Below are 144,179 nucleotides of genomic sequence, written 5' to 3' on the forward strand. Positions count from 1 at the left end.
ATGAGACCCTAACCACTCATTTTCTCTGAATGACTTTACTGGTTTAAGTAGAAATGGTCCCTGTTCTTAAGATTACAACTGAAAATCATGTCCCTAGCTGTGATATTTTCTCCTCCTTGCCTCAGTTTTCTTCTCTCTCTCTCTCTTTTTGTTTTTGAGATCGACACAGCACAAGCTCTACTCAGTGGCCAAAGAATGGAGAATCTGGAACTAAGTTCACAGATCAACTTCTCACCCACCTGGTGAGAGTTATTTATTTTATTGTATTTATTTATTTTTTAGTTTTTTTAACTTTTTATTTTATATTAGAGTATAGTTGATTAACAATGTCGTGTTAGTTGCAAGTGTACAGCAAAGTGATTCAGCTGTACATATACATGTATCTATTCTTTTTCAAATTCTTTTTCTGATAGCCAAAACTAGAATGGTCTTCAAGGACGCATCCAGCTCTGATGCTATAGAGTTTTCCATTTCTTATACAACAGCCCTATAGCAAACACATGGGTTATTGTGATCACTTGCCTTGTCCTCTTCATCCACATTCCCAGGACAGTGGGATTCCTCACCTTTACGCATGACTTGGGAATGTGTCTGAGCACATGATCCTGCATTCCCATTTTTATTTATTTATTTATTTATTTATTTTTTAACATCTTTATTAGAGTATAATTGCTTTACAGTGTTGTTTTAGTTTCTGCTGTATAACAAAGGGAATCAGCTCTATGTATACATATATCCCCATATCCCCTCCCTCTTGCGTTTCCCTCTCACTCTCCGTATCCCACCCCTCTAGGTGGTCACAAAGCACCGCGCTGATCTCCCTGTGCTATGCGGCTGCTTCCCACTAGCCGTCCATTTTACATTTAGTAGTGTATATATGTCCATGCCACTCTCTCACTTCATCCCAGCTTACTCTTCCCTCTCCCTGTGTCCTCAAGTCCATTCTCTAGATTTGCGTCTTTATTCCTGTCCTGCCCCTAGGTTCTTCAGAACCTTTTTTTTTTCTTTTTAGATTCCATATATATGTGTTAGCATACGGTATTTGTTTGTCTCTTTCTGACTTACTTCACTCTGTATGACAGATTCTGGGTCCATCCACCTCACTACAAATAACTCAATTTCGTTTCTTTTTATGGCTGAGTAATATTCCATTGTATATATGTGCCACATCTTCTTCATTCATCTGTCGATGGACACTTAGGTTGCTTCCATGTCCTGGGTATTGTGAATAGAGCTGCAGTGAACATTGTGGTACGTGACTCTTTTTGAATTATGGTTTTCTCAGGGTATATGCCCAGTAGTGGGGTTGCTGGGTCATATGGTAGTTCTATTTTTAGTTTTTTAAGGAACGTCCATACTGTTCTCCATAGTAGCTGTATCAATTTACATTCCCACCAACAGTGTAGACGGGTTCTCTTTTCTCCACATCCTCTCCAGCATTTATTGTTTGTAGATTTTTTGATGATGGCCATTCTGACTGGTGTGAGGTGATACCTCATTGTAGTTTTGATTTGCATTTCTCTAATGATTAGTGATGTTGAGCATCCTTTGATGTGTTTGTTGGCAATCTGTATATCTTCTTTGGAGAAATGTCTATTTAGGTCTTCTGCCCATTTTTGGAGTGGGTTGTTTGTCTTTTGATATTAAGCTGCATGAGCTGCTTGTATATTTTGGAGATTAATCCTTTGTCAGTTGCTTCGTTTGCAAATATTTTCTCCCATTCTGAGGGCTGTCTTTTCGTCTTGTTTATGGTTTCCTTTGCTGTGCAAAAGCTTTTAAGTTTCATTAGGTCCCATTTGTTTATTTGTGTTTTTATTTCCATTTCTCTAGGAGGTAGGTCAAAAAGGATCTTGCTGTGATTTATGTCATAGAGTGTTCTGCCTATGTTTTCCTCTAAGAGTTTTATAGTGTCTGGGTTACATTTAGGTCTTTAATCCATTTTGAGTTTATTTTTGTGTATGGTGTTAGGGAGTGTTGTAAGTTCATTCTTTTACATGTAGCTGTCCAGTTTTCCCAGCACCACTTATTGAAGAGGCTGTCTTTTCTCCATTGTATATTCTTGCCTCCTTTATCACAGATAAGGTGACCATATGTGGGTGGGTTTATCTCTGGGCTTTCTATCCTGTTCCATTGATCTATATTTCTGTTTTTGTGCCAGTACCACACTGTCTTGATTACTGTAGCTTTGTAGTATAGTCCGATGTCAGGGAGCCTGATTCCTCCACCTCCGTTTTTCTTTCTCAAGATTGCTTTGGTTATTCGGGGTCCTTTGTGTTTCCATACAAATTGTGAAGTTGTTTGTTGTAGTTCTGTGAAAAATGCCATTGGTAGTTTGATAGGGATTGCATTGAATCTGTAGACTGCTTTGGGTAGTATAGTCATTTTCACAATGTTGATTCTTCCAATCCAAGAACATGGTATATATCTCCATCTGTTTGTATCATCTTTAATTTCTTTCATCAGTGTCTTATAGTTTTCTGTATACAGGTCTTTTTTCTCCTTAGGTAGGTTTATTCCTAGGTATTTTATTCTTTTTGTTGCAGTGGTAGATGGGAGTGTTTCCTTAATTTCTCTTTCAGATTTTTCATCTTTAGTGTATAGGATGAATTTCCATTTTTAAAACTTAACTCTAGATAAAGTTCAACGGGAAGAGTACACCCACAGGACTTTGTATGATGGACTGAGTCCAGAAGAAAATGCCTCTTCAGTTAAAATATCAAATAAGGGTGGTATCCTTACCCCTATTTTACAAATGAGAAACTGAGCGCCTGAATTGTTACCCAAATGTCCTGAGTCGCTATGTTCCAGAAATAATAACTAGCATTTAGTGAATGTGAATGCTGCACCAGGCTCTATAATAAGAGTTTCATGTGAACTCATTTACTCTTCACAGTAACCTTTTGAGGCTGATAACAATATTACCTCCCTTTACAGTAATTAGAGGCACAGAGGGGTTAGACAGCTTGCACAGTTCACACAGCTGATAGGTAGAGGAGCTGTGATCAGAAGGTTCATTCTATACTATGAACACTATACACAATAAATATATCATCTTGCCTTTTATTACCTTACTTAATCTAATTTACTATTATTTTATTTAATTCTCACTTTAGTGCTATGAATTAGGTACTATCAGTAGTGTGCCAGTAAATGTCTAACAACTGGCTCTCCAGGGAAGGGAGAAGCCTAAATTGTAGTGTTTGCCAATTTCCATGGTGCAAATACTCCCAGAGTAGTTAATTTCAAGCTACCAATGAAACATCGATGAACCCGGAGTTGGGAAGAAATGTTCTCCATTATATGGTATTTCCATCCTATGGATACACTACTTGTAAATAGCTTCAAGAATATAGCTAATAGTAAACTGTATTAAAATGATTAGGAAATGATAAGTTTTGAATATCTATTTGAATATTTATGCCTTTCTTTTTAATGAAATGCATTTAACTATAAAATGAACAAAGGAAGCTCTAGAATAATGCCTACAACATTTTCCCATTTTTGTGCATAAGAGAAAATTCTCTACCCCGTATATGTGTATAAATGTTTATTTGATCAAAAAAGAGTAAACTCTTAAAATGGGTTACTTCAGAGATGGGGAATTGAGGATGCCAACAGACAGATTCCCTTTTTCTTATCATACCTCTCTATTAGTTGTTGGTTTTACAACCATCATATTGTGCTTTTATGATAAAAAATAATTTATAAGGTTTTCTTTTTTTTTTTTTTTTTGGTCCTGCCTCGTGGCTTGCGGGATCTCAGTTCCCCGACCAGGGATTGAACTTGATTGAACTTGGGCAGTGGAAGCGCTGAGTCCTCACCACTGGGAACACCTGATAAAAGGGTTTTTGTGTTTTTTTACTGTGAAACTAGAATCGGGGGGTAAGAAGTGACTTTTCTATTAAATGGTTTTAGAGGTGGAGGAAATTATGATAATTGTAAAGGTTGAGGAATGTTCAACTTCTCATTTTGAAATTAGTTTGTTGACTTGTTCATTGTCTTTCCCTCTAGAACGGAAGGTCCGTGGCAGCCGACACCTAAGTGTGTCCAAAGTCTTGGGCCCAGCCACCATCATCACTGCCTTACACTAGTATAAGAGCTTCTGAACCCATCTCACTGCTTCTGCTCTTTCCCTCTGTATTAATTTGCTAGGGCTGCCATATCAAAGGACCACAAACTGGGTGGCTCAAAACCACAGAAATGTATTGCCTCACAGTTCTGGAGGCCAGAAGTCCAAGATCAAGGTATTGGCAAGGTTGGGTCCTTCTGAGGCTGTGAGAGAGAATCTGTTCCAGTTCCTGGTGCCTCTCCTCCAGTTCCTGGTGGTTTGCTGGCAATTCCTTGGTGTTCCCTGGCTTGCAGCTGCAACACTTCAGTCTCTGCTTCTGTTGTCCCATGGGTCTCTCCCCTCCTCTGTCTGTGTATCTTCTCCTCTTCTTGAGGAGAAGAAGTCATTTTGGATTAAGGGTCCACCATACTCCACTAAGACCATCTTAACTGATTACATTGGCAATGGCCCTGTTTCCAAAGAAGGCCACTCTCTGAGGTACTGGGGGTTAGGACTCCAGCGTATCTTTCGTGAGGGACACAATTCAACCCATAATGCCTTCCTACAGTCAGTTCTTCATGGAGCTGCCAGAGCAAACTTTAAAAAATATAAATTGGTTCACTCTCCGAGTTCCCCATCACATCAAGACCTGAACTAGGGCCACCATACCCTACTTCCTCTGGTCCCTGCATCTTTCTCCATCCATATCTCTTAGTATTAGTATTCTGAGCTAACCACACTGACTGTCTTTCTATTCCTAGAGCATTCCATGTGCCTTTCCCCTTCAGAGACTTTGCTGTTCCTTCTGTCTGAAACGTGCTCCCACCAGATGTGTGCCTGGCTCTCCTTCTTATGTCCTCCAGGTCTTCCCATCCAGGGCCACCTCCTTTGCGAGGTCTACTCTGACCCTAACCCCTAGAACAGGGGCCACTCCTGTATCCTCTTGTTCAGTTTTCTTTATAATGCTCAGTACTATATGGCATTATATCTTATATTTATTTGTTTATTATGTTACATGTCTCCCCGCTGGAATGTAAGCTCCTCAGGGGAAGGGATTTTTTAAAATTTGAAAAGCTTGCAGATATTTTAATGTACTTTTTAGTTAAATTAAAGTTTTGAACAGGTGACTCATTTACATGGTTGAAAGTGAAAATGATATAAAAAGATATCCAGAGAAGGCTCGTTCCCATTTCTGCCTCTGACTATCCAGTTTCCCTGACCCCCATAGAAAACCATTTTTACTAGTCTCCCAGTATCTCTTTATGCAACTACAATACATATTTGTATATATGTACATATATATTCTTGTTTTCCCATCTTATACTGAAGATGTCATTTAATACAGAGTTGGCCCCTTGCATTTATGTTCCTTCAAAATATTTCCTGGACATCATCCCATATCAGTTTATATAGAACTTTCTCATTCTTTTTTAAACAGCTGTATAGTATTCCCTTTTGGGAACATACTAGAGTTTTCACTTCCCTACTGATAAATACTTGTGGCTTCCATCTTTTGTTATGTACGACAGGGATTTCCATGCTGTATCCCCAGAGTATTGAAGCCTTTCTGCACAGAGCGGACTGTCAATAAACAATTGTAGAGAGGATGAAAGATGAATGAACCAATATGAATGAGCCAAGGAGTGTAGTAGGAAAGGAGCCCAAGGGCGGCTCGCAGGTACGCGGTGCTGCACGGAGGCCCCACCAGGTGGCGCTGTGGGCGGCGGGCGCGCCTGGCCGTGGGGTTGGGGGTGGGGGCCCGCCGCTCTTGCCGTGGGCGCAGACGGCAGCGCGGGGACGAGCGTGGGGGTAGGGCGAGTCATATGACCCGTTCGGCTTCCTGGCTTCGGCCGCCGCCGCTGCCAGCCCGTGCCCGCCAGCGTCGCGCCGGGGTCCCGAGGAGCCGTTTGGGGGGTCCGAGCCGAGGCCCACTTGTGTGGAGGTTGTCGCCGCCGCTGCCTGCCCGCTCGCCTGTCCGTCCTCCCTCCCGGCCGCCATCATGCTGGCTCTCATCTCCCGCCTGCTGGACTGGTTCCGCTCGCTCTTCTGGAAGGAGGAGATGGAGCTGACGCTCGTAGGGCTGCAGTACTCGGGCAAGACCACCTTCGTCAATGTCATCGCGGTGAGTGCCCTCCCGCTCACCCGCCCGGGGCGCCGCAGCCCGCGAGTCCGGCGCGGGGTCCGCCCGCAGGCCCGGCTTGGGGTTCCTCTCAGCGCGGCGGGGCTCTTGGGAGTGTGCGTGTATTGGGGGAGGGAGTAGCGGTGCTTGTCACCTCCCCTAGGGTCAGGACTTGGAGCTTCGCGTGTGTTGGTGGCTGAAGTGTAGCGCTGAGATCGGCAGCTGAAGGGTTAATTCCATTTAGTTGTCTTCTTCCAAGCGCCGTGTTCTTATCGCGGCCGGGGTTTGGAAAGGGTGGAATTGGGCTTGTCACATGTTTAAGGCGCTTGGGGGATTGGGGTTTTCTTCGGGTTTGGTCTGTGAGGGCAGCGGAAGGGTTAACTCCAGCTTGTCACTTTCCTGAAGGGTGGGATTTGGCGAGTCCGTGTGTCCCGTGAGAAAGCATAAAAATTGAGATCCTCTCAACTAGCCACTCGGGACGAAGAGCTCCGATGTAGGAAAAGCAGGGGACCGGTGGGGACTCATTCCTGAATTCTGTGGGCAGCTTCTCCGCTGTAATGCAGTTACTGGTTTTCACCCGTTTCCCGAGGGGCCAAGATCAAGTTGATTGTGCTGCGCTCACCGGTAAAGCTGGGGAGAGACATTGCCAGCTAGTCCAAAGTAGTGCACAGCTTTTATTTTATATTACTTTATTCTATACTTTATTTATCTAATTGAAGTATAATTGATTTATAAATGCACAGCTTTTATTAAGCCGAGCAGTGAGGGGGTCTCTGCATTTTTAGAGCTAAATGTCCTCATCTAGGGGGTAAGATCTGCAGCCAGCGTAAAGTTAACTACGTTGAAAAAGCGGGGGTGGTCTTTTGTGATGGTGCTTCTTAAATGAAGGGAGGGGAAGGGTCTGGGCAGGAACATAGCTTATTTCACGCCCAGGGAATGGGTGTCTGGGAGGGAAATTACCCTGGGAACCTATACACAATGTGGTGTTTATTCAGTAGTGATTGAGGGGAAGGAGGATGATTCAGTTTTGCTTGTTTGGTTGGCTGGGGAAGGAATAAGAGCGAAAGATTCTCATCAATCTTTATTTACAGACCAGGAGTTGTTGTGACTCAAGTCTTAGCTGATACGGGCTTGTGCTTGTCCAGCTACTCCAAAGAGAGATGGCAGCAGTTCCTCCACCGTTTAGATGATGGGTGAAAAAATAGGCAACTAGCTGTCCAACTGGTTGGGTTACTGGAATTATTCAAACACGCCTTCCTTGTTGGAGAACACTTGTGTAACTTGTGACTCTTAGTCCTTGCAGTTATAGAGCAACAGGAATGAATAAGACTTGGAGAAATAGAGATCAGCAGAAATCCAGACTTCCTTTGAGGAATGTTGCATATAAACCTAAAGAAAATTTGCCTACTTTTTTGGCTCTTTTTGTATAATATGATTGGGGGGGGTGCTTGAGATGACGATTTTTTCAACAGTCATAGAAAAGTGGAATGTGTATCTAATACCACTAAAATTAGTAAGGAAAAACTTCGGGCTAAGTATCCATATTCGAACTTTTATATGATGTGGAAAAGATCAGCCTGAGTGCAGCTGAGCTCATTTAACTGTAAATTTTCTGGTATTCCTTTGAGATAAGAATTGGTGTCTCCTCCTAAACTCTATCTTTTTGACAAGACTGAATTAATTTATTGTGTATATAGGTGTATTATTACAGTCAGTCTTGTGTGTTGCAGAGAAGTAGTTATTCTTGGGAAACCTAAAAAAAGTTTAGTAAATCTTTGAGGAACTTCTAAAAATACAAGCTCGATTTTCATGCTTATGTTTTCAGTAGGCAGTGTAGCTTAATATAATGAGCATGAACTTTGAAGTCAAGCATCCCTGGGTTTGCAGTCTGGCTCTGCCACTTAGCAGCCTTGTATCCTCTTTCAGTCCTTGATTTCTCATCTATCAAGAGGAGATAATAATAGTTTTCTTACAGAGTTGCTGTGAGTACATGAAATGACAGATGTTAAGTGACTCACATCATGCCTGCCTATAGAAGGGGTTAGATAAATGGTAACTGCTGTTATTATTTGTAGTGGGTATACTCGTTTAATGCAGAAACGATATTTTGAAAAATATTCAGAAAGGAATTAGCTGGGGTCATTTCTGTCTTTGAATTTGTGTATGTATCCAAATGTGGAGTGCGGTAGTGGATTCCTAGATTGTGGCAAGTAATCACATCATGTCCTCCCTCTTCCCCCCTTTTTTGCATTAGATTATTTTAACATCTGGAAAGCTGTTGAACTCAAAGTGAACTATTATTTTAACGTTAGACTCTTCGTTGCGTTTTGTTTTGGCCGCGCGGTGCGACTTGGGGGATCTTAGTTCCCCGACCAGGGATTGAACCTGGATCTTTGGCAGTGAGAGCTCTGAGTCCTAACCCCTGGACCGCCAGGGAATTCCCTATACCATTCTTTTTGAATGATATGATGTGGGTAGGTTCTGTTAAGAAAAAATCGTGACAGTAATTGCCTGTGGCCTTTAAGATGCTGGAAAAAAGAGACGTAAGTAAATTTCATGCCTTTTTTTAAACCTCAGACTCTAACCTAATCTGTGGTTCTTATAGAATATATTGAGGTTGAGGAAAAAGTTAGTAATTAAAAGTGAATTTACAGAGTTTTAGATAGAAACAGTGTGTCCAAAATAGTAAATTTAGCTTTATCTTAAAAAAAAATCAACTGCATTATTCTTTGTATAAAGTGTTTGATTTATAGACTCAGAAATTCAGCCGCATTGAATACTATGTGTTACTTTAGAAAGTTGGCCGTTTATTTCTCAAATTCAACAAGTAACTTTCCAGGTAGGAAAAGCTTCAGGTGAAGCCAATTTTCTTAGGTAAAAATCAACTTTTTGTAAACATCTAATTAAAATGTGTCTGTATTTCCTGCCTTAAAAGTTAAGAAAACTTTTGAGTGATGTCATTTAACTTACTCAAAAGGTTTGTGAAGCTGAGTTACTTATATGCAGGGTTTGGTCCATTCTGAAATTAGGCAGTTTGCTTACGGAGAGTTTCAGTCCTCAAATTCATATTCTTATGGTTTCAAACCCCAAATGATACTTCATGTTATCTAATGTTTTATGTAGAGACACTTAATATACATAGTGTTCTCTTTGTTTGGAACATTAAGAAACACCTCTAGTCTTTAATTTTTTTGATTAGTGTTAGGAAATGAAATACAGCCCATTGCTAAGTATTATGGCAGTTATTACATAATAAAGCACGTGTCTTGTATGTGTAATATATGTTGAGTAATCTTTATTTTTAACTGAGACCCTTAGATGGGTTATAGGATACTTATGAAGAAATGTTTAATAGGATTTACCAAAATGTTATGGGATAAGTTTTATAGACATTGTGTATTTTTGAAATTAGTAGTAGTATAAAAATTTGTCTACATTTTTGTGAAGTGTTGATAGCTGAAAGGTTAATCCAAGGAAAAGTTTATTACTGCTGAGAATTAGGAAAAGGAGATATTTGGAAAGATTGTAGAAATCTGGGCCTAGAATAATTTTTTTAAGAGTTTGTAAAAACCTTAATTAAGTGGTCTAATTTTACCCTCATTTTATAGATGTAGCTAGGAGATCCAGAAAGGTTAAGTGAAATTCCTAAGGCTAATTAGTAGCAGAGATAAAATTAGAACCCAGGACCAGTGCACTTTCTACTTATCTGCCTCTGTAGATCTACCTGAGGTTAGAACCATAGAGCTGTGAATTGGGAGCTCTTAATCCTTTAAACATCTTTTTTGAATGTAAATATACTCCTCTTACAAATCTGGATAGCATTTTAGATCCAACCTTCTTAAGCATATTGACTAATGTTTGAGGAATATACACACACACACAGTGTTTGTGTGTGTGTGTATTTGAGGACATGAATTAGAGGAAAGAATGATAATCTATGGAAAGTAGCAGTAGTGGAATATTATAATACTGTGTTTGGACATTTAAATAACTGGCTAACAGGCATTGTTGGGTTATTGAACTACATTTAATATCTTTTAAGAGCAGAAATAGTTCTGTGATCAGAGTGCTTCTTATTGAATTACTTTGGGGTAAGAAGAGCAAAAATAGTTTTTAAAGAAAACATGGTCACCTGTAAAGTTTAGCAAATCTGAAACTTGACTGTAGGAGCTGGCCTTCCAGTGAGGTCATCTTCAGATACAGATTCAGAGTTGTGGAACAGGAGGCACCCTGCCAAGGAGCATTTCTTCAAAGTTCTTTACCCCCTTCCTCTTTCCCATTGTGTTTTCCATGCAGGCTTAGAATCTCAAAGCAAAATGTTCTCCTTAAGAAGCTGTTAAGAGTGCATTAAGGCACTTTAAATTACTAACTTAGAGGATATTTCACAGCTTAAAGCACTACGTTTCTCAGAGATAAAGTGGAATGTCAGTGAACATGGATATGAAATGCATTGCACCTATTAAAGAATAGTTATTTACATATTATTTTTAGAAGATCTTTTTTTCCTAGTTATCAAAATAGCACAGAGTCATTAGTAGAAATTTGAAAAGAATACTATAAAATAGAAGAAACCACTTGTTATCTCCACCATCCAAGGTTAACTACTGTCAGCATACCAGAGTATTTCCTTTTCATTTTTTTAAAAAAACAGTATATATCTAAATGGCTAAAAAAGTCTTGAGATACTGTTTATAATGTTTGTATCCTGGTTTGTTTTCTTTTAATTACGGTGTACACATTTTTCTGTGTCTATAACCATCTTTAATTTCTTCATAATTTATCCTGTTATAGCATATCTTGTGGATATATCATAATATATTTGATCATTTCCTCATTATTGGACAGTTGAGTGGTTTCCAGGGTTTTGCTGTTGTACATCAGTTTGATCTGCATTTCCTGAGGATGGGTTCCAGAGTTGGCGTCACTGGGTCAAGGGTATGAACATATTTCATGTCGAATGGCCAAATTGCTTTCCAGAAAGTATGCACTCCTACTGAGAAGGTCTTCTGAACAAAACTTGGACTTCATTTAAGCACTTTGTCCTGTGGTATTTTTAGGGCATACTTAGTTCTGTTGGTAAGGTAAAGTTAACCAGCAGTATTTTTAAACTATCCTATCAGATAATTGCTCTGTTTCTTTGTTTAATGTTTTAAGAAGTACCTATTTATGCTTCAGCAGCTGCTAAGACTGCGACTATAGAGAACATAATTCCTTTTTCAATTTTCTTTTTACTGAACTTTGCAGGCAAGCCTTATAAATACAGCTCATCCCCTTTAGCTATCACAGCCTAATTTGTTTTAAACTTCCTGGTGGGTTGCATTAGGGGTTTGTGTTCCAGAATTACGGCATGTTTCCGTGCAGTCCTTACCTAATCTTGCCCTGTTATAGTGGGATGCTGCTCATTTTTTTTTTAGGGGGGGGGGTGTATTAAAAGCAATTTTTCCTAAACCAGAGTCTAAGAAAGTTTGCCAGGTAGACCACTTTTTGAAGCTATAGCGTATGAAATTTTTAAGTTTATAACTTGAGTATCACTTATACTTGTAAAAGTTGATTCATGTCTTTTGAGCTCTTGTATGAAAAAAAACAAAGGAAAAAAATATTAACCTGTCTGCTGCATAGGTCAAAGTCAAACAATAATTAAAGGCATTTAGTTTTTCTGAGACAGGACAAACCAAAATTGAAATCTGTAATGGAGTGATTTGAGTTAATTTCTTTCTTCAAAGTAAAAACCACAAGTCTTACATTCTATTGTGCTATTTTTTTAAAGGTTACATTGGTTTTTGGTTTTTAATAAATTTATTTATTTTATTTATTTATTTTTGGTTGCGTTGGGTCTTCGTTGCTGCGCACGGGCTTTCTCTAGTTGCAGCGAGCAGGGGCTACTCTTCATTGCAGTGCGTGGGCTTCTCATTGTGGTGCTTCTCTTGTTGTGGAGCACGGGCTCTAGGCGTGTGGGCTTCAGTAGTTGTGGCTCGCAGGCTCTAGAGTGCAGGCTCTGTAGTTGTGGCGCACGGACTCAGTTGCTCCGTGGCATGTGGGATCTTACCAGACCAGGGCTCGAACCTGTGTCCCCTGCATTGGCAGGCGGATTCTTAACCACTTTGCCACCAGGGAAGTCCCGTTATATTGTTTCCTAAATTAGATATTGGATCTTGTATTTGGATCTGATTTCATAGTTTGCCCAGTTTTATATAATAGAATAAGATTCTTATTTCATATCCTGACAGAAACTTTTTTAAAAAATTAAAATATTAGTAAAGCTTTAGGGTTCATTTAGAAATTGTCTTTAAGAATACTGTATTTTTAAAAAATTATAATACTGGCAAAATAATTTTAGGATTCAAGTATCTAAGTAGTGACACTTCTCTTGAAAATTGAGGCCTTTCCTCCTAAGCTGGGCTAGAAAAGTAATCATTTGTTAAAAAAAAATTGAATGATGATTGGCAAAATGATTCTAAAAATGTCTTTTGTATCAATTTACTTGATGACAGTTACTTAGGCATCTACCAAAATAGTGTTACTGTAAGAATGTATTTTGAGCCTAAATTAGTTGGTATGTGAATGTGGTATGGTTGAGTTTATTTGGAATATGTACAAGTGGCTACATGAATTAGAATGCATGGAGGTTGGGAGTTGAAAGCCAGACTGTTTAGGTCCAGATCCTGACTCTTAACACCTGTGCTATTTTTGGCACGTTATTTAACCACTCAGTATCTGCTTCCTTACTTGTAAAATGGGAATAATAGTAGTTTGTACCTCATGGAGTTATTACGGGTTTATACTTGTAAAACACTGAGCGGTGATCAGAATAAGGCATGTGTTAGCTGCTGGGTTACCGTAATGTGATCTCCTTGAGAGCAGGGAATTCTCTCTTTTTTGTTCACTGATGTGTTCCAAGTGTCTTAAACAGTTTCTGGCATATACTAGGTGCTAACATGTATTTTCCAATGGACAAATATTACATTTAAAATATAAAATTAAGAACAAATGTCTTTATGAATCCATATTCATATTTCAGTATGCAAAGTGTAGCATAATGTTAGGAATGAGAGTTTTGGAGTCTGACAGATTTGGATTTGAGTATTGACTTGGCTATATATCACTTGTATTAGCATCTGTGTGTTTCATTTTTTCCTCCTCTGTAAAATCTAGATGGTCAAAGAACTGCCTCCTGGAGTGGTTTTCAGAATGACATGAATGTATGTAAAGTGCTTAGCACTGTGCCTGGCACATAGAGAGCGCGCTAAATGGTAACTGTTATGTGTCAGGAGTAACGTTTGATGTAATCATCAGCCTTTATGCTCAATTATCGTTTAGATTTCTCTTAATTATATTTAAATATTTGTAGCTTTTGTTTAGGAAGTAAGGTTTAGTTTTGTTTAATTCTTGGAAAAGTTTTGAGCACGTTATATTTTATCATGTTGAATTTTTTTGATAGCTGAGATGGGCTGGTAGAAAAAATGTTGTAGCCTCCTGGATAGGCTAGTTGTTTTTGATGGACCTACTCATATAATTCTTCCTTTTAGAAAATGAGGTTAGTAGACTTACGTACTTCTCCTTGGACAGTGTGTGTGTGTGTGTGTGTGTGTGTGTGTGTAATTGTATTATTTGTTATGGAAAGAATTTACAGGGAATTGGAAATATGAGTTGTTCTTTTGTTTGTCCCACCACTGACTAATGGCAGGACTGTGGGCAAGTCATTTAACTTCTCTTTTTGGTTTTGATGCTTGTGAAGAGTGAATAAGCACTGACAACCTTATTGTTTGAGAATTTAGTGGTGCTTTCCTATACCTGGAATTGGAACTCTTACTCATAGATCAGAGAATAAAATGAAAGTATAAAGGCTCCAGTAAAAAATGCCAGTTATAAGATTCCAGCCTCTTGCCAGAAGAAAACTGAGGTGGTTTGCTGCTTTATTTAAGAGGTGGAAAGGTAGACTGATCCCAACAGGAAGAAAAGAGTGATCCTTTTGAGTAGTACCTGCCCTCTAGAATTCAGGTGTCCTGTACAAATGTATGCTCAGATGACATTTTAAAATTTGTATTAGACCATAGTAGTGCTTTTTGTGTGTGTTTGTTGTAATCTTTAAACCAGGATTTAAGATCCAGGTGGATTTTAGTCACTGTTGACAGCTGTAAATTTGCAAGCCCCAGCAGGCACTGTGCTGTGTCTGTGTTGGCCTGTTCCCCTAGATGAGAAGTGGGCTCTGCAGACTGCATGCAGGCTGGGCCAGAAAGGGCTTTTGGCAGTTTCCTCTCTTAAGGTGGCTTAAGGTCTGGTTTAGACACTCATCACTAGGCTACTTTTTCTTTACTTTTTTCTTGAAAGCTCATTTTGTCTGGAGAATGGTTTAACACAAATATATAGATTTGATCATTTCTGAATAGTTTCTATCAGAGGAAAAACTGGGAAGTGGAGGAAATTGACTTTTTTCTCCCTCTAAAATCTACCTGTTTCACTCCACTAGCTGTTGGTTTCCTTATTTTGATCTTATTATTTCTTCTTTCAGTGGCTGAATTAAAAAACTTAAAACGTTTAAAAAAATACACAAAATCCATATTGTTTAAAAAAATAGTGTGGATATACAGATTGGAAAAAATAATCTTTAATACCATTAAGATTTAATCACTATTAATATTAAGCTGTATATCCTTCAAATTTTTTCCTCTCCCTTTATATATACAAATATCGGCTTTTTTTTTTTTCATTTTATTTATTTATTTTTGGCTGTGTTGGGTCTTCGTTTCTGTGTGAGGGCTTTCTCTAGTTGTGGCGAGCGGGGGCCACTCTTCATCGCGGTGTGCGGGCCTCTCACTATCGCAGCCTCTCTCGTTGCGGAGCACAGGCTCCAGACGCACAGGCTCAGCAGTTGTGGCTCACGGGCCTAGTTGCTCCGCGGCATGTGGGATCTTCCCAGACCAGGGCTCGAACCCGTGTCCCCTGCATTGGCAGGCAGATTCTCAACCACCGTGCCACCAGGGAAGCCCCAAAATATCGGCTTTTAAAAAATTGATGTATTTGACATATAATATTATATTAATTTTAGTTGTATAACATGATTCTATGTTTGTATATACTGTGAAATAATCACTACAGTAATTCCAGTTGACATCACTACCATACATAGTTAGAATTTTTTTTCTTGTGATGATTACTCTCAGTAACTGCAAATATACAATACAGTATTCTTAACTGTAGTCACTTTTCTGTACATTACATCTCATGACTTATGTATGTATTTTGTAACAGGAAGTTTGTACCTTTTGATCTCCTTTCACCTATTCCAGCCCCAATCTGTTCTCCAGCTATGAGTTGGGATTTTTTGTGTTTTGTTTTAGATTCCATATATGTGTCTTTCTCTGTCTCACTTATTTCACTTAGCATAATGCCCAGTATATGCTTTCTTGACAACATTGATGGGATCACGCTGTACATACTGAGTGGTCTCGTGTAGTCTACTTGATTTACCTACTTTGACGGCTAATAGGCAACTCACGTTCAGTCAGTTCAAGACGGAATTCCTGATCCCTTCCTCTCTCAATCCAAGGAACCAGCATCTACCCTTATCTTAAAAATATTTTTTTTTTTTTTAAAAAAAGGATGTTACAGGCTTTAATTAACCCTTATGTGTACATTTTGGTTACAGGCATGATTTTCCACTGTTGAGTGATTGAAATGTCGGCGCCTAAAACTTTGATTTTGTAGTTTTCTTTGGAGTTCCAGGAAATGGGCCAAATGATTTGACCAGCTTTAACCTTTACATTTTCCTGTCATCCTGTCTATGGTAGGTATCTTCTCCAGTCAGGATTGATCATATCACCTCCGTTGTAATTTTCACCACACTTAACCACCATCAGAGATTATCTTGCTTATTGTCTTCATCTGTTTTCTGAATATAAGTTCCATAGGGGCAGGGCTTTTTCCTTTTTTCATTGGTGCATCCCAATGCAAAGAACAGTGCCTGGCACATAGTAAGCTCTCTAAATGTTGAGTGAATGAATGAATATAACAGCAAAGTAGTATATCCTTTTATACTCAAACTGTGTGCAAGGCATCATGGTAGGAGATGATTCATAAATGTATCAGACAAGGTTATTTGTGGTAGAGTATTTGCCTCATAGTAGCCATGTATAGGATAGAAATATTAAGTACCTTAAAATTGGCACGTATGTTATGGGAATCTCCCCACCGTCACGGAAGACATCAGGGGAGTTTTAGAAAGGCAGTTTGCTGGCTTTGGGTGGGACTGTGTTGAGAATGGCCATGGAGCTGAGCTTTGAGTAGAGTGGTTTTCATTCATTCAGTGGATATTTGAAGCAGTGTTCTAGGCAGCATACGTATAATGAAGAACAAAAGAGATATGGTTCTTTCTGTTGTGGAGCTTCCAGTGCCATGAAGGAACAGTAGGAGAAGCAAAGGAGAAGCAAAGACACAATTGAGGGCAAGAACTTTTGTCAGATTGAGTGTAACCTGCATGAAGGAAAAAAAACCCAAAAGGCTAGAAAAATAGGTTGAATCAGTTAACACAAAGCCTTGAGTAAATTTGAATCTGTAGGCATGGGGAGCCATTGAAGATTTTTGTTCATGGGAATGGAGACCTGTGTTTCCAAAGGATTATTTAGTAGCAATATAGAGACCATCAAGAAGGAAATTAGTTACAGAAGTCTAGTTGAGAGATAATTAAGTGGGTGGAGAGTAATGGAAAGTAGTGAGCTTTATTATGGAAGTGGAGTGGGTACAGTTGAGCAGTTGAATCAGATGTACAGAGCAAAGGGGAATTGTAAGTCAAGACTTTTTTAAGGATTTAAGTGAATGGTGGGGAATGTGATTGTGTGATCAACAAGTAGCACATATTGGGGTAGAGAAGGGGGAATGGGTGAAGAGAAGGGGATAAGTTGAGTATAGAATGTATTATATAATTAATGATATAAAGGGAATGCTGTTTGGGAAGGGAATTAGTACTATATTTAAGTACAGTGGCACTAAAACTGAGAATTGAAATTTCATCCAAAGTCTTGCCAGTGTTTTGTATGCAAGGACCAAGAAGAGTATTTCCACTCCTTCAGAATTGCAGTTGGACTATCTTTTTTTTTTTTTAATAAATTTATTTATTTTATTTTTGGCTGCGTTGGGTCTTCGTTGCCGTGCGTGGGTTTCTCATTGCGGTGGCTTCTCTTTGTTGTGGAGCACGGGCTCTAGGCATGCGGGCTTCAGTAGTTGTGGCACGCGGGCTCAGTAGTTGTGGCTCATGGGCTCTAGATTGCAGGCTCAGTAGTTGTGATGCACGGGCTTAGTTGCTCCACGGCATGTGGGATCTTCCTGGACCAAGGATCGAACCTGTGTCCCCTGCATTGGCAGGCGGATTCTTAACCACTATGCCACCAGGGAAGCCCCAGTTGGACTATCTTGGTTTATTTTTGGTGCTTAGGTGCATTAATCTGTGCCCAGAATGCAGACCTTCCATAACAGGTCCTTTACGCAGCTGAATGAAGGCTGTGTGTTCAGAGTGACTCATACTCTTTTATAGTCTTGGATGCCCTTGCTACTTTGAATAGGAATGTTTCTATCCCTGCAACATGTCTGGTTTAGTGTCTTTCTACTGAAGAGAAAAGTTGGTATGTGTAATTTGTTTTCTTTAAACATAAGGAGTATCCGATCTGTTGAGATTTTTCCTTACGTGCTGGGTAAGCTTGTAGATAGTATTAGGCTCAGAATATCATTTTTTCTTTCTTGTCAGGTTACATTACTGATTATTTTACTGTGTGGTTGCGAAAACAAAGTGTGGTCCTCAGTTCTCATATCTCAGGCAGTTCAATGTCTGCTTAGAGACTCACTTAGTGCAGTCTGTCGTGGACTTATAGTGCTCAAAGTGTTCAAAGACACCAGTTCATCTTGGAACACGTGGACATTACCATAAAACAAGACAGGAAATGGCTGTGCCACCTACACTATGTCGTTCTCAAGGGTGGTTAACACAAACAATGTTCCTAGACCTCCTTTCTTTTTTTTTTTTTTAATTTATTTAATTTATTTATTTTTGGTTGCATTGGGTCTTCATTGCTGCGCGCGGGCTTTCTCTAGTTGTGGTGAGCGGGGGCCACTCTTCGTTGCGGTGTGCGGGCTTCTCATTGTGGTGTCTTCTCTTGTGGCAGAGCACGGGCTCTAGGCGTGCGGGCTTCAGTAGTTGTGGCTCGCAGGCTCAGTAGTTGTGGCGCACGGGCCTAGTTGCTCCGCGGCATATGGGATCTTCCTGGACCAGGGCTCAAATCCGTGTCCCCTGAATCGGCAGGCGGATTCTTAACCACTGTGCCACCAGAGAAGCCCCATCCTACTATTTCTTAATCATCCTTTTCCTTTATTTCCATCACCCAGGGCGTTCAATAAAAATCTTTTCATTTATTTAGTTAACGAAACAGTTGACTGTTTCATGAAGTGCTTTCGCACACAGTGCATTGTATGATTTTTTTTTTGGCTCCTTTGTTAAGTGGATATTCGTTATATAAGGTAAAGAAAGGTTTAAGTGACACAGTTTTTAGATAGATCTGGAATTCAACTCCAGTGCTCAGCCTGAATGTTCTATTCCATAAAGAAGGCGAACTATGATGAATCCATGTTGACAGACAAATCCTTTAGGATTTTGCTTCGCCACCTGATAAGTACAGTTCTTCCAAGTCCTGTGACAGACTGGTTTGGAAATTGGACATGACCTTGTGGTGTTCCATATGTGATTTTAGCTTTCTTTAGCTGTTTGTTGCCAAATACTTTGTCTGCTTTACTGGTTGTTTAAATAGCCCCTATTTTATCGTTTCTAGGAGCATTTCTAAATCTTAGTGTTTTGTTGTGTTTTTGTGAGACTTAGGAGGGGGTCTTAAATTTGCCAATGAAAATTAGCAAGGTGGGTGTGGGGAGAAGGATGGAGGAAGCAGGCCTTTGGAATACATGTTAGACTGTGGTAATGAAGGAGAATGAGACACCCAAGATATCAAACACCCCCCCCCCCCCCCCCCCACTTTTATTTTGGCCTACAATACAGTTTTTATCTCCCGGTGTTCCTTTTCCCTTAGATGACACTGTCTTACACATTGTTTAGGTCCCAGATCTGTGAAACCTTGCCCCAACTCTTCTCCCAGGCAAAGTTAATTGTCCCTTGCTCTGTTGTCATAATACTTTGTTCAGAATGTATTTGAGCCAGTTATCTGTTCATCTGTCCCTACTTCCAGACTGTAAACTTACTTATTATTATTTATGCCCCCTAAGTGTAGTTCTGGGCCTGACTCAGTAGGTGCTTCATAATTATTGACTTAATAGAGTGAAGCAGTGTCGGGTCATGTTTAAATATGTTGGGTCAGGCAGGCCTAAATTTGAATTCTAGATCTGTCAAAGCTCTGTGACGCCCTCACAATTTCAGTTTGCTCATTGGTGATTCGGGAGTGAGACGAGGTACCCCAGGGACTCATGGTATGAGGTAATCAGCACAGTCCCTGGCATATAGAGAATGCTCCATAGTTAGTAATTATCATTGTGGTTGATGTGATGTTTGGGAATTAGGGCAGGGGCATGTGCTCTGGTTAGATGGTAGGTGAAATGGAAACCCCTCACTCCTCAAGTGAGCACTGAGTAGGGATTCAGTTTCAGTGGGGGATGAAAGATTCCTGTGTGTCAGGGTAGAGGTGTAATGGGCGCTGGGGGCGAGTTTCTGATTCTTGATGAAGGTTTTCCGTTATTGTGAGAGAGAAATAACAGACTGTCCTTTGCCGTAATCCACTGTAGATGTGCTAGGATGTTTGGAGCAACTGTTTGAAAAATTTGCTGGTTTGTTTGGTTGGTCTTCCTGTTTGTAAATTTAGTTGTGGTTACTAGTTTTGGCTTGGTGGGAGAGATTGTGATTGCTCTAAGTTGGTATTTTACTGCACATGTTAGTAGAATACTAGCATAGTATCTATTTACAGCCTCTCAATTGACCATTGAGTGTGTATTTTGTTGTTGTTGCTTTTGAGCATCCTAACATTGCCTTCAAGCTTCTGTACAAATGATGACCCTTGCCTATTTATCAACAAATAACCCTCAAATGCCTGAAGTATTATATTCGAGTAGTGAATAACATTAGGGCTTTGAAGTTTAGACGGGTTCAAATCCCAGTTTTGCCACTATTTAGCTGAGTGTGTGACCTTGAGACCTTAACCTCTAACTTTTCTGTAAAGTGAAGTCAGTAAATCAAATAGTGTTGTGCTGCTATTGTAATTTTTATTGCTATTAATAGGGTAAGCCAGCAACATGTATCCTAGCTAATAACTAATGTATTCTTGATGCCGTAATCACATATAACAGGAAAATGTTCTTGTTACTTCAGCCTCTTCCTGCACTTTCACTTTCCTGCCAAGCTCCCCACCCGGATGGTAGTAAGTGGGGTTGTAGACAGCTACTGAATAAATAATGATGTTAGCATCTTAGAAGGCTCTGCAGTTTGGAACTTGAGCAGTGTACAGTGACTCAGTGTTTCATGACTGTCCGTCATTTAAGAGCTGAGTTTCAGTATGAAGCAATTCTGATAACACTGACTGGGCTAATGGCGTTACTTTACAGTGTTTAATGTTTCTTTGGGGACACCCAGAGAGCCAGAGGGTGAAAAATAGCCATTGAGAGAGAACGTATTCAGATCATGTTGTGCAGCCATGCCACTGTGCTGCCAAACTGATAAACACTGAATGAGAGATGCCTCCGCTGATACACAAATAAATAGATAGCTAAAAGAATTGATGTACTCTAGTTTAAAATGTTTTTAGGGAATTACTAACTTTAATATTTTAAAAAGTAAACAGCGGTACTAAACAATTTACAGTGGGGGAAGACAAAGCAATCCACGTGATGTTATTAGTGGAGGAGATAAGTTTGTAAATCCACAAGGCCAGAAAATGTTACAAGTAGGCAATAAAGGACTCATAAATTAAAATCCATGTTTTAATGTATCCTAATGATAGGTCCCACAGTTTGCTTTCTCTAGAGTCTGACATCAGAATTGTGTTTATAAACATTTTCTTGCCTCCACTACTTCTGTCAAGAATGCCTAGGCTAGGGCTTCCCTGCTGGCGCAGTGGTTAAGAATCCGCCTGCCAATGCAGGGGACATGGTTTCAAGCCCTGGTCCGGGAAGATCCCACATGCTGCGAAGCAACTAAGCCCGTGCGCCACAACTACTGAGCCTGCGCTCTAGAGCCCGTGCTCCGCAACAAGAGAAGCCACTGCAATGAGAAGCCCACGCACCGCAATGAAAAGTAGCCCCTGCTCTCCGCAACTAGAGAAAGCCCACGCATAGCAACGAAGACCCAATGCAGCCAAAAATTAATAAATAAAATAATTTAAAAAAATAGAATGGCCTAGGCTAGTCTTTAAAAGATAAGGGAGGATTGCCTATCTGTTTTATGAAATAACCGTGGAGCATGGTTTTAGTAGCTTCATTTATCTTCTAGATGGAAAACGAGAACTGATAAGAGATCACGCATATGCTGTCATGAGGCAAGATATGCTGTAATCCTAGGTTACATTTAGAGGATTTTTCATTCTACATTTAAGGATTCCAAGTAGCAATAGGAGTCATGGATTAAATTCTAAACTAGGAGACGGTTTCTTGGTACCTTCTAAGTAATGTCTTTGACATTTGTTTGATTGCAGATCTAAAAAGCCACTAATGGATATTACAGTTTCAGTGAGCAGTGAAATTTGTTTGCCTGGAAATAGAATGAGGCAGACTCAGACAATTGTGTAAAATGTTGCCAACAGTTAGATTTCTCATGGCCTAGAAAAACTCCTGTATAACTTCCCTTAAAGAAATGGGAGCTGAACAGGAAGCAAAAGTAGTTAATGGATGTTATTGGACCTGGGAGTTCTGAATGTGTCCATTCAATTTCTACAGGGTGTCCTGTCTAAGAGAAATTAGGGCAACATGTGATACAGAGCTTGCGGGGCTCCTAGTGACCTTCCTACCTCATATTCTTTCAGAGGTGGCAATGGTCATGGCATCATCTTCCTATACAGGATGTGATTAGCTTGTTTTCTTCACTTTGGGGACCATGTGTGGCAGTTTTAAATATAATGCTCTTTTGGTGCCTCAGGAACTAAGCTTCATGGATAAATTCCAACACAGATTAATGTTGTCTTTAATTCTCTATTTACTGAATATTGGAGCAGGTTTTCACACTGCTTAAAACTGAAATGTGGGTACAGTCAGAAGAGAAAAGACACCCTCAGGGAGGCAGCTGTATGTGTGGAACTGATTTGTTGTATTCTGAAAATTAGAATAAATGGTTCCTGGGATACCAGGAACCATCGAGGAGTTATACCAGTAACCTCCTGGTAGGGGAGCTTGGCATGCTCCCACTCCCCTGCCCTCCCCCACCAATCTCTATCTGGGCCTGGAGATTTCTTTTTAAGAAGATTTAAAATTACTTATTCCATTTCTTTAATATATAGAGGATTGTTAAAGTTTTTCTTCCTGGGTAAGTTTTGGTAGATTGTGACTTATAAGGAATTGGTCCATTGCACTGGAGTTGTTGAATTTGTGTGCATAGAGTTCATAGTATTTCCTTATTATCCCTTTAATGTCTGTAGCATTTAGTGATATCTCTTCCTTCATTGTTAGTATTCATAGTTTTTGTCTCCTCTTTTTTCATTTGTCAGTTTGTCAGTTTTATTTATCTTTAGAGAACCAGCTCTTGGTTCCATTGATTTGCTTCTATGGGTTTTCTGTTCAGTGTTATTAATTACTCCTCTTACTATTTTCTTCTGCTTGTTTTGGATGTATTTTGCTCTCCCTCCCCCCCTCCCCAGTTTTATTGAGATATAATTGACATAAGCACTGGGTAAGTTTAAGGTGTACAGCATAATGACTTGACTTTCATATATTGTGATGAAATGATTGTCACAAGTTTAGTTAATACCCATCACCTCTAGATACAAAAAAAGAGGAAAAAATTTTTTTTCTTGTGATAACTCCTTGTATTTTACTCTCTTAACAACCTTCAAATATACCATACAGTAGTGTTAACTATAGTCATCATGTTGTACATATCTTTTCTTTTTCTAATTTAAGTTGTTAATTTGATACCCTTCTTCTTCTCTAATACAAACATTTGAGTCTTTGAATTTCCTTCTAAGCATTGCTTTAGCTGTATCCCACAAATTTGGATGTGTTTTTGATTTAGTTCCTTGAGACTTCCTCCTTGCCCCATAGATTATATATAATCAAATATTTGGTTATTTCCAGATACTTTTGTATTAATTATTTCTAGTTTAATTCCATTGTAATCAGAGAACATAGTTTGTATGACTGGAACCTTTTAAAATTGCTTAAGTGTTGTTTGATGGCCAGCATATGGTTTATCTTGAATGTTCCATGTTTACTTGAAAAGAATGTATATTCTGCTCTTTTTGAGTGGAGTGTTCTATAAATGTTATTTAGACCTAGTTGATTGTTGGTGATGTTAACTTCTGCATCCTTGCTTGTTTTCTTGCTATTTGTTCTATCAGTTAACAGAGGAATCCTGAAGTCTCTATAATTGTGGGTTTATTTCTCCTTTCAGTTCCATCAGTTTTAAATTTATTTTGAAGCTTTGTTGTTAGATGCATACATGTTTAGGATGTTATATGCTCTTGGTGAATTGATTCTTTTATAATTATTTAGGGTCCCTCTTTATCCTTGGTAATTTTCCTTGCTCTGAAGTCTGTTTTGATATCAATATAGCTACTCCAGCTTTCTTTTGCTTAGTCGTTGCATGGTGATACTCTTCCTAGTCTTTTCCTTTTAACCTACCTCTGTCATTATATTTGAAGTGGATTTCTTTTCTTTTCTTTTTTTTTAAATTTTTTATTTTTTAAAAATTTTTATTTATTTATGGCTGTGTTGGGTCTTTGTTTCTGTGCGAGGGCTTTCTCCAGTTGTGGCAAGCGGGGGCCACTCTTCATCGCGGTGCGTGGGCCTCTCACTATCGCGGCCTCTCTTGTTGCGGAGCACAGGTTCCAGATGTGCAGGCTCAGTAATTGTGGCTCCCGGGCCCAGTTGCTCCGCGGCATGTGGGATCTTCCCAGACCAGGGCTCGAACCTGTGTCCCCTGCATTGGCAGACAGATTCTCAACCACTGCGCCACCAGGGAAGCCCCCTGAAGTGGATTTCTTGAAGATAGCATATAGTTGGGTCTTTTTAAAAAAATATATATTCCGACAGTCTGTCTTTTAGTTTGGTGTGTTTAGACTACTTACTTTTACTGTAATTACTGGTATGTTTGGATTTAGTTCTACCATTTTGTTTGTTTTGTTTGTCTGCTTTGATTTTTGTTCTCTTTTTCCTCTTCTGTTTTCTATTCATTCTTCAGTATTTTAATTTATTGAGGTTTTGACTGTTCTCTTTGTATGGCTCCTTTAGTGGTTATTCTTGGGATTAAAATATACATACTTTACCTAGTTTACTTAGAATTAGTACATTATCACTTCATGTGGAATGTAGAAACCTTACCACCATATAGGTTCGTTTACCTTCTTCCCTTTATGTTTTACTTGTCATATCATATCTACATACATTGAAAACCATACCAGACAATGTTGTAATTTTTACTTTCAACCATCAAACATTTTATAGTAAAGAGAAAGTGAATACTTTATTACATTTACCCAGATATTACCATTTCTATTGCTTTCTCTTAATTACTGAAGCTCTAGGTTAGTTTCTTTTATGGCTGAAGAATTTCCTTTAGTATTTCTTTTAGAGCATATCTGCCAGTTGCAAATTCTTTTAGTTTTCCTTCCTTTGAGAATGTCTTTATTATCTTCATTCCTAAAGGATGTTTTCCCTGGATATAGAGTTCTAGGTTGACAGTCCTTTTTTTTCATCCAGTACTTTTGAATAGGCATTTATTATTTGTGATGAGAAATTCATAATCATTCAAATTGTTATTGTCATGTTATATATCATTTCTCTCTGGCTACTTTCAAGATTTTTTTCTTTGTCTTTGGTCTCAGCAGTTCAGTTATGATGTATCTGGGTGTGGATTTCTTTGAGCTTACCCCACTTTGGGTTTGTTGCATTTCTTGAATCTGTAAGTTTGTCTTTCACCAAATTTTGAACATTTTCAGCCATTTTCTCTCTCTCTCTTTTTCTTTATTGTATAATTGACATCAAACATTATGTTAGTTTCAGGTGTGAAGTAAAATGATTCAATATTTGTATATGTTGCAAAATGATTACCACAGTAAGTGTAGTTAACCTCTGTCACCTTACATAGTTGCCAAGAAACTTTTTTTTCTTGTGATGAGAACTTCTAAGATTTACTCTGAGCAACTTTCAGATATTTAGTACAATATTATTAACTTTTGTCACCATGCTGTACATTATATCCCCATGACTTACTTATTTTATAACTGGAAGTTTGTAACTTTTGACCCTTTCACTCATTTCTCTTACGCCCCATCCCGCATTTCTGGCAACCAGCTGTTTGTTCTCTATCTATAAGCTTAGTTTTTTTGCTGTTTTGTTTTGTTTTTAGATTCCACATATAAGTGAGAGCTTTTAATATTTGTCTTTCTTTGTCTGACTTTTTTCACTTAGCATAATACCCTTGAGGTCCATCTGTGTTGTTCCAAATGGCAAGATCTCATTCTTTTTAAAGACTGAATAATGTTCCATTGTGCGTGTGTGTGTATGGGCGTGCACATGTGTATATGTCTATTTATCTGTCACATTTAAAAAATCTTTTCATTCGTCACTGGACACTTAGGTTGTTTCCATATTTGGCTATTGTAAATAATGTTGCACTGAACATGGGGATGCATGTATCTTCTTGAGTTAGAGTCTTCATTTGCTTCAGATAAATACCCAGAAGTGGAATTACTCGATCATATGGTAGTTCTGTTTTTAATTTTTTGAGGAACCTCCATACCATTTTCCAAAGTGGCCAATAGTGCCAATTTACATTACCACCAAGGGTGCACAAGGGTTTCCTTTTCTCCACATCCTTGCCAACACTTGTTATTTGTTGTCTTTTTGATAATAGCCATTCTAACAAGTGTGAGGTGATATCTTCTTGTAGTTTTGATTTGCATTTCCATGATGATTAGTGATGCTGAGCACTTTTTCATGTACCCATTGGCTATCTATATGTCTTTTTTGGAAAAATGTGTTTTCAGATCTTCTGACCAGTTTTTAACCAGTTGCTTGTTTTGCTAGCTTTTGAGTTGTATGAGTTCTTACATTTTGGATATCGGTCCTTTATCAGGTACATGATTTACACGTATTTTCTCCTATTTGGTAAGTCGCTTTTTCATTTTGTTGATGGTTTCCTTTGCTGTGCAGAAGCTTTTTAGTTTGATGTAGTTTCACTTGTTTATTTTTGCTTTTGTTGCTTTCGGTGTTAGGTTAAAAAAATTGTCACCAAGACCTGTGGCAAGGAGCTTATTGCCTATGTCTTCTTCTAGTAGCGTTTTGGTTTCGGGTCTTTTATGTTCAAGTCCTTAATTTACTTTGAGTTAATTTTTTTTAATATGGTGTAAGGTAGTGAGTGGTACGGTTTCATTCTTTGGTCAGTGAACCTGGACCACTATCCAGTTTTTTGGTTGTCCAGTTTTCCCAGTGCCATTGATTGGAGTGACTGTCTTTTCCTTATTGTATATTCTTAGGTCCTTTGTCATAAATTAGTTTATTTATGAGTTCTCTATTCTGTTCCATTTATCTTTGTGGTTTTTTTAGGCTCATACAATACTGTTTGATTACTGCAGCTTTGTAATAGAGTATGGAATCGGCAGCATGATGCCTCTGATTTGTTCTTTTTCTCAAGATTGTTTTGATTCTTTGAAGTCTTTGTGGTACCATTCTTTTTCTCTTATTCTTGGATTTCAGTGACATGAATGTTAGACGTTTTTATAGTCTTATGGATCCTTGAGGCTCTGTTCATTTTTTCCCCCAATCTTTTTTTCTGTTTCTTTCAGCTTGGATAATTTCTCTTGATCTATCTTCAACTTCATTGAGTTTTTTTTCTGTCACCTCCATTCTTCTGTTAGCCCATCCATTGAGGTGGTTTTTGTTTTTGTTTGTGTGTTTTGTTTTTAATTTTGGTTATTGTATTTTTCAGTTCTAAGTTTTCCACTTGGTTCTATTTTATGGCTTTTATTTACACGCTGAAACTTTCTATTCCATTCATTTCGACAGTGTTTGCCCTTCTTGGAGTATGGTTATGATAGCTGGTGTTTGATATTTCCATTATTGGGGTCATCTTGACATTGGCATCTGTTCAGTGTCTTTTTCCCTTGCTACATGAAATTTTCTTAATTCTTCACATATTCAATTATTTTGGACAGTTTGAATATTATGAGACTCTGGGTTTTGTTTAAATTCTTTGGAGAATGTTGATTTGTAGCAGGCATTTGGCCCAGTTAGGTTCAGGCCACAAGCTCCAATCAGCCTTCTTTGGTCTTTGGTTCTAATGTCAGTCCAGTTTGCAGTAGAACTGTTTGGATCACTCCTGCCTGTACACTACTGAGGGGTTAACCGGAAATCTGGCTAGTGGTCCACCTCATAGTTTAGTCCTCAAGGCCTTTGGTAGGTTGTTTAGGGTCAGACCCATATGTCACAGTTTGAGGATGAGCCCAGGAGTTCATATACAACTTATGGGGTTCATTTCCCTAATCCCTTCCTTTATGAATCTCCCTGATACTGACTCACAGGGCTCTCCCCCTCCCCCCTTCCTGATCCTCTGGCTATAAAGTTGTGCGTGGTTGGTTGGAGTCAGTCTTCTTGCTTTGTTGTGCCCTTTCCTCGACTGAATCTCTCAGGGGCTAAGTGGTAGGAGAGAGAATAAAGACCAAAAAAAAAAAAAAAAAATCAACAGGGATTTTTCCCTCTATCACACCAGTGCCCTCCTCATCCACCCCACCCCCAAGTACTTTCCACAGTTCCTATGGTTAGAGAAGATTCCTTTTCTCAAGGTACTTGCTTGGCCATAGCTGCTGTTAGGTGCTCACAGCTTCAAGACTTGATTTGTCTGGGGGCTATGGCAGGAGAAAGGATAAAACCCAGGGGATTTCTCCCACTTTCTCTGTCCTATTACCCACCTCCCTGCCCGCCCCCCCCTCCCCACAAACACCCATACACAGTCCTCCTACCAAAAAGAGAAGGCTCCTCTCTAAGCTTTTTCTGTTCATGCTTGGTATACATTTCTGGCAGTTGGGCTGCCTTTGATCCAGGCTCTGGGAGATTGAGAGGGAAGAAAAAAAAGCAAAAAAGCAACTAGGAGATAGCATCAGATTGCTTGTGTTGTTTTTTTTTTTTGAGGATATATTTATTAAAAAAAATTTTTTTAATAGATCTTTATTGGAGTATAATTGCTTCACAATACTGTGTTAGTTTCTGTTGCACAACAAAGAGAATCAGCCATGTGCATACACATGTCCCCATATCCCCTCCCTCTTGAGCCTCCCTCCCACCCTCCCTATCCCACCCCTCTAGGTCATTGCAAAGCACGGAGCTGATCTCCCTGTGCTGTGCTGCTGCTTCCCACCAGCCAACTATTTTACATTCGGTAGTGTATGTATGTCGATGCTACTCTCACTTCTCCCAAGCTTCGCCCTCCCACCCCATGTCCTCAAGTCCATTCTCTATGTCTGCCTCTTTATTCCTGTCCTGCCCCTAGGTTCATCAGTACCTTTTTTTTTTTTTTTTACATTTCATATATTTGCATTCACATACAGTATTTGTTTTTCTCTTTCTGACTTCACTCTGTATGACAGACTCTAGGTCCATCCACCTCATTACAAATAACTCAATTTCCTTTCTTTTTATGGCTGTGTAATATTCCATTGTATATATGTGCCACATCTTCTTTATCCATTCATCTGTCGATGGACAGTTAGGTTGCTGCCATGTCCTGGCTATTGTAAATAGAGTTGCATTGAACATTGTGGTACATGACTCTTTTTGGATTATGGTTTTCTCAGGGTATATGCCCAGTAGTGGGATTGTTGTGTCGTATGGTAGTTGTATTTTTAGTTTTTTAAGGAACCTCCATGCTGTTCTCCATAGTGGTTGTATCAATTTACATTTCCACCATCAGTGCAGGAGGGTTCCCTTTTCACCACATCCTTTCCAGCATTTATTGTTTGTAGATTTTTTGATGATGGCCATTCTGACTGGCGTGAGGTGATACCTCATTGTAGTTTTGATTTGCATTTCTCCAATAATTAGTGATGAGCATCTTTTCATGTGCCTCTTGGCCATCTGTATGTCTTCCTTGGTGAAATGTCTATTTAGGTCTTCCACCCATTTTTTAACTGGATTGTTTGTTTTTTTGATATTGAGCTCCATGAGCTGTTTGTATATTTTGGAGATTAATCCTTTGTCTGTTGTTTCATTTGCAAATATTTTCTCCCATTCTGAGGGTTGTCTTTTTGTCTTCTTTATGGTTTCCTTTGCTGTGCAAAGCCTTTACGTTTAATTAAGTCCCATTTGTTTATTTGTGTTTTTATTTCCCTTAGTCTAGGAGGTGGGTCAGAAAAGATCTTGCTGTGATTTATGTCAAAGAGTGTTCTTCCTATGTTTTCCTCTAAGAGTTTTATAGAGTCCAGTCTTACATTTAGATGTTTAATCCATTTTGAGTTTATTTTTGTATGTGGTGTTAGGGAGTGTTCTGATTTCATTCTTTTACATGTAGCTATCTAGTTTTCCCAGCACCACTTATTGAAGAGGCTGTCTTTTTTCCATTGTATGTTCTTGCCTCCTTTGTCATAAATTAAGAGATTGCTTGTGTTTTGAGTTCTGATTTTGTTGTCTTATCTGTCTGCTACACTTACTTTCAGAGTTCTCAGTTAGCTGCTGCATGCATTCTGTCCCTGGTGTTTAGTTACGTTCAGTGGAAGAGACAGGGTGGAGTGTGTTTACCTAATCTTAACCAGAACGGTGTGAACTACTTTTTAACATCACATTTCATGGACTCTGTGTGATGATGATGATAGCATATATTCAAGGCTTCCTCTGTACCTGTAACCAGTGCCCGAAGCAGGCATTTGTTCTAAATGGTGTATGTATTTTAAATCATTTAACTTGAGGTGGAGACTTGGTTATCTTCATTTTACATTTGGAGAAAGTGAGTTTCAATAAAGACTAGGCTTGCTTTTTTTTTGGCTGCATTGGGTCTTCGTTGCTCACGGGCTTCTCTAGTTGCGGCAAGCAGGGCTACTCTTTGTTACAGTGCAGGGGCTTCTCATTCTGGTGGCTTCTCTTGTTGCGGAGCACGGGCTCTAGGCACACAGGCTTCAGTAGTTGTGGCACATGGGCTTAGTTGCTCTGTGGCATGTGGGATCTTCCCGGACCAGGGCTTGAATCCGTGTCCCCTGCGTTGGCATGGGGATTCTTTTTAATAAATTTATTTGTTTATTTATTTATATTTGGCTGTGTTGGGTCTTCGTTGCTGCGTGCCGGCCCTCTCCAGCTGTGGCGAGCGGGGACCACTCCTTGCTGCGGTGCGTGGGCTTCTCATTGGGGTGGCTTCTCCTGTTGCAGAGCATGGGCTCCAGGCACGCGGGCCTCAGCAGTTGTGGCTCGTAGGCTCCAGAGCGCAGGCTCAGCAGTTGTGCACAGGCTTAGCTGCTCCGCAGCATGTGGGATCCTCCTGGACCAGGGCTTGAACCCGTGTCCCCTGCAATGGCAGGGCGATTCTTAACCATTGTGCCACCAGGGAAGTCCCCTCTTATTTTGTTTTAAAAGAGTTCAAGATTCATTTTACCATTTGTAAGTTACAAGCTGTGATTTCCATCACAGTGTTTTTCTGAAGACTAAAAGACTTTTGTTACGTACGTAACTCATTGATTTGTAGCATTTGGTTGGTTCTAGGAATCCCCTTTTTAAATTTAATAATAGAAGCCTATTTCAGGATTTGAAGGAAAGTTTTTCTTTTTATAATCTTTTTTTTTTTTGAACAAGCTATACATGCACACACAGAAGGGCATACAGTGAAAAATAAGTCTCTCATTTTAGTTCCCTAAATACCCAGTTCTTCCCAGAAAGAGGGAAGGAAACTTTTAAATATAGAAAATCACTTATTTTTTCAATATAACTGACATATAGCACTGTATAAGTTTAAGGTGTACCGCATAATGATTTGACTTATACACATCATGAGATGATTACCATAATAAGTTTAGTGACATCTGTCATCTCATATAAAATTAAAGAAAAAAAATTCCCTTAGAACGTTTAGGATTTACTCTTTTAATAGTTTTCATATGTAACATTCAGCATTATAATTAATTATATTAACCATGTTGTACATTACATCCGTAGTACTTATTTATCTTTTAACTGGAAGTTTGTACCTTTTGACCACCTTTATCCAATTCCCCCCTCCCTCCCCACCCCTCACCTCTGGTAGCCACAAATCTGACCTCTAAAAAGAGTGTTTTTTTTTTTTTTGGAAGTATTTATTTATTTATTTATGGCTGTGTTGGGTCTTCGTTTCTGTGCGAGGGCTTTCTCTAGTTGTGGCAAGTGGGGGCCACTCTTCATCGCGGTGCGCGGGCCTTTCACTATCGAGGCCTCTCCTGTTGTGGAGCACAGGCTCCAGACACGCAGGCTCAGCAGTTATGGCTCACGGGCCCAGCTGCTCCGCGGCATGTGGGATCTTCCCAGACCAGGGCTCGAACCCGTGTCCTCTGCATTGGCAGGCAGACTCTCAACCACTGCGCCACCAGGAAAGCCCAAGTGTTTGTTTTTGAAGTATAATTGACCTGTAATACTATGTTAGTTCCTGATGCACAGTAGAGTGATTTGATATTTCAGTACGTTACAAAATGATCACTCCCGTAAGTCTGGTTACCATCTGTCACCATACATAGTTATTACATTATTATTAACTGTATTCCCCACTCTTGTACATTTCATCTCTATGACTCATTTATTTTGTAACTGGAAGTTTGTACCTCTTAATTTTCCTCACCGGTTTCACTCATCCCCTCCACCCTCCTCCTCTCTGTCTTCTCTGTATCTGTGGCTCTGTTTCTGTTTTGCTACGTTTGTTCATTTGTTTTGTTTTTTACGTTCCGCATACAAGTGAAATCATACTGTATTTGTCTTTCTGTGTCTGACTTACTTTGCTTACCCTCCAGGTCCATCCATGTTGTCACAAATGGCAAGATTTCATTCTTTTTTATACCTAGTATTCCATTGTATGTATATATATGTATACACACACACACACACACACACGCACACACATGTCACACCCATCACACCCCACATCTTTTTATCCATTCATCTATTGGTGGGCACTTAGGTTGCTTCCTTATCTTGGCTGTTGTCAGTAATGCTGCAAGTGAACATGGGGTGCATATATCTTATCGAATTAGTGTTTTTGTTTTCTTTGGAAAAAACCCAGAAGTGGAATTGCTGGATCATATGGTAGTTCAATTTTTAATTTTTTGAGGAACCTCCATACTATTCCATAGTGGCTATATCAATTTATATTCTCACTGACAGTGCACAACAAGGGTTCCCTTTTCTCCACATCTTTGCCAACACTTGTTATTTGATGTTTTTTGATAATAGTCACTTTGACAGGTGTGAGGTGATATCCTATTGTGGTTTTGATTTGCATTTCCCTGATGATTAGTGATGTTGAGCATCTTTTCATGTGTGTGTTGGCCATCTGTATGTGTTCTTGGAAAATATGTTTTTTCATGTCCTCTGCCCATTTTTAATTGGATTGTTTTTTCATGTTGAGTTTTATGAGTTCTTTGTATATTTTGGATATTAAATCCTTATCAGGTTATTATTTGCAAATATCTTTGCCCATTCAGTAGGCAGCCTGTTCCTGTTTGTTTTGTTGACAGTTTTCTTTGCTGTGCAAAAGCTTTTTAGTTTGATGTAGTCACATTTGTTCAGTTTTGCTTTTGTTTCCTTTCCTTGAGGAGACATACCCAAAAAAATACTGCTAAAGACTGATGTCAAGGAACTTCTCTGGTGGTCCAGTGGTTAAGACTCAACTCTCCCAATTCAGGGGGCCCAGGTTTGATCCCTGATTGGGGAACTAGATCCTGCATGCCACAACTAAAAGAGTCCTCATGCTGCAACTAAAGATCCTGCATGCCACAACTAAAAAGATCCCACATGCCTCGACAAAGATCCCGCATGCTGCAACTAAGACCCAGCACAGCCAAATTGAAAAATACTAAAAAAAAAAAAAAAAAAGACTGATGTCAAAGAGCATATGGCCTATGTTTTCTTCTAGGTGTTTTATGACTTTAGTTCTTACACTTAATGTAGCTGTCCAGTTTTCCCGTCACTATTTATTGAAGAGGCTATCTTTTTCCCATTGTGTATTCTTGCTTCCTTTGTCATAGATTAATTAATCTAGTGTGAAATCCAGCAAAGGGCACGTGTGCCCATGGTGCCGAAAGCCAAACTCTGATAGTGGTAGTTTGCAGCAAAGTAAGGATATGTTGCAGGGCGCCAAGCAAGGGAGTAGGAGGCAAGCCTCAGATCTATTCCAACTTGGTGTTTCAATTAGTTTTTTGTTTTTGTTTTTTTAAAGGGGGGAGAACAAAGAGGCTGGGATTAATCATTGTCGTGGGACATTTCTTAATTGAAGTTTTGGGAGTCTGGTTTATGATTATCTGCCAAGTGGTCCATGGGTTGGGGGTCTGTTAGCTCATCTTGCCCTGGAGAACAACCTGAGTTTGTACGTTAATGATGATATGATGATATATATAATAGCAGTTTTAGTACATTATCGATGTCATCAACAACAGCAGTTTCAGTCATCTATCTGGTTGATTAGTGTTAAGTTAGCACAGGATTGAGGTCAGAGGAGATAAGAAAGGGAATAAAGTATAGGATAGAGAGATTAATGATAAACTTGGTAAGGGAACTTGGTTTTAGGGAGACTCAGTTTCAAGTGTGGGTTCATTTCTGGGCTCTCTGTTCTGTCCGTTGATCTATGTGTCTGTTTTTCTGCCAGCACCATACTGTTTTGGTTATTGTAGCTTTGTAGAATAGCTTGAAATCAGGTAGCGTGATATCTGCAGCTTTGTTCTTCATTTCAAGATTGTTTTGGCTACTCAGTCTTTTGTGTTCCTATACAAATTGTAGAATTATTTGTTCTACTTCTGTGAGAAGTGCCATTGGTATTTTGATAGGAGTTGCATTGAATCTGTAGATTATCTTGGGTAATATGGTTATTTTAACAATATTTATTCTTCCAATCCATGACCATGGTATATCATCTTACATCTTGTGTCATCTTCCATTTCTTTAATCAGTGTCTTACAGTTTTCTGAGTACAGGTCTTTTACCTCCTTAGGTAGGTTTATTCCTAGATATTTTATTCTTTTTGATGCAGTTGTAAATGGGATTTTTTTTCTTGCTTTCTTTTTCTGGTAGTTCATTGTTAGTGTGTACAGACACAATAGATTTCTATATATTAACTTTGTATTCTGCAACTTTACTGAATTCATTGATGAGTTTTTTTGGTGGTGTCTAGAATTTTTTATATGTACTATCGTGTTATCTGCAAACAATGGCAGTTTTACTTCCTTTCCAGTTTGGATTCTTTTAATTTCTTTTTCTTGTCACTTTTTTTATGAAAAGGTATTTGTTACAAAGGAAAGTAAAAATTAAAAAAGTAGTTGAATTGTCTAGAGACCAACCAGTAGTAATAGTATCAAGGCCTGAAAAATGTGACTTGTATGCGAATTCCCCTGACCCTCATGCTTCTGACTTCAGAACCTGCTTCATCCTACGTGTGAAGATTAGTAGACTTTTTTTCATATAAAGATACAAGTATTTATTACAGATTTATAGTGGACTCTTGATGTTCGTGGGAAATACATCCAGACATATTAATGACTTGACAAGTTAGCAAATACTGTATTTGCTAAAGCTCTCCAGCACTGATTTCTTTTGGGGCCCTTTTTTACATTGTTATTGCATCATCAGAATTTCTGACTGAGTGAAGATGCTGCACTGTGGTGTGGTTTCCCAGTGATAGACTAGGGATGCTTACTAGCAAATTGTTCTATAGACTAGCAAATTAATTTTCTTCAGCAGTTCTTTGGATGTAGATTTAGTAAAACCATTACTAACGTGCTGTTAATGAAAGTTGTAGTGAACATAGGAAATAGTCATTAGAAACCTTTTGAAGTGAATTTTCTTCAGGAGAAGAGGTTAGCAGGAATGAGAGTTTTCAGGCTCCTAATTGAAATTGTGGGTTTGAGAACATTTTAATCCTCAAGAGTTGTCTTTGTAAAGGAGATTGCTGCATAGTAGCTCTATTGGTATTAGCAGGCAGTAGGGATTAATTAGTTGTTTGAAATGAGTTGAGTTAGAGTGACAGGCATTTAATTAGTTAGTTCCCTATGTCATTATGCTTAGTAAAAAGTTCTTATCTAAAGAATTCTCATCTGTTAGATTCAGATTTCATAGCTTCTTATCAAAGAAAACATAGTGTCTTTCACCTAGTTTTAATGTTGCTACCGAAAAATAACTTTTAATTCATGTTGCTACTATTTGGGGTGTATAAATAAAACCTAACCAATAGTTAACTTGAAAAATAAACTGTTCACCTGAAGTCCGCCCCCCCAAGGCAAAACTGCTTGCCAAATTACCATAAATTTACCATCAAAAAAGAACAAAACAAAAAAACCCTGGCAATTTCAATCCTAAGACCTGGAGACTGGGCTTCCCTGGTGGCGCAGTGGTTGAGAATCTGCCTGCCAATGCAGGGGACATGGGTTCGCGCCCTGGTCTGGGAAGATCCCACATGCCACGGAGCAGCTGGGCCCGTGAGCCACAACTACTGAGCCTGCGCGTCTGGAGCCTGTGCCCTGCAACAAGAGAGGCCGCGACAGTGAAAGGCCCGCGCACCGCGATGAAGAGTGGCCCCCGCTTGCCACAACTAGAGAAAGCCCTCGCACAGAAACGAAGACCCAACACAGCCAAAAATAAATTAAAACAAAAAACAAACAAACAAAAACAACCCCTTTGCTTTCATTCTCCAAACTCTATTAAAAAAAACAAAACAAAACAAAAAAACCTGGAGACTTGCCTAACTGGACCCTTTAAAGGAGTGATCTTCAGTCCACAAGTATATCAAGAGTGCCTCTGACAGCAGAGAGACATTTCTTGAGTGGTTTGTGAGGACCAGTATAGCAGTTAAGGGTTGAATATTAAATATTATGCATCCGAGTGGGTCTGGAGCCTTAAATATCACTCCTTCAGAGAGGCTTTCCTTGGGTACCCAGTCATCCTGTATTATCTCCTCTGCAGAATATATTTGTTGTGTGATGTTTTTATATTTGTTTCCTAGTTTCTTTTCTTTTCCTTCCCTCTGTTGTTGAATAAGTGAGTGAATAAATAAACGAATGAATAAAGGCAGAGGCAGAGTAGCTTTGTGGGTTGATAAAACCATAAAGGAGGGGGTGAACAATAATAGATGTTTGTGAATCATTACAATACAGATTCATTATCTGTGTCTGCTGTTGATGATTGGATCATCTGCGAAGCGGGCTTTTATAATTGGCCTGCCGACATTAGAACATTAGAACACTAGAACATTAGAACATCTAGAGCAGAGTTTGTAATGTAAGTGCCTAGCATGAGAGCCGCAAGCCCTTCTCCCTCATCTGTGTGGATAACACAGATGAAAGAAGAGCACGGCGCTCACTGTGCCCACATGGAAGCCGCTGCCAGTCAGTTTGAGTTGGCAGACCAGATGGAAAACATTGGCATCTAGACCACAGTCTACATGGGGGCCGGTCCGTGCCAGAACCTAAGGATGCCTTTATCTTTTTGGCTAGTGTTTTTTGAAGAGTTAGAAGTGTTTTTTTGAGTCAGTATTGTTGCAAATTACACCATTTTTTGAAGGGTAATCCTGGAAATTTATGATTTTGCACAAAGTTTTTATTACTTGGTTTGCTTCAGAAAAATAACTTTTCAGTTTGGTTTATTTGGAATGATGGCCCATTTTCAGAATCTGGGCCATTTGGAGATGAGAGGCCTTAATTGATTATGCCCCTAAGAAACCTAAAATTAAAAAAAATTGCATGCTACTTAATTCTTTCTGGTAAGGACTGAAGAGAATCCCTCCCTCTCAGAACAAACAAAAAACAAAAACAAACCCACTGGGATTTTGAGAGATGTTATTCCTTGGTTAGTAATATTTAAATCTCAACTTAACATGTGCTTTTAAACTTATGTCCTGTGGGAAGGAATTATGTCTGTAGTTGGAAGTAACTCTGGCACATAAAACTGAGAACAAATTACTGTCTTTTGGGAAATTATTTAAGGAAATGTTGTCCAAAATGTTCTAAAATAGAGAGAAAATGAACATTGTGTGATCCTTGAAATACTGCTGTAGTGAATGATCTTTTCTAGCCCCTTAAAAAGAGGTTTTAGGGAGATATCCTTAGATAACGATGTATGTGTTCACAGTGGTAACTACTATGTGAAACGTTTAGAAAGAAAAGAAGAAGAATATGTGTTAAGTGGGACAGTTTTCCCCAAAACTAAGAGGAACTTAGACTTGGAAGAGCACACTATGTTTAATTCATTTCCCAGCTTATAAATAAATATTAAAACATTGGAGTGGAGTAGATTTTAAAATGCCAATTTTAAAGCCCAGAGGCTTTTTCCTTATACTGAAACTATAAAACATGGATTTTTCTATTAGAAGACATTTGTAAGTTAGTATCCTTTTAGAATATTAAAGGACAAAACAAGATTAGCAATGACTTGTTCCTGAACTAGTTGTCATAATTCCTTGTGACTGAATGTATTCATGAATTTCACTACTATCGTAGTAGGTAATTTATCTTCTAATTCTAGTTGTGTCCTAGATATGATATACAAGAAGATGATATTTGATTATTCCATTTAAGAAATCTTTTATTTGGAAACAATTTCAAATTTACAGAAAATTTGCGGGAATTAAAAGCATTCCAAAAAACATTTATATACCCTTTATTGAGCTCAAACATTTTACTTCATTTGCTTTATCGTTCATGCACTTCGTGTGTCACCTTAGGTAAGTAAGATCTATGCACCATGGCCCTTATTCTTAAATACTTAAGTTTGTATTTTCTAAGTTTAAGAATATTCCCTTGCATAACTAATTTAGTTGCCAACTTCATTACGTTAGAAAATGATACCTCACATTTTATCTCTTCCTATTTTGTCACTTGACCCGATAATGTTGTTTATAGCGTTTTTGTTCTCCATTGCAGGATCCATTCTCGGGTCAGGTACTGCATTTAGTTGTCATGTCTCTTTAGTCCCCTCTATCTAGTCTGAAACATTTTTACAGCCTTGATCTTTTATGACATTGACATCTTTGGAAAATTACCCTCCCTCCCCCGCCTTTTTAAGAGAATGTTCCTCTGTTTTGGATCTTTCTTCATGATTAGATTTAGTTTATGCATTCTCAGCTGAAATAGTATATGGGGGATATTGTGTCCTCGTAGTAATACTTGTGTAGGCACATGAAGTCCATCTGAGAAGTCCACGTGAAGTCAAGAGGTTGTCTGATTTCTCCATTGTATAATTGCTTGTTTTTCCCTCTGCAGCTGATGCGTGGTTTGTGGGGTACACTTTAAGATCATGGAAATACCCTACTCCTCATCAAAAGTTCCCCTAGATCTACCTTTCATTTTAAATAACTTTAGCAAAAAATAGGTTGCCATTCTTTTTTTTTAACTATTGTAAGTTGAAATATAAGAGTAATATTATCAGTAATTCTACTTATTAGTGAAATATAAGAACCATAATAATGCTACAAACTAGGACAATTGGTATTGATAATAACCGTTTTCCATTTGAATTAAAGTTCTTGGAAAGAAAAACGACTAACTTGTGTATTTATTGGCCATATCTTCTCACTTGTCAAATGTGTAAATTTTGGCGATTAAACAATTGAGTCATAGTGTGAGAAGACCACTCTGCTTAACATGTGAAAGTAGTTTCTTCTGGCTGAAAGGAGAAATTTAGTATGAGTCTTTTGTTGTGCTCTTCCATTCTGTCTTTACAAAGTAGCTTGATAACTAAAGCCTTAAAAAATAAAAAGATTCTTAGAGAAAGAAACTGTGAGACATTTGTCAAAGCAGGTATTTTTCCACTTGTGTTTAAAGTTTATTGAATTGGATTGGACTGCTACTACAGAGGAACAGATTAAGCAAAGAGAAAATTCTTCTCCCATGTTGTTAATAGCTTGATATCTGCATTTGTTCATTTAAAAGAGCAATGGTGAAGTCTAATCTGTTCCATTTGGAATCTCTACTTTAAAGCCCTGAAATGTATGAGTATTTCACTGTGTTCTCACTAGTGTCAGATATCATGGTATATAAGCAGCCAATGCTGCATGGTACATATCTGTACATTAACCTGTTTACAAAGAATAGACCCCTCCCCCATTCTTATTGTCTTAGAGTACGCTCAGTGAAGTGTCCTTTCACTACTACAGGTCCACTGCCTCGTGTTTTCTGCCTTCCTGGTGTTAACTTTACCTTGGTTGTTCTCTTTCCTTCCCCTTTTCTATTTGCCTCATTCCTACCATCTGCAGTAATAAATTTAGGTAAGCTCTGTGTGCTGAAGTTGACACTAACAAAACTTTATGGGACAAGGTCTGCTTTTAGCCTTTGGTATACTAATGAATTTTTGGAAGAAAAAAAAAAGAGCCACATTTTTCCTACTGCTGTAGGCATTCATCTCTTGCTTAACTATATTTTAAATGAGAGGCCTATGAATAAAACATAAAACCATGAATGTTAGAGCTGGAAGTGATTTTGGAAATACTCTTCCAAGTACCTTTTTTTCTAGTAAGAAAGCTTAATCCTGAGGGTAAGATGACTTGCATGTGGTTAGTAAGTAGTATAATTGGTGATAAGATTCCTGGACCTTGAGATAGTCTTTTTTTTACCATCTTATCTTGCTTCAATTTTATCTTGTCCCAAGCCAAATTCCAAAGATACTACCTTGTGACTTTGGGTACACGTTGATAACTGCAGTTCTGTCCACTGTCACAAAATCACAGTGAGTGCCACTTGTGATCTTGAATTTGTGTTATTAAGTGAAGGTCAGTTTATGTTTCATACACTATTTAGGAAGACAGGTATGAAAGCATATTTTTACTTCTCTTCACAGATCTTAGAAATGACGGGACTTTGAGCAAATGACTTAACCTGTCTTTGCCTTGGTTTTCTCATCTGAAAAATGAGGATAATGCTACTTACTTCATAGGGTTGTTATATGGATTAAGTAAGTTAATATTGATTAATATTTACTAAGTACTTAGAACAGTGCTTCATGTTATTTAAGTGTTTGTTAAAATAAATAGCATGATACACAATTAAGTAGTACTTTTTTTTTTTTAAACATCTTTATTGGAGTATAATTGCTTTACAATGGTGTGTTAGTTTCTGCTTTATAACAAAGTGAATCAGTTATAATTAAGTAGTACTTTTAAAGCATCTATTTGTTTCCTGAATTGCTAGTCTCAGTTTAGTGGCATTTCGACAGCATAGAAATAAATTCTGTTATTTAGAGCACAACTGCCAACTTAGTGGTTTAGTCATTCAACACAAACTTTGAAAAGTGATGATTAAGATTTGATACGAAGAAAGAAGTTGAAAATGCTTCCAAATCTGTAAAGTTGTTATACCACAAAATCCATTCATCAAAGCTAACGAATGATTTTTGAACATTTTGCTGTACTCAAGACATCTGGGGATTAAAAACCCGAAGATTTGATTACCTAATTTTCAGCCATTGCAGATTAGCAGTGCCAGGTGAATTAGGGAAAGTTATTGTTAACATCTGCCAGCAGTGAGAAGTAATGGTGAAGAGAGAGATGAACATTTATGAAAGTTCAGGGGCAGCCGTGTATGCTGCAGCCCCATACATCATTTTATCATGGGCTGGTACTATAATTGATGATCATAATCATAAAATTTTACTGCCAGAAGGGCCCTTAAGGGTTACCAAATTTAGTTTTCATGGTTTTTGGTTTTTTTTTAACTATTTTAAGTATTTTCACTTTTTTTTTTTTTTGCCCACACCGCGTGCCATGTGGGATCTTAGTTCCCCAACCAGGGATAGAACCCGAGCCCCCTGCAGTGGAAGCACAGATTTTTTTTTTTTTTTAACATCTTTATTGGAGTATAATTGCTTTACATTGTTGTTTTAGTTTTTGCTGTATAACAAAGTGAATCAGCTGTACGTATACATATATCCCCATATCCCCTCCCTCTTGCGTCTCCCTCCCACCCTCCCTGTCCCACCCCTCTAGGTGGTCACAAAGCACCGCGCTGATCTCCCGGTGCTATGCGGCTGCTTCCCACTAGCTATCTGTTTTACATTTGGTAGTGTATATATGTCCATGCCACTCTCTCACTTCATCCCAGCTACCCTTCCCCCCTCCCCCCTCCCCATGTCCTCAAATCCATTCTCTATGTCTGCATCTTTATTCCTGTCCTGCCCCTAGGTTTTTCAGAACTTTTTTTTTTTTTTTTAGATTCCATATATATGTGTTAGCATATGGTATTTGTCTTTCTCTTTCTGACTTACTTCACTCTGTATGACAGACTCTAGGTCCATCCACCTCACTACAAATAACTCAATTTCCTTTCTTTTTATGGCTGAGTAATATTCCATTGTATATATGTGCCACATCTTCTTTATCCATTCATCTGTCGATGGACACTTAGGTTGCTTCCATGTCCTGGCTATTGTAAATAGAGCTGCAATGAACATTGTGGTACGTGACTCTTTTTGAATTATGGTTTTCTCAGGGTATATGCCCAGTAGTGGGGTTGCTGGGTCATATGGTAGTTCTATTTTTAGTTTTATAAGGAACCTCCATACTGTTCTCCATAGTGGCTGTATCAATTTACATTCCCACCAACAGTGTAGAAGGGTTCTCTTTTCTCCACACCCTCTCCAGCATTTACTGTTTGTAGATTTTTTGATGATGGCCATTCTGACTGGTGTGAGGTGATACCTTATTGTAGTTTGATTTGCATTTCTCTAATGATTAGTGATGTTGAGCATCCTTTCATGTGTCTGTAGGCCATCTGTATATCTTCTTTGGAGAAATGTCTGTTTAGGTCTTCTGCCCATTTTTGGATTGGGTTGTTTGTTTTTTTGATATTGAGCTCCATGGGCTGCTTGTATATTTTGGAGATTAAGCCTTTGTCAGTTGCTTCCTTTGCAAATATTTTCTCCCATTCTGAGGGTTGTCTTTTCATCTTGTTTATGGTTCCCTTTGTTGTGCAAAAGCTTTTAAGTTTCATTAGGTCCCATTTGTTTATTTTTGTTTTTATTTCCATTTCTCTAGGAGGTGGGTCAAAAAGGATCTTGCTGTGATTTATGTCATAGAGTGTTCTGCCTGTGTTTTCCTCTTAAGAGTTTTACAGTGTCTGGCCTTACATTTAGGTCTTTAATCCATTTGGAGTTTATTTTTGTGTGTGGTGTTACGGAGTGTTCTAATTTCATTCTTTTTCATGTAGCTGTCCCGTTTTCCCAGCACCATTTATTGAAGAGGCTGTCTTTTCTCCATTGTGTACTCTTGCCTCTTTTATCAAAGATAAGGTGACCATATGTGCATGGGTTTATCTCTGGGCTTTCTATCCTGTTCCATTGATCTATATTTCTGTTTTTGTTCCAGTACCATACCTTCTTGATTACTGTAGCTTTGTAGTATAGTCTGAAGTCAGGGAGCCTGATTCCTCCACCTCCGTTTTTCTTTCTCAAGATTGCTTTGGCTATTCGGGGTCTTCTCTGTTTCCATACAAATTGTGAAATTGTTTGTTGTAGTTCTGTGAAAAATGCCAGTGGTAGTTTGATAGGGATTGCATTGACTCTATATTGTTTTGGGTAGTATAGTCATTTTCCAATGTTGATTCTTCCAATCCAAGAACATGGTATATCTCTTCATCTGTTTGTACCATTTTTAATTTCTTTCATCAGTGTCTTATAGTTTTCTGCACACAGGTCTTTTGTCTCCTTAGGTAGGTTTATTCCTAGGTATTTTATTCTTTTTGTTGCAATGGTAAATGGAAGTGTTTCCTTAATTTCTCTTTCAGATTTTTCATCATTAGTGTATAGGAATGAAAGAGATTTCTGGGAAGCACAGATTCTTAACCACGGGACTGCCAGGGAAGTCCCTAGTTTTCTTGTTTTACAATTTATAAAATAACCCTGAAACACCAAGAACACATTAAATCATGTTCTATAGACTGTGAGAAGTTAACCAAGTATGTATTTCATTTTGGAAAGCTTTCTGTGCAAGCTGTTTGAAAAGTTTTGGTACCTAAAATCTTTAGCTACAATTTTTGGCTGGTTTATTATGTATAGTACCTTTTCCTAATATACCAAATAAAGGAGCCATTGTCTCATACAGACCTCTCCTCAGGTATTAATTAAAGCCTGTTACAGTTCACAATGGTGATCTTTAAGACATATAATCAACCACTATTGAGCTATGTGACCTTGGGAATTTATTTCTTGTTCTGTAAAATGGTAGTGATAATTGCCTCCCTTTACATCATACATTTCTAAAAAATGTAAAACACACAAAACGTTAAAATTACCATCTTAACTCTTTGAGTGTACAGTACTGTTAAATACATTCACATTTTTGTGTAACCATCACTGCTATCCATCTATAGGACCTTTGATCTTCCCAACCTGAAATTCTGTACCCACTAAGCATTAATTCCTTGTTTCCCCCTCTCTAGCCTTTGGCAACTACCATTCTATTTTCTGTCTTTATGAATTTAACTACTCTAGGCTCCTTATTTAAATGGAATCATGAAGTATTTGTCTTTTTTGTGACTGACCTTACACTTAGCATAATGTCTTCAAGGTTCATCCACGGTGTAGCATGAATAAGGTTTTCTTTTCTTAACGTCTTTAGTGGAGTATAATTGCTTTACATTGTTGTGTTAGTTTCTGCTGTATAACAAAGCGAATCAGCTGTATGTATACATATATCCCCATATCCCCTCCCTCTTATGCCTCCCTCCCACCCTCCCTATCCCACCCCTCTACGTGGTCACAGAGCACCGAGCTGATCTCCCTGTGCTCTGCAGCTACTTTCCACTAGCTGTCTGTTTTACGTTTGGTAGTGTATATATGTCAGTGCTACTCTTTCACTTTGTCCCAGCTTCCCCTTCCCCTTCCCTGTGTCCTCAAGTCCATGAATAAGGTTCTTAAGGCTGAAAAACACTGCATCGTAGGACTAGACCACACTTTACCTGCTCATCTGCAGGTGGGTGCTCAGGTTGCTTCCACTTTGTGGCTATTATGAATAATTCAGCTGTGAACATGGTTATACAAATACCTCTTCAAGTTCCTGCTTTCATTTGGGTAAATACCCAGAAGTGGAATTGCTGGATCATGTGGTAATTCTATTTTTAATTTTTTGAGGAACTGCCATATTGTTTTTCATTCTCCAACCCCTGACAACCACTGGTCTTTTTACTGTTTTCATAGTTTTGACTTTTTCATAATGTGATATTGTTGGAATCATACAGTATGTAGTCTTTCCACATTGGGTCTTTCATTAAATATGCATTTGAGGCTCCTCCATGTCTTTTGTGGCTTGATAGCTAATTTCTTTTAGTACTGAATAATACAACATTGTCTGGATGTACCAGTCTATCCATTCACTTATTGAAGGACATCTTGGTTGCTTTCAGGTTTTAACAATTATAAATAACGATGCTGTAAGCATTTAATGTGTGAGTTTTTGTGTGGACTTAAGTTTGCAAGTCCTTTGGGTAAATACCAAGGAGTGTCATTGTTGGATTGTGTGGTAAGAGTATGTTTGGTTTTGTAAGAAACTGTCAAAGTGTCTTCCAAAGTGGCTGTACCATTTTGCAAACCTATCAGCAATGACTGATAGTTCCTCTTGCTCCACATCCTCATCAGCATTTGGTGTTATCAAAGAGTACCAGATTTGGGCCACTCTAATTGCTTTGTGGTGTTATCTCATTGTTTTAATTTGCATTTCCCTGGTGACACATGATGTGGTGCATCTTTTCCTATGCTTATTTGCCATCTGTTTATCTTCTTAGATGAGATGTCTGTTAAGATCTTTGGCTCATATTTTAATTGGATTGTTTGTTTTCGTATTGTTGAGTTTTTAAAGTTCTTTGTATATTTCCCATAACAGTCCTTTATGGAATATCTTTTGCACATATTTTTCTCTTACTCTGTGGCTTGTTTTCCGAGTCTCTTGGCATTGTCTTTTGCAGAGCAGAAGTTCTTAATGAAGTTATCTTATTATTTCTTTCATAGATTGTGCCTTTGGTTTTACCTTTGCCCATTTTTTAATCAGGTTATATTTTTTTGTTCTTGTGTTATGGCTAGTTTTGATATATGTAGTTTTGATATCATGACTAGATCTTCACATATAAATCGTATATGTGAAACTTCTGAGAATTATAATGTCTGTATGTATAAATAAAGTAGTGATTATGGTTGTGTTAACTTTCTTCCTTTCCTTCTCTCTCTTTCTTTCTTTCTCTCTCTCTTTTTCTTTCTCTCTCTCTGTCTCTGTCTCTCTCTCTCCTCTCTCTCTTTCACATTTTTTCTGAGATTAGCCCAAACTCCACTGAACAGGAGGGGAAAAATAAAAAAGTAGAGCACTTTTGGGGTTAGGTAGAAGAAATTAATTTGTAAAATCGGAATTCATTGTGCTTGGTACAATTGGTACTTGTAGACAGTTTTGGAATGAATGTGTGGCGAACAATTGGCCGATGTTAGGGCCTTGAAAATAGTTCCATTTGTTTAATTACTCCATGTTGATATATTTCATAATCCTGAGCTGTACCTAATAAATAAGAGGTCACTTGAGAAATAAACATTTGGCAAATAAAATATATGAATATGTAAATATATAAAATCAGTATCAATTGTGACTCATTAGGTGTACTTCATAATTGCAGTCAAAATAAAGAATATGACAAGAAAGATGGAAGACCTGTTAGGAGAGAATTATGATACTTCACTGAACGATATAAGGGATTTGAATGTTTGAGTGGACACACCATGTGCCTAGGTGGAGAGACTTGGTTAAATATCAAGAGTTGATAAAGGACAGTTCGTATTTTAACAGAATTATTAATTTCTAAAGTTTATTTCAAATGCGAGAGATGAAACACATTCCTGAACATTCCAACTTCTTGATCTGCTATATAGAATAATATATAGGATAAGCTACAGTAATTCATGTAGTCCTAATTTATTTCCAATTAGAAATAAACAGACTAATGGAAAAGAATTGAAGACTCAGATATAGAACTGTCTCTAAATGGAATTTGGTGTATCACATCAATCTAGTTAGGAAAGTGTGGATTTTTAAATGAGGAGTGAGGGCTTCCCTGGTGGTGTAGTGGTTAGGAATCCGCCTGCTAATACAGGGGACACGGGTTGGAGCCCTGGTCTGGGAAGACCCAACATGCTGCGGAGCATCTAGGTCTGTGCGCCACAACTACTGAGCCTGCGCTCTAGAGCCCCCAAGCCGCAACTACTGAGCCCGCATGCCACAACTACTGAAGCCCGCGCACCTAGAGCCCGTTCTCCGCAACAAGAGAAGCCACTACAGTGAGAAGCCCGTGCACCACAGTGAAGAGTAGCCCCAACTCGCCGCAACTAGAGAAAGCCTGCACACAGCAACGAGGACCCAACACAGCCAAAAATAAATAATAAGTAAATAAATAAATACATAAATTTTAAATGAGGAGTGAGGTGATTATAGGTTATACATTTGTAAAAAGCACCTTTCTTGCATTGTGTAATCAAATCCGAGATGGATGAACATTTTAAATTTAAAAATATAAATACTGTTAGAAGATATTTAATTTTAGTCTTCTGACAGGAAGGTCGGAAACCAAAAAGAGAATATAATTGATTACATAAGGGAGGATCATGTTTATGAAGAAACCATTTTGTAAGCCTTGTTAAAAGACTGACTCAGAAAAGCAACAGTGAATTTTAAGAGTATTGTCAAAATAATTTCAGTCCTAAAAATAGAAAACTTTGAACTTTTACTTCTGATTTACTTGTACCTTGTATGCAAAAATTCACGTATAGGTGGACGAATTAATAAATGTTCATATGTAGTTGTACAGTATTTCTTTTCTTAAACTTAAAAATACGTAAAAAATTACAGTAGTTTCAGAAGTATCTTTAATGGAAGACTGTGTCTTTGAATGAAAAAAATAATGCACCTCTTCAAGATTTATGGCTATTAGGAGTGTTTTCTTAAGGTATATTGTTATTGTCACTAAAAAATTAGTTATTTGCTAAGTTGGGTACAGAGTAATGTTGATGTGAAAGGTTTGCAGTGTTACATGTTTTAATAAACAACGATTAGTCTATAAATGTTTTCTTTCATTCAGTCAGGTCAATTCAGTGAAGATATGATACCTACAGTGGGCTTCAACATGAGGAAAGTAACTAAAGGTAACGTCACAATAAAGGTACGTCAGCTTCTTGCCATACTTGATTTACATTGTTAGCAGATACAAACTAGGAATTTTTCTGTTTGTTTCTTTGCGTTTTACATGAGTATTGGCAGTTCTTAATTAATGAGTGGGCTTGTTCCAAAAGAGTGTAAATCAAGTTTTTTTTCTTTCTTGCTCTAATAGATCAAAATGTGTGTGTTGAAATGTTGTTAAGTGCCCATAAAAAACTTAGCATATGGGTTGCCAGAAGTATTATTTGGGATTTAGGTGTTCCTAGGAAATAAAAATCCTATCTTCAGAGTATTTGAAATGTGATATTATTACATTATTTCATGAGTAATATTTTATATTGAAAGATAATAATTGTTTATAATGTTGGTAATTTAGTATTACATTTGTGGTAGCAAATATGGTAAACTAGTTTTCCCTTTCTTTGCTAATAAGCCCTAAAATTAAAACTATAAAACAGTAAAAAGTTAACTAGTTTAACATAATTTTGTTTCTAGAGTAAGTTTGATAGGTTTGAATTGTGGACTGTTGGACTGTTTTTTAATTTATTAGTATTATTATTTTTGTATTCCTTGTTCATGGGGGGAATTTACTTCTATAGCCTGAACTTAATGGCCATTTTACCCAGTTCTTGTGGTTCACAGAAGCTGTTTACTGAATTCTTTCCGTAGCTTATCTAATGAAGCTGCTAATTTTTCATGTGTGTGTCTTCATGCGTGTTTCCAATGTCTGTGGCTAAATTGGAAGCCTCCTAAAGATAAATATCATGACTTCAGACCTTTACATAGCCCTACAGAGTAGCCATAATAGTGAAATTACTGTGGGTAGTAGCTTTCATATGGATAAAATAATTTTATATAAGAAAAGCACCTAGGTAGGAATGTTTTCTGTTATGTACAGAATAACTAAAAACGATTAGATGTTAATATATACCCAATCAGACAACTAAACTTAAATAGATTCTGAATGAACTGTTTTTTTCTGTCTTGGACTTCAAATATGGATGATGGCTGATTATGCAGATTCTAAGAGTGCTATTTCAAAAAATATGTATTTTCAATATTGGAAATTTATTGGTTAACAGGCAAAGAAAGTATTGCACAAAAACTAAATCTTTGCTCAAGCACCACCTATTAGATCTAATGTAAACATATTCAGTATGAGCTTCAAGTTAGAAGTGGCCCCAAGAACTTCCAGATTAAGAGCTTGTTTGACCTCAAGTTTTTCAAAAGCAGTTTGGCTCTAACATTGTGGAAATGAACATATCTGCTTGATCTTTCTCCCCTCCTTCTGCTGCTTTTTTCTTCAATGTGTTATTTGAAATATCTTTATTAAGAACTGTCTATCTTGATTTGAAGATTTGGGACATAGGAGGACAGCCCCGCTTCCGGAGCATGTGGGAACGGTACTGCAGAGGGGTCAACGCTATTGTGTAAGCCGCTTGCACGCCCCCCCCCCCCCGTCTCCCCCCTTGCAGTCAGTAGTTTAGGTTTCAAGGGAAAACGCTGTTTTTCATACTTTTAAAGGCTTAATTTTTATTTTGGGCAATAACAGTCTTTCTTAGATATTCTCTTAGTGTAATCCCATTAACATCAGACTTTAAAAATAGAATGATAGAATGAGAGTTTTATTTGTTTTTTATGTAGCTAAGAGCTAATGGATATAAATGTTTTACTATCATGCATTAGTCCTCTAAGAAGTCTACCTATCTACTTATTTTATTGAAGTATAGTTGATTTGCAATATTGTGTTGGTTTCAGGTATACAGCATAGTGATTCAGTAGTTTTAAATATATTCCATTATTGGTTATTATAAGAGAATGGGTATAATTCACTGTGCTATACAGTATATCCTTGTTGCTTATCTAATTTTATATATAGCAGTTTGTATCTGTAGAACAGTCTATTAAAAAGTATTTTTGGGTGCAAGCCTTTTAAAATCGAGGAATTTATTTTAATGAACAGTTACAGTAGTATAAATTAAGAAAATTTAAAAATCTATTAATTGCGATCATCAAAGAATATGATGGAGACATTGAGATCACTTTATTTTTTTTTAAAGTTACATGATAGATGCTGCAGATCGTGAAAAGATAGAAGCCTCGCGAAATGAACTACATAATCTTCTAGATAAGCCACAGTTACAAGGAATTCCAGTGAGTATGGAATACTGGTTAATTTTACATTATATAATTATAATATTTATATTATTACGAGTATAATTATACATTTTTATTTATTGTGTTTGAAATCAGTAAAATGTCTTTTGTTTTAAAGCCTGGAAGGCTTACGTTTACTGAGTATCTGCCCCATACTGCTCATTGTGCTGTTTATTCATTTCTTAACCAGCTGTTTATTGAACTATATGTAGTAGGAGCAGTGCTTAGTCCTGGGGAAATAGTAGTGAGCAGAAGTGAAAAGAAACATGCTTCCTACAATCATGGAGCTTATGGTTTATTAGGAAACTAGGTAGATGGTATGAAATCATTTGAATAATACAGCTGTGATCAGTGCTACAAGGGAGAGGTACAAGGGGGTATCGAGTTGTAAGTTAGAGGGGAGACTTAATGTAGTTTGAGGGAAGAAGGAAGGATTCTCCGAGGAAGTGCTGCTTGAGCTGAGATGTGAGGAATGTGTAGGCATGTGAGGGATGTGACAGCTGGAGGAAAAGAGAGTTGCAGGCAGAGGCTCTTTGGTAGGAGGAGGTGGGGCACTGGGAGGAGGCCAGTGTTTCTAGAGCACAGAGCAGAGTGGGGAGGGTGGGGTAGAGTGTGGCGAGCCTGTGGCAGCCCGGACACTAAAAGAGGCTGTGTGGGACTGGGTGTTTTCATTTATTTATTTATTTATTTAAACATCTTTATTGGCGTATAATTGCTTTACAATGGTGTGTTACTTTCTGCTTTATAACAAAGTGAATCAGTTATACATATACGTATGTCCCCATATCTCTTCCCTCTTGCGTCTCCCTCCGTATCCCACCCCTCTATCCCACCCCTCTAGGTGGGCACAAAGCACCGAGCTGACCTCCCTGTGCTATGCGGCTGCTTCCCACTAGCTATCTGTTTTACATTTGGTAGTGTATATATGTCCATGCCACTCTCTCACTTTGTCCCAGCTTACCCTTCCCCCTCTCCGTATCCTCAACTCCATTCTATAGTAGGTCTGCATCTTTATTCCCGTCTTGCCCCTAGGTTCTTCTGATCATTTTTCTTTTCTTTCTTTCTTTTTTTTTTTTTAGATTCCATATATATGTGTTAACATACGGTATTTGTTTTTCTCTTTCTGACTTACTTCACTCTGTATGACAGACTCTAGGTCCATCCACCTCACTACAAATAACTCAATTTCGTTTCTTTTTATGGCTGAGTAATATTCCATTGTATATACGTGCCACATCTTCTTTATCCATTCATCTGTCGATGGACACTTAGGTTGCATCCATCTCCTGGCTATTGTAAAAAGAGCTGCAATGAACATTTTGGTACATGACTCTTTTTGAATTATGGTTTTCTCAGGGTATATGCCCAGTAGTGGGATTGCTGGGTCGTATGGTAGTTCTATTTTCAGTTTTTTAAGGAACCTCCATACTGTTCTCCATAGTGGCTGTACCAGTTTACATTCCCACCAACAGTGCAAGAGGGTTCCCTTTTCTCCACACCCTCTCCAGCATTTATTGTTTGTAGATTTTTTGATGATGGCCATTCTGACTGGTGTGAGGTGACACCTCATTGTAGTTTTGATTTGCATTTCTCTAATGATTAGTGATGTTGAGCATCCTTTGATGTGTTTGTTGGCAATCTGTATATCTTCTTTGGAGAAATGTCTATTTAGGTCTTCTGCCCATTTTTGGATTGGGTTGTTTGTTTTTTTGATATTGAGCTGCATGAGTTGCTTGTATGTTTTGGAGATTAATCCTTTGTCAGTTGCTTCCTTTGCAAATATTTTCTCCCATTCTGAGGGTTGTCTTTTCGTCTTGTTTATGGTTTCCTTCGCTGTGCAAAAGCTTTTAAGTTTCATTGGTTCGCATTTGTTTATTTTTGTTTTTATTTCCATTTCTCTAGGAGGTGGGTCAAAAAGGATCTCGCTTTTTTTTTTTTTTGTTCTTCTTTCTCTAATTGCTTTAGGTGTAATGTCAGGTTGTTAATTTGAGATGTTTCTTGTTTCTTAAGGTAGGCTTGTATAGCTATAAACTTCCCTCTCAGAACTGCTTTTGCTGCATCTCATAGGTTTTGGGTCGTTGTGTTTTCATTGTCATTTGTCTCTAGGTATTTTTTGATTTCCTCTTTGATTTCTTCAGTGATCTCTTGGTTATTAAGCAGTGTGTTGTTTAGCCTCCATGTGTTTGTATTTCTTACAGATTTTTTCCTGTAATTGATACTTAGTCTCATAGCGTTGTGGTCGGAAAAGATACTTGATATGATTTCAGTTTTCTTAAATTTACCAAGGCTTGATTTGTGACCCAAGATATGATCTATCCTGGTGAATGTTCCATGAGCACTTGAGAAGAATGTGTATTCTGTTGTTTTTGGATGGAATGTCCTATAAATATCAATTAAGTCCAACTTGTTTAATGTATCATTTAAAGCTTGTGTTTCCTTACTTATTTTCATTTTGGATGATCTGTCCATTGGTGAAAGTGGGGTGTTAAACTCCCCTACTATGATTGTGTTGCTGTCGATTTCCCCTTTTATGGCTGTTAGTATTTGCCTTATGTATTGAAGTGCTCCTATGTTGGGTGCATAAATATTTACAAGTGTTATATCTTCTTCTTGGATTGATCCCTTGATCATTATGTAGTGTCCTTCTTTGTCTCTTGTAATAGTCTTTGTTTTAAAGTCTATTTTGTCTGATACGAGAATTGCTACTCCAGCTTTCTTTTGATCTCCATTTGCATGGAATATCTTTTTCCATCCCCTCACTTTCAGTCTGTATGTGTCCCTAAGTCTGAAGTGGATCTCTTGTAGACAGCATATATATGGGTCTTGTTTTTGTATCCATTCAGCCAGTCTATGACTTTTGGTTGGAGCATTTAATCCATTTACATTTAAGGTAATTATCGATATATATGTTCCTAGTACCATTTTCTTAATTGTTTTGGGTTTATTATTGCAGGTCTTTTCCTTCTCTTGTGTTTCCTGCCTAGAGAAGTTCCTTTAGCATTTGTTGTAAAGCTGGTTTGGTGGTGCTGAATTCTCTTAGCTTTTGCTTGTCTGTAAAGCTTTTAATTTCTCCGTCGAATCTGAATGAGATCTTTGCTGGGTAGAGTAATCTTGGTTGTAGGTTTTTCTCTTTCATCACTTTAAATATGTCCTGCCACTCCCTTCTGGCTTGCAGAGTTTCTGCTGAAAGATCAGCTGTTAACTTTATGGAGATTCCCTTATGTGTTACTTGTTTTTCCCTTGCTGTTTTTAATATTTGTTCTCTGTATTTAATTTTTGATAGTTTGATTAATATGTGTCTTGGCGTGTTTCTCCTTGGATTTATCCTGTATGGGACTCTCTGTGCTTCCTGGACTTGATTAACTATTTCCTATTCCATATTAGGGAAGTTTTCAACTGTAATCTCTTCAGATATTTTCTCAGTCCCTTTCTTTTTCTCTTCTTCTTCTGAGACCCCTATAATTCGAATGTTGGTGCGTTTAATGTTGTCCCAGAGGTCTCCGAGACTGTCCTCAATTCTTTTCATTCTTTTTTCTTTATTCTGCTCTGCAGTAGTTATTTCCACTATTTTATTTTCCAGGTCATTTATCCATTCTTCTGCCTCAGTTGATCCCTTCTAGAGAATTTTAAATTTCATTTATTGTGTTGTTCATCTCTGTTTGTTTGCTCTTTAGTTCTTCTAGGTCCTTGTTAAACGTTTCTTGTATTTTCTCCATTCTATTTCCAAGATTTTGGATCATCTTTACTATCATTATTCTGAATTCTTTCTCAGGTAGACTGCCTATTTCCTCTTCATTTGTCAGGTCTGGTGGGTTTTTGCCTTGCTCCTTCATCTGCTGTGTGTTTCTCTGTCTTCTCATTTTGCTTAACTTACTGTGTTTGGGGTCTCCTTTTCACAGGCTGCATGTTCATAGTTTCCGTTGTTTTTGGTGTCTGTCCCCAGTGGCTAAGGTTGGTTCAGTGGGTTTTGTAGGCTTCCTGGTGGAGTGGTCTAGTGCCTGTGTTCTGGTGGATGAGGCTGGATTTTGTCTTTCTGGTGGGCAGGTCCACATCTGGTGGTGTGTTTTGGGGTGTCTGTGGCCTTATTATGATTTTAGGTAGCCTCTGTGCTAATGGATGGGGTTGTGTTCCTGTCTTGCTAGTTGTTTGGCATAGGGTGTCCAGCACTGTAGCTTGCTGGTCGTTGAGTGGAGCTGGGTCTTGGCATTGAGATGGAGATGTCTGGGAGATATTCAACGTTTGCTATTACGTGGAGCTGGGAGGACTCTTGTGGACCAGTGTCCTGAACTTGGCTCTCCCAACTCTGAGGCACAGCCCTGACGCCTGGCTGGAGCACCAAGAGCTTGTCCTCCACACAGCTCAGAATAAAAGGGAGGAAAAAAAGGAAGAAAGAAAGAAGAAGATAAAATAATATAAAATAAAATAATTTAAAAAAAAATAATTATTAAGAAAAAAAATTTTTTTAAGCAATAAAAAAAAAAAATGGACAGACAGAACCCTAGGACAAATGGTAAAAGCAGAGCTATACAGCCAAAATCACACACAGAATCATACACATACACACTCACAAAAAAAGAAGGGAAAAATATATATATATCATTGCTCCCAAAGTCCACCTCCTCAATTTGGGATGATTTGTTGTCTATTCAGGTATTCCACAGATGCAGGGTACATGAAGTTGATTGTGGAGCTTTAATCCGCTGCTTCTGAGGCTGCTGGGAGAAATTTCCCTTTCTCTTCTTTGTTCGCACAGCTCCCGGGGGTTCAGCTCTGGATTTGGACCCGCCTCTGCGTGTAGGTCACCTGAGGGCGTCTGTTCTTCACTCAGACAGGACGGGTTTAAAGGAGCAGCTGATTCGGGGGTTCTGGCTCACTCAGGCCTGGGGGAGGGAGGGGTACGGATGCGGGGCGAGCCTGCAGCGGCAAGAGGCCTGCATGACGTTGCACCAGCCTGAGGCGCCGTGTGTTCTCCCAGGGAAGTTGTCCCTGGATCATGGGATCCTGGCAGTGGCGGCTGCACCGGCTCCCGGGAGGGGAGGTGTGGATAGTGACCTGTGCTCGCACACAGGCTTCTTGGTGGCGGCAGCAGCAGCCTTAGTGTCTCATGCCCGTCTCTGGGGTCCGCGCTTATAGCAGCGGCTCACGCCCGTCTCTGGAGCTCCTTTCAGCAGCGCTGTTAATCCCCTCTCCTCGCGCACCAGGAAACAAAAGAGGCAAGAAAAAGTCTCTTGCCTCTTCAGGAGCTCCAGACACTTTCCCGGACTCCCTCCCGGCTAGCTGTGGCGCACTAGCCCCCTTCAGGCTGTGTTCACGCCGCCAGCCCCAGTCCTCTCCCTGGGATCTGACCGAAGCCCGAGCCTCAGCTCCCAGCCCCCACCCATCCCGGTGGGTGAGCAGACAAGCCTCTGGGGCTGGTGAGTGCTGGTTGGCACCACTCCTCTGTGCAGGAATCTCTGTGCTTTGCCCTCCGCACCCCTGTGGCTGCGCTCTCCTCCATGGCTCCGAAGCTCCCCCCTCCGCCACCCGCAAAGGGGCTTCCTAGTATGTGGAAACCTTTCCTCCTTCACAGCTCCCTCCCACTGGTGCAGGTCCCGTCCCTATTCTTTTGTCTCTGTTTTTTCTTTTTTCTTTTGCCCTACCCAGGTACGTGGGGAGTTTCTTGCCTTTTGGGAGGTCTGAGGTCTTCTGTCAGCGTTCAGTAGGTGTTCTGTAGGAGTTGTTCCACATGTAGATGTATTTCTGATGTATTTGTGGGAAGGTGATTTTCACGTCTTACTTTTCCGCCATCTTGAAGCTCCCTGGTGGGTGTTTTTAAATGATGAGATTTATCATCTAAATCATTCTGATGTCACTTTAAGAATGGATTGAAGGGGGACTATAAGGAGGACAGTTTTAGGAAGCTGTTGAAGTTGTCTTGGCAAAATAGAGTACCATGGATTGGGGTGGTCGTAGACAAGGTTGTGAGAAGGAAATAGATTGGAAGGATATTTAGGAAGACAGGTCTCCAGACTTGGTAATGTATTAGATGGGAAGATACAAAGAATAATTCCTAGTTCCTGGCTCATTTACTTAGATGGAAGGTGGTGCCATTTGTTGAGCTAAGGGATTCTGAAAAGGACTAGGCTTTACCCTCATGACCAGTTCACGAGTGTCAGCTCCTTGAGGTATGTTGTCTCAGTTAATCCGCACAATGTATTGAGGTCGATGGTGTGATCCCTCCTTTGTAACAGTTGTTATTCACTCAAGATCGCATGGTCATTAGTGTATTGGCACAGCTAGGTTTTGACTCCATGTCTTTCTGACTTCAAAGCCTATTCTTTTTCTTCTATGTTAACAACTAGTTCTACATACCATAAGTAAAAAAATCAGTTTCATCTTGGTCACCGTAAGAGTTTTTAGTTGCAAGCAATAGAAAGCCGATTTAAGTAGAAGGGGATTTATTGAAAGGATATTGGGTAGCTCACAGAGTCTCTGAGAAGGCTACCCATAACCATGTTCAGAAAATAGGCTGGAACAAGGGAGGCTCAGCAGCTGCTAGGACCACATCCAGACTTACACCATCGAGTAAGTCTGGTGACCTCATGCAGTTTCTGCACACCAGACACAGTTGCTCCGATTGGAAGGTCATTTAGTTGATGCCCCTTCCCTAGCAGAATGGATTCTCTATCCCCACTTTCTTGCAGTACTGGCTCTGCATTCATAGTTTTGGTTGGTCCTAGATTATGTGTCCATTCTCTAGCAGAAAGGAAGGCTGGAAAAGAAATTATCTACAGAAGCAAGAAGCTTTATTGGGAAGCAGGTTCATAAGGTGGAAAATTTCTTAAATGTAGGAAGAGGGCTAAGATGTCAGGTAACCCCAAAACTGACAACTGATCACAAATGACCATGATGCAATTTTTAAAACTTACACAGGTCCAGGTTGAGAACCTGGGGTGACTTAAATAAGAGTGTGGAGAGGGGTAAGAGTTGGGGAGGGAAGGACGGGCTGACCAAAGGTGCTGAGATTTGGCTTTTGGCTCTCTGACCCCTGTGACTTAGCATTCCCCGGAGAGCTCCTGGTGACCCTTGCTCTCAGCCTCTGTCCTTGGCTCTTTCTCCTTTGTGAGAGCTAAGAGTCTAGGGCCTAGAAATAGAATCAGTCGCGGTGTTTGGAGTCAGGGGTGGGGGTAGGGGCATGTATTAAGTGAAAGAAATAGGTTTGACAAGTGTTTAACAAGATGACATGGCGTGTACTTTCTTAGGATTGGTCAAAGATACAGTTTCTTAGAGAACGTTGACTCAGAGTAAGGATGTTATCAAATACGTTATATGTACTCATAGTTTTTGCTTTTCGTAAGGCAGAAAGGATGTACCTGGGAAAGATAGAGTGATAATTGGGACACCCCTCTCCGCTTTCCTTGTTTTTCAAAGCACGTCTACCAATCAGATGGCGATGTTTAGTCTCAGAGTTTATGGCTACTGTATTTATCCTGATCCCCAGGCTTATCCATTATCTTAGAATATTTATACATTATATTTTATAGGATGAGTGTAGAATTTTAAAGGCTTATTTACATGTTTACTGTTAGATTAATGACTAACAGACAAAAATGGTTGAAACTCATTCCTCCACCCTTGGTTGTTAAGATCATATTCACTTTTTGGTAAAGACTTATTAAGAAATAACAGAATGCATACGGTAGACTTTGAATATTTTAAATAGAAGTTGGCAGCCACATGTTGAAGTAAGGACATCTGCATGGTAGGAGTTAGAGTAAATGCTAATTTGAATGATTAAATGAATGAGATAGGCCACCAGTCACATAAATATACTTTAATTATGGCATGACATAACATCCTGATTTTAACGTCTACAGATATGCATATGATATGCTTCTGTGACATTTTCTTACATAAAATTTACTCAGTATCTTTTCTTTTTAAAGGTGCTAGTACTCGGAAACAAGAGAGATCTTCCTAATGCCTTGGATGAGAAACAGCTAATTGAAAAAATGTATGTCTTAAGAATGAGTGATGGTTTTTTAAAAAAAATTTGGTTCTAAATTATACTGTTTTGCCCACTGCTTTGTTTAGCATTGCTGTATTATTCAGTAATGATCATAGTCACGTTTTGGAGTAGATAAACTTGACATACTAGAAAAGTGAACCCATAAATTTTTTTTTCCCTCTTAAACATTGTTTTTAAAATTAATTAATTAATTAATTTTTGGCTGCATTGCGTCTTCATTGTGGTGCACGGGCTTCTCATTGCAGTGGCTTCTCTTGTTGCGGAGCACGGGCTCTAGGCGTGCAGGCTTCAGTAGTTGTGGCACATGGGTTCAGTAGTTCTGGCTCATGGGCTCTAGAGCTCAGGCTCAGTAGTTGTGGTGCACGGGCTTAGTTGCTCCGCGGCATGTGGGATCTTCCCAGAACAGGGCTTGAACCCTTGTCGCCTGCATTGGCAGGTGGATTCTTAACCACTGCGCCACCTGGGAAGTCCCCGTAAAATTTTAGTATTAATAAAATAATTTCTTCTGTATAGTAATTAAAAAAACAAGCAAAATTGAGCAGCGAGTGAAAAGATAACAGTTGTTTTAAGCACAGACTTATTTTCTTAATTCTGCTTTTTATAGGAATCTGTCTGCTATTCAGGATAGAGAAATTTGCTGCTATTCAATTTCTTGCAAAGAAAAGGATAATATAGGTAAGAAATGACTGGTGTTTGTGGAAGAAGTGGGTATGATTAGAAGGGATGTCTCATGCTTTTTACTGTTTATTATCTCCATTTCTGTTTAAGTGATTTCCCTTATAAAATACTGTTGCTTTTGCCTCAGGAAAAAGAGTACACATTATACCTTTTGACAACAAATATAATATCCTGAATCTGCTCCATGCTATTTAAAGAAGTAAATGCAAAAGAGACATGAAGTTAAGCATTATGTGATATCAATTTATTGTATTAATTTTTGCAGAGCCAGTGTCCAGCTGTGCATTGTAACAAGATGATGTTTTTGAAATAAGACTTTACAAAAATCGGTGTATAGGCATTATTATGGTTTTGCATGTATCAAAATCACAATATATTACTGCAATATGTTAGCACTCTAAAGGATAAGGCTAGAATACCCTTTATCTACTTAATGTCTGTATTAATTTCCTAGGACTGCCATAGCAAAGTACCACAAACTGGGTGGCTTAGAAACAGCACAAATTTATCCTCTCAGGTTCAGGAGGATAGAGGTTTGGAATCGAGGTATCAGCAGGACCATGCTCTCGCTGAAGGCTCTAGGGGAGGATCCTTTCCTGCCTTTTCCTGGCTTGTGGTTCCCGGCAGTCTCTGACGTTCCTTGGTTGTAGATGCATCACTCCATTCTCTGCCTCTGGCTTCGCATGGCCTTCTCCTCTGTGTGCGTGTCTGTGCGTCTATTTTCTCTTCTTATAAAGACACGTTACTGGATTAAGGTAGACCCTAATCCAGTATTACCTCATCTTATATCTGCAGAGACCCTATTTCCAAGTAAATTCTGAGTTTCCAGGTGGAGGTGAATTTTTAGGGGACACGATTCAAGCCAGTACAGTATCCTAAAGAATAAGTATATCTGACTCAACTTTAGTCTCTTAACTAATTTGGTGAGGGATTATTTAATAAAAGTGTATTGGCGTGGAGAGGATCAAAAGGTTGAAAAAAGAAAGATAAGTAGAAAGGTTAAAAGAAAAGATAAACAGAAGTGTTTGATGAGATGAAAGGCTATTCAGTGTTAAGACAGCTGCTTGAGTGAAAAGACCTGTAACAGTGCAGTAAAATAAACTCACCCGTAAAAGATACCTTCATGGCAAAAGCTTCTCAAGCTCAGTCTCGTCTGGCATGATAGACTCAACCAGAGTTTGAAAGGAGAGTTTAATGCATGTGCCTTAAAGCAGATGGGTAGGAACCTAGGGATTTTCATGGCTCCTTTACTTCTCCCAGTTTGGTGGTCACTGGTGAAAAAATTTCTCTCTGTGGGTCACTATATAAAAAGAGGCTATCCATCAGTGCTGCGTAGTGGCTAGAAACAGCGTGGGCTTTGGAGTAAGGCAGCCTCCGGCTGGAACACCCAGTGCTTAGTTACTTTCTGACTGGCCACCGACAGAGCGCTTCAACTCCCTGATCCCCATCTATAAAATGGGGATGATGGCGACAACTTCAAAACTCTCTTACGAGAGGGAGTGAGAAAATGAACTGCATGGTGTTTGACGTATGGTGGACATCACAGGGATGTGTTCATCTTCTCTTGCTGCTGTCAGTTAAAAACAAGGACTAACATTACAGGCGTGCTCCTTCTGGAGACTCTAGAGGAGAAGCCATTACTTTGCCCTTTTCAGCTTCTAGAGACTGCCTGCATTCTTGGCTCATGGCTCCTTCCCCATCTTCAAATTATCTCTCTCTGACCGTTCTTCCATGGTCATGTTTCCAATTGAAAAAGTATACTGGAATAAAATGTAATAAATCAATAGTGCCAAAACAGTGTGTTTAAAAGGCATTCTGACACTTTTTCTTTAACCTTCATTCACTATGTATTGGTTCTCACCAGACTTAACTTGTTTTCCAAGTCAGTTCCAGTCCATATCTCGGCTCCTTCCCTCCTCCCCTCAAACATGCTCTAATTAGCTTATAGTATTGATGGTTTTCTGGCTGATTCTGGGCTTCCTTTAAAGAGCACCCAAAACAGTCAGAGCCCAGTACTTGGCTGATGGACACAAACTCGCCTCTATTAAATGGATAGAGTAAGTGACTTGTTATTTTGGGAGCATCCAGTTAATTTGAGAAGAGACTATTCAAGCACTTAGGGTTACTAGAGTGTATTTAAAATGTTTTTCCGATGTTGAGGGGAACTCTCTTAAATTTTAAGTTGTGCCCCCAAGAGAGCATTTACTTACACAGCAGTGATTCTCATTGAGGGATTTTTTTCCCCCTGGAAATATTTGGCAATGTCTGGAGACATTTTTGGTTGTCGTAATGAGGAGAGTGATGCTGGCATCTAGTGGGTAGAGGCCAGGGTGGTTCTAAACCTCATACAGCCTCCACAGCATAGAATTGTTCAGCCTAAAATGTCAGTAGTGGCAAGATTGAGAAACCCTGTACTACACTAACCGTAATTTTTAGTATGTTGTGCTATTCTGTAAATCCATTACTCCCTTATATTTTCTCTGGTATTTTCCAACATAGGGGGAAAAGAGTGTTCGAAGGGAGAAAAAAAAGTCCTTTATTTTACCGCTGTGACAAACTAACCAGATACTTTGCTGAAAAAACCTTGTGAGCTCACTTATGAAGCAAATGAAGGAGAGCTGATGAGAACTTCTTTTGCTCTTTGAGGCTGGTCTTCACAGTTTATTGTAGAGCTCTATAGTCACCAGGTTTGTGATTGTAGAACTCCTGGTTCACTTCATATTATCAAGCCCAAGGAAACTAATGCCCTCTTAACTAGGTTCAAAATTAGTTTGTAAAGCCTGTTTATTTGGAGCAAGAAGTACAACTAACAGCCAAGTCAGGTAGACTTCTTGAATAATGAAGTCTCAGAACACCCTCCTTAATTTCAGCTTTTTTATAACATATTTTAGTGCCAAATTTATGAATTTACTAAATTGCTCCAAAAAGTATTTCAGTGCACATGGGTTGTATGTTATACTTCCAGCTTCCTAATGTGGCACACGAGGTACCTTAGTTTCAATAGTAATTTGTCCTCAAACTACACATACAAGAGATTACTTCAGGGAAGCTGATCTTTGCAAAGATGGCTTATACTTGTGGCTCTTTTTATCATGGAAGATAACTCCTTCTCCATCTGAATATCTTATTTCTTTGCCTTTTATTCTGATCTTAAGGATTCATCTGTCTTTAGGATATGACGTATGTCCAATGTGCACAAGTTTTTCTAAGTGAATTTCTTAAATATTTAAACCTAGTCATTTCACTTTCAGATTTACCTTTTCCTCCATTCAGTTCAAATGAGTGTGGCTTTGCTCTTATTACACACTGCTGTCTTTCTTTTGAAGTGCAAATGACCTGCTCTGGCAGTCGGGTTAAATGATGGTTTCCACAACCCTGGTTGTGTTTGTTCAGATCTCAGCTCTAGGCTGTTATCTATATACAGTGTTTGGTTTACAGTTTCTCTAATGCATGTTAGCTGGGAAACTGGGAGACTGAATGTGCGCTCGTCTTTCAGGCTTGGAGAATAGAGTGCTGCTTCTAATAGATGCCCACATGCCCTTTATGTGGATAACACATTTTAGAGAACTCAAGGACAGTAATTCAGTGTTTTGTTTTGACTTAGCTGCCTTCTCCTGTCAGTCTAAGTGCTTTTCCTGGCTGTTCTCGGCCACTGTAGCTTCAGTTGCCACCTCTACGATGCTATCTTGCCGGTCTCCATCTCTTCCTCAGATCTGTACAGCTGAAACTACCTGCTGGATATCTCCATGTGCTACCTCCTCCACCTCAAACTTGATGTGCTTACTGCCGAATTCTTAGTCTTTTTTCCTCAAGCCTGTTCTTCCTTCAGCTGCTGTTAGTGAGCAGCTCCATGACACACACACTTGTTCAGGCCGGAAGATCCTTTCTCACCCGCTGCATTTGGTCAGTCCTGGTAGGTTCTGTATTTTGAACGTGCCCCTCATTTTATTCCTCTCCATCCCTGCAGCACTTGATTTGCTTCAGGCCTTCGTCCCTTTCCTCTTCCTGTTGTGATAGTCTGTATACTGGCAGCCTTCCAGGTTGCCCTTCTCGGTTGCCATTGTTGAACTTACTACAATAAACTTACAGTTTACAATAAACAGTATGGTTTCCCTGCTTAAAATTCTCCAATGACTTCCTGTTGACTTGAGAATAAAATCCAAACTTCTGAGCATCTTAGAATGGCATACAAGGTTATCTGGCTCCCTCTGGGCCTGTGGTTCTCAACTGAAAACAACTGAGCTCTGCAGGGGACATTTGGAGATAATCTGGAGCCATTACTTGTTGTCACAGCTGAGGATGGGGGGTGGTGATAATGGCGTCTTGTGGTCATGGTTATAGATGTTGCAGAATATTCCACTGTGCACAGCAAAGAATTATCCAGCCCCAAATGTGAAAAGGGGGAGCTTGAGAACCCCTGCTCTAGCCTTAGCAATGAGCTAAGGCTACCCCCCTTACCCATCCCTGTGCGTCAGCCACTTCTCATCACTTGTAATCCAGCCACAGCTCCACGTAGTTTCACGCCTCTGCTTATTCTATGAGTTTTGCTCTTTCTTTTGCCTGGAATTCTGTGGAGGCTGTCCCCCACAACCAGACGACTACCTGCGTGTTTTCCAGCACGATGAAAGCTCCTCGAGGGCAGGGAGTGGTTCTCCCGTCTCTTTGCATCCTGGAGCTTCACACACAATACCTGATCTTACAGGCAATCAGTAAGCTTTTGAATGAATAAAGGAAGGCACAAGCTGTTCTGTATACAATTTAACTTTTAAATTGGAGACTCTTCAGTCTCTCGTGTTTCCAGATTAACCTCTTGAAGGTCAGGGAATGAAGAACAGTAGGATAGATACAGATATCTATATAAGTATAGTAGTATAGAGGCAGAAAGGAAGAGGGCAGGTCCAGCATATGCTTTGAAATAGCTGCGTTTTAAATATTCTCTGATATTTAGTTTCTTAACTTTGATATCTCAACATCTTCACTTTTTTTCCCTCCATCTTTAGATATCACACTTCAGTGGCTTATTCAACATTCAAAATCTAGAAGAAGCTGAAGCATCTCCTGAAGTCTTCCAGTCCTTCCTGGCTATAATCTTAGAATTATTGTCCGTTCCTCTGAAGTACTTCCCAGAATATGGTCCTTCCTAAACCCAAGAAATTGCCTTTTTCAGAGTTTATTTCTCATGTGCACTGCTGAAGATGTGTATCCTTAATCCTTCATAAAGAATCAGCTAGAGTTGTCATGATAAAGTCAGCACACAAAAAGGCTTCTTATACATACTTGTCTTAAACAGTGTGTAGAGCTTTTTTTAAAAAAACACACTTTTGACCATCTTAAATCAAGAAAAATTGCATATTTCTGTTCTGGTCTTTCTGGGCCAGGTTTTTATATTGGTTTTCAGTAAATGTCTGTCGCTGATATTTCATTATAGAGTCCAGTAGCTTAATACTGATACTGACTTGATACAGCATGAAGTTTCTAGTGCCACACACAGTATTTAGAAAACCTTTAGCTTGACTCATGTGGGATAGAAACAAAATGTTTATGTATCTCACAAATGCATGTGAAATGTATAATTACACCTTAGGAATTTAAAAAATGGTCTGCAAAGAGTGAACAGAGGCACCAGATCAATGTTGTTATTGGCTCTTTACACTGGCAAGATCTTGGGCGATGAATTTTAAACACATTCTGCTTTCTGAGAGTTCTTCTCCAGATAGCAGTTGGGGGTACGGGAGGAACTGAGGCATGCTGTTTTGTATCTGTCCAGATCATTACTTCTATATTTTTTCTTTTCTTTTCCCTGGTTCAACACACTTTTTTAAGGGGTTGGGAATTGAAGATTTTCTCAAAAGCTTTCATGAATTTAGAGCATTCCAGCCAATATAATAAAATGTGTTAAGAATGTCAGACTGTTCAAACACCTGTTTGTTCTTTCTCTCTCCAGTCATTAAACCAGTGCTGCTGCATGACACTCTAACTCTTGACTTTTTATATTCAGTCATAAAGTTGACTTTCAGCACAATAGATACTTATAAACAAATAAAAATTCTTATTTTTCTCTCTTATCGATGTAAGGTTTGGCACTCTTTTGTCTGGTGCCATTAGACATCTTGTTTATTGTGACAACTCTAGACCTGCCTGCTTTATCTGATGTAATCATGCACAACGGCTGCAGGTTGTTGAACAATCACACAGAGGTGAGGAACTGATGCTGTCTATTGTTTGCTTCTATGATACAGAGATGTATAAAAACTTACCTGAAAATGTTTTGTAGTTTAGTGATCTCCATGCACATAAAGGGACATATTAAAACTGGAGCACTTGTAAATTGTTACGTAGCCCACTGTAGTAGATAAAACTATGGTACACTTGCTTATGTGTTGCCTCACACTGTGTGTGATTTTGTTTCTTTTGTTAAGCAGCACTCATATAGACAGTGCATTTCCAAACGTGTTGAGCACTCAAAGTGCAGTCAACAGTAAGTTCTTTTAATGATATCAGTTTTAATTTATAGACTGCCATGGCCTTAACGATATTCTGTACAAAATACTGCACCGTGTTGCACAGACACTACTTGCTTTTCTCCATTCACATTTTTATGAGTAGAATCTTGGCTTTTAAAATTCTGTTCTTATTCTTTGAAGCATGTTGCATACTTCCCTGATGGGATGGATGGTTCTGTAAATGAGGGGATATTTAAACTTGCTACTGTACTTCAACACCATTAATGGTCACTGTGAACCATTACAAAGAATGTGGCAATTTGCTTGTGCCTAAAAGGAGGAATCAGAGCTAGAATGTGTGACTCTGTGGGGACCGCATAGGTTCGTTAATTGACCTACAGCTAAACCGTAATGTGTTTGTGTGTCTCTTCATTGCTTCCAGCGTTTCAAGACATCCAGACACTACTACCAACATTTTCCTGTGCATTAACCTCTGCATGTGAAACCTGACAGTTACTGAACTTTGTAAATATGTGAATTTTTTTATTTAGGTGGATGCGTTTTTTGTCTGTTACTGCTCTTCTCAGCTTTATTCAATAAACTTGCATTTTGAGGGTTGTATTGACAGTTTTAACTTAAAATGTGCATCATGATGGAAGGTGCTGACTTTTTTGGAAGGGGGTGGAAAGAAGCTTACCATGAGCAGGGTCTGTAGACCATGTGCTAGAAAGAAATCAGCTAGCTCTTAAAGAATTGGGTCTGTGGGCTAGTTAAAATAGAAACAAACTTTTAAATATCCACAGAATTGACATTGCAATGGGGCGGGGGGTGGGTGGAGGAAATGCTACTACTTGTAAACTGTCATAATACACCAAATTTAGGACTTTTTTAAAATAAGTATTGAGTTAGTTAAGCATTTTGTAATCTGGTTTTAAAAATCATAACAAAACTATTAATAAACTGAAATTACAAGACATGTCTACTTGCTGACTTCAGTTCCAGAATGAAAAGATTTAAAGTATCAAACCTGGTAGTTTTCCTCAAAGAGGCACACTTTTAAAGTAAAACGTTTGACCTGTTTTGTGTAGTATGTTATCTTTTGCACTAAATAAGTGAACGTTTATCCCATCAAAGCTCTTGGGGAAATGATTTTATGTATTTTTACTCAGAGAAGTTCAACTTGGCTCTTCCTCCGTATACACACTGTCCTTCTGTACAGCCAAATTGTGTTGGTCAATTGGATGTGCGATCTTGCATTTCTAGGATAGAAGTACTTGGGTATCAGGTTTAAATTCTTTCATTGAATCAGTGGAGCCTTTTAGTCAAGCTGTCAGTTTGCTTGTTTTCTCAACAGCTTCCTCCGAAAGCGATTTTTGAAGGAGGAGTGGGTTGAGGGCGCGGCTGGGGAGAGGATATACGTTTAGCTTACTTCACCCTGATTCGGAGTCTATGTTTGCTTTCAGAAATTGAGACTTCTAAAATTAGTCCCTTTGGGGACTTCCCTGGTGGTCCAGTGATTAAGACTTCGACTTCCAATGCAAGGGGTGCGGGTTCGATCCCTGGTCGGGGAGCTAAGGTCCCACATGCCTCGCTGCCAAAAAACCAAAACATAAAACAAGCAATATTGTAACAAATTCCATAAAGATTTTAAAAATGGTCCACATCAGGGCTTCCCTGGTGGCGCAGTGGTTAAGAATCCGCCTGCCAATGCAGGGGACATGGGTTCGAGCCCTGGTCCAGGAAGATCCCACGTGTCGCGGAGCAACTAAGCCCGTGCGCCACAACTACTGAGCCTGCGCTCTGGACCCCGCGAGCCACAACTACTAAAGCCTGCGTGCCACAACTGCCGAGGCCCGTGCACCTAGAGCCCGTGCTCCGCAATGGAGAGGCCACCATAATGAGCAGCCCGCGCACCACAATGAAGAGTAGACCCCGCTCGCCGCAACTAGAGAAAGCCCGCGCGCAGCAACGAAGACCCAACGCAGCCATAAATTAAAAAAAAAAAAAAAAGTCCCATGTCAAAAAAAAAAATCTTAATAAAATAAGTCCCTTTGATTCTGTCAAGTAAATTGGATGTATTGTACTGTCTGCTTTTGTGTTTATTGTTTTTGACTGAGGAACTATTTGCCTTGTGTATTCTATTCATGCAGGATCGTTACCCTGAAATCTTGTTGCTTTGGTAATTCCAACCTCTTCAGGGGCTGGCAGATTGAGAACTGGAGCGGCTAATTTACTGTAGCCAGAACCATATCTGTAATATCCAATTGGCTGAATGCTTTTCTCTAAAAATGTGCCATTGGGGGAACCACCGTGTTCAGTATGTGAAATATTTTCATTTTGTTGCAAAGTTTAAAGGTGGTACCCTCAGCAGTATGTATATCAGTGAAGATACTTGAAAAGGAAGACAGTTAAAGCAAACACTAAGCTTGCCCGACTTCCCTTCAGTTTGCAGTTCTACAAATGTACAACCCACAGCAGGTGCTTCCTGTTGATTAGTAAATATCCTCCACACAATTTCTGTTTAAAATTAAGCCATTAATAAAAGTGGGTACTTTTGTAACTGCTGCCTCTTGAATGTTCTTAGGGAAACAGAAGCAAGTCGTTGACATGCTGGACAGACTCGATGGAAAGTTCCTTAATCTGAGCAGCAGCAGTAGTCATTCATTATTCCGTCTTATTAACAAGCTCTCTCTGTGTAAGGTAATTCTATTTTAAAATCCCAGGGTAGCTGGTGATTTAGGTAATGCAGATTTCCTGGCAGGAATCAGGAAGGGGAGGGGACCTTAGCCTCATTTTACTGGGGCTTACAGGTCTTGCATTCATAAAAAGGTTGTGGGGAAAGAACTGTCAGCTTAAAATGCTCACTTGGTTCCGTCAAGAGTGCTGGATTGGCGTTTAGGAGAATGAATTCTTTGCTGTTAACTGATTGTGTGACCGTGGTGAGTTGCTACACCCCCTCTGGCTCCGTACTTTTCCATTCTGCAAAATGAAGAGTAGAGGATTTCTAATATTTCTCCTACTCACAGGCGATGGTTCTAGCAGCCTAGAGATTTGGATGGTGGTGAAACAGAAAGCAGGGAAGAGAGATGAAAAGGCCCACTGGTCCTAGTGTCCTAGTGATTATGTGAGTGTTGCGTGTGTTCCTTCTGCTTGAAAATAATCCTGAAACCACAGAAATGTTTACATTTTGTAACTTTTATTTTAACATAGTTAAGGGCTGGAGATCACAGACATTTTATAGAATGATACAATAACTTATATTTCGTTTGAAGGAAATGCTGTAACCACACGGGCTTATACTTTGAAAGCTATTTAAAAATTGTAAAGCACTTCTCCCAGACTGCAGAAAAACGTGTATTCTGGTATACAATGTGGAAAAATATAAACCACAGATATACTACCAATTTGGGGGCAAATGTTTAGAGTGAATGTTTTAACACTTTATAACTGCTGTGTTGCTAAGTTCTGCTAAAATTTATTGAGAGCTTGGAGAAACTGGGGGCAGTTAGAAAATAGTCCTTTAAAATAGCAAGTGGGGGGGAATCCCCCAACAAAATCAATGTGTTCCCTTTTGAACATGGGAAGTAGAACATCAACAGATTGCTAATTATAGTATGTCTCCAACCAGCTCTTACATAATCCACAGCTTTGGCCTACCCTCAGCTTTGTACAATTTGTATCACATAATGTACAATCTTGTTTCTACATTTTCAGAGTCCATCATTTTTATCTACTGTTACCCAATACATGAATTAGATGACTCCTTTTTCTATTTGTATCATCCCCTAAGGAAAAAGAAATTGTCATACCATGAGCCTATTTATGAAATTGCTAGCTCTCCTCTCCCTTCAAAGAAGGGTTAAGAACTTATATCATGCCTACTTTTTCTGGACACGTCAGTAACTTAAGGGCTGGGGCATGGCACATGAGTGGTGATGAAAATCAGTTCTCGATGGAAAGTTGCAGTGTTTGATTTAGTGGTTTAGTAGTTAGAGCATGTGGGCAAGGGACTTCCCTGGTGGTGCAGTGGTTAAGAATCCGCCTGCCAATGCAGGGAACATGGGTTCGATCCCTGGTCCGGGAAGATCCCACATGCCGCGGAGCAACTAAGCCCGTGTGCCACAACTACTGAGCCTGCGCTCTAGAGCCCGCGAGCCACAACTACTGAGCTTGTGTGCCACAACTACTGAAGCCTGTGCACCTAGAGCCTGAGCTCTGCAACAAAGAGAAGCCACCACAATGAAAAGCCCGTGCACCGCAATGAAGAGTAGCCCCTGCTCGCCACAACTAGAGAAAGGCCGTGCACAACAACGAAGACCCAATACAGCCAAAAATAAATAAATTTATTTAAAGAAATAAAAGTGTGGGCAAGAAAGCTCATCACTTTTTTTCTAAGTTCCATTTATTTTTTGAATAAGTTGATTTTTCATATGTATGTCACATGATTCAAAAATTGAAAATACATAAAAAGACATAGGAACTCTTGATCCCACCCATGACTGAGTAACCACTCTTCCACTACCACCTGGTCTTACAGGTCACCCTTATATCAATTTCTTATTTATCTTTCTAGTGTTTTCTTATACAAAATCCAGGAAACAAATAGAAATATATACTTAAAAAAAAATCTCTTGTATAGGAGGTATTTGAACATAACTTTTTTCCACTTGCTATGTACGGGTGGTATTTCCACAGCACTATGTAGAGAATTCCTCATTTTCTTTGACAGTAGTATGGTTCCCATTTCATTGTGTGTGGTTTTCACTGTGTCGAGTTTCCATAATTTATTTAACTGGTCCTCACTGATAGACATTTGTGTTGTTTATAACCTTTTGCTTTTTTTTTTCTTTTAAATTTATTTATTTATTTATGGCTGCGTTAGGTCTTCGTTGCTGCGCGCAGGCTTTCTCTAGTTGCGGCGAGCGGGGGCTACTCTTCATTGCGGTGCGCTGGCTTCTCATGGCAGTGGCTTCTCTTGTAGTGGAGCACGGGCTCTAGGCGCGCGGGCTTCAGCAGTTGTGGCTCGCAGGCTCTAGAGCGCAGGCTCAGTAGTTGCGGCACACGGGCTTAGTTGCTCCGCGGCATGTGGGATCTTTCCGGACCAGGGCTTGAAACCATGTCCCCTGCATTGGCAGGCGTATTCCCAACCACTGTGCCACCAGGGAAGTCCCTTTTGCTCTTATAAACAGTACTGCACTGGATCATTAAGTACATGTGCTGCAATCCACAGAAACATATCTGGGTCAAAGAGTAAATGCCTTTGCACTTATGCTGGGAATTGCCACATGGCCCTTCACAAGGGATGTACTAGTTTTTATTTCCACCAGTCTCTGTCCCCTGTGTCTTGCCAACAGAGCGTGTTGACAGACTTCTGGACTTCTGCCCATAAAATAGGTAGGAATGATAATTATATACTGTCCAATTTTAAAACAAATGTGAAATTTAGCTTTTCTTACCTAGCTGAGGAAACAATATTACTGAATTCTGGAGTTGCATCTTTACCAAATTAATCATGGGGTTACAGGTATATCCCCTCTTTTTTGCTTAAGTTTATTCTCCCCCCACCTCCCCCTTTATAAAGCAAGTATATATTGCTTCAGAAAGAAGCAGTAATCAGAGTTTTAAAAGTCATCATCACATCACTTGATTTTTTTTGTACATTATTGCTTTTGATAATAAATCACATAACTTCTTAGAGTAGAAAAATCCCTCCTTTTAATAGACTATTTTAGTCCTGATATTTAATATAGGAAGCTCTGGGACTACCCTTTAGGGTCATCAAAGGGCCAGAGCTTTTTTTCTGGCTTTGCAGTTTTAGGAAACGAGTGTGTTGATTCACCCACTCAACCTCACAAAACTGATCCGCAAAACTGTAATGTCTATTTATTTACAGTGGAGGATATCTTTAAAGACACTGAAATAGAAGTAAGCAGTCATCTTCAACTATCAAAGTAAGAAGGTGATTGAATTAGGATGACCTTTTGGGATGTAACCCAAATCGCAGAGATTTAGGACCGTGATGTGTGGAAGCTGGAACAGGTTGAGTTAAATAGAACTGGAATTAGACTTGAGGATTCAAAGCTTTTTCAACTGTTCTTAGACTGTGGTGACTTTTAGCCCTTGTCCTATTTTATACTCGGTTGACTTAGACACATTTTTCTCCTAAAATAGTGCTTTGAAAATTGGAGAGGCTTAGTTATTTAATTCATCCAACAGACCTCAGCCTTATATGTTCCAGGTACTTTTACTAGATGCTGGTCTTACCACAGAGTAGATGAGTAGTAATAATAGGCCTCACCACGTATGTGACACTGTTGTAGGTATACTACATACAATAAAGAATTTAATTCTCGCAACCATATGTGGTAAGTACTGTTTTTATCACCCTCATTTTACAGATGAGAAAACAGGTCCTGAAAAGTAACTTCCCAAGGTTACTCAGAGGGCAGTGCTAAGATCTGAACACCTGGCAGCTGGACTTCTGAGTCTGGGTTCGTAGCTGTTATCTCTTTGGCGTCACCCATTTTTACCACGGCGCATTTCAGTGTTCTTTTTAATCAGTCCCCTGATGCTTTTGTGAGATTATGTGTGGAAGAACCTATCACAAAACAGTCTCTTAAGGAGTTGATTTTTAAGGTTGGGTTTTCTAGTTAGATATGGGTGTTGTTCCACTCTTAGCCACATTTACCTTCAGGGGAGTCTAGTCTAATCTAAAAGGCTAGCACAAGATTTTCGTCGTTGTTGTTGAGTTTAATTCGCGAAGGAGATATTTTCTGAACCTGGCCCCTAAATCCTAGGCTGTGCCTTGCAGGACGCTAGTGTCAGCGTTGTTGGTATGGGAAGACTAGAGAAGGACCAGTTTTTCTTTGCTTTGAGGGCCAGCTAGTTACAGTAAATTTCTGGGACTAAAGTGTGAGAAAGCAGGGCAGTAGCTCTTTTTCTGCCTAGAGCCAACTAGCTTGGAGGACTTGAGACCCCCAACCTGACTTCTTCCCTTATGGTTTATGGAACAGAGCATATAAGGTTTTCTGCGAAGATTAAATGAGTACACGTGAAAGTAGTTTGAAACTCGCCAGACGTGTACAACTGGCAGGTATTGTCAGTTTGACCATGAAAAGCATCTTTCAAAATTTAGATGGTTTTCTCTGGTTATGAAAAAAGATTTGTTTTTATTAGACCTTGTCTCTAATGTGAAAACAGGAGCTATTATCAATGTGGTCTGTAGTTGACTGTGGTGAGTTAAAATTTGCAGTAAAATAACTTAGGGAGGAAACATACACTGCAGTCCTTAATATTCACATTCAGTTTGCAAGTTCCAAGAAGGCAGACCTGAAAGTTGAGGATCAAGCGCTGATGTTGGACTTTCAGCAGGGTCCCTGGGTGCCTTTCACAGAGGAAAAGAATCTGTGTAGGCAGAAGACCCACGCTCCAACTCTTTATACTCTTTTCAGTGCTTGGGCAGGCCTATCTCAGGATTTTGGACAGGAATAAGGCTCAGCCAACAAAAAGGGCCTTACTATGTGCCCGCTACCTTGTGTTATAATCAAATGTTTCTTTGGGTTCCTTCTCAGTCCCCATTATTTATACCTCCTCTGTGTTGCTAGAAGTCCTCTGACTCTGAGAATGTGATGAGTGTTCCACGTGACAACTTTATCATCCTTAATCACTCCCTTGGTCACTCAGCCAATCTCTGATTTGAGCCACCCATCAGGCCTTGCTTCCCAAGCTTTTCAGGAACCTCGGTATATAAGCGGCACATGGTGTAAACTTATGGAGGGCAAACCTTTGCAGACATTTCCAAATGCAGCAAGCAAAAGAAAACAAAACCCCTAAACTGCTGAGTCATCACATGAAAGCAGTAGCCCTTCAGAGCTGACATTTGCCACCTTATTAATTATGGGAAGCAGATACAGAGGGGTAAAGTGATTTGACCAGGAATCTATCCCACACCTCAAAGGATAGGTCACTGCTACAGTGTACAGGAGAGATGGTGGCAGTGGGAGGGGCAGGAGGGGACATGATTAAATAGATCTAGTAAAAATACTTTGGTGGTGGCAGCGGCAGCCTTTGCTCCTCCCGCTGTATCTTTTTAAAAGAGATCCTACTTCCGCGACAAAGGCAATATAACCTAACTCAATATTTCCTGAGATTGCCGGATGCTAAGAATTGCTCAAGAACACTTGTTATACACACATTCTCGGGACACTCCATTGGAGTTCGATAGGTCTAGGACAGGACCTGGGCACAATCACCGTGAGCAATTCTTACAAGTTAGGGTGTTTCAATAAAAAAGTGTTAAAAGAGTACAAATTAGGATGTTTTAACAAAAATAATTCAGGATACCGTTTTGTGCAGTCTTAAGCTTAATGATAGTATCATCCCCCCTACCACATAACAGACAAATTAAAAACCCTGTCCTACAGAAACGTCCTTTTTCCTCCTCGTTCCTTACGTCTTTTATCTGTCACCATCCCTAACACAGAGCTGGAGTAGTTTTCCTCCATCCTAGCTCCGCGAGAAACAGGCTCTACGCGGAACCGGTTGGGCCCGGGGCCACGTCCCTGTCCGCCGGCCGTCCGCTCCCGTGCCGCGCTCCCATTGGCTGGAAGTTCCCTCGTCCGGAGCCCGAGCGGTCCCTACTCGCCACGCCAGCCCATCCGAATCCGCCCGCCCAGGGGGCGGGGCCCGGAGGGCGGGGCGGAAGGAGGGGCGGGGCCTCGCGGCGCTGGAGACGTACGGGTGGCCTATGGCGCGGGAGGGAGTTCGCGGCCGCGCCCCGCGAGGCCGGGCAGGGGCCGGGCCAATCCGGGCGACCGGACGGGCGAACGTGGGGCCTGGCCGGCCGGGCCCGAGGTGCTGGGGGTGTGGGGACAATGGGCCAGTTCCTGGTGCGTCACGAGGGAGTTCCTTAAAGGGGAAGTGAGCGGAGCTACTGGGCAGACGTGGGGTGCGGTGGTCGGCGGGGAAGGCCCCCCGCGTTTGTAAATAATGCCCGCGGCGCCCGCGCGACCATGCAATGGCGAGCGCTCGTCCTGGGGCTGGTGCTCCTCCGGCTTGGCCTCCACGGAGTGCTGTGGCTCGTCTTCGGGCTGGGGCCCAGCATGGGCTTCTACCAGCGCTTCCCGCTCAGCTTCGGCTTCCAGCGCCTGAGGGGCCCCGACGGCCCCGCGTCTCCCGCCTCGGGGCCCGCGGGCCGGCCCGGGACGCCCGGGGGGCCGTCGGGGCCATCGTGGCTGCAGCCGCAGGTCCCTGGGCCGGCGGCGGGGCGGCGGCGGGCTCCGCGGCGGCCCGAGCCGGACGTCTGTGGCCCGGGCCACTGGGGCTACGTGCTGGGCGGCCGGGGCCGCGGCCGGGACGAGTATGAGAAGCGCTACAGCGGCGCCTTCCCGCCGCAGCTGCGCGCTCAGATGCGCGACCTGGCGCGGGGCATGTTCGTGTTCGGCTACGACAACTACATGGCGCACGCCTTCCCCGAGGACGAGCTCAACCCCATCCACTGCCGCGGCCGAGGACCCGACCGCGGGGACCCGTGAGTAGCCTGCGCCGGCCCGACGCCCAGGACCGCGCGCCGCACGCGCTTCCTTCCGTTCTCCTGTTGGGTGCAGCCTTCCGTCCTCCGGGTCCCCCCATTGGTGCCCGGGCGTTTAGGGTCTTGGGGGCAGCGCCCGTCCGTCCGGCGCCTCGGCTGACCCCCTTTGAGGTCGGCCTGGGCTGGGGGTTGCGTGGACGGCCTGGTGGCTGTCCTTCTCTTGCTTCTCCCGGAATCTCTGTTACTGGACAGCTGTCAGCGCAGTCTCTTTTACAGATGGGGAAACTGAGGCCCAGAGACCGGAAGGGACAGTGGCAGTACCGAGGGGTAGCTTGGGGAGCCTTAGACTTCCATCTCCAACCCTTTCTCCAGGTGAAGGTCAAATCAAAATGAAATCCCTTGTAAACGCAGCTTCGAAACGGCACTTATCTCACCCCACCTAGTCAACTCCAACTTTACTGTATAAAAATATAAAAATTCAGGAGTTGATCCTGAGAAGGGACTTTTTAAAGCCATCCAGTGAGTTTGAGGCAGAGCGGGGCTACAGCCTTTCTCCTTTATCACAGGGGCCGCTCCCTAGGCTGAGGACGGTTAGGTGGAAGGGAGAGAGAGAGGCTGGGTGGCCCAGATTTGGGGTCCTGATGCTCAAGATGACATTCCTTGCTCTGTAGGGTCTGTCCCATAAATTCCCCCACCCTGGTGGCAGGGCTGTCAGGGAAGATCTGCCAGTCTTCCCCTTCCATCAGCCGTGTTTGCAGAGGCTGAGCTTCAAGGGTTACTGCTGTTGACATCAGAGTCCAAGAGGACAGCACACCCAGCTAAGGACCTCCTAGCTGGAGGGAACCGGTGTGCCTTGACACTGACCCTGTTAGGCTGGATATGACTGCCTTTCTCTTGGCCGCTCCCCTCAGTTGGCAGTGGAGGAGTCGGGCTGCTTGGTCCCTTTGGACATTTGAGGCCTGTGTTTTCCTTCACCCGATGAAAAGCAGCAGAGTCCAGTCCTTAGGTCCTAAAAAGGAAGCCCACACACTAAAGGGACTTAAAGAGTTTTAGACATGGTTGGATTATCTACAGATTCTTGTCTTAAATTGCATTTGGAGAGCATGATTTTTAGTGAAGCCAGTGGGACATCCTAGGTTAGCTTAAAAAGACTTGGCCTTTTTAAAGTTGTAGGAAACTGATGAGTTATATTTTTCATGTTTCACTGTATCAGGCTTTATACATAGAAATGTATTTTCTATCTCAATTTTTTTTTTTTTTTGAGAAAAATTTTAAGTAAGTTTTTGCTTAACTAGTTTTCTTTGCTTGGGGATGCCATCTGCTAATGAGTGGTTTGGTTTGACCAGTGACAGTCTGGATAAGTTGAGGTCAGGTTGCCTTGAGACAGATATGTTGGTTTTGGAAAGATGGAGTTAGAGATATTGAGGGGATGCCATGTGGGAAGGGTTGTGCCCTTTTGGTTGGTCAGCCTTGGTGTCTTTGAGGAAGTGAAAGAGCTCTGGGGTTATGGTAGCCTTGAGTAGACCCTCACACTGGCCGCTTGTAAAGAGTGGAAAGTTAATTTTTCTTATTCCTTTTCCTTTCACTTAACTCCTCTCAGACTTTAGTGTTTTCAGGAAAAGGGCAGGCCACCTTTACATCCCTGAAATAAATAACTGGTAATAAAAAATCTTTCAGATATTTATTTTAAGCAGATGTATTCTAATGATTACTGTCAAGTGAATTCTAATGAGTCACTTAAAAAAGAGAGTAACTTAGCCATTAGAATATTATGTAAAAAGTACAGAAACAAAATATGAGTGCTAAATGTGCCTGTCTTTTCTTTTTGGTCACATTTACTTGAGGCTTATCTTGCCTGTCTTGTTTGACTGGCGGTAGGGTGACGAGTATTGACATGAAGTAAATAAAACCGGAACACTTTTTTAAAAATAGCAAACGTTTCTGTCCAGCTACAGATCACTATGCAAACTCAGTTCCTCTCACATCCCCGATTTGGGTTGGAGGATCCAAATTCAAAAGTTTCATCAAGTAAGTCTGGATATTAAAATTTTGCAGTCTCACGAATAATAACGTTAGTTCAGACCTTGGGTGCCTGACCCTTCTTTGTTTTCTCCCCAACCATTTTGCTATTCAAACAAAAAAGCAAATCAAACCAAACCGATGCTGGCCCCCAAACCGACTCGTTCCTAGGCACCCCTAGTTTAAGATGGCCTCCTCTGCATTCCCCTTTCTTCCTAAAATCTTGGCTTCCTTCAGGCTCAGGCTCAAGTCTTTTTCCATGACGCCATTGAACTGTTTGAAGATGACTGTCCTTGATCTACTCAGTTCTCCTTTCGGTTCCTTTCCTTTGAGCTGCTTTTCCACGTTTTAATATCGTGTGAGACTTGAGTACTGTTGTGTGTTCACCTTCCTTTCCCTTTGTCTTGTCTCCCCAGATTGTCAATCCCTGGAACACAGGGACTGTTTCTTATATTACCTCTGTGCCTACACAGCACCAGGTAGATTTCTGAACAGCTGTTACAGGTTAAGTATATGTGGAATTTTTTTTTTTCTTTTTTACACGTGCGTTTAATTTTGAACATGCTATGTTAGCATTATGTTAGCTGCATCGCCAAAAATTTTCTGTGAAAGGCCATAGTTTTCTCCATCTTCTCTGTTTGGGGGTAATAAGAACCTTAAAAATGCAGAGTGGGGTGAATGTCACGAACAGTCACACAGGGTAACTTAAGTGGAGAGCCATCGTGGTTCGGCAGCTGGTTATGTGGAAAGATGGACACTTTTGAACCCAGCCTTGTACCTGAAGTTTGAGTTCTTGGTCAGGCTGGCCATAGATCAAGAAGATTTTCACAGGACAGACAGATCACAGTCTCGCCTGCACGGTGGGCTGGCCTCAATGGACGCCCAGTAATCTGGCGCTGTAAGGCCGACAGGCTTCTGTGGAGTCTCTTGTTTCCTTTCTCCCCTCCCCATTTTTCTTTTTTCTATTTTGGCACATTTTGAAAGAGTGTGTAGCAATGATCTGGTAGAAAAGAATTTGGAAGTGTTTTCATGAACGCCTTAGATCTTTGAGTGGATTTGTCTGAGTGGAGAGAAGGAACCACCAGTTACTACAAACACGTTTTTTCTTGTGCCAACTCTTATAATTGTTCTTTGTCGTGGCTGCTTGGGCGTTCTTTTGAGATGTGTTTTAAAACTGGGTCCGTTGTAGTTATAGCCTGAAAGGAAGAGCACAGTAAACCATGGGAAGGAGTGCAGTGCTCCAGATTAGTCATCCCTTCCAGGGCCGGTGCAGGTGGAAAGGGCGATACGCCACAGAGGAGGGTCCCTCAGGGGAAGCTCGTCACACGGGATTCACCCAGCATCCAGCCTGGAGGCTAAGTGATGAGAGACCCGTTTTGTGATGAGGTGGGTTGTTGGAGCCAACGCTTGGTTTCTGAGCAGCAGAGCAATGGAGGTAAATATTTAAGCTCAGTAGAATGTTCTTGAGTGGGCAGCATTGAGCATCCCCCTGTCTCCTTTGGCCTTCCCCTCCAGCTTTTGACACTTCCTATATCCCCTCTGGCTGGCACTGCCCTTGAAGGGCTGAGCTTAAGCCACAGCTCTCGTCTTCAGAGGACCTTCTTCAATCATATTCGTGTGTTCGGAAAGAATCGACAGCTAGAAGCAGCAGGTGGGGTTCTTCAGCCGTGCAGTGTGCTGGCTTCGCGGCTTGGGAGAGACATGTGAGAGCCCTGGTTCCTAGATTGCCCCTTGTAGATAGCTTGTTTCAAAGAAAGGAGGTAAAATTTTGCCAGACATTCTTTGTCCTAGATTAAGTGACATGACCAGCATAAAACAAAGGCTCAGGTAAAATCAGATGTGAGGTGTTGGAGCCGTTTATGCCTGTCTCACGTGGGGCCCACTTCGCCCCAGCTGAGGCGCATAGGAGGCCTCTCAGAGAGCAGGGCGAGCATTTGGAACACGGAGATGCTGCCCGCGGGGAAGTGAGACAGGACCCGTTAGAGAGACCCACGGAGTAGGTAACGTGGTCCGGGGATTTGATGGAAGACGTCATACTAACGGTGAATCAGTTGCTGAAGATAAAACTAGGGTTTTTTCGCTGTGGTTTTTCATAAACGTAATCTTGAAACAGTCATCCTGTTTCTCTCCTTACTGACATCTTTTTCATCTTTTTCATTTCTCTCCTTACTTTCAAATCTTTTCAAGCTTCTGCAGTTGCCTTCTGGGTTTGTGGCAATGGGACAGGAATAACTGAACTCCCTAGAATTTGTCAAGCTGACTTTATGACTTGCACTATTTCTCCATCCCCACCTGTCCCAGATATATTAGTATTATCCTTGTCGTTTTTAGCGCTATAAAGAACTGTCAGTTACCCTCTTTGCGGCCCTGAAGTTGGTGTCTTAAGATTGTTTCAGAGTGGGCGATCGGTGTTGCTTATGGGGCAGGAGGCCTGTGGCAGAAGCATTGGTGCAGCTGCAGTTACGAGAAGCCCTGCCTTGGTTCATGGTAAAACAGCAGCTCCTTGCAATTGGTGGAGCTGGTGGGGATTCTTTGGGTGGTATGTTAGGGAAACAATGGTGTAAAGCAGTTAATTTATTCCCCCACCCCAAGGACGGATGAGTGATACTGAGCCTGTAACTGAGGTATTTATTTGCTGCTTTGTGTGTGTAATCTGCGGCAGTGTCTGATTTCTGTATTAAAGTTTTATTTGCAGGTCATGTGACAGGGCCTCTCCTTTTTCATTCCTAATGATTTCGAAATCAGAGCTTTTTGAAGCTGGACAGAAAGGTCATTTGTGCTGTTAAAACTGTATCTCGGAGAGGGCAATGACTCCTGTTTCCCATTTCCTTACTTCCTGTTTTGTGTTCTTTCCACTATAGTATAGTATAAGCGTGTGTGTCTCTGCTATTCTGTGACACTGTAGAGACTGTCCCTTGTGAGGCAGAAGGACCATTGCCATACTGACCCACCCACAGTAGTCCCTGAATAAATAAGTTTCCAGCAGTTTTAGTTTCTGATGAGTGTTTAGTTTTACTGTCTTTTTTCTCTTTTAAAGTACCTTTGTTTAATTTTAATTTTCTTTCTTTTTCAGTTCAAATCTGAACATCAATGATGTCCTAGGGAATTATTCACTGACTCTTGTTGATGCGTTGGATACACTTGCAGTAAGTGTTCAGCTTTATTATTATTTTTACAAATTAATTAAGATATTTTGGAGTTAATTACCCTTACTTTCCCCCAGGGATGAGAATTCCAGGAAACGTGATTCTCAACATGTATTCATAGCTCTGATAGCTATTGTTTATTTTAATGAGCTTAATGCTGAGAGCAAGAAAAACACTGAAGGTTAGATGAGGGGAAATGTGATTCCCGTAAAAAAGCAGAGGAGAAAGTGTGATTGTTGGGCTTCCTGGTGGCGCAGTGGTTAAGAATCCACCTGCCAATGCAGGAGACAGGGTTTCGAGCCCTAGTCCGGGAAGATCCCACATGCCGTGGAGCAACTAAGCCCGTGCGCCACAAGTACTGAGCCTGCTGCGTTCCAGAGCCCGCAAGCCACAATTACTGAGCCCACGTGTCACAACTACTGAAGCCCGTGCTCCTAGAGCCCGTGCTCCACAAGAGAAGCCACTGCAATGAGAAGCCCGCACACCGCAACTAGAGAAAGCCCGTGCGCAGCAACAAAGACCCAACGCAGCCAAAAATAAATAAATTAATAAATAAATAAATTTTAAAAAATGTTTTTTAAAAAAAAGAAAGTGTGATTGTTTTGGGGGAAACCTATTTTTCTGCGGGGTTCCCCCACTATTTTATTCCTTAAAGGAACCAGTATACAGTTACTGTAGTTAAGATTTCAGAAGTAAAAGACAGGATCTCAGGATTTCAAGATCTCCAGGGGACAAGATCCCCTGAAATGTGCCCCAGCTACTGGCCCCCCAAAATCAAGTCTGAGCCCTGGTTCCAGCCCCTGCGCAGAGACCCTCTGTATAAACACTCTTGTTTTATTTGCTTTCCGTGTTTTGTGGACACTACCCCCTCCAGACTTGGGCTGCCAGCTCAGGGGCAGCCTTTATGTGCTCAGCCCTTGGTTTCCTTCAAGGCAGCTGGAGACCTCTAGACAGATGAGCTAAAGCACATGGAAGGCAGTCAGGCACCATGCATGGTTCTTGTTACCAGGCTGCCGTGTGTGCTTGGCGTGCCTCACGACCCTTTGCTGTAGAGTACAGCAAGGGACTGTATTCCAGCGTAGCGTTGAAAAATTTCCTTAGTCAACATGATTCTACTACCTCTTTGCTCTCCTCCGTTGTCCGGCACACCTTTACCATAAGAGAATTTGTACTGTCGTTGATTGCAGATCCTGCATTTTAACTTTCCTTAAACAGAGTTTGAAGCTGTCAGGAGTTAGAATTGGGTAACGCTAGCTAAGTTTGCATTACAACTGTCCCAGATCTTGCTAGTAGTAGAATTACCGGAACTTGGGAAGAGCTGGAGCGGTCCTTCTAAATTCCCCTAGGCTCATGGTCTGACAGAGAGCCCGGGGTTTCGTTCTGCCAGGCTGTAGCTGCACAGCAGTTTAGTTTCCCAGTCTCTCCTTCTGAAGCGATTGCTATTCCCTGTCAGTCATGCACCATCACTGATCAAAATGTGCCCGCACGGGTGTGTTCACCCTGATGAGAGTTCACTTGTTGAGGGGACCAGAGGCTGACTCAGGCGACAAGTGTCGCTTTAAAAGAAGTCCCAAGACTCATAGATAGCTTATGAAAGCACACCTTTTCCCCATGACCTCTCTCTTTTTGCCCCATTGTGTCTTTTTATCTGTCTGCCATGCTCTTGAAGTACAGAGACCTTGTCTCTGTTACAGTCACTGCACTCTGTCCACACCGCATGGTATCTGATACATGATAGGAGTGCACATACGTGTTCAGAAAATGAATTTCTAGTAACCTGGCATTTCCCAACACAGATTCCAAGGGTGTTCTCCCTCAAAGAAGAATTCTGTTCCCAAATGAACTTGAGAAATTCTACCAGTCTGTCCCACCACTGGAGAGCCACAATGCACACCAGCAGTTTAAAGGCTCTGAGAAGTTCTGAGAAGTAAAGAAACCCAATCCAGCTTTTCTTGAGCCTGAGTGAATGATTTCAGAGCCTCGTTACTCTGTTCCGTAGCTGTCTAAAATGGCAAATTACAATATATCGTTGAAAACTACTGGCTTCCTTTGCCATCCTCCACATGATCTGAGATCATATCAGCCCCTGCAGCTGCGAACAGATTTTGCTGCTGATGAACATCTGTAGGGAAACAGACCCATCTCTGTGGTTTTCATTGTAGAACATCCGGTCTTTAAGGTGCACTTCAGGCTTATTTTTCAGGTGTTACTTCTGTTGACGTTTCCCTTTTCTTTTGCTGACATTTTAAACAAACTTTAACAGGTGTGCTTTGGAAACACTTGGACAACAGCAGTCCCTTGACTGTTAGATGCAACTTGCGGCATGATCGCATAATCTTTTAAAAAGAAGGAACCGAAAGCCAGAAAAGAAACGTCTGTACTTGCTCTGCATGTAACAGCAAAATAACAATGAGGGGGAGAAAAAGAAAAAAAGATGCACTAGATCAATAAACACTAGGAAATAAGACATACTTGAAATAAGTAGTGTCTGAATGAAATTGTTTTTTCTTGTTTTTTTTTTTTTTTGGTGTCTTTATGATGTCATTATAGTGCCAGGATTGTCATAAAATTTTGAACAGCATGAAAGCATTTCTATTCAGGTTATTTTATCAAATTTTATGTCCAGTTTGCACTTCATATAAGAGAGAGAAGCTTGGAATGATACCATATCCACACACCCAAAATAGGAATCCTAATTCTAGAACATTTCTTACAAAGAACGTAGAGCTGGTTATTTGTATGTTTTGTTTGTTTTGAATGTCATTGGTCTTACGCTGTGCTCCAAAAGATAATACCACTGTTTCCCAAAGTGTTCAGACATCTGGGTAACAAGCAAGGAGTCAGTTTTCCAGATGTTTCGGTCTCCTGGGAGCTAAGCGCCCAAGCTGTCGCGTTATTTGAGGAGCAGAGGGAAAGCCATGTTTTTCGTTTCTTCCGTTTTTAGATTTATTGTTACTCATTTCAGGAATTTCCGGAACTGTAACGCCTTGCATGCTAGACAAGATGAGACAGAAGTTGAGGGAGAATGGGGCAGGACGATGAGGGCTGCTAAATGATTTTATGAGGAGTTAGTGACACAGCTCTGCCATTTGGAGATAGGATGCTTGAGTTTCGTGGAGATGGGCTTGCCATCTGTCCCAGAATGTGTTCTAAGAGATAGCTGTGCTCTTCTACCTTTTGTGTTTCTACTCCCACGAGTGGCAAGACCACTCGTACGGACGTTCAGATGAAGTGGCCCAGCTCCTGCGATCATGCAGCCTCAGTGTCACTTCAGGCCGTTGTAATGGTTTGTGTTCCTCTTTTTAAAGATAATGGGAAATTCATCCGAGTTCCAGAAAGCAGTCAAGTTAGTGATCAACACAGTGTCATTTGACAAAGATTCCACCGTCCAAGTCTTTGAGGCCACGATAAGGTAAAATAGTACATCAGACGGATTGAAGGCTGCTTTTGGGTGTGGAAGGAGAAAACTCCTGGAGGGTCCACCAGCCCCGGGGTCTAGGTAGGGAGTCCGTGCAGACCTGGTGGGCACTGTGTCCCCTTTTCATCTGCTTTTGGATTGATCAAAACTGAAACAATTGCCATTTCAAAGTAATTATATTTGGGGCCAAATAGAAAGACACACTGTAACGCAGGTTTAAGACAGATGTCCCTTTAAAGGAGTTTTTCATTATTTCACTTTATGTCTAGTCTCATTTCCTTCACTGTGTCCTAGGAAAACCCCTATGTATTTCTGAAGGAATCAGAGTTTCTCCTGTCACCCACCACCTGCAGAAAACCACTGCTGACCATTTGGGTCTCCCTCCCTCTCCCTCCCTCTAATGTACTGGGCTCATGTTTTATATCTTGCCTTTTTAGTTTGATAAGATTGGGACTGCTTTCCTATTCCATTTAAACTTTGAAAGTTGTATCACTGCGTTACATTCCAGATGTAGCATTTATTTAAAATTAAAGTTACGAAAACATTTGTTCTGAAAAATGTCACAATCTGCTTCAGCTCACTGGAGGGGGACCTGAGCTCGTGGCTGCTGAGGGACTGAGATCTAAGCTGGTGGCGCCTGCCTCTCAGCCGGGTCGTTCTCTCCTTCTCCTCCTCTTCCCCACCTTGCCTCTTGACCGGAAGTGGGAGAATTTGACGTTGCTTCGCAGCCAGAACTACAAAAGTTACTTAGTGTGTGTTGTCTTGCTCTTTTCTGTTTCTTATTTGGCTAAGTTTTTTCCCCACGTGAGAGAAACCAAGAGTAGTTTATTAATACTAAAAGGTGATATTTATTCTGGGAATGATTAGGACACTCCCTTCTGATGAGATGATGAAAACGACTATACACTGTTACTACTTTAAGTGGGATTATTCTCAGTAGCCTCAGAAGAATGGTTCGCTTTCTCCCTTTCGATAATGCTGTTAGCTAACAATTGATCGTTTACTGTCAGGGCTGGAAAGAACTTCAGGGGGTCATTAAGTCCAGTCCCTCTGATTTCAGGCAGTGCTAAGTCCATAGGGAATTCAAGCCTGCTTCTGTCATTCTGAGCTGGATTGTACACATTTATAAGCAACGTGATTTTATTCTTCTTTTGTTCTTCCTGTCATTAGGGTCCTGGGAAGCCTTCTTTCTGCCCACAGAATAATAACTGACTCCAAGCAGCCCTTTGGTGACATGACGATTAAGGATTATGATAATGAGTTGTTGCATATGGCTCACGACCTGGCCGTGCGGCTCCTCCCTGCCTTTGAAAACACCAAGACAGGGATCCCCTACCCTCGGGTAGGTAGACGGCGTCAACAGCACACCACCTTCCCGGATTAAAACTCTTTGTTGATGAATTTATTTGCGGGAAGGAGTGGGGCTGATGCGGAAGAGGAAAGCCATGTCCTTGAGAGAATTTGGCCCTAAATATGATAGAAATGGTTTTTAATTCATTCAGCATTTACTGAACACCTGTTGTGTGCTGGGCATACAGTGACATATTTGACTTAAACCCTCCCCTTAAGGAAGTTATGTTCCTGTGCTCAGTATTCTTTTTTTAAAAATATATTTATTTATTTATTTATTTATTTTTGGCTGTGTTGGGTCTTCGTTGCTGCACGCGGGCTTTCTCTAGTTGCGGCAAGCGGGGCTACTCTTCATCGCGGTGCGCGGGCTTCTCATTGTCGTGGCTTCTCTTGTTGCAGAGCACGGGCTCTAGGTGCACGGGCTCAGTAGTTGTGGCTTGCGGGCTCTAGACCGCAGGCTCAGTAGTTGTGGCGCACAGGCTTAGTTGCTCCGCGGCATGTGGGATCTTCCCAGACCAGGGTTCGAACCCGTGTCCCCTGCATTGGCAGGTGGATTCTTAACCACTGCGCCACCAGGGAAGCCCTGTGCTCAGTATTCTTAACCCTTTTCGCAGGTGGGATTTATATCCCCTGCTGCAAAACAGTGGGGGCAATTTGTCTTCATTTCTGACTTGGGTCCATTTCCCCACATGTACGCTGTAGGAGCTCAGCGAATGTTCTTTTGAACACTTCATGTGGATCTTTCAAATAAAGCCTGTACAGACCAGTAAGTTAGCTGCTGATTTAAATGCAAGGTCTGGAATGAGATTCTATCTTTGTGGCATCTGATTTACTGAGTCCAGAACCCCTCTGAGAGTTGAGTCAGCCTTTGGGTCACCAACCAGTGGAGAATTGCCAGACCACTGAGCCTCAGTGATGAAACAGGCTGTCACTTTCTCGCTGGGTTCCTTTCTCTCGCAGTCCAAGATTTGTTAACGTTTGCTGAGCAGGACTGAGTTCATAGCAGCTCACTTAAAATTTCTGCGTGATTCCACAGCTTGCCTTTGTCCCCAGTGCCAAAGCCTGGTGCCGCGTAACCATGAAGAGAACCTGCTGGAAAGAGGCAGATTAGTGAAGAGCGTTATGATGATTCCCCCGAGACTTGCTCTTACTAGTAACACAGGGCTCTGGTGTTCGTACTGTCTTGTTTGTGTCTTACACTTACTCCCACTTTCCTTTTGGATGTAAAGTAGGAGGCGGCGGGCTGACTCCCCCGTGGCGAGCTTGGTTCGTTAGTGGGGTGTGGTCGCTGTGACCCGGTCTCAGCCCTGTGGGTTCCTTGACTTCTGCCACAAGCCCTTTGTCTCTTCCTGTCCCCAGGTGAACCTAAAGACAGGCGTTCCTCCTGACAGCAATAATGAGACGTGCACGGCCGGCGCTGGTTCCCTGCTGGTGGAATTTGGGATTCTGAGTCGACTGCTGGGGGATTCCACGTTTGAGTGGGTGGCCAGGCGAGCTGTGAAAGCCCTTTGGAACCTGCGGAGCAACGATACGGGGTTGTTAGGTGTGGGGCACCTGTGAGGCCCTTGGCACTGCGCACATCGCCCCCTTTCCTTTCCTCTTCTCTGGGGCCCTCCCTCCTTTCCACTCCTTCTTCCTTGTACTATTGAACCTGAAAATTGACAACTCAGAGGGAAGGGCCCTCCCTCAGTGTCTGCCACATCCGATTTCTCCGTGTGACTTTTCACTTAGAGGGAGGCTGGAAGGTTGATGGGACAGAATAATGCTCTTCCTATTTGAGGGCTCCCTTCTGATCTGAATCCCTTGGCATATTCCACTTGAAAGTAATTGTTAAATGCTATAAAAAGAACTGCCTCGGAGGCAGATTATATTGCTTCAGTATAAGGTTCCAAAGATAGGAAGTTAGAGTTAACTGGTAGAGTGACTTTCTCCTTTTAAAAAATCTCGGCATGTGGTAGTAGGTTAAAAGCCCAGATTAAACCTGTATTAGATTTTATTTTTTACCCTTGAGAATTTTGATCAAGATGTTATTAAAAAATTATTACGGAAAATTTCAAACATATCAAAGTAGGAAAAAGTATAATGAATAATGAACCCCTATGTACTCCTTATTTATCTTCAATGATTATCAGTATTTTACTAGCTCAAGATGTTATTTTAAAATAGGTTGTTTGCCTCTTGTAACTATCTAATTTTGAGAAATATTTTCTTTTTGTCATCGGGAAGGAGCTGGATTGGTGGTCCTGGAGCCTAGAGTGTCATTGCAAAAGTGCTGCTTTTTAGAAGTGATCTTCGATTACTCTTCCTTAAGTTCTTCAATTCATTTACAAATTTGTTGTATTTAACAATAACAGTAGAAACAAAATAGTTGCCCCGTCACCCCATTACCAGTGTCACCCCAAACTGTCAACTTTAAAATTTTCCATAGGCCCTTGTAGCCTGTCATGTGCAACTTTTATATACTTTCAAATTATAATATAGATATTTTTATTCTGCCTTTCATTTGGCAAATCATGCAGGTGGTTTCAAGTTATCTTGTTTTCATAGTTATTGTCTTTAAAATCTATATGACAGTCCATTAACTCTTCTGATGTTGGACATTTGGATTATTTTTGTTTTTCTTTTTTTTTTTTCCATTTTACAGGTAATGTAAATTATATAATTCATCATTCTCTGATGAACAACACCCTTTAGGCTTTTGAAGTGCATTGTCAATCTGGAAAAGCAACACGACAAACCTATTTTTCTTGTGCATTAAATGTTTTCCCCATTTTTGTGTCCGTGTTGAAACACTGTATGTTCGGGAAGCTCGAGCCACCCATGCTGCTGATAGGACCGATAAAGACGTGAGGGCCACGCATTCACCCCTCCTCTTTCCTGTGAGGGACGAAGGTGCTGAGGAGCAGAGGGGCTGAAGTAGGAGGTCCCCCTGCCCGCCACCCGGGCCCTGACGGGCTTGCTTGTTTTCACAGGCAATGTTGTGAACATTCAGACGGGCCATTGGGTCGGAAAGCAGAGTGGCTTGGGTGCCGGACTGGACTCCTTCTATGAATACCTCTTGAAATCTTACATTCTCTTTGGAGAAAAAGAAGACCTAGAAATGTTTAATGCTGCATATAAGAGTATTCAGAACTACTTAAGAAGAGGGTATGTCTCCTCACCATCTCTCTTACTGTCCCGTCGAGCAAATAGAATGTATTGTGAAATGCTCGTATTTTTCTCAACATAGATTCACAGGGTCTTTTGGTCTCTGCCCTCATTTTACTGCCTCCTAGTTGTTTGTTAGTCATTTGAGGGGGTGGTGAAGAGGTGTATTGGCTATTTACTGCTGCGTAACAAATTACCCTGAAACCTAGTGGCTTAAAACAGCAAACATTATCTCACCCATTTTCTGAGGGTCAGGGAGCCAGGAGCAGCTGGGCTGGTCCAGGGGCTCTCACGAGGTCATCCACAAGCTACTGGTAAGGGCTGCAGCCTTGTCACGGCGCAGTCGGGCCTGGAGGGGCCCCTCCCAGGCTTCAGTTCTTCACATGCTGTGGCTGGAGGTGTCAGTTCCTTGCCATATGGGCCTCTTTGTAGGCAGCTCATGGCAGCTGGCTTCCCCAGAATGAGTGATCTGAGAGAGAAGGAAAGAGAGCCACCAGAATGGAAGCCATATGCCTTTATGCCCTAATCTCAGAATGACAACCAGCACTTCTGCCGGGCGCTGTTGGTCAGCTGATGTAGTCTGTGAGGGTACTGCACAAGGGTGTGACAGCCAGGAGGCAGGGGTCACTGGGGGCCACCTGGAGACTGGCTGCCGCAAGGAGTGACACATCCCTCTGTTTCGCTGGTTTTATTTGCACATAGAGCTGTAATGCGGCACAGTTGTTTTGGTTCTTTCACTTTCTAAAGAAGTTGGGATTGGTCTTTATACTTGATGAGAGAAAGGGTAGTTACCACCTTTTTTTCCCCTCTATGTTTGTTTAAAACAGCTTTGTTTCCCGCTTGTCAGTTGTGCATTCAGGATGGCAGAAGAGAAGTGCCATTCGAAGCTGCAGCGGCTTCGACCCTGGTGCCGCCTCTGTCTTCCCTGGGTCTTCCCTTGTGCACATGTGTGTGTTAAGTGGCCAGTGCAAGTGATAGCTACTGAGTTGCCTGCCCATTTCTACCCTAGCTGTTGTAGGATCATTCAAGTGATGTGTTTTAATAAGAGGCTGTTTGGCCAGAGTTCAGTCCTTTTCAATTTTTAAAGCACGTAAATTTACTAAATTAGTAGTAATCCCGGAGCTTCTTGCTCTGAGGTGTTCCTCCAGGCCCATGGTATAGGATTTTATTAGAGAAGAGACTCTTTTTTTGTGCAGAAATAACCAGACTTCCCCACTCAGGTCAAAACTGACCCATGCTATATACCAAATTACGTGGAAGTATTTCTCAAACCTGATTGTCAAAGTGCTTTCTGCAAAATGCAGTGAAATCCCAGCGTGTTACCATGGCTGAGTTTAGAACTTTTATCCTTTGGTAAGTGTCATCTTATGCTAGAGTCTTGTATTGAGAGGTAGAGGCAATCTGTCTCCAAAGGTTTAAAGAATGAGTTAGGAGAAAAGGTTAATATGTTGATTCCATTTAAGTGAAGCTGCCAGGGGCAGCTGGGAGAACAGAGCTGGAGCTGTTTCTCTTTCTTCCCCTTTGACCGCTCTGCTTGGCTCCTCAGTCGGGAAGCCTGTAACGAGGGAGAAGGGGACCCGCCCCTCTACGTCAACGTGAACATGTTCAGCGGGCAGCTGATGAACACGTGGATTGACTCTCTGCAGGCGTTCTTCCCAGGACTGCAGGTATTTCGCAATCCTGTTTGCTAAGAAAAAGCAGTCATTGGAAAGGGCTTTTTTCCCCCCTCTGTTTTCTTTTTATGGTACCAGAACATTCTCTGGCTCCTTCAGATTTGGGAAGTGAATAGCACAGTACGTCCCCATCATTCTCTTTGGAAATTACTGCACACTAAGTCAGTGCAAAGCCATGCCAGAAGAGTAACGGCGTGTGATTTTTGGATGGTTCATGTCTCAGTTGTCTGTTCTTCGTTCATGAGTACAGCTAGCCTCTTGTCCTATGCAGTTCGCAGGGCTTTGGCATTGATGGCCAGATGAGGGGTGGGGGGGGTCTGTCTGGGATGCTCCTTTTGGGTTGGTTTTGTCTCCAGCCACGTTTGTAGGTCAGATGACCAGTGGGGGGAGGGGGGAGCCCAGGGCCTGTGTCACGTCTTGCCAGTCTGAGAACAGTGACTTAGCCTGGTGACCTGTGCCTTCCCTGTAGGTTCTGATAGGAGACGTGGAAGACGCCATCTGCCTGCACGCCTTCTACTACGCCATATGGAAGCGCTACGGGGCCCTCCCCGAGAGGTACAACTGGCAGCTGCAGGCCCCCGACGTGTTCTTCTACCCGCTGAGACCCGAGCTGGTGGAGTCCACGTATCTCCTCTACCAGGTACTGGAGTTTGTTGAGCAGTAGTTTGTGTTGAAATGCTGGGAAGACCTGTAGCAGTTGGTTCGTAGGGAACACTTGCTGACAGGTGGGGAATTGTGTTGTTCCACAGCGACCGTTAGAGTGACTGCCGGCCCAGACCCTTGTTAGCGCTCAGTGTCTGTCCTGGTTGCACGGGACGGGGAAGACGTCTGCGGTCATGTACGCGTTTGCCCTACATTCTGCAAAGCTGACTTGTATCTTTACTGCAGGGCTTGTTTCTCACATCCTTCAGTCAAGAGGAAGATTTGGTACTCTCTGTTTTCCAAATTTATTTGACCAAAGAGCTCTTGTTGGGGGGATGCATTTCTGTCCTCATGTACTGTGGAACCCTGGTCTGTGTAAAGTATTCAGATAGAAAAATTATTTTTCTTAGTTGGAAAGGGAATCATCTGGGATTGTCTGAGTGCCTACTTTTGTTTAATCCTTCAAAAAAACATACAGTGTTCCTCTTTTGTGAAATTACTTGTACGCCAGAGGAAGTGTAACTTTTAACTGTGAAGAATCTTCCCCTCGACGGTTTAAGGCCGATATTTATACCTCTGTGCGTGCCATACATATATACACATCGAGAGCTGTCAGCCATTCGCAAATTCAGCAGCACGAGCTGCTCGCTTTCCAAGAAGCTGGCCCTCCGTGCGTGCGGCAGACGCGTGTAGTGGGCAAGCCCTCGCGAGGAGATCTGATGAGCTCTGGTAGTAGGATTAGTAGTTTAGATTTATTCCATATTTTTTTTTTAGCACTGAATCCTTGCCATTTGCTTCTGAAAAAGGGAGAAATCCTGTGCAACTGGTAACTGACCTCAGGTGTAGAGAGACCTTGTGAGTTGTACGTAAGCTCTCAGGGGTGGAGAGGTAGCCTCTGATTTTGCCTCCCGGATCCCAGATCCCAGGGTAGAGTCCGGCCACTCACGCTCTGAGGGTGACAGACTCGGGTGCTGGCTGAGTTCTCCTCTTAAGCTTAGGTCTGTTGCCTTTGGGTTTGTGCCTCTTTGTTTCCGTCACTGCTTCTGTCTTCTTGCAGCTTCTTCCTCATATTGACTATTTTCTTAGAATCCAGAGAGATCTTCGGCTTTATAGCCTTGCCTTCTGAAGCGGCGCCCTGTGCTCTCTTAATCCAGAGGCAGCTGACCCTGTGGTCGTTTGCTTTTGCTGCTGCGCGGTTGGCACTGGGCACGAATTATAGGTGATCCCCAACTTTCAAACTAGTTTTGGGATAAAAGTCTCCTCTTCCCAGAGAATTTTTTTTTCCCCTAACAAAACCATCTATGAGCATGTGACAGAAGAGGAAGCAAGCCAGGGACTGAGTTCCTAGGGTGATTAGAGAGCACAGCATGTGGAGGCCTCTTTAGATACTTTGAGAGTCTTCTTGTCCCCTGGCCCTCCTCACGGTGCTGTGGATGGAACAGGGGCAAAGTCCTGTTTCCCTGTGCTCGCAGCTTAAGTTTCTAGTGAGTTCTGAGGCAACAAAGAAAATGGATTTGTTCTCAGATATGGGACTGTCAGTGAGGCGTTTCATTTCTCATCATGATGGGGATCAGGAGAGCCAAAGGCAGGGAGTTGATCTGCCCTGGGGCAGATCTTCTCACCCCCCCATTCAAGTTAAGCAGGTTGGAGGTGCGCTTTGATGTGAACTGACAGAACACCTTAATCCTGTAACATTCACGACCCTTCAGGATAAAGTGAACTGGCCCGTGCCTTCCTTGGGACGGTGACTCATCTCCGCGGGACCATCCTGCAGTCACCGCCATGTGTGTTGACGGCATGTCTTCCAGGCCCCCGCTGGATCACATTCTCTCATGTTCTCTCTAGGCAACCAGGAATCCCTTCTACCTCCATGTAGGAATGGACATTCTGCAGAGTCTGGAAAAGCACACAAAAGTCAAGTTAGTTTTCTAAGTTCCTTCCTTTTTCTGTTGGCCACTTGTGATTTCTTTTGAGTTGTGCTGAGGTGATATTATTCTATTTTGCACTTTACTTTTTAGAACAGGTCATTAATGTTAATTTTGTAGGGAAATTGCTTACTTCTTGTGTAGTAGAACCTGCCCATTATAGTGGGAATTAGAAATGTTTTTTCACCTTTATTCCTGTAGGGTTCCAGCAGACTATATGAGCTCTTTTTAAGTAACTTATTTCCCCTGTTATACAAATAATATATATACTAAAAAGTTTAGGGAATATAGAAAATACAGAGGTAGAATATTATCACTGTAATCTCCATGTGCAGAGATAACTACCATCAGCATTTAAGTGTATAGTTTTATATTCTTTTATATATTTATATATAAATATATAATGTGGTATATATGTATATGTATAAAAACTCTATTTCAGTTTTGCGATGTGCTTTTTTTACCTAGCTGTAATATCATGAGTATTTTCTTACAAAATACTGTCTTAGACTATCAAATGGTTAGTCAGTCTATACAAGTATTGGGACACGAAATTTAAATCAGTCCTTTTGAGTTTGTTGCCAGTCATTTTCTTGGTGTCCTGTTATGCTTTTGGCAAATACTCTCCTCCGCCCCCATCCCCCTTCCGCCACCATTAACCTGATGATTCGGCAGCCAGACCACTTTTTAATGAAGTTTGCAGACCATCTAGGCTGAAAAAGGACAGCCCTTAAACCTGCCCTAATTTGTTTCTCACGTGGTGTTTGATCCCTTGGTTGTTCTGTTAATAGGCTACTTCTGCCTCTTAGATTAATAAGCAGGTGGGAAGGAGCAGAGGTGGGACTCACGGATGATTGTTTCGCAGGTGTGGCTACGCTACGCTGCATCACGTCATCGACAAGTCCACAGAGGACCGGATGGAGAGCTTCTTCCTCAGCGAGACCTGCAAATACTTGTATCTGGTATGTGTGTGGTAAGATTAACCCAGGAAGGGCTCCATCCTGCTGACAGCAGGCACTCCTCTGCCTTCCATCTGACATACGCCGCCAGGCGCTGCCCCAGGCTGGACGTCTCGCTGGCCCGGGGGCGCGGCGCTGTCGGAGCAGAGGCACGTCGCTGTCTGCTCCGTGGTTCCTGACCTCGTAGAGGAGGCACTGCCGAGTGCACACACAGACACACTTCGGGTTGCACGTTGCGTGAAGCACAGGTGACGGTTCCTGGGGGACCCTCGTTAGCGTGGAGGTCACGAGGCTTCCCTGAGGAAGACCGCAGAGCCTCAGCTCTTACTTCCCCTGACCTGGGCGCTCTCGGTGAGACCCATAGCCCGGCCGGCTCTCTGTCCGTACACACATCCTCGCGTGTTTAGGGAGAGACTGAATTTTTGGACCTGGAAGGAGCCTTCGGGATCATCTAGTCGGTGTTCATTCTTCCCCTCAGGCGACTGGCCGGGCTTCTCTGGCTGACGACGTGGCAGAGCCGAGGCTTGAGCCCTGGGCCCCATTCCTCGTCCGGTGCTCTTTCCACTTGGCTGCTTGGCCACGGGCGCGCATGGCATCTGCGTCGTGCACCCGGCCGCTCTCCTCCCCTCTGTCCCTGGCTCGTACGGCTACACACAAAAGAATACTTTCTCAGGGCTCAGAGGGTCGGGATTTCCTGGTGGGGAAACAGCGTGGAGAACTTAGGCCGAGATCCAGATATCCATCAGTAGTGATAGGTTTGTTTTATCTAGTTCAGTGGTCCCCGAGCCCCGGCGTCGGCTGGACTGGAGTCACACTGTTAAGATAACAGCCATGTTGAATGGGAGTCTTCAGAAGCAGGCTCAGGAGCCTGTAATGTTGACAAGTGCCTCTAACGGTCCTGCACAAAGCCGGGTTTCGGAAGCCCCGGTCTGTTCCCCTCAGACGACGCTGCTGCTGGTGCTGCTGGTGTCACTCCTCGTGGCAGGCAGAGGTGTGCCCGCCCGCTGGCCGCGTGGTCCCGCCACCGGGTCCTGTGGGCGCCGAGGTCTCCCACACCGTGCGGCGCGGCCGGTCAGGTCGGCTGCCGAGAGCCTGGCGGGCATCCCGCCCGGCAGCCGTGGGGTCCGGGGTGTTCACGGGGCCAGTTCTGGGGCGAATGAATGGAGGAGACCCCCAGGGTGTTCCCGGGGAAAGAACTCAGGGTCAGGGCGGGTGGCGGGGGGGAGGGCCCGGGCCGACCCTGTTCTCCTCCTGGGAGCCGTGTGAACACACAGCAGCTGTGCCGAGTGTTCTTCCTCGTTTGTAAAATACCCGAGGTGCCTGTGAGGTTTCCTCCGTCTCTAAGAGTTCTGCGTTCTTCCTCATGCATCGTTTACCGCACGCCTGGGTTAGAGGTTCTCTCTAGATGCCCCCGCTGCGCCCTCCTCCACCCCCCACGCCCGCTGCTGGAGGAAGGACTGCCTGGGGTGCCCTGTGCCCTCAGAGCCCACGCAGGAGTGCGCCACGTGGTGGCACGTGTGTCAGGCCCTGGGGACCTGGTGAAGGATAAACCACGGACCTCCTCCTCTCCAGGCTTTTCCAGTTTCGGGCCTAGGTGTGTGTGAGCTGAGGGTAGTTCCAGGATTCCAGCGCCGGAACTCTCCGGAGAGCGTGGGGGCATCTAGGGCTTTTACAGATCAGTGGCGCTTGGGTCTTAGCCCGGGCTTTCTAATCTCTAGGTCTGGGCAGGATTGGGGAAGTCCAGGCGTCTGAGTTTCAACACAACTGGGGATTCCGCCCCGCAGCCTGAGTTGGCCTGAGAGCCAAGCGGGTCCTTGTCCCTGAGTAGTCTGAACTCAGCCGCCCTATGAGTTGGTTCCAAACCTGCTACAATTGTATCTGTTTTCTTTTCTTTTTTCTACTAGCTCTTTGATGAGGAGAATCCAGTACACAAATCTGGAACCAGATACATGTTTACAACTGAGGGACACATTATATCTGTGGATGAACATCTTCGGGAGTCACCCTGGAAGGAGTTCTTTTCTGAAGAGGGAGGGCAGGACCCAGTGGGAAAGTCCGGGCACAGGCCTAGACCTCATGAGCTAAAAGTCATCAACTCCAGCTCCAATGTAAGTTGCTTTCTCCAGGGGTGGTTCGCAATTGGAGGAAGAGAAAACACGACTCATCACGTTATCATCCAGAGTTCCTGACGGAATATTCATGGCACACTCGGGTTGGGTAATTTGAGAAGAGTTTCAGAAAGAGGCCATTTCTGTAGCTATAGATAAGACCCTGAAATTTATATTAGGCCATGGAGTGTAGATGAAGCGAACAAAGCGTGATTGAGAGGAAAGGGAAAAACAGTTAGAAGGAGAGATGATAATCACAGCCAACATTTATTTATAGAGCTTACCACATGCTAAGCACTGTGCTAAATGCCTAAGTATGTTAACTTCTCATAGCAGCCCTGTGAGGGGTAGGTATTGTAATATCCCTACTTCACAGACAGAAAAAGGGAGGCACAGAGAGGGTCAGGTCACACGGTGGAGCCGCGTGGTGGAGCCCGGATTTGTACTGAAGGAGACACTCGTCTGATAGACTCGATTCCGTTGTGCCGGGCACCGGGGATGCAGGCCGGTCAGAGGGGTCCTGGTGCTGGCTGGGCCCAGGGCCCAGTGTAGAGACCGGTTCCCCCCAGGTGCTTGTCAGTAGGAGGCTGTGTGAAGTGCTGTTGAAACACCCAAGAGGGAGGAATTATTCTGCCAGGAAAACAGGAGGGCCTCACTCAGGAGGTTGCCTCTCAGTAGCTCCTGGAATGATGAGGGGGAGCTTCCCAGGAGGGACGTTCTGGCAGGAGGCACAGCACCTACAAAAAACACGAGTGGGGGGCAGTGGGACCAACTGGAGAACCTGTCAGTCTGGATCTTGCAAAGATGAGGAGCAGGGCGTGTGAGTTCAAGTATAGAGCAGCGAGAAAATGTTTCTTTGAGTAAGAGCATGAATATACGTGGAAACTTTCCAGACAGCATGTTTGGTTCTCACACTTGAATCCCCTTTGAGAGAGAGAAAAGAAAAAAAGCCTTTAATTTAAAAAAATAAGTAAATAAATAACACTCTTAAGCATTTAGGTTTTAGCTGTGGATGAGAAGAGCAATAGACTCAGAAAAACAACAGTATTTTCAAGTAACTAAAACATTTTTTGCGATTCTGGGTGGATTAAGGACCCAAGGCATGCAGGCTTTAGTCCCGGCCCCTCTTCACGTGGGTGCGTGTCTTTTAGCCTCCCTGGGTTTCCATTTCTTCACCTGGGAAGTGAGGAAATTAAATTACATCAGTGGTCCTCAACTGGAGGTGACTTTGCTCCTCAAGGGACATTGGGCAATGTCTCGAGACAATCTTGGTTGTCACAGCCGGGGCTTAGGGGCGGGGGGCGTATAGCGGGGGAGCCCAGGGATGCTGTTGACCATCCTGCAGTGCACGGGACAGGCCCCAAGTGTTGACAGTGCCAGGATGAGAAACCCCAGGGGAGGTCATCCAGTCACATCTCAGGAATTAACACATGGCGTCTTAACTCAAAATTCAAATTGTCCCTCATTTATTTTCTTTCTAGTGCAATCGTGTTCCTGACGAGAGGCGATATTCCCTGCCCTTAAAGAGCGTCTACATGCGACAGATTGACCAGATGGTTGGCTTGATTTGATCTGCTCTCCCCTGTGTGGCCTCATCTGAAACTGGACCTCAACCAGCTGAACCCAGGCCAGGCCGAGACCCAGTCCGAAGTGGAGGAGGATAGGAGTCTGGCTGTCCACGATGGTGTCGGAATCTCTGTGCAGCTCCCCAGCCACATCTGGTAGATTCTTGGATACTTTAGCGTTTCTCTTCTGTTCAATAAAATGCCCTGTTTGTCTTAAGGATATACTTTGAAGTGAGAAGGTACTTAGAAGTTGGCTTCTTACGACGTGCTGATGTTACTGTGCACCGTGGATGGGCCTCTTTGGCTGGATCTTCAGACCTTCCTACTTCGGAATCCGTCGAGTCTTCTCTGCCGGCGCTTGCGTGACTGCAGCCTGGCGACCTCTCTGCCAGAGGATTGTGAATGAATTTCTGTGCAACAGGGCCTGCGGTTCCCCTGACATCCCTATGTACTGCATTTTGTCATCCTCTCTCTCTTATTGGATAATTGGGCTGTCTCCCAGGTCTCCACCCACGATTGTCGGTCACATGGGGAAAAATCATCCAGTTATGCATTTGCGCCCCATGCAGTCGTCCTGGTGTTACAGATTATTTGCTCACGAATTTATCTGAATTCTAACAGGCAGTCTCTTAAGTTGTCGCCTCACAGTTTAAGAGCTTAACAGGTAGATCTTTTGGATGGTGTTCTACATTTATTGTGAACTCACCTGAGGATCTCCCATAGTTTCAGAACCAGGTGCCTTTTAAGGGAGAGAAAAATACCTATGATCATCTGAGCTTTCATCTGTCTTATATTTACTAACCAAGGATTATCAGTTCCGACCATGTTTGGGTTGGAATTGTTTCGTTTTTGTTTCCTGTGTCTAGTGCCAATCAACTAAGTCAGGGAGAAAGACATGATCAGATGACTTTCTGGCATCCTTGAGCCGTTTCTCTGTGTAATGCAGGCTTTTGATGAGTGCCTTATACTCTTTAGGTTTGGGCCACTGGATGTCACAGCTGCTGCTATGATTTTAACAGCCTTGTTTTGTATTGCTGCATGGTGTGACCACAGCGAAAGGGGCATGGGATGGATATCAGGTAGGTTCTGGAAACTTCTTGGCCAGTCCTTGCCTTTCAACCTGATATTTTAAGCAAGCATGTATAAAGAGGAAGTTGTGCTAAAACGCCTTTTTTCTTTGTTGGTATTATTTCCTTAGTGAGCACGGAACTGTGTCTCTTTGAACTTGTGCAGAGGGCTCAGAGAAAGCAGAGGTGGGTTTGAACCCTGAGCTTTGGCTTCCCTGTAACGTCAGAGGTTGAAATGAACCTCAATAGAAAGGGTAGGAAGTCTCTTAAAAACCTCCAATTTCACCTGTCGTGTGGCTCACCCGTCACTGCTAGGATATTTCAAATGATTTTATTTTAGTCTTTTTAAAGCTGGAAAGGAATGCTGTGTAAGCCATTGCATTTTCAGTCAAAAGGGAAGAATTTTATTCTTCTTGAAAATTTAAGTGTTGCTGTTTTTAAAATAGATATCTAATTCAGTTCTTTGAGGTTTTTAGAAGAGGGGTTTTCAGTAATAAATGTCACCTCTGTCTTTTAAACATTTACTGTGCAAATGTTTTAAAGGAAAAAAAGAATCAAATGCTTTTATTTTACATTTCTTCTTCATTTCAGAAGCATTCTGTTGATCAACATTGTCTCATCTACTGAACAGAAAATCTTCTTTGAGAATACTATATATATTTAAAATATTCTCATTGCCTCAGTGAAACCAAAATATCCCCTTTTAAATACACACACGTGCATGAGCCTCGCTGCACCTTTTCTCCAGGTGAACCAAGGTGGGACTATAAATGAGCTGTTTGGGAGAACGGGGCACCTCAGGGAAGAAAGTGGGCCCTTTGTGATCACGCTGTTATGTTATCGCACCCCAATGTGCCCCCTCCTCTGGGCTCAGGTATCCCATCTCCCTCCCGCTCTGGAACAGGGGCCTGGGCCTGAGTGCCACAGAGGCACCTCACGGCTACGGGCTGACCTGAGACATGTTTTGTATTAAGTCTCAGACCTTCTTGGCTTCCAGGCACTGGACTGGTACCAGTTGTGAGTCTGAGGGTGAGCGACCCATTCTCACCCTGCTTGCTGAGCTTCCAGACTGCCCAGTCTAGAGTTGGATGCCGTGTAGGCAGTGAGTAGATGCCAGAATGCCCGTCTCGTGGCTGGTTACAGAGAAGGTCCTTCGAGCCACGTTCAAAACTTGCTTTCTCTTTGAAGGTCAGAGTGTCAACAATTGTGATATATCCTTCAGGGTCTTTGCTGTTTCTTCTGTCCTGTGTCGTGAGAGATCAGGAAGGCGAGGGCTGAGGAGGGGAGCGTCAGGGAAATTCCCTTGTGATTTGCCCTAGGAGCACCCTGATTCCAAACATTCCACGCTTTGGAACAGCTGACAGCGTGCTCCATCCTTGCGTTCCTGTGTGTAGCTAGTGTCTAGACTCCGCTTTGGTTCACACAGTGAAAGTGGTTTTGCTAAACCTTTGTGGGAAGCTGCCTTATAGCTCCCTTTGTGGGTGGAGTCTAGACCTCCCACCACAGAGTTCTCAGTTGTTCCAGGGCAGGTTTTGCTGGCTGAGATGCTGTGACTGAGGAGCTCCATGTCCCGGAGGAGGAGGTGACGAAGGAAGTGTTTGCTAGCTCTCCGATTGTCCTGGCCTTGGTGGAAGTCCGGCTTCCATGTTCAAATCTTCCCTTCAGAACTTCCAAATCTTCTGTCAGAACTCGCTCTGTGTGACTGCTCTGTGCGACTGAATCCCCAGGTTCTGAGGCTGTCCTGGATCGTGGGGCGTGTGCACACCAGTTCAATAGTTTTCTGTGTGTTTATGCGCCAGGATGGTGTCTGTGCAGATGGAAATTAGCTCCCTGGCTGGGTACGTGCAATCTGAGGGTCTCAGCTTGATTCCTCTCTCGCCTCCCTGCTGTGTCCTCCACCAAAGAAAAACAGCCCTCTCAGCTATTTTCTTAGCTCAGTCTACTGAATGATTACAAACTGTAATCCTTCACTTTGGATTTTGTAGAGAAAACATCAGAAATTCTTTTTTTCTAGCGGTCTTTCTTTTTGCCGACTGCAAATTTAATGCTGGCGACCAGGTCGGGCCGGATGATTACCCCAGCCCTAGAGAGGCTGAGCAGGGACTTTAGAAAAAAAAAAGTCTTGATCTTTCTTTCCTTTTCCATTCCCAGACATCCAGCTCCTTCCCTAGTGCCTGTTCCTGCAGGGCAGGGACTCTTGTGAAAGTGAGAAGGTGAGTCGGCTGGGCTGTGTGTCCCCAGGTTTTGCAGGGCTCAGGGGTGCGGTTCCCACTTGAATTTACATGTGAATCTGGCGAGAATGTTAAGTACCTGTGGACCTTCCTGATTTGTTACCCCCCTTCCCTCTTACTGAGAGGCAGAGAAATAATATTTTTAAAGGTATTTTGTTTTAGTTTTAAATAGCAAAACACAGGCTGCATTTTTATTTATTATGCACAAGAAAGATAAATATGTTTTTACACACACAAAAAAATCTAGAGTTGAAAACTCTGGGAAAACCTATTGAAATATACAAATGCTTCTGTCTGTAACGTGCAATATGCTTTGCAACTATAGATGATATTTTATGTTTAATCTGTAAATAAGAAATGTATTTAAATTAAAAGGGAGCTTTTTGTAAAAGGACCAAATGTTCTTTTATAAATGTACTAAGAAATATCTTGCTCTTTGAAATGTATTAGGATTTTTATGAGTAATTTTTATTAAAAGATTCTTTTTTTTTTGAGTTGTCATTTTGTTCCTCCTTTCTATACTCACACATACACGTTATATAGAGGATAAACAGGGGAGCAGAGTCTATAAAACAGGATGAATAAAAACTTTATTTTGTTTTTTTACAGCTAAGCCCTGAGTAATACCACTTCAGGCTTGTCTGTCATACCTTCATTTAACCGTCCTTCACGTATGGGTCAGAGCCACTTTTAATGACCTTTGTCCCATCGCTACCCTCTTCACCTTAGCCTCCTTTCTCCCAGGCCTGACTCACTCTCAGTTCTTGCTGCCATTTACCCGAGTCTCTCTAGAGCCTGGAAGCAATTCTTGGTGTTATCTTAAGCAAGGCAATTCCTTTCTCCTAACTTTTTACAGGTTAAGATGGGATTAATAGCCCAGGGGAAGCACGACCCAGGAGGGTTTCAGAGGGACGGCCTCCGTGCCAACTGCTGCCTGAATCTTGATGGGATCTTGAAGGAGATTGCTGATTCTGCCCCTGTGACATCCTGGTGTCCCAGCTCTGTGTCATTGCAATTTTGATGGGGCCTTATAAAAACCCTGAATTGCAACAGGGTGAAGGGCAGTCCCGAGTTTGGAAGCACCTGCTGATCTCAGAACACATGCCACTGTAAGGCAGGGTGAGTGTGTGTATGAAGTCCCATGGGTTTGTAATCCTCTTGACTTCAAGTCCAAGCAGGCGCAGTATGCCAGCGGACAGCTGAAGAGCCCTAGATCACGCCTCAGCCCCACCTTCCCTCTCCAAGATGCAGAGCCCTGGTAGCTGGAGCCCTCGGTCAGCTGTGGGGCGAGTGGCCTGGAGCATCCTGTGTGGGCACCGCTGGAGGGTGCCGGGGTGAGGGTAGGGACTCCGGATCCACGCTGTCTGGGGTAAGTCCTAGCCCTGCCACTGATGAGCTTTGTGCCAAGTTACACAGTGACACCACCCATTTTCAGTTTTCCCATCCATTACATGGGATGGTGATAACAGCCCATATGCACACAGTGGGTTGAGTGGATCATTACGTGTAAAGTGCTTAACATGGCACCTGGCACGCGGCAGGCTCTGTGTGTGTGTTTCCTTTAATCATGGCCAAATTGGATTTGATACCCAGGACAAGCCCTACAGTCTTTTTTTTAAATTAATTAAGTTATTTTTTGGCTACGTAGGGTCTTCGTCACTGCGCGCAGACTTTCTCTAGTTGCGGCGAGCAGGGACTACCCTTCGTTTTGGTGCACGGGCTTCTCATTGCGGTGGCTTCTCTTGTTGTGGAGCACAGGCTCTAGGTGCGTGGGCTTCAGTAGTTGCAGCATGTGGGTTCAGTAGCTGCAGTACGCAGGCCCTAGAGCACGTGGGCTTCAGTAGTTGCGGCGTGTGGGCTCAGTAGTTGTAGTGTGCGGGCTCTACGGCATGCAGGCTCAGTAGTTGTGGCTCGCAGGCTTCAGTAGTTGAGGCACGTGGGCTTCAGTAGCTGTGGCTCATGGGCTCTAGAGCGCAGGCTCAATAGTTGTGGCACAGGGGCTTAGCTGCTCCGTGGCATGTGGGATCTTCCCAGACAAGGGATCGAACCTGTGTCCCCTGCATTGGCAGGCGGATTCTTAATCACGGCGCCACCAGGGAAGTCCAGCCCTACAGTCTTTAAACAGGGACCCCAGGGAGGGATAAGAACTGGGACTGGCTCGGAGAGGCCTGGGCCAGAGGCTTTCCCCACAACTCAGAATAATCTCCGTGCCTGTGTGGGGATGTGGGAAGGAGGCAGGGGGGCCAGTTTGGGGTCCACGTGGCTTCCACACAACAGAAATGCCCTCTTTGAAGAGCTTGGTCCTCCTCAAATATCCACCTTTCCAAAGCAGGGATTTCTTGCATCATGGGGTACATGAGGAAGCTCTACTCTGAAGGGAGCAGGGCGAAGGGCACCTTCAGTGGCAGGCTGATCAAATTCTTGGAGAAAACTGCCCACTTATTTGAAAAGCTTGACACCTGCTTAGTGAGAAAACCAAAAGGGAGCCAGGAGCCGGCTTCCATTGCTGGAAAACCCATCTGGGCCACCCTAAACTGATTTTGTGGGTAAATAAGGACATTTTAAAATGAAACTGAAAGTTACTCTCAAGTATATTTATTTAAATCTAAAAACCATTGCAATTTGTTACCTACCATCATCTGTTTAAAAGTACTTTCAAACAAGTTCTTCTTTATTCCTTTTTCACCACAGAATTTTATACGGATTTAATATATTTCAGTCCTTTAAAGTTTTGCTGCCCACCCAATCAAACTGTGCCACAAAAACATACACATTTTGACAAATAGAAGGTCTAACCAATTTTCTGTGATCATAAAGCTCTAAGTATTAAAAAATTTCTTCAGGATTGAACTAACATTACAATTACTATATAAATAGCATAAATATGTATTTTGCTAATTATTAAAAAGATAAAATTCTTTTGGAAAAATTTCATTTTATTAAATAACTGTTTTTTTTTTCTCTCTCTCTAATTGAATTGTATGTCTCTGGATGAACAGTACTTATTGCCAGAATGAGACGGGCTTTAGAATCAATTATCATCCTATTTTTCATTTTTATAGATGTAACCTCATTCACATAAGTAAGTGGATAGAAGTACAAAGAGTTTTTATAGCTATTAAATATAAATATCTATAGCTATAGATATCTTAATTCTTTGAACTTAGCAATATGCCAAAAATTACCCAGTAGTTTATGATCAGAACTTAATTTTTAGAATCCATTTGCTGACAAATAAATTGGGCTCTCTTTCAATTTTGTTGCAAGCAAAGAATTGGAAACCACTGACTTGCAAAAAGATTTGTTATTCAGTTATTAGAGTCATTCACTTTTGTACTTTCTGGTATGTATTCCAGAAAGGCCTTCCAAGATTTGTCAAATGATTATTCTTTGTACCTGTTATTTTTCAATTTAGAGGCACCTTGTGTAACCTGAAATACTCAAAAGTGCTGGGAAATTTTAAAATATTGTTAAATGCAACATTATCTCTGATAATACATTTTAAAAAATAAGTGCCTTTATCTTATGACCTCCCTTAAATATGTTTGCATCAAAACCTTGAAGCTGTAGACTTATTCAATTTAGAAAAATGTATCCATCATTTAACATAATTAGCTAAGCTGATCCTTGTTTTCAAGTTAATTGGCCCTATCAGGCTTATTTGCTCACCGGAAATGTCTGATTTCATTTTTCAGTCCTAATAGATGTGGTAATGCATGTCCAGTAATAGCCATCTCCCTTCCGCGTTCTAGGACGGAGAGATGCTGGCAGGAAGTCGCGCTGTAGTTTGCTGCAGGAATGGAACGTATGGAGACAACCTCTGGAGCAAGGCACTGTTTGCCAACAAGGAGGGAAGGGAAAAGGCAGGTTATTACATGAAAAATATTTCACACGGACCCTTTGGTGCCCCAGAATAAAAACTCGCCCTGGCTGTGCAACCAGAGTGGTGAGATTCTGGGTCTGTGAGAGACGTGCCCTCTGATAAAGTAGAAGAGGGGATTGTGGGCGTTGAGAACTGGTAGATCATAGGTCAGGTCTCAGGCTGATTGATTTTAGGTGAAAGGATCAATACAGATGCATATTTTTACCCTGAGGATCTGGAAATGGATTCCCTGAGAGCCAGTGGTGTGCAGACTTCAGAGTGCCTCCAATACACCTGGAGTGTCTGTGAAAACACAGATTGCTGGGCCACACCCCACAGTTTATGACTTAGTAGGTCTGGGGTGAGACCTGAGAATCTGCATGGCTAACAAGGTTCCAGGTGAGGCTGATGCTGCCAGTCTGGGGACCACAGTTTGCGAGCCCTGCTTAGAGCTTTCCCTGCAGCCACGCCCCTTGGAAAATCTTGCAGTAGGAAGGACACTGTCGACTTTTCTATGTCTTGCAGGGGTTGATCCAAGTTTTAGAGAGATCCCTTTAAGAAAAATAATATAAAGTTATGAAAGTGAATGTAAAAGTGAATATGTATTTAGGATGAGAAGTCTAGCAAATCACAACTATTAAAACGCTAACAAATAATAACAAAAATTCATAAAAATTACAATGTTTTAATTAAAATTATCTGATTCAGCTCTTTTGGTTACATAACCTTTGCTTACTCTCTGTACTTACATTCACATTAATATGTAAATTAATGTATGTAATTTTGTGGCTCACATTTGTACGCCCCTCTCCTAACACACACCCTCAACCCTCTGGTTACGGAACCTCAGCTTCCTGGCAGCCAGAGCAAAGAGGGAAAGTAGTTGGGTTCTTGGCCTCTTGTTATCTAACCAAGCTGAGCCTACTTCTTCAACAGGAGACATGTGGTTCTGAGGCAGACGAGTTTATGTGGATTTATATAGGGGATATTCCACTATACTCCTGATTGCATTTTATAAAAACTACTAAGATAGCAGCAGCCAGCATTTACTGCTTACATTTTCTGCCTCAAACATAGCAAGCTTTTCCCATGCATTATCTCAGTGAACACTCAGACTAAGCCAATGGGAGAGGGTCCATCATTACTCCCATTCTGCACACGAGGAAACAGGTTCAGAGAAGTGGAGGATCAGTCCGAGGTCACCCAGCCAGTAGGTGGCTTCGGCATCCAGATCTTAAACCCTAGCTGTATCATTCCGGTTGGCTTTCTGGATCCGCAGATACAGAGGGACAACTTCACTGTGATGTTTTATATAAGGGACTGGAGCGTCATCAGGTTTTGGCATCCTTGGGGGTCCTGTAACCAATCCCCCACAGAAACCGAGGGATGACTGTATATTCATGGGGGCAGTTTCTTGGATTGGCTTCCTGTCAGTTGACTAATATTGAATGGTGGTCTATAGTTTTTTTAATGAGCTGATAAAAATCTTCAGATAAAAATTATATAGTGATTGAATTTATAAAACAGATGATCCCACATACAGACAAACAACCCAGAACTCGTAGCTCTGGTGAAGTAGGGGTGGTAACAGGGACTCTCCCCACTTGGCATGTACACCCTAACTTCCCTGCTTCCCTAGCCAGGCCAGATTTACAAGATCCAGGGTCCCCTGGAAACCACTGAGACAGCTGCTTGCTCTGCCTTCTTCCCTAGTACGGTGGTTTTATTTTTCAGGGTTTTAATATGTTCTGTGGTCTGTATCCCGACCCCCCGACCCCCAAAAGGCCTCAGCCTCAACCACCACTCTCCGTTGCCTGTGTCTCCTCAGCAGGAGGGCTTCAGAGTTCTAAGACATGATTTAGATTATCAACATCATTGCCGCCACAGTGTGTAAGCCTGGTTCTGGGGCAAGAGGGAGATACAGAAGCACAGGCTTCTGCCACTCAAGTGCCCAAGGGAAAACGACTCACCTTCAGTTTACACAAGAGTAGGGTTGCTGTCAGAAATGCATGAAGTCAGGACTCAGCTACTTACTAGCGAAATGCAAAGGCAAACTACTGCACACCCTTGAGTTCTGCAAAAATTAATGCCAAGGATGGTAAGGATGTGAGTGAAGGGGGCATCTTCACGCCGCTGGGGGGATTGCAAACACACCGCTGGGGGGAATGCAAACTTGCAGAACCACTCTGGGGACGAGTTTGGCCTCACCCAGCGGAGTCGGATGTGCCCTTGGCTCAGCAGGTTGTGCAGTGCACGCTCGGGTTGCCATGGAATTGTGCAGTGGGCTGGGCCCGGCAGTTCCACTCGTCAGCAGGCCATCTTTAGCAGGATCCGCAAACTATGGGACCATAGCCCGAATCTGGCCTGCCATCTGCTTTTGTTTTCTTTCGTAAAAATTTTGTTGCAGCACGGTTGTGTTATCTGTTGTGTTCTGTTGACATCTGGTCCTGGTTGCTTTCCTGATACAGTGGTGGAGTTGGATAGCTGCAAGAGACAGAGACTGACTGGCTTGTAAAGTCCCAAATATTTACTGTATGTTCGTTTACAGAAAACATGCTCCCACTTCCGGTCTGGAGGATTCCCTTGCATGTGGGAATCAGGTGACATATGAGACTGTTCATAGCAGCATTGTTTGCCTAAGTGAAAAACTGGAAAAGACCCAAACGTTCATCAAAACGAGTTGATTTGTATCAATACAATGGATTATTATAGAGCAGAGAAGCTCCATTTATGTGCAGTTCAAAAGCAACTCGAACTAAATGTATGCTTAGAAATACAAACACATGTGGAAAGCTGTAAAGAAAAACAAGGGAATGATTATCATAAAAGTTAGCCTAGGGGTCCTCCCTGGAGAGGATGTGCTTGGAGAGGCACACCGGGGTCCTGGCAATGCTCATTCTTAGTTGCATGAATGCTCACCTTATTTTTATTCTTTATGCGGTCCACATATTGTAGATGTTCTCAGTGTTTATGTCAAATTTCATCATAAATTCATTGTATGTGAAATTGGTTTCCCAAATCTTGAAATACAAGTCATAATTCAGTTCTGGTACAGCATAAAAGGCAAAATGTTCATCAAAATAGGGGAAAATAAAAGAATGTGCATCATTTGGTGGAGAAATCTACCAGGTATTTTGGTCCTCCCCCAAGCCTTTGAGTTCTGCTACACCTATGCCAGCATTAGTCTTTCCTTGCCTTTCATGGTCACAAACGAAGACGGTGGTTTGTGGTCAATGGGTTGCAGCCCAGTTTTGTTTTTTTTTCTTTTTAACTTTATTTTATATTGGAGTATAGTTGATTAACAATGTTGAGTGCGTTTCAGGTGTACAGCAAAGTGATTCAGTTATACATATACATGTATCCATTCTTTTTCAATCTTTTTTCCCATTTAGGTTGTTACATAATATGGAGCAGAGTTCCCTGTGCTATACAGTAGGTCCTTGTTGGTTATCCATTTTAAATATAGCAGTGTGTACATGTCACTCCCAAACTCCCTAACTATTCCTGCCCCCAGCTTTCCCCCGTAACCATAAGTTCCTTCTCTAAGTCTGTGAGTCTGTTTCTGTTTTGCAAATAAGTTCATTTGTATCATTTTTTTAAAATGCCGCCTATAAGCGATATTATACGACATTTCACTTTCTCTGTCTGATTTACTTCACTCAGTATGACAATCTCTAGGTCCATTCATGTTGTGAAGCCCAGTTTTGAATGGGCGTCCAGGAGGGAAAGCCTTTAAGTAGCGTGGCCCCGCTTTGACAGTGATGTTTGAAGGAAATGCAGTTGTATGCGCCACACAAAGCCAGTGAAACTCAACGCAACGCTGAATCTCAGAGCGTATCTCCCAAACGCCTGCTTCAGACCCACCTGGCTGATGGAGGGGTGCAGAGCGGGAAGGCTGGTGGCTGATAGGAGGAATCGAATTTTCATGGCCCCGAGGAAAGGCTCCCAAGTATAGCCTCAGGTTTTAGGCCTGAGCCTTCAAAACCCATCCACTCTGAAAAAGGGGCGTTTTTCTACCAAGGGGCTTCCAAAGATCCTGTGTGATTCACATTCTACAATATATAAATTGTTGTATGTACTGTTGACTTCCACAAGAGACCACTATTGCTTCACTTTTCCTAATGGTGCTTTTTAAAAAAGTATAGTTTTAGCCACCAGTGATACAGAAAATAATAGTGTTGGCATGTTTTAAACATAGCGTGGAAAAATGTCATTTCATGGTCCTTTGGAATCTTGTACTGAATTCTTGGCATGGGCTGCTCATTGAAATATGAGTGGTGGTGAAAATGACAATGAGGACACTGGGCATCTCTGTAGAGACTTCCTCCCAGGATCAAGCTCCTTCATATATATTATTCAGTTAAGACTTACGGTGCCGTGTGTCTTGGGGTTCCTGTTTTCCAGAGAGTATAGCTGGGGAAACACCATGAGTTGCAGAGTCAGGTGATGATACTTCAGAACAAGGGGAAGTAAGAACAGGGGAAATGCAGAAACGTCCAGACTGTTCTTTTGGAAGCACACCAGGCCTTCCTCAGTGTTCAGGTGGGTGGTTTGATTTTCATCTCAACTTGCTTTCAGCTTGATATGAAATTGGGCACGTACATTGTTCTAGAGAAAGCTTGGGAAGGGGGTCTCTCAGTGCCTTGGGAGTTTCCCAGATGACTGCTTCCTCGGACTGTCCTTCCTCACAGCCTCTCACAAGGAGCCTCAACTCTGGATATTAGAAGCTTCTGGGTCCCGTGGAACCTTACCTCCTAGAGCCTTCTGCGTCTCACTGCCCTGCCTTGTTTCCATTATCCTATTTGGCAGACAGAGGGCAGTATTTGGAGTCAAAACTGTGGGTTTGATTCTGGCTCCTTATTGCTGGGCGAGCTGGTAGTAAACCTCTCTGGGTCTCAGTTTCCTCATCTGTGAAGTGGGGCTAATTATACTCATCTCATAGGGCTTGGCAGGGATTCAAGAAACTGTGTGTATAGTGTATAAAGGGCCTGACACACAGTGGATGCATCTGCTTAGCAAATGCTTCTTCCGTTTCTTCCTCTCTTGCGCTTGATCAGCTGCTTCTGTGCTTATGGGCCCTAATTCTAAGAGAACTCAGAGAATACTTGTTACTGACCTAATTACGTTCAAGTACAACCCAGCAGTCCTTGGGGCAGTGGTTCTCACATTTAAATAAGAATCTCCTGTTCAATTTGGAGATGCCCGGCCAGGCGGGTCTTTGTGGGGATCTCCCTCAGGATGCAATGGCTGGCCGTTGGCCCTCCTGCCACCTCCAGCCCCAGTACCTGGCTGGGTAATCCAGATCGCCCTCACCAATATGGGTGTCATCCAATCCATGGCAGGCCTGATTAGAATGGAAGGGCAAAGTCACTCTCTGCTGAGTGAAGGCGTCCATCTTCCCCTGCCCTTGGACGCCAGGGCTGCTGGTTCTCAGGTCTTTATAAGTCACCTTCAGGGACTTAAACCACTGGCTCTCCTGGTTCTCAGGCCTTCAGACTGGGACTGGAACTACCCCACTGGCTTCCTGGGCCTCCAGCTTGCGGTCGGCAGATCGTGGGACGGCTCGGCTTCCATAACCAGGTGATGCCAATTCCTCACAATCAATCTCTTTCTATGTACCTTAAAAAAAAATCCCTTGGTATGATTGCTAAACAGTTCCTGAGTCAGAAGCTGCTTTTCAACTCTCTCCAGGGGGTTATGAGGTCGGTGGTCAGAGGATCACAGTTTGAGAACCACAACTCTGGGAGTTTGCTGGGGGGGGGACCCATCCCACGTCCTGCATCTCAAGGCTTCCCTTCAGGGACTGACTGATTAAAATTCTCCAATCTGGCTCTTCCAGGCAGCTCCCCGCTGTACTGTCCCGTAGACCCCGGGGCACTCGGTAGCTGCCGGCAACACTGGAAATACCATTAGATACACCATTCCTGCAGATGTCTTTGGCTGCAGGAAAGCTTGGTTCTCAAGCTGTGGTTCCCGAAGCAGCCCCTGCAGGCCTTGGAAACTTAGTCAAAATGCAAATTCGGCCCCGCCCCCAGGATTTAGGGACTGGGATCCCCTGGGGGTGGGGCCTGCCGTCTGTGCGTTAAGGGGACTCAGGTTGTGCAGTAAAGTGGCAGGTCGCCATCCCGGGAGGGCCAGTGAGGCTTCCTCCCAACCTGCTGGGACAGGCCCCCGCATCTGTCCAGTTCCTGCTGGAGGCCTGGGAGCTGGGGCTTGTCCTCCGCTCTCCTGAGTGCGCAGGTGCTGAGCGTTTGTTAAGCACCTACCAGCTGTACTGATTGATCATTTATTCTCCCCTCCGACATGCCCCATCACCTAAACCCTTTATTACTTCTGGTTGAGAGGCAGGTTTGCTGTTTCTGATTCATTCTTTCTTTTATTGAACAAATAAAATATTCAACAGCTATAACGTCCCAGGCGCTCTTCTGGGTACCGGGGATATACTGATAAGATTGTGCCTTTGCAGAAATAAGTAAATTTACGCTATGATGTCAAAGCGTGGTAGGAGCTTTGAGGGCAAAGTAGGGTAAGAGGATAGAATTTTGGGTGGGGGATGAAGTGGGAGAGGGGAGGAGAAGCTGTTTTTTTCTTGGAGGATATACAGGACTGTATTTTGCTGCCCTTTTAATCCTTGTTCTGGGAAGGGCACCCTGATCTTCATCCCTACTCATTTAAAGAGATTCCTCTCTCCTCACCCACGGTTTGCGGGTGGGGGGAGGCCTGTGACCAAAGTCTGGCCAGTCAGAGCGTTCATCTCCCTGCCCCCAACAGTGGATGCTTCAGCAGTGGGCTCCAAGCTACCCTAAGGAGACTGAGCCCTGAGGCTTTTCCGAGAAACTAGTGCAGAGAGAAAGAAGTTTAAAACCCCCTTTTAGTAACTGCTGAAGTTACTGAGCTGTGACGATTTTAGGCTTGGGGTTTTCAGAGGCTGCCACGCAGGATGAGCTTTCCTGAGAAACAAAGCCCACACAGAGAAAGTGCAGCTGAGAGGATGCAAGAGTCCTGATCATGTTGTTTGAGCCACTAGATCTAGCCATGCCTGAAGCCCTTACTCCTGGGATTTTTCAGTTGGATGAGCCAGTACTTTACTTTTTTGGCTAGAATCTCTTTCAGTCCCTTGAGTCATGATATCAAACTCGGGAAACATGGTTCAACTCCCGGCTCTGCCACTTTCAGGCTGATTGAGTCTTGACCTCTTCTGTTACAAGGGCTGGTGGAGAGAATTCCACAGGGGCAGAGAATTTGCCAGGTAGCTGCCATAGCCCTTGGCCCATAGTAGGACTTCAGTAAGGGTTGGCTGGATTGCAGAGAATAAGTAGCTGTCAAGCTAATTTCTTTTTACCTTAGCTTGTGTTCATATTTTGCGTTTCGGAAACACGTGACTGAATTCCCAATGGCGGGGTGAGCAGCTGTGCTATTTTTCATCTCTATTCTGACAGTCCAGATGGTACAGTGCAGTCCTTCCCTCTTCCCACACCCCCCAAAGATGCACAAGCTTGCCAAGGAGAGACATGTTTCTTTTTCTCAATGAAATACAATTACAGGGAATTCATGGCATTGATGATATTCATTGTCTCAAATTACACTGTTTCCTGGTGCTGGGTTGAGAGCTATATACTAAAGTACTGATAAGGATATTCTCTTTCTAACCCAAACGGTATGCAGATAGATGACACCTTCTAAGGGCAATAATTTCTCTTTTCTCAGAATTATGAGAAATCAGTCATTCTGAGGCTAATCTACATTGCATGTACTCTTCACACATCCATCAATTTCAAAATAGATTTCAATGAGCAAAGAAGTAAAATTCTCTCAGCCCAGACAGCGAGGTGGTTTGATTTTAATAATATGCAAAGCAGGGGTGAGGGAGGTGAGGGAGAAGAATCTCCAGGCTTGGCCCAGGGTAAATGTGCCGGTAACTGGAGGAGATGGGAAGCATTTCCTCGAGCTGAGAACAGTCTGGGAGGGGAGCCGCTGGGGGTTGGGGAGCTGGAAAAGCTGTCTGGACCGACCAGTTCTTAGACTGGGAATCCTCCCGAGTAACAGAAAGAGGCCATTTGGAGCCCTTGGGGCTCTGCCACCACCATTATCATAGTTAACATCCATGTAGGGCAGCATTTCTCAACTTTTTCTTGCGTTATTGCCCCCCCCCCCCCACCAAGGAGCCTCTCAGACTTTTTTTTTCTGATCCTCTCCAGCCGCCCACAATGAAACTTTAGTACCACAGGTAGGCTGGATACCTGTTTATGTGCTATCTGTGTACCTGTGCTTTATGTATAAAAATAATATGATTTTGTTTGCCTCCAAGAACCATTCCGCTCTCTTGGCGATTTTGTTCGTATTAAGTATTCATGATCTAGGCTCGGTTCTGAGTGCCTCCCTATATTAGCTAATTTAATTCTGCTGCCACCTGAGGGCAGTTCTCTGAAGAAGGGCCAGCTGTGCATCTCTAGTGGCCAACGCTCTCGATGGTGCTTTGCGGGTGCAGAGTGGGGGTAGGAATGGGTGCCCCTCCCGGGAAGGAAGAGCTGAGTGGGGCTGCCACAGAGCCTCCTGCTGTCACCTTGCTGAGTACCTGTTTGGTTTATTTTCAGGAGTTTAAAAAGTCCCTCCTGGTCTTGGCTGAGGTTTGGTTCTGGGGATAACCTCAAGGTAGAGACCTGAGTCTCCTCTGGCTACTTAATCAGTACTTCCCTAATATTTGTCATCTTCAGTCTTGGTGTTTCCACAAGTGATCTTTCTAAATGTTTAATTCTTTCTTCACTGTCTGCATCTGCTTCTTCGTGTTCTCACTGGTGTCTGGCTCAGTGGAAACCATCAGGTCCTCAAAATCTCTGTTCCCTTGGCATTGCTGAGGGTGAAGGGAAAGGGCGAGTGAGCTCCCGGCTGCAGCCCTCTAGCTGTCAGAGGCGAAGCCGGCCACTTCCCTAGCGGCCCCTAGCGGTCCCCGTCTGCTGGTATTCACGACGCTGTGTAGTTCCCGCCCCGTGTGCGTGGGCTGGACGTAGGCGTCTCTCTGTAAGCTCACAGGGCTCCTTGGTGTAATCTGCTAGCGCAGCTCCTGAGCCCAGTGGGCGAATCACCAAGCACAGTGAGGAACTGTGACATTGCCTGCAAGGCCTTTTGCAGGGTGGGCACCTGTCAGCAGGTGCTTTGATTGAATGGAATATGGCAGAAATGGTGGCTGTCCCTTCCAAGTTTAGGTTATCAATGACTGTGACTTCTGTCTTGCTGGCAGTCCTTCTTGCCTTCTCACTTGCTTGCTCTGGCGTGCACTGCCCTGTGTGATGAGAAACTGAAGAAGGCCACTGGCTAACAGCTCATGAGGAGCTGCATCCTGCCAACAACCACCAGGGTGAGCTTGGAAGCTGGTTCTTCTCTAGCTGAGTCTTAAGATGACTACAGCCTTGTAAGGGAACCAGGGCCAGAGAACCCCATTAAGCCTCTCCCAAATTCCTGACACACACAAACTGTAATATAATAAAAAGTTTTAAAGTGTTTTAAAATGCTAAGTTTGTGGGTAATTTGTTACACAGCAGTATCTAACTAATACAAAAGTCCTGGGAGGTGGAAACTGAGGCAGAGCCTGTGTTGTGCTTCTGTGAAACTTAGTATTCTATGGTAATTATTTTCCGCAGCCATTAAAAACTAGTCATGAACATGGTTTTTCATAAATGCATCATATTTCATTTAGCCATTCTCCTATTGTTGGTTATTCTGATTGCCTTCATTATTTTCTATGGTGAATGATGCTACCAAGAGTTATATATAACCTTTGATCCACATCACTGTTCACTTCCTAGGATTTTTTTTCTAGAAGTGGAATTATTAGGACACAAATATGTTTATGATTTGGGGTATATATTGCTTGATTGCCCTCTGGAAGGCTTGTATCATTTTATAATCACACGAATAGAGTATGATCATACATCTATAAAGCTTATTCCAGACTGAAAATCTTTCTTTCTGTTTGATTAAGAAGGCTTTGTATTTATTTCTGGATATGCAGACTGTAGCTTGGCACCTGACATGTAGTAGGGCCCATTTAGAGATTAATAAGTGATGGGAAAGCCTTTGTGAGTGCCGGATAATCCTTGTTTCAAGATTCTTTGTTTCCAAGACTGTCAGCTCATTGGACATCTACTGCTCTTCAGTTTGTGACTTCTTTTTTCTTTTTTTATTAGTTAATTTATGTATTTTTGGCTGTGTTGGGTCCTTGTTGCCGCTCATGGGGTTTCTCTAGTTGTGGCAAGGGGGACTACTCTTCGTTGTGGTGCATGGACTTCTCATTGCGGTAGCTTCTCTTGTTGTGGAGCACGGGCTCTAAGCGTGTGGGCTTCAGTAGTTGTGGCACGCAGGCTCAGTAATTGTGGCTCGTGGGCTGTAGAGCACAGGCTCAGTAGTTGTGGCACACGGGCTTAGTTGCTCCGCGGCATGTGGGATCTTCCCGGACCAGGGCTCCAACCCGTGTCCCCTGCATTGGCAGGTGGATTCTTAACCACTGTGCCGCCAGGGAAGTCCCAGTTTGTGACTTCTGACCAAGTGGGTAGAAAAGTGCAGTGGTTCAGAATGCATGCATCAGAATCACCTGGAAGGCTTGTTAAAACACAGATTGCTGGGCCCCACTCCTAGGGATTCTGAATGAGCACATCTGGGATGGGGCCTAGGAGCCTCTGAGGAGCTCCTGGGTGATGCCTGGTCCATGGACCATACTTGTAATAGAACTAGAGTAGTGGATGTGCGCTACTCTTTGGTCTGTTCCTCATCACCCTCTTTGAGTACCGCCTCCTCCCCACTCTCTGTGATTTAGGTGGGGCTGCCAACCAAGGGTGCCTGATCATCTCTGCATCAGGGTGGAAATGGGTCTCAGGTTGGTCTGAGAACCAGGGAGTGGTCCATGGCTTGATGTATGACCTGGACAGGGCTACTCAGAGTGTTTTTGGAGGGATTTATTTATTTATTTAAAAAAAATTTATTTAATTTATTTATTTTTGTCTGCACTGGGTGTTTGTTGCTGCGTGCGTGGGCTTTCTCTAGTTGCGGTGAGGGGGGGCTACTCTTTGCTGCAGTGCGGGGGCTTCTCATTGCAGTGGCTTCTCTTGTTGCAGAGCATGGGCTCTAGGGCGCAGGCTCAGGAGTTGTGGTGCACGGGGCTAGGTGCTCCGCGGCATGTGGCATCTTCCCGGACCAGGGCTGGAGGGATTTAGATGGATACTAGATGAGAGAGGAAATTTCCCTTCTTGTGAGGCTACAGAGGATCAAGTGAGCCTTGAGCTTGCCTGAGAATGAAGTCAGCAAAGGGAAAGCAGAGCCAGGGAGGTGGAGGAAAACATTCTCTTCAGGACAAACTTTGAGCCCCATATCTAGTCCTGCCATGGACTTCCCAGAAATGGGAACCAGCACACTCCTCCTTTGCTTAAGCTTGTTTGAGTTTGACTTCTGTCGTTTACAATTAGAAGAGAGTCCTGGTCCAGGACTCCTGTAAGCTGGAATGTGGCAGGATGCTAATGTGTGGACATAAGCGACAATCCCCTGCTCATGGGAGTCTCTCTGTAAACTCACACGTAAAAGAAAACTTTTGCACTGGATGTTTGTTAAGAATGGCAAGGCAGAGTTTATTTGAGTTACTGCAATTGGGGGAGAGAGACTCCAGTATAGAAAGGAGCTAGGAATTCAGAGCCAATGAGCAGAGTGAGGGAGGTCAGTGGATGGAAAATAACTAAGAGAAAATTAATTAATAGCAAGGGTAGGGAGATTCTTGCTAAATGGACATAGTATTCTTTGCTAAAACTGGGGTCAGCTGGCCAAGGATGTGGAAGGTCAAGGTCAAGGCCTAGTTGATAAGAGGGCTCAGAGGACCCTGAGTAAAGGTTGATCAAGGAGGGAGTCCTCGTCACAGAGGAATCCTAAGTACAGTCTGCCAGCGCGGCTCCTAAGGGCGTGGGCACAGGAAGGAACCAGGACACTGCCTGCAGGGATTCTCACAGGGTGGACCCTGTCAGCAGAGATCTCTGCAGATGGTCAGAAGTATTGTCAGCCCACTTTTCTGTCTCAGGTTTGCCCAAGAAGTGCCTGCACACAGAGTAGGTTCAGCGAAGGTTTGTGGAATGACCCTCTGCTTACCTGAGGCTGAGGAAAAGGTGACCTGAGTTCCCTTTAGGAGGGGACAAGTTTTTGATTCCGCAAGAAACAAAACTGATGATGAAGAAGCTTCTGGAAGAAAGGCCCTATGAGTTTAATTTGCAGAGACTGATGGTGTGCAGTTGATCTGAGTTTTTGATAGAGGGAGGGTTTGATGGGAAGAGGGTGCCATAGGTTGCTGGGAAGCAAGAACACAGGACAGAGATAGTCAGTTATAGGTACTGAAGACAGAGGCAGAACCACGCTGGGTCTTGAGGGGATCTCTGGAGCCAGAAACATGTTTGTTAATCAAGCGGCGTGATCTCCATTTTGTGCTGCTCTCCTTCCCTCCAGATAACCACCTCTTCCTCCTCTTGGCATTTTTCTCTTAATATCCTCACCCCATGCAAAATCTCACTGGTCCATTCCTTCCTTCTGTTTGTTTATTTATCTGTTAAAGAAATATTTACTGCTAGGCATTTGCAAGATTAAGTGTTAGGAACCAATGGTGATTTGAGAAGCAGATATAGTCCCTGTTTTCATGGGGTTGCAGTCGAGAGGGACAGAGAAACATTAATCGAATAAGCACCCAAATGCATACTTAGAAATTCCCATAGGAGCTGAGAAGCAGAGCCATGCACAGCACCCAGCTCAAGGTCTTCATTGACACATTTTACTACTGACTGTTTGCATTAATGGGACTTAACCGGTTCAGAAAGTTGAAGCTACAAATAGCTGTGCTGTTTGAGAAAATCTGTTTATCCAAATTGAGACCTCCCAAGTAGCTCTCACTAGGGTAAATGTCTCTTTCTCAGGGCAATAAGTTTCTTAAGTAGACTCATCAAATGACATTTCAAGACTGTGTCAAAACCCTTGCCTGGCTGTGTCTGCCAATCCTAAATGATTGTTATGAACTTTGCCCATGACCCATCAGACCTTGCATTAGGTAGTGGCAACCTGCGGTATAGCACTGGGAGCTCAGCTCGTTGCTCTGTGACGACCTAGATGGGTGGGATGGGGGAGGCCCAAGAGGGAGGGGATATTGGTGTACATATAGCTGATTCACTTCATTGTACAGCAGAAACTAACACAACATTGTAAAACAATCTTACTCCAATTTTAAAAAAAAGTGCTCACACACACACACACACACACACACACAAAAGAGCCGCCTTAAACCAGTTCCCCCAAATTTCCTAAATATTCCAGCTGTGTCTCCCCACTCTGAGATGTTACTACAGTTTTGCCAAGGCTGTGCTCTCCCTTGTTGTGAGAGCAATGAACTTGAAGTTGGAAAGATGATGTTGGTGCTCTGAAGGTGTGGATTACAATCCTAAGACACCTTAACAGCAAGGGATTGGGACCCAAACTGGAGGTTTCCTTGGAGAAGTAATGCTTGAGCTGAGTTTTAAAGGATGTACAAGAGCGAATATGGTAGAGAGAGAGGAGAGGATGAAGGAGGGCAAGGAATAGGAAAGGAAGAACATGCAAAGGCCCTGGGGCAGGAGGGAGCGTAGAGCTTCAAGGGACAAGGACAGGTCAGATTGGCCAGAGCCCAGAGGGCAAGGGCCTCACAATGAGAGTTTAGGCTGGGAAAGTAGGAGAGAGCAAACCACACAGGGCCTTATCAGCTGACCAATTTTGTGATTGTGTCCTTCATCTGGAGAGCACTGAGAAGCCATTGACAGATTTTTTTAGTTCAATTTTTATTTTCATTAGTGCTCACCATCCGCAGTCAGCAAGGAGAATTAATTAGGAGGCCACGGTGTTTATCCTGGGTAGAAACAGCCAGAACAGCTTGCATTAGGGGATGAGAGGGCTAGCAGAGAGATAGCAAGAAGAAAGTGGATGGACTTGGGAGGTCTGTAAAACAGGGCTGGAGAAATTAAGTCACTTGACCAAACTCACATAGTGGCTATTTAAACTTACATTAATAAATTTTAATATATTAAAATATGTTTCTCAGTGGCATCAGCCACATGATGAGTGCTCCTTAGACACATGGGGTAGTTTATTGGACAGGCAGATTATAGATCATTTCCATCGTCACAGAAAGGGTTGCTGGAGAGCACTCACCTAGCATCCAGGCCTCTTGAAGTTCCTTGCCTAAAGCGTGGACGGCTTCCCTGCTCAGTTTGGAGACTGAGTGCTCAGGGCCTGAGGTCAGCAGCTCTAGGCTGTGCTTGACCTGCAGGCGCTCCCCAGGTGCTCCTAAAACAGAGCAGGGTCCAGAGCAGCTTTGTTATTCCTGCCCTCTTCACTACAGGGTAGTGACTGAGGAGTCTTAGCAGCTGTGTCAAAGATGCGCATGTGAATCTCGTCACAGAGCCGCCGGGGCTGCGTGGAGACCCAGAGGGACCGAGCACGGACCCTTCTTCATGCACAACCAGCACTCAGGGGTTTGCCCAGCTTCTGAGTATATTGGCATGCAGCACACACATCTCATGGCTGGCATTGCGCATTCCTGAATTAGATAAAAGATGTCAGAAGAATAATAAAGTTACTTTTGGCGAGTACATATTATCTATAATGAAATAGAATGGGATTGTAGAAACTACAACTCAGTCTTCCATCTCAGAGGTTGATTAACTCAAATCCCCCTAGAATCAGTAGTAGGATCTGGGAGTGTAATAAAATGGACTCATTTTTCACATTTTTTTTTCCTTGAGTGCTGGTGGTGTAAAAAGAACAATATTAAAAACACACAAACAAACAAACAAAAAACAAGCATTTGTTTACATTTCCCTTGCTGATTTAAGACTGATTTTTGTGGCGATTTTTGTAACAGTCCTGTTATTTTGGAATAGTGGCTTCCATCTCACTTTAGTTTAGAGCCAAGATAGCAAATCCATGGCATATGTCTCTGCTCCCCCATCCCTTGCAGACATCATTAATCTATCTCAGAACTCTTTCCCTATGATTTCAGACATGGCCTTAGAGTCCTTCTCTCCTCAGCAGTCCTAGGAGGGGAGAGAATGGGTCAGAAACCCAGTTGCTATCCTTGGGTTAGGGACAGGTATTTTATCTGAAATGGAGGAAGATAAATACTCATTCCTCAGAACAGTGGTAGAAAATTGTTCAGAGCTGTTTACTTCTGTGAAAGAGGGGAACATTCTTGCTATTTTGGGGGTCATTAAAGAGGAATGGTTTATCCCAGTCAACCCGGCAGTGGCTAAATTGTCGTAGTAGCATCACGGAGAATAATGGGATCCCTCAACGTGATGGGGAACGTATTTCTCAGCAATTCCATAGGCTTTTTTTTTGTCCTGGAAAACTCACTTATTTAATATTTTACAGCCAGAGTCCTACTGATGAGACCTAGGGCTGTTCCTCACCCAAATTTGGCAGAAAGCATGTGGTGTCTCAGATCTGGTTCTGATTCCATTGGCTTTCTTGTAAACCACCTGCCCAGCATCCCACTCAAACAAGCAAACTGACTGAGGTAGAATGAAAGATTTCTGGAACTTGGGAGACTCATGAGTGAGTGAATAAAGGAACATAGCCCAGTGTTCCCCAAAATGAGTTCCAGGGAACCATTCTCCAAGTGTTAATAGGAGTTATAGGTTAGAACAGTTTCATGGTCAGCCATGTTTTGGACGTGCTGGGTTAACCAACGTGAAATAAGCTTCTTTAATGTAGGACTTCTCAGAGCTCTTATGTATCAATGCATCTTGTGATTCACCAACAGGGTGATGCAACATGCAGCATGTTCCAAACATGTCTGATCACAGGATCCTTCCTATTTTTTTTTTTTTTTTAATATATGAAATGTATGAAACATCTTGCAAGACTAGTATTCCAAGAAACACATTCTGGGAAGTACCACCCTGGTCCAAACTCCTCATTTTACAGATTGTGAGAAATGAGTCCCAGAGAGGTTAGCATGACTTTCTCAAGGTTTTGTAGGATGGTGGTTAGGCTGGGATTCAAACTTGTCTGAGGTCAGTGCTTGGGCCACTACATCATGTCACTTCTTGGAGAGTTGGAAGTACCTTGTATCTCATCCTTCTACAAGAGACCCTGGGTTAATGCTACCCCTTCCAGGCAGACTGTTAGTACATAATATAAGGAAAGTTGGCTGAAGCAGTCTCTGAAACATGCTACCAGGACCATCAGGTTCATGGTTTATCACCAGCAGAGGCTCCAGGTGGAGGGGTGGGTCTTTGTTAACCTTGTTCATGTAATTATGAAAATTGAGTGCCATTATTTTTGTTCCTAAATAGCACTGCACAACCTCATCAATTGATCCAAAGCCTTTTTGTGGAGTCTGGCTATTCTACTTGTTGGCAACAATGAGTGCCTTAAATTGTGAGTTCCATGAAGGTACAGAGGCGATTTGGGACATTCTCTTGGGCCTTATTAAATCATTGCAGGTGCTTAATTAAACTGTATGTTAACATCATGGGAGCCCTTCAGAAAAATCCCTTACCTAGGCCTTGAGACCCCTGATGACACTATGTAATAATGTCTTCATTTCACACGTGATCGATGGAATTAATGAACCGTAGCTAGTTTCTAACAATCTTTTGTTGGGGTCTCCTAAGCTTTCTGTCTTTTCTCAGAGATAGGCTGCATATCTATCTGCACAAAATAAGAGAATTCTTAATGTTTGCAAGCCCTCTACTGAGCACGTGTCGGTTTAAAAATCACACTTGCTTGTTATGCCTACTCTTCGGCGTGTTCTCATACATATTAGGGAGAAGCTTGTGCTTTATATCCCAAAAAAGGCCCAAGAGAGTAGTGATTGGATGGCACCACAGCCTCACAATTTCTTCCCAGGGAAAAACACTAAAAGGCATCAGAGGACCCTTCTCCTTGGAGCCCAATTGTACCTGAAAGATTTTCTGTCCCGCCTCATTGCTGCGTGGGCTCTGCATGCCCTGGAGACCAGTGATGTTCAGCTAGCAAGGGAACCAAACTTTCCCAGAGGAGCAGGGAAAACCTGGATATAGCTTAGCAGGGCTTCCAGCAGGCAACGATGAGAGAGGAAAGCGATTTTGCTGCTTGCTGACTCTTGATGTCCCACAATTTCTGTCTTGGTGTGGTCAAATGGGCTTGAAGTACGGTTTAGACCAGACAGGGAAGCAGCCCAAGTCTGGCGATGTCAGGACAATGCTCTTGGCCCGGCTTACACCACTCTGTTCTCCAGACTTTGATAGAGTTTGTTGGCTCTCACCAGGTTCATAGGTCACGTGGCATTCTGTTCCCTTGTTCTAGGCACTACGACTGTGTACGAGTTGCTGTAACACATAGTGATTTATGCCCATGGATTCTGTGGGTCAGGAAAGCAGACAAGGTATAGTCCCTCCGATGTGGCACATCGGTGTTCCAGGATGTCAGGGTCTCAGTTGGGAAGACTCAGAGTCTGGTGGTGATGCAACTGCAGGGAGCTGGCCTCTCCCAAAAGTTCATTCCTGCACATTTGTGGTATCTGGATGAGGATGATTCAGGTTCTGGACCTGGCGTGGCTTCCTTACAGCGTAGCAGCTTCGGGGTCGTTAGACCTGAGGCAGAAGCTGCCTCACCTGCTATGACCCAGCCTCCAAATCCATCAGCAGCAACTCCGTTCTACTCTGTTGGTTGAAGCACCTGCAGTCCTGCCTGGTTTCCAGGTTGGAGAGTCACAGTACAGGCCATCTTTGGCAAATGCAATCCTTCACCTCTCTTAGGAGTCCGACGGGAAGGGGCCAGGCTGAAGAAGGGGTGACAGCTTCCAGTGTATGAACTGGAGAAGTGCCCATGTTACCCACTGGTGCTCCGAATTTCCTGGAGTCCTCTTCCTTCTGTAACAGGGAGATCTCCACAGGGAGTCATGAATCTTAAGCCAATTAGCACACTAGCTAGCACGTAACAGTTTTTCCTAAGTGCCGACTCATGGGAGGCAGTTGTTAGCCTTTATGTAGGCTTCATATACTTTAGAAAAAGATGCCCTCTGGATATTTGGAGGGGCAAGCAGAGCCCCTTTTGCAGTGTACTTACTGCACAACCAAATGTAGCAGTCCTGGTAACTACTACTGATGTAACTGGTTTTACCATTAAAAAAACAATCAAAGCTTTTAGCAGTCTCCATGCCTCCTGGTTGCCTTCCCCAGTGTCCATGCCTAGCTGCCCTTTTCACTGGACCCATGTTCCTCCCCTTCCCAAAGCTCTCCCCTTTCCCTGAGACATGGCGCTCTCTGTAGCAGTTCACCCGCTTGGTGAGGAGAGGACAACTTTGCAGGAATGCTGATGGCTTAATGGAATGAAATACGTGTTTTACATATTTCTGAACAATTTTTAGATTTGTAACTTCAAATGTAATAGATATGTCTTCTAAAAATTCAAGGAAACAATGTAGAAAGGTAAAATAATAGTAACTCAGAACTCTCTTTACTTGTGGGGATTTCCAGCAATATAGTAGACCTGTGTGGAACTAAGGTAGAGGGTATGTGTGGGTTTGTGTGTGAGAGAGAGAGAGAGATTGAGAGAGAGAGAGAGAGAGAGAGAGAGAGAGATGTGAAGAATTGCCAAGTAAAATATAGGACCCTCAGTTAAATTAGAATTTCAGATAAATAATGAATTTCTTTTTCGTATATCTCAATATGTTAATCTAAAATTTTAATTCAAGTGGCACCTTGTATTTTATTTGTTAAATCTAACAACCCTATCTCTGTGATGTGCGAGTGGGGAGTATATGGTGTGTGTGTGTACGTGTGTATGTGTGTACACAGGGTGTGTGTGTACACAGTGTGTGTGTGTACATGGTGTGTGTGTGTACATGGTATGTGTGTGTACCTGGGGTGTGTGTACATGGGCTGTGTGTGTGTACATGGTGTGTATGTGTGTACATGGGTGTGTGTGTGTACACGGTGCGTGTGTGTATTATATGTGTGGGGTATGCGTTTGGGTGGGGGATTGGGAGGGTTGGTCAGAAGAGAGAGGAGATATAGGAAACCTGAAGATGGTTTTGTAAAGTTGTCCCCAAATCAGCCTTGTAACGTACAGATTTTTGTTTTTGTACTTTTAATACTTTGTTGTAACTTATTGGTTTACATGTCCAGATCCCCACCGGACAGAGAGAGTCAAGAGCTGAGTCTTGTTTGTCTGTAGTCCCTGCATGTGGCATAGAGTACACATTTGGTAGCATACACGCAGATCTGGGTGCTCTCAGACTTTAGAACAGTCAGTATCTTAGTCTTTTGGGACTGCTGTCACAGCTGGGCGGCGTATAAACAACAGAAACTTATTTCTCACAGTTCTGGAGGAAGTCCAAGATCAAGGTGTCAGCATGGTTGGGTTCCTGTGGGAGCCCTCTTACTGGTTCATAGGTGGTGCCTTCTCACTCTGTCCTCACATGGTGGAAGAGGTGAGGGAGCTCTCTGTGGTCTCTTTTATAAGGGCACTAGTCTCATTCATGAGGGCTCAACCCTTGTGTCCTAACCAATGCCCAAAGACCTCCCCCCCATCTAATACCATCACCTTGGGGGTTAGGATTTCAACATATGAATTTTGGTAGGATACAGACATTCAGACAACAGCAGTCTGGGACTTAATTCCGGTGCATCGGTCTCCCTGAATATCAGCCGTGAAGCCACCCACTGCTTGCTTTGAATATCTCGTCTTTAGTATGTGGCAGAGGAGCCTTGGTTTCCCAATGGTGGGCCATCAGAGTCACCTGGAAAGTTTGTTTAAAACACAGGTTTGTGGGCTCCACCCCTCCAAGAGGTGCAGGAAGCCTTGAGTGAGAAGGAATGACGCATAGGAATTGAAGGAACAATAAGTGTTCATGTTTAATTATCTCCTCTTATAAAAGGAAAAAAATAACAGAATCAGACCTATGAGCTATTCTATGAATGAATGAATGTGTGTGTATGTGTGTATGCAAATCACACACACACACACAGGCAACACAGTGTGAAAAGTGAACCTTGGTTCATTGATATTTTATAAAGATTTTTCTGAATTCACGTTGGTGCTACCACTAGTGTATCACTTGCCTTGAGCAAATGTCAAGTCATAAAGATCAGCCTGCAGTGAGCTGGGCTCAGAAATGTCTGTACGGAAGATTGAGGGAAACAAAGAGTTTATTTTCCATTAGTAAAGCCCAACTAAGCTTTTCAGAGCGAAGATGTAGCTTCAGTCTGATAAAAGTACATCTGTACTGACTTTAGACATAGAGGGCTTCCAATGGTGGAATGAATTCTTCTAAAGTAATATTAAAAATTTACAAAGAAAGAAGCCATGAGGTGGGAGAAAAGTAGCATTTGATTCTCTGAGTTCCAAGTTCATGAGGTTAAAAATTCTTTTAGATTTTTCTTTAGTGTTCTCTCCAAAAAGACCAATTCAAAAACAACAGAATTACTCAAAAGAGGTTACTCAAAAAAAAAAAAAAAATCAACTCTGTAAATACAGTAAAAACCATTGAATCATATACTTTAAATGGATGAATTGTGTGGTACGTGAATTAAATACTGATAAAGCTTTTATAAATAAATTTTTAACAATCAGGAGAACCAAATTCCATAAGCACTAAGCTCTCTGTAAGAAGCAGGTCATTTTCACTGGAAATTAACAGTCTGATGATAAATCTTCTGGCAATTTATCTTCTAAGTATGACCTTGTTGAAGAATTTATAATTGATGTAAGTGATAAAATTTTAAAAAATGCTATGAGATGGATGGTACTATTGAAAATACTAAGAGAGTAGAGTTTTAGAAAACATTAATGGCAAAGAGATGTCAAATTATTCATTATCATTTTTCTTTTGTTATCTCCGTTTAATTTATTACCTGCTGCCTACTTGGGCTTAGTGGAGGGGGGAAGGGTAGCGAGGGATGAGAAATACTGATTAGTGGGCTGCTGTTAATTTTTCATAAGTCTCATTTACTGAAATCTGTAAGTTGAACATGGCTGCTCTTTGAAATGCCCTGGTCCCTCAGAGGTCAATCAATTTCTTAATCATGTAACAACAGCGGAAGCCACTGAAAAAGAGACACAGGCTGCAGAGAACTACACGTGCTCCCTTTCACAGGGTGCAAAATAGGGAATTCGATGTCTTCTTCACAAACCTCATCTAATAACACTGCACATCTGACGGCCTTGGGGGAGGGAAATGAAACGTACTTTTAAGCGAGAAAAAAGGAAGTCCTAAATGATCATTGTTAGATGAACAACAGAAAAAAATCAAGACCTCAGCAGCACCTGATGAAAGGCAAATTATACTGTTCACATTGATTGCTTTTCCTCCCTTTTTTCAAGTGATTTATTATCCTTTGATATTACAGTCAGTTAGCTGGCTCGCTGCAGCATAAATATTTGATCTTGGCGTAATGCTTTTCACAACTCCTTTTTGCTATAGCCAGGCATCTTTGCTTTTTGCCTCCATCTTTCCTTGATGAAAATGAGGAGGTAAACGTTAGGTGTGTGAAGAGAAAGGAAATCATTGACCTGTAAATTATCCAAGCGAGGGAGAGCCCCAGGGATTAAAAAATATCAGCAGGGAGAAGCTCCAGATCTGTATGTCCCAGGTGCTATATTTGGTTTGTCCCTTTTCAGTTTTTGTGTGTAGTTGTTGGAGAGAATCAGGATAGTACGGCGCTTATTTTGTCCTTAAATTGCAGTCTTTTTGTACTTTAGTGCTGATTAAAGCGAGCTCTACAAGGAGGGGGCTGGGTTTTCGACAGTCATTGTGCGTGTCACAATTCAGGTCCAATAGAGTGGCTGGGACAGGGCATGCATTCAGCTGCTCTGTGGGACCATCCGCAGTGCAAATTCTCCCCAAAAGGCTGCCACTGTGGGAAGCTGGCAGCCAACACTCCTAGCAACCTGGGTTTGAGAAGATGGGTCTGGTACGAGGGAGCTGGATGGGGCATTGGCCGCCTCCACTTCACCCAGTGACTTGAGTTCTGTGTTCTGAAGTCATCAAATCTAGTCCAGCTTCCGTAAGAGATAACCTTCCAAACACCAACGCAGGGTCTTATTCCCGCTCTCTGTTGCATTCTTCTTTTCTCCAGGTTAACTTGGTTTTAACCAATGCTCGTAAGACATGGTTTAAAGTCTCACAGCCTCCCTCATCACTCACTTCTGCAGTCACTATTCCAGGTTGAAATCTTGGCTTCTGCTTGGGTCCGTGTGGGACGTGGTGGTGGGGGAGAAGGGGGGGGCAGGAGAGGGGAAGTTACGTCCCTTTACTCATCCACAAAGCAGGGAGTGTAGTGTTTCCTATCTTATGGGGTGTTGGGAGGAGGCCATGAATGGTGCTTGAGGAGGGCTTAGCACAGGGCCTGACACAAGCCCATCATTCAGAGCATAATGGCTATTATTACTTCTCTTTGAGAAAATTGTTTGAAATCACTCATGGTGGCTTCTGGCCTTCCCCCTGGCCCAGAAGCCTCGTCTTTCTGTTCTTACTGGTCTGGTCCTTTGCCTTGCTCTGACCTTGGGTTTCCAAAACCAGGCTGTGCATCACAGCTAGATGCTGACGAGACTCAGTATTAGTCAGTGCTACCTTGGGTGATTTCCTTGAGCTCTCTGAGCTTCATTTATTTCCTGGAAAAAAATGTACCTTCCTCACAGTGTTCTGGGGTCAAATGAGACGGTGTGTCCAGGGCTGGCATATAGCAGCTCGTGACGCGGTAAACGATTACTACCATTTTCCCCATCTCAGATCCTCCTCCTGCCTTACTCCCATCTGTTGCTTGCTTTATAAATTCTCATTTGCCTCAAGTCTCAGTTTGCATGTTGCTTTCTCAAGAAAGCCTTCCTGGATCACCGTATCTGAAAGACATACCTTGCTGTTACTCATGCCATCCGCTGGACTGTAATGACTTCTTTATGGTGGGTACCTATTTACTATCTCTATGGTGGGCACCTATTTACTGTCTCCCCTACCGCTTTCTGCAGTGTCCCTAGCGCTTAGTACATAGGGCACACTCAATATATAGTCATTGAATGAAGACATCGTAATTGTTATCACTGTGACAGAGAAGGCTAAAGCAGGACTCAAGTGAGTTTTCCATCCCTGGAATTTTCAAACACAGAACGCTCACCCTCGTACGGCTCTAAGTAAACTCCCAAGTGCCAGAGTCTGTGTTTCTGTGACTGCAGGGCTGAATCCATGGTCATGATACAGGGTCCACTGCACAGGGCCTTCTGCATGGAAGTAGGAATCTGAAATTCTATTCCCGCAGCCTAAACCTTCTCTCTGTCTCTGAGTTTCATCCTTATCTGTTTCTCACCCATCCACCAGCTTTCCTGCTAAAAATGGCTCATGTTTGTTCAGCACGTATCATGTGCCAACCACCTGCACGATGCTTTATATGTGTTATCTTCCAAATCATCACAACCACCCTTTGTGATCGAAGTACAGTTGGTTCCAATAGCGTTGGGCTCTCAAACCTCTCAAATGTCAAGAGGTGGGGTTTTTGCCAAGGCAACAGAATGCTGAGGACTGCAAGGAAAGATTGTTACTACAAAAAGGTGCTAAATTCTGGAGTAGGGTTTAATTATACCTGAGGTATTTCTGACATGGTGTGTGTGTGGGAAGCTCTGCCTGTCTCTCTATTGCTGTTATTATCTTGTGGTCTACAGGTTAATTTTTCCCACCACGGGGCTCCTTAGTCATCTTTCCAATCCCCCAATTCCCTCTGGGACGCAGTCTCTGGCGAGGCACTCCACTGCTAATAAAAGTTGCCCCTTGAGTCCCTGACTATTAGCAATCAAATTCCTGACCATAGCTAATCGTCAGGTTTAATCATACGTTAATCATTTGCCGGAGTGGCGTGCAGGCAAACTTCAGATATTCCTGAGGCTAAATCTGTACCGCACAGATATGTTTGTGCTGTATAGAAATGCATCTACCGCAAGCGTTTTCCCCAGTGCACATGGGAGCTGAAGAAAGTGGGAAGCATGCTTGCATTTCAGGCTGCCTCATGTGATCTCTCTTGATGGATTTGCTCTTCTCAGCTGCCGGCATATCTTTTTTTTTTTTTTTTTTTAAAAGGGAGTACATTATTTTTCTTTCTTTCTTTCTTTCTTTCTTTATTTTTGGCTGTGTTGGGTCTTCGGTTCGTGCGAGGGCTTTCTCCAGTTGCGGCAAGCGGGAGCCACTCTTCATCGCGGTGCGGGGACCGCTCTTCATCGCGGTGCGCGGGCCTTTCACTATCTTGGCCCCTCCCGTTGCGGGGCACAGGCTCCAGACGCGCAGGCTCAGTAGTTGTGGCTCACGGGCCCAGCCACTCCGTGGCATATGGGATCTTCCCAAACCAGGGCTCGAACCCGTGTCCCCTGCATTAGCAGGCAGATTCTCAACCACTGCGCCACCAGGGAAGCCCTGCCGGCATATCTTTAATGCTGTATTTGATATGGTCCATCTCCCAACCTCTCTGGCTGTTCTCCATTTGTTTTGCCAGCTTCTTCTGAATATTTTATAATCAAGTATTTACCAGTGCCTCTGGAGCTCATCGGGAACTCTATCAGTGGGGTCCTTTCTCTGGATATCAATTCATCAAGCAGTGCTGAGCTCTCAAGACCAAGTCAAGGCCATGTTTCCTCTGCTCAAACCCTCCAAGGGGTGTCCCATCTCATTCGTTGAAAATCCAGTGGTCTGACCAAGGCACACAAAGACTTGCATTTTCTGGCCTCTGGCTATATCTCTCAGATATCATCTTCTCAACAGTCTCACTGGACTAACTCCACTCCTGCCCTGTTGATCTCCTTGCTGTTTCTATTGGATTTCTGTTGCTGCATAATAAATTACTATAATTGTAGCCACTCAAAACATCCCAACCCCCCATACCCCAGGTGCTATTATCTTACAGTTTTGTAGGTCAGAACTACAGGTGGGCTGAGCCACTTTTTCTGCTTAGGCTAAAATCAGCTTGTCTGCTGGGCTCTTTGTCTGGGGCCTCTGGGGAAAAGTTTACTCCAAAATTCATTCAGCTTATTGGCAGAGTTCATTTCCTTGTGGTTGGAGGACTGAGGTCCCTGCTTCCTTGCTGGCTGTCAGCTGAGAGCTACTCTTAGCTCCTGGAGGCCACCCAAGTTCCTTGCTGTGCGGTTTTCTCCATCTCCAAGCCAGCAAGTGTGCCTCAGATCCTTGTTATGCTTTGAATCTCTCTGACTTCCCCTCCTGCATCCAGCCAGAGAAAACGCTCTGCTTTTAAAATACTCAGGTGATTAGGTTAGGTCCACCTGGATAATCTTCCTCAGTAAAGGTCAACAGATTAGTAATCTTAATTACACTGGCAGAATTCCTTTAACATACAGAGTCATGGGAGTCATGCAGGGGAGGGAGGGGAATTCTGCCTCCTAAATTATTCCTCAAACATGCTGCCGTCAGTCTCACCTCAGGACATTTGCACTTGCTGTTCCCTCTGTCTGGAGCTCCTCCCCAGAGAGTCCCATGGCTGGAACAACTGACATATTATGTATTTACATGTCTCTTTGTTTGTTATCTCTCTTCCCTCACGGGAATAGGGGCTCCCTGAAGATGGGGGCTTTGCTGGCTTTATTCAGGGCGGCATCCTCAACTCCTAAAATAACGCCTGGCACTTAGCAGATGCTCCCCACGCATAAATAAATGAATGTATAAATGATCTTCAGCTTTCTCAACTCCTCTTCTTCCTTTTCTCTCCAAGATGTCTCTGAATTTTACAAGTCCCATAAAAATGCTCATTAGGAATGGTTTTTTCCTCTCTGAATATAAGCGTGAGCAATGAAAGGAATCAGGAAGCTCTGCTTTTCCAGTTGATCTACATAAGCACAGAGTTTAAAGACGAAGACTCTCTTATCTCTGTTTACCAGACTTTCTTCCCTTTTACACATTTGTCTCTTCTTTATCTGGCATGGTTCCCATGCAGTCCCATCTTTATGCCTCAGTTGGGGGTTGGGAAGGCCTTGAAGAGGTTTGATGTAGCTTCGCATTCAATGAGAGACTCTCCTAACCTGGAATATTCTCCCTCTCCTTGCCAAGAACATCCCCACTTTTAAAGGTCCGTCTCAGGTCTGACAGGTTTTGTGCACTCTTTGATCGGTACAGTTCATAGGGAGATATTTTTCTTTTGAACTCATTTAATACCTGAGCCAAAGGCAATGGAGGCACAAGGGCAGGATTAGGTGCACTCGTCTATTTTCCGGTTTGTCATTTTTAAAAGCGTTTGAGCCTTCATTCAAAGGAGACGGCAGTCAAAAACCTAGAATTCTGATTCTTCTTAAAAATAGGCACCCTAACACGGTGCTCTCATTTCCATATGGCAGCAACCGGGGCTAGAGAGGAAGCCGCCCCTTAGCTGGGGTGTGTGTCCCTAGTTTGCTGCAGTCCCCACCCCTCCCTACTGTTTCTCTCCAAATGAAGCCTGAGTCTTGTTGCAATTTACGATCATGGTTGTGCTGCTGTTTTTTCAAGTGAAGAAGTATTTTTCTGTATCTCTGTTTTATCAAAAGGGGAAAGTGAATGAGAGATCCACCCACACTACCTTATTGTTTTCCATCATCTGCCTGGGCCCTGTGGGGCTTTCGAGTTCTGCAGTTTCTTCCCAGTCTCTAAGCTCTGTGAGGCTGGAAACAGGCCCGCCTTGTTCATTGCTGTGTTATCAGAACCTGGAGCATAAGAGGTGATCAGTTGATATTTACGGAATGAATGAATGCCTGGTATCTGAAAACTGGGCAACTCATGTAGCACCTCATAACACCGGACTTTACTGTTGTCTTTTTATGTGTGAATATCCTTCCACAAAATCCGCCTGTGTTGTCCCTCCAACTAATTTCTTTAAAGCCTGAAACCATATCTGTATTCGTTTCCTCTTGCTGTTGTAGCAAATTACCACAAACTTGGAGTGTTAAAACAACAGAAATTTGTTCTCTCACAGTTTTGTAGGACAGAAGTCTGAAATGAAGGTGTTGGCAGGGCCACGTTCTCTCCGAAAAGTTGTAGGAGGGGATTCTTGCCGGCCTCGTCCAGCTTTTGACGGCTCCATGCATCTCTAGTTTGTCACGGTATCACTCCAGTCCCTGCCTATGTCTTCACGTTGGCCAGCACAGGGCTCCTCCTTTTCTCCGTTTCTGTCTTCATTTCTGTCTCTTAGAAGAATATCTGTCATTGGATTAGGGCCCACGTGGTTGATCCAGGATGATCTTACCTCGTGATCCTTAATTCAATCACATCTCGAAAGACCCTTTTGGCAAGTAAGCACATTCGCAGGTTCTGGGTGGACATATGTTTTGGGGGCCACTATTCAGTCCACTACAATATTCCATGGTAATTTCTATTCTTCATTTGAAAAATTTTGAGAGCTTGCTGTTTCTAAGGCTCTGTGCTGGGCACTGAATGGGGAGAGATACTGATTCAGCAAATAGGATCCTTCCCTCTGGGAGGGAGAATAAGGAATATATGCAGGGAACTATTATATCATGACATTCATGAAATGGACTCTCACAGCGTACAAAGCACTATGGGGTCTCAAAAGAGAAAGGTATCAGGGAATCAGGCATGGTGTTTAAAGAGGCAGGATTTAGCTGTGCCTTGAAGGAGGAGTAGAATCTTGAAAGATAGGAGAACATTTCTGTTAGGGTGAAAAGTATGAGAAGCCCAGAGGTGGAGAAACACCACATAGAACAATTACTTATTTTGATGAAACATCAACTATGCATCTCTGAATGTCCTTTGTCTATAGTAGTTGCTCAAGAAACACTTCACTGGCTGGAAGCACTCATGAAACCCCCCATGCCTTTGGTGCCATGCTGGGAACAGTACCAAATTGATCAATTTGTAGTTTTCTGAAAAATTGCGGTTCATGACAGTGAGATAGGAAATATAAACAACCAGTAAATTAATGACATTGACATTGTGCATTGGGAGGTAGTATTTGCTGCCGAAGCCCAGGGTTGGGGAGGGGATGCTGCAGATTGGCAGTTTAACCTCACAAGGATGCAGCTTAGCCACGGGGCTCTGCAGTTTTCACATTCTAAAATCTGACACTGCGGGCTGCTAATCATCCACTCGGAACCCACAGTTTCTTCATTGTTTCCAAATTTGATTAATGTTCCTGCCTTCATTCACCCTCCTGGTGGTGAGACATAGCGCCTCCAATTACACCCACCAGAGGGTTTCAGGCCACAGAAAAAATTTCTTTTCCAACAATGAGGAGCTTGAAGGAAAGTTCCTGAGAAAGCTACCTGATCACATCACAAAGGCTGTGCCGCCCTGGAGTGGAGCAGGAAGGAGGAGGTTACAGCTCCCTGGGCTGGAGCGAGACCATGAGAGGCAGTGGGCAAGCCAGTTTCAACAGAACCAAGGAGTAGCCTATGCAAGGAAAAATATTTGTAGTAGATTGCTACCTGCCTGTGTTGAAAGTAATGATTCTGACCTTTAGAGTATTTGTTAATACAAATTTAACTTCATTTAAATCTTGGTTAAATGCGGCTTTATTATATATTAGCAGACTTTCAAAATGTAGACGTTCTAATAAGATTTTGGATTCATTGACTTTATTGAGTACTGATGATGGGCTCGTTTCCTTGAATTCGGTGATGCCAGCCCTGCCTGAAGATGATTGCATGTAGAGTCTGAGAGTTTCCTGATGCCTTGGTACCTAGAAGGGCATCTCATCCAGCTAACGTCAGTGCTTGAATCCATCTCGCTCCTTGTCTGCATCATCTGGCCTGGCAGTTGACCAGGTTCTACTTGGACACCCTAGTGATGGGGCACTTTTTACCAGAGGAGGGAACAATTCTGTAGGATGGCATTTGTTTTCCTTTTATTTGATCTCCAACAACATATATTTAAAATACTTAGAAATAGAGTCACAGATGTAGAAAACAAACTTTTAGTTAGCAAAAGGGAAGGGGAGAGGAGGGCTAAATTGGGAGATTGAGATTGACACATACACACTACTATATATAAAATAGATGACTAATAAAGACCTCCTGAATAGCACAGTGAACTCTTCTCAATACTCTGCAATGACCTATATGGGAAAAGAATCTTAAAAAGAGTGGATATATGTATATGTATAACTGATTCACTTTGCTGTACACCTGAAACTAACACAACATTGTAAATCAACTATACTCCAATAATAACTAATTAAAAAATACTTAACCCATTTTTTAAACAAAGAACTAATATATGCACATTAACCTGTCAGTACGAAAAGAGCATATTGTGAGACATTCTTTCTTTTGCCTCCTAGTCACTCTTTCCAGTATATTTCATGTATATTTCCAGAGGTATTCTTGCCTTAGGCAAAGGTGTTTGTGAATGTGTGTGTGTACCCAGTCTTATCAACTCCCATGTACTTTTTTTTTTTTTTAAGCACCAATGGGATCATACAATTCACAGGGCTCTGCACCTTCCTTTTTTTTTTCACACTATATCTTGGAAATTATCTTACATTAGCATATATAGTTCTACTGCATTCATTGTTTTCCATCTGTATAGTATTCCACTGTATAGCTGTTTTATTGTTTATAACCATTTCTCTATTAATGTTAATTTAGGGGTTGTTTTAAAAAAACCCAGATATTTTTGACTACCTCTTCTTGTTTTCATATATATTCTTGGATCTTTCCCCAAATTGATCCCCAGTGCCACTCTTTGTAACATGTATTCATCCTTCAAACAGTGTAAGCTCCTTGGAGAAGCCTTCCCAAATTCCTCTTCTTGCTTCCGAAGGCATTTTGCACACACCTCTGGGACAGCACTTGGCACAGTTTAGCTTTGCCTGGGGTGTGTGCGTGGGTCTGGGCTTCTATTAGGCCAGGCTCTGCCTCTTAACTCAAGGGTCTAGTACAGTCCTGGGTCTGGGTCACTTGAGGGCACCAGAGGCCACTCAGACCTCTCCTTTAAGCAGGGGATCTGGGGGGTAGAGGAAGATCGGTAGTGTGGTCATGAGAAATGTCTATGGCTTAAACGTCTTTTAGATATGATAGTTAAGACAATTGTTTACATGCCTGGCTGTGCCTCAGAAGGACTTAGGGAAATGAGTTAAGATACAAATGCTGGGGCCCTTCCTGGAGAGAATAGTGCAGTAGTCCAGGGACGGGTGTCAGCCATCTGTATTTTTAACAAGGTCCCTGGGTGACTCTGATATGCGAAGCCAGGCTGGAGAAACTCTCTCCTTTTTGGAGAAATACATGAAGTGCAAGGAAGTGTTTTGACCCTCAAGGAGTTCATAGTCTAGTTGGGAGACAGAGAAAATGGTAAAAAAAAAAGTGAAATTTCAGTACAAATAGAAATACATGCTAACTGATACTCTGTGGGGAGAGATCCACGCAGGCTGGGGCAATAGAAAAGGTGTCACAGAGAAAATGAAACTTCAGCTGGGCCTGGGACAGTGGTACCCACTCTATGGGTTTTTGTGGACTTGAGGTTAGTCCTTGTACAGACACTTCTGTAGGCTTTTAAAGGGAGGCAGTAGGGATCAAGAACAAGGGCTTTGGAGCCGGCTGCTTTGCTGCTTTGCTTTAAGTCATGGCTCCACCGCCCCTGGTTGTGTGACCTCAGGCGAATAAGTGCACACATCTAGGCCTCAGTTTCCACATCCGTTAAATGGAAACAACAACAGTTCTCACTTCAGAAGGTTGTTGTGAAAATCAAAGGAGATTAATTTATGCAAAAATCTTGGTGTCTCTAAGCCCTTGATAAAGGTGATCTTCTAATAATATTGAATAATAAACACAGACCAGGTTTCAGTCTCAGTCTTTCACTCAGGGAAGTCAGATGTGGTTTACAGGGTCTAGGACCCAGCGGCAAAAGAAGACAGAGGGCTCTGTCGGAGAGAGGAGCTGACATACTTTGTGAGCGCCAGTGAATTTTCTGCTGTGAGACTCTCAGCCGTGACCGACCACCCGTTTCAACTGCAGGCCAAAGTAGCCCCCTTAGCCCTCTCTGTACTGGTTTGTTTTCTGAGTGGGCAGCCTATGGCGCTGTGCAAGCTGGGAATAGGCCAACATTGGCTGCAACCAAGGAATGGCATGATATTTCCCCCGAATCCTATTAAAGAAAAAAAAAAGAAACAGAATGTGGATGAAAGTTATTTTCCTTCTATATCTGCCTTGAGCCACAGCTTATCACCTAATTGTAGGTGAAGCTTTAGGACTGTGGGAACCAGACTTTTCTCTTACTCTGTTTCAGCGACGGAGGCATCACCAGATAGGAGGCAGCTAGATGGTCCACTCCAGCTCCCTTCTTCCTCATCCCTCCCCAGCCAGTGGCAAAGCCCTTCTCTGAAAAGGATCTGATAGCTGTCTTGTAGACCAGGTGTGGCTTGTGAAAAAGCACTCTTGATATACGTTGAGCTCACAACTCACAGTCTCAGGGGCTAGAAATAGGTAATTGGTGTTGAAAGATGAGAGAAAGGAAAAGAGGAAGGAAAGAATCAAAGCAAAAAAGGAAAAAAGAAATGCAAGGAAACAAAGGGTGAAAAAACTCAAGAAAAGTCAAAAGGAAAGGAAAGAACACAAACAAGAAAGGAAGAAAAAGAAAGAAAAGAGAAATTGGAGGCTTCTCATCTCGTCCCACTTAGATGTCAGTTAAGCCAAGAGCTGTCTGGCCCCACTGATGGCAGGCATGTCACTGTGCTCGCCAACCTTTGTTTAATGAACAAAACATCATTTGTTTCCAGGTCTCTGCTGATATCAATCAATAAAGTTGTTTCTCTTACCAAGGCACTACAGGTGATACTCGGAGACGTACAATGTGCTAACTAGCTGGAACAACTATTATTTTTGAACTTTAATGAGGTACCAGACAAGAAGGGCAGTTAATTTCTACCTAATGATCTGATGCGGCCCTTGGAGATGTGCGACCGGGTTGCATCGCTTTTATTGAACAAGGCTGTCAGTATTGTCTGACCACGTGTCTAGCAAAAAGCCAGTGATTGGATGCTGGGACTGCAGAAAGACATGGTTACATAGTCATTTTATAGCACTCAAATTCTAAAGTGTTGGGTGAGAATAGGAAAGAACAACTATTTATTTTTAAAGAGAAATCCAATTGGGTGAAGCCAATGTTATGGAGCTTAGACGTGAGCAATAAAGATGTAAGCATGTTATAGGTTTCTTACACAGTTGTCTAGGGAAAACCCTTGATCACTTTTCTGAGTAGTGGCCCATTGTGGAAAATTGCTGATATGTACTGTAATTTCTTTAATGCCATCAGTTATGCTGGACATTAAAAGATATTTTAAAATTATCCGTATATAATAAAACATACTATATCACTCTAGATGAATGAACTTTTAAACAACTGTGACTTTTGGAAGGAGGACGCCAGGATGGCATGCAGGCTTCCACTCCTCGTTATATGTGCAGACATTACTAATCGATCACGGCACGTTTCCCACCATGTCCAGACATGACTTCAAAGTTATCTTTTTCTTCTCTCTTTGCTGGTTTTTTGTTTGTTACCTTATGGAAACGCTTAAGGATAAACAGCCTGGGCTTTGTATTTCTGGCTGAATCACTAAATGGCTCAGTGCTTTTTATGCCACTTTGAAAGGTGGGCCAGTTTAGAAATTCCACTGGGGAATTTGAAAGAATTGCTGAGGCGAGTCTTTATTTGATGTTTTGAGCTTTTTACTCCACACCAGATATGGATGGGCGCCAACTCCTGGAACAGATGGAAAATTGCATATTTCAGGAGAGAGAGAATATGGATTGCACCACGTGAGAATCCGGTCCTTTAGGGGGAGAAGGTTTTCTCTGATGGCAAGGAAACATCAAGGGACCCCGCGAATGCTCTGGTCGATGTACTTGGTTTCTTCCTTCTTGTATCTTGAGCAAAGGCTGTCAAAGGACCACCCAGAATAGAATAAGTGATAGGAAGGAATAGTTAGGCTATAGTTTTCAAACTTGAGATGTGAAATGGTTTCATTAAAAATGCCTTCTTCCCAGGCTGAAAAGACACAGCCCTCTCCTTTTGTTGACGCATGATTATTAGCATCTTCAGGATTACTTGAATTTGTTTTGTAACTGACATGACACAAAAGGCATCAGAACTTTTTGAACCAAGAAGCAATTACAAAATTCAATAATGCAGGAAAAGGAAAACAAATAGGCCTTGTCTATTAGTACACAATGGCACTAGAAATAGACAACTGCAATTTCATGGCTGACCTGTGCTGTAATTTACCCCTGGTGGTTCCCTTACTGAAATTTTAATTCTTGAGACTCTCCGTTTGTCCAAAAATAATCTATATGTGAAAACCATGACACAGCCTCTCTCAGTAAGAAAGAAAGACAAGGTGATAGGCATAATCTTCATAATCGCTTCTGTGACATAGCTGAGGAGAGCAAAGTTCTAGAGTGCTGGAATCCTGGCTTGAGTCTTGGCTGTGCGGACTTGAGCGAGTTATGGGACCTCTCTGAATCTTAGTTTCTTCTTCTGTAACTTGAGTAAACATACTTGTGTTAGAGCTGTTAGGAGAAGGAGAGATGAATGAGGGCATGTGGTATGCCCAGCACAGAGCCTGATACATTGAAATGGCTCAGTAATTTTATTTGTTATTCTTTATGGCTTTGGATGGCAGTGTTCTTTCTGGTTTAGAAGGTATTTAGAAAAAATGATCTTGGGATTGTGGAATGGAAAAGCGTCCACAATCACGCTCCTGTGTTTAGATTTTAAACTCCTGCCTATAGCACTTTTTTCATACTTTCTTTGATCAGCAACAGAAATGGCTCAATTCTTCCTCCCTCTTTGTATCCACACCCTTTGCTGTGTGACTTCAAAGCTACTCCTCCTGAAACTCCACTCCTCGGATGGGACTCACTCCCAGCCACAACTCAGATTGGGACCTGAACCCACAATCCCTGACATAGGAGGGGACTTGAACCCCCTATCTTTTGATTGAAACCACTCACTTGGTGTCAGGACCTACTGAAGCTCAGGTTCGTTTGTCTTGATGCAGAAAGAATTCAGCGTGAGGCAAAGTGATAGACAAAGTGTGAGTTTATTAGCATAGGATGCTTGTGAGAGATACAAGTGGGCAGGCAAGGGAGCACAGCCCCAAGAACAAAGAGGACTACATTTTTATAACCAAAGGAAAAACGGGGAGGGGAGAAGACCATCTTCTTTCTCATTTTTGGGTAGACGTTAAGGCTTACATCATTAGTTCCTCCTTTAACCCTATATGGTCTAACCAGGACTGTCATGTTGCTATTTAAATCATACATATATTAGCAAAAGGGTGGTAACATATACTAAAATATGGTAATTCATCTCAGGTTTCAGTATAATGTCTCCTTTCACCTAGTTTCTTTCCTCTTTCACCTATATTCCTGTCTTGGCTATGTGCAGAAATGCTACTCTTCAAGGACCGTTAACTCCCTGACTTCATGTAATAAGATTCAGACCCCGTACCTTTTGTCTTGTGTTTTAACTCTTAGGACTTGTGACTTGAGTGTGCCTGGTGCTTGAATGCGCCTGGTCTTCCTTCCAGGTAAAGTAGATTGTTGCTAGGCTACTGGATTCTTTTCTTGAGTGGTCATTAGCTTATATCAGTCTCCCAAACTCCCTTAAAATTCCCTTTCTGTCTTTAATCCCTTAGTGGGATTTTTAAACTAACTATCTAATCTTACTCTATCCCTATTTACTCCCATCACAAAAGAGGTCTATCTGCTTGCCCTTTGTTTCTGAATTTATCATGTGACTTTCTTTGGCCAATGAGATGTTAGCAGACATGATACAAAGAAAGACTTGATAAAGCTATTGAGTGTTTCTGCAGGTTCTGAGTCATTCCACAATGAAATTCCAAGTATTCACCACATTCCTATTAGGATTCCTTTGAAGGTCAGTTCCAGTTGGTGCAAGTCTCATGAAGTCCAGCACAGCACTGAGCCACTTCTTTCAAATCGTCTCATGCCATGTCTGCAGCCTGTTCTGGGGTTCAAAGAGAAGGGCATCACTAAGAAGTGTTGCCAGGTGAACATACGTGGCAGGGATGGCAGTTCATATATTGTAAAACAAACCTAAACACAACACAGATGTAGTTTCTGTGGTGCAAAATTAGATTATTTCCTTGGGAAAATGGTTTTATGAGCCAGTAATTCCAGCCAAGGGCATCTGACCTCTAGTCAGATCTCAGGTATATAATCAAGTCCAGCCAAGAATAGCAAAGCTGCTTAACTGACCACCACGAATTCATGAATAATAAGTAATAATTGTAACATGCCACCGAGGCTTTGTGGTTGTTCGTTATGCAGCATTATTAAAGCAATAAATAATGGTTACACTTCTATATATTATAGCTCAAATTCTCTTGTGTTGCAATTATGGCTTATTTGTCAGGCTCTCTAGATGTATTGAGAACTCATTGAAAATAGGGATGATATCTTATTTACCTTGTATCTACAGGGCCCAACACAGTACCTGATGGGTAATAAATATCTGTCACCTGAAGTTCTGGCTTTATTAGGACATTCCTTCACTTATTGGTATATTTGTTCCTACATTTGTACTTTCATCAGTGAATGTCTACTATATGCCAGGCATTGTGCTGGGTGCTAGGAGTACAAATGTGAACCAAATTGACATTAGAAGAATCGCATGAATTAGGAATGAGAACCGTGTCTATGTACATACCTTAAAATGTGAATAAATAAATGGATGAATGAAATAACCACTTAACAAATTCCTGCTATGTGTCAGGCCTGGTGCCCTCAGGGGAGGGCATTTGAGGTAAAAGAAATGATGGGGGAAGTGATGGGAGGATAGATGTATTAGAGAGTGAGAATGGAATGGAAGGGTTTGGGCTGGGGAATAGTGAGAGAAAGTTTTGAAATATAGTTCTGGATGGCTTTGGTTGATAGACCAAGGGGTTTGGATTATGGATGAAACCTGGAGTGGGTACCCAGGCCAGGCAGGTAATGTAAATAAGTGAAGACCAGATGTGAAGGGAGATAGAGTGGCAGGGACCACAGCTGGAAAACACGTGTCTATCTAGAGACCGCACCCAGGTCTAGCTCAGTGCTTCTTAAACTTTCGTGTGCCTGGAGGTGACCTGAACACCTTGTCTCTGGGGCTGTAGTTTTGGGACGGGGGGTGGAGGGCTGAGATTTCCTATTTCTAACAAGCTCCCAGGTGGTGCCATGCTGCTGGTTCCCTCTTTCACCCTCTGGGAAGGAAGGATCTAGTTGCTGTTTGCCACGTGACAATGCAGATCCGGCTTTGCCAGCACATTGAACCTTTTCAAGAAAACCCATAAATCTCTGTTTTATCTGAAATACTCAGATCTTTCATAGTAGTAACTAATGTTTGGAAAGATACTTATAAAATGGGCAACCTCTCTTTGACTACTTCCTGGAGTTAGGCACATGCACTATTCTGATTCCAAATGCTAAGGCATCCCACCTGTTGATGTCACCATACTTTGGACTTTGCATTTCTTGTGTTTGCCCTTGTGGCTATATGCTTTGCATTTCTCTAAAATCTAAGAAGATTTTAAGCTTCTTAGGGACGTGGATTAAATCTTCTTCTTCTTTTTCCATCTGCTAAAATATGTGGCAGAATGTTTCATACCCAGTGGGAGGTCAATAGATATTAGTAAACTACCTAATGGAGATAAATGGTGTATTTCATCAAGCTGGAATGGATTTTCATATATTATCAGTAGGAGTTTTATTTTGGAGTGGGCAAGAAGAGTTGCTTAATTTTATTAGTCACCCTCGTTTTTTAGAAAACATATTAATAGCTTAGGAATTCTTGGTCTGCATGGGAACAAGTTTAATATACTAAGATGGTTATGATGCATCGTAATTGGGCCGTGGAGGAGGGAGGACAGTCCTGTTCCGCTGAAGCAGTTGGGTAGTTGAAAACAAACAAACAAAAAGGCAAAATTCAGTAAAAGGCCCAATATTCTTAATGATTTATGAGCCAATCCTGAAGGACGACAGTGCAGTTTTTCTCGTGAAACCTAATGGGATTGAAGATGACACAGTGGAACAGAATTCATGGAGGTGGAAACATCTTATTTCTGGATTCTGAATATCTTTGGAGAGTCCGCCTTGGGCAGATGCCATTATAAGTTGTCAGATCCTGAAGGATTACTTCTGAAAACTATCAACCCTGCACTGAAGGCTCGACACCCCTTTGTACATGCATGACACTCTAGAGGTTGCTAACTGCTTTATTAGGGAAATTGACCCTCATAGCCATTCCGGTAGGTCAGCATGGAAGATGTGCCAAGAAAATTATCCAAAACTTGAGAATAGGCAAAAAGGAAGATGACTTTCTTTCACTACAGCACAAACATTGTCTACAAATCCTCCAGGGTTTATCTAGGTCTACAAGGGTGTAGACTGTCTATTGACTAGGCCAGAGGTCAGAAAACTCCTGTAAAGCACCAGATAATAAATGTTTTAGGCTTTGCAGAACATACATATTATCTGTTAAATATTCTTCTACTTTTCCCTCCCTCCCTCCATCCCTCCCCTCTGCCTTCCTTTCTTCCTTCCTCCCTTCCTCCCTCCCTTCCTTTCTTTCTTCCTTCCTTCCTTCCTTCCTTCCTTCCTTCCTTCCTTCCTTCCTTCCTCTCTCCCTCTCTTCCTTTCTCCCTCTCTCCCTCTCTCTTTCTCTCCCTCTCTATTTCTCTCTCTCTCTCTTAAAAAGTCTAAAAGCCAGGACCAAATTCATAGGTAGGACTGTGTATATACTAAGGGCCCATCCATGCTGGGTACCGCAAATGTCAGCTTTGAGATGTTTTCAAGTCAAATTTTCATCATATCTGAGGTTTGAGTTGATAGGCATTGATGGACATGGAAACTATGGTGGGTTTCTTGTTCTAGGTCAGCTTCTGAGGCATCTTGCAGGGACCAGATGTCACTTACCTGGGAGTTCTGGGTTCTCCTGTCTGGCTGCCACCACACAGCCAGGCCTAGTAGCACACACCTTCAATTTTCCAGCTCCTCTTTCCCTTCTGAGATTGAAGGAAACATGATACCACAGTGTGTGAGCTCTGTGTTCTTGAGGTACAGTGAAGGAGTCACATGATCCGATCCAGAGGAGTAGAGGAGTTAATTGCCTGAGGAGAGAATTCTGGTTATCCAAGGAAGGGGCACCATAGGTCAATTCTCCCTCCCTCCTTCCCCCCATGGAGTGCTTATAGCATGGTTTATCCACACAGCCTGTCTGAAGACATCCTTCATGGCTGAGTGACAAGCAACCTGCTCTATCTTTTTATGCCTCATTGTGAATCAGTGACCAGTGTGGTAAAACATTACTTCGCACTGTTTTCATCCTTCCTAATCTGACCCTTTTGCCTCACTCTCACTGCCCTGAGATTGTACCTGCAAATAGCCACCAGCACTTAATCTTTGCCTCAGGCTCTGTTTCCTAGAGAACTCAGGTGAAGACAAGGGTTCCTTCTTACACACACCTGGTGTGCTTTCTCAGGACTTGAGGCTTTACTGGCCATTTTGATTTTAACAAAAAAGAGAAAACAGACACAAAACTACAAATAGGATACTCTTTATATTGATTAAGATTGAACTTAGTTACCAGTAACAACAACAATAATAACAACAAAACAAAAAATAAAATAAAGTGGCTTAAGCAAGTTAGAAATATCTTTCTTTCCCATATAAAACTCTGGAGTTAGGCAGGGCAGGCTAGTACAGTGGTCCTTCTCCATGAAGTGCTTAAGGATGCAGCCTATTTTCAGCTCACTGTATACCCTCCTTTAGGGTATGGCTTTCAGCCTTATTCTCCAAGGCAACATTTGCTTCCTAAGCATCAGTGTGAAGCAAAAAAAAAAAAAAAAAAAAAAGCCAAGACTGTGCACCAAATGTTTTTTGAGAAAATTTCTGGAACTGCCACAGGACATTTCTGTTTATATTCCATTGGCCAGAATCTAGGTCTACAACTGCAGTCTCGCAGCTACAACTTGCTACAAGAAAGGCTGGGAAATGTAATCTCTATTCTGGGTGGCCATGTGCTAAGAATTCTATTTCTTTTGAAGAAAGAGAAAAGGACTATTGGGGAACAACTAGAAGTTTGTCCTATACTTCTGTATTAACTCCATTCTGTTTTTCTCGCTCTCTGGGATATACTTGGCAGTGGTGGATATTTTGAGAAGGTGGTGTACAGGATCCAAGTTAGGATAGATTTGTTTTCCATATTCTGGTGAATTGCATGTTGAAATAACATGCATGTGTCATGTGTGTGTATTGTGTGCATGTGTGTGTATGTAGAGCTTTTTACCCCCAAAAGAATGACATACATAACCTCCTGTCTTGAAACATGGTAAAATATTACCAGTACTGCTCCTTTCTTACTGTGTCCTTTCTTCCTCCCCATCTTCATACCTTTTTATAGTTGTGCACAGATAAACAAAGAATGTCAGGCCTAAGTCAATGGATGTTTTCATTTAAAAAAAAAGGAAAGGAAAAGCATAGTACTAATTAATTCTTGTTAGTGTGTATATTTGATTAGCTACTGCCACAATGATGTTGCATAACAAATAACTCCAAACTCAGTGGCTTAAAAAATAATATCACATAACAGTATTATGCATAACAATATTACCACAAAGTTACCAGCTTAAATAATACACGCTTATTATCTCATAGTTTCTTGGCTCAGGAATCTGGGCACAGCTTAGATGAGTCCTCTGCTTTAGGGTTTCTCATGAGATTGCAATCAAAGTGTTGGCCAGGGCTGAGGTCTCATCTGAAAGATAGACTGGGGAAAGATCCACTTCCAGGCTCACATGATTATCAACAGGATTCTGTTCCCTGTGGCCTATTGGGCTGAGGGCCTCATTTCCTTACTGGCTGTTGACCAGCAGCTGCCCTCATTTCCATCCCAACATTTTCCCCCAAAGCATGCAAGTAGAGAATGCAATAGAGAGAGGATCTTAGCAAGATGGAAGTTACAGTCTTATGTAACATAATCACAGTAATGACTTTCCATCACCTTTGCTGTATTCTATTGGTTAGAAGCAAGTCACAGGCCTGACCACACTCAAGGGAAGGGGATTACACAGGGGTATGAACACCAGGGGGTGGGGATCATTGGAGCTCATTTTAGAGTCTGTCCACCACAAATAATTTGTTTTCACAGCTCTATGGTTGGGTGGTGTTGAATGCTTTGCTTCACATAGAAGCCTGCAGGATTTGATCTGCTCATGTGTGTGTCATCCTCTTTGGGGAATGTGGCCCAGCTGGGGAATTTTCTTCCCATATTGATGGGAAGGGAACAAGCTGGCGCAAGAGAACAAGCTGAACTACACATGTGCATTTCAAATCTCTGCTTGCATCACATTTACTGATATCTCATTGTCTGAAGCAAGACACACGGCTGAGCCCAAAGTCAAAGGGTAGAAAAATGCACCCCAACTTTAGAGATAGATATGCAAAGTGTGAGTCTATATGGAGGATGAAGAATTGTGTCCAACAATTCAACTTACAACAGTGTGAAAACACAGAGAGACAGTATTATTTTTGTGGAAGTGGACTTGTAACTCAATCTACGCATTACAAGTGACCTTGTTTAGAC

At 42.3% G+C, this 144,179-nt stretch overlaps 2 protein-coding genes across 3 annotated transcripts; both read left to right on the forward strand.

The window, feature by feature from the left end:
* Positions 1 to 5,830: 5,830 nt before the first annotated feature.
* ARL8B (ADP ribosylation factor like GTPase 8B) lies at positions 5,831 to 65,571 on the forward strand. Its single transcript, XM_036868626.1, has 7 exons — positions 5,831 to 6,170; positions 47,588 to 47,668; positions 49,021 to 49,094; positions 49,725 to 49,818; positions 57,747 to 57,814; positions 58,434 to 58,504; positions 63,508 to 65,571. The coding sequence occupies exons 1-7, from the start codon at positions 6,048 to 6,050 to the stop codon at positions 63,555 to 63,557; spliced, it is 561 nt and encodes a 186-aa protein (XP_036724521.1). The 5' UTR covers positions 5,831 to 6,047; the 3' UTR covers positions 63,558 to 65,571.
* Positions 65,572 to 73,388: 7,817 nt separating this feature from the next.
* On the forward strand, positions 73,389 to 100,223 carry EDEM1 (ER degradation enhancing alpha-mannosidase like protein 1). Of its 2 annotated transcripts, XM_036868109.1 has the most exons (12): positions 73,391 to 74,479; positions 79,572 to 79,644; positions 82,953 to 83,056; positions 84,233 to 84,404; positions 85,772 to 85,955; positions 87,385 to 87,559; positions 89,106 to 89,226; positions 89,702 to 89,872; positions 91,720 to 91,793; positions 92,665 to 92,761; positions 94,663 to 94,866; positions 96,348 to 100,223. In XM_036868109.1, the coding sequence occupies exons 1-12, from the start codon at positions 73,962 to 73,964 to the stop codon at positions 96,435 to 96,437; spliced, it is 1,983 nt and encodes a 660-aa protein (XP_036724004.1). In that variant the 5' UTR covers positions 73,391 to 73,961; the 3' UTR covers positions 96,438 to 100,223. The 2 variants fall into 2 exon arrangements, with proteins under 2 accessions (XP_036724006.1, XP_036724004.1); XM_036868111.1 differs by lacking the exons at positions 82,953 to 83,056; positions 84,233 to 84,404 and having other exon boundaries at positions 73,389 to 74,479.
* The last annotated feature ends 43,956 nt before the right edge of the window (positions 100,224 to 144,179 follow it).

Source organism: Balaenoptera musculus, chromosome 11 (genome assembly GCF_009873245.2).
Source record: "Balaenoptera musculus isolate JJ_BM4_2016_0621 chromosome 11, mBalMus1.pri.v3, whole genome shotgun sequence".
Classification (NCBI taxonomy): Eukaryota; Metazoa; Chordata; class Mammalia; order Artiodactyla; family Balaenopteridae; genus Balaenoptera; species Balaenoptera musculus.

What these genes read in the sequence shown, in the direction of transcription:
- EDEM1 (XM_036868109.1), top strand. Translation starts at nt 73,962, where the DNA reads ATGCAATGGCGAGCGCTCGTCCTGGGGCTGGTGCTCCTCCGGCTTGGC. An exon ending in GGACCCGACCGCGGGGACCC is followed by an intron (nt 74,480 to 79,571) that starts GTGAGTAGCCTG and finishes TTTCTTTTTCAG; the next exon opens with TTCAAATCTGAACATCAATG. An exon ending in CCACGTATCTCCTCTACCAG is followed by an intron (nt 89,873 to 91,719) that starts GTACTGGAGTTT and finishes TGTTCTCTCTAG; the next exon opens with GCAACCAGGAATCCCTTCTA.
- ARL8B (XM_036868626.1), top strand. Translation starts at nt 6,048, where the DNA reads ATGCTGGCTCTCATCTCCCGCCTGCTGGACTGGTTCCGCTCGCTCTTC. An exon ending in CCTTCGTCAATGTCATCGCG is followed by an intron (nt 6,171 to 47,587) that starts GTGAGTGCCCTC and finishes TCTTTCATTCAG; the next exon opens with TCAGGTCAATTCAGTGAAGA. An exon ending in AAACAGCTAATTGAAAAAAT is followed by an intron (nt 57,815 to 58,433) that starts GTATGTCTTAAG and finishes TGCTTTTTATAG; the next exon opens with GAATCTGTCTGCTATTCAGG.